We start from the raw sequence: 128,641 nt of genomic DNA, 5'->3' as shown, positions 1-128,641 counted from the left end.
GCGCAAAAAAAAAAAAAGCATACTGTAGCTGACGCTAGTATGCTGGTTTGGATGGTACATAGTTGTTTTTTAGGGTGAACCTCTGCTTTAAAGTGTCCTTATTAAAAGTCAGTGTTTGTAGCTGCTGACTTGAATTTTTTTTTTTTTTTTAAACGCCGGACCTCCGCTTTAATACCTTTTTTTTGGTAAATATTTCGCTTGCACCATTTTTTCCTGTCTTTTTTTATTGAATATTTTAAAATCATATAGTAGATCACCCAGAGGGCAATTTTTTTATTTATTTTTTAATCAACAAAGTGGAGTTACTTTTTAAAAGTTCTGTGTTAGTGTTATAACGCAGAACTTTTAAAAAGTAACTCCACTTTGTTGATAAAAAAAATAAATAAATAAATGACTATATGTACATTGCAGGGATTTAAACACACTTTGTTGCACATTCCTGCGTTTTGTTATTCTGAAGAAATAGCGGTTTGCCTGTCTGTGTTCATATGAGTGTAAAGAATCTATATGGGAGCGATTTTAGAATTATGAATTAACTGCTGAACTTGCAGGACTCTACTGAGGAAAGTGGCAGGGATTGCATCCCTTTAGAAGTGATTTCCTTTTGGGGGTATGTAAAAAAATAAAAAAAAATAAAAAAAAAATTGTTGCAGGGGGGTACCCAAATTCTGACTTGTGTGACAGATTTTTCCAGAAGTCTGCAATCCAAGCAGGAAATTTCATTTCTGGGGGGGGGGGGGGGGGGGGGGTTCTGTACAACATCTGTGTACAAAATGCCTCCAGGTATCCATATTACATTTTACAGAAGGTAACAATGCTGCAGATTGAAAAGAAAAGGCATTTTTTTTCATAACATTATATTACAATAGGACTTGTGTCACAGTTGTATACACATAATCATTTTATTTTTTTATTTGCATTTTTTCCCCCACGATAATGGAGTTTAGACCTCAAACACACTATTAGATTTTCTGCAGATTTTCCAAAACCATGTGATAGGAGGTCAAACCTTAATAATTGGAATTTGGATGCAATCAGGCAGGTCCTTACAGTACATGGTTTTGGTAAATCTGCAGAAAATCTAATAGTGTATATGGGGGTCCAACTCTTTAAAGAAACACTGTGTCTTTGAAAAAAGCTACTATATAGTAAATATCTGGATATACCGGTCTGTGGGGACAGTGAATGAATGAGTGACGTATATAGCGCTACACATGCAAACTGAATCGCCTCTAGGCGCTTTTTTGCAGCAAGTGTCTTCCTGGCTGGTGCGTTTACTTACCCCCGTAGGATCTTGACACGCTTGGGACACACAGTCGTACACACATATATACTGGGCCAATTTGGACAGTATCTAATTAACCTACCAGCATGTGTTGGGTATAAGTGCTAACCACTACACCACTGTAACAGTGGGGGTTATAAAACAGAATATAGGTAGAACCTGATCTGGTGGCAAAGCTAAACCAAGTGACTGTTTTGGTCGCACAATCTGGAAAATAATGTGCAGGGTGAGGCAGAAAGTGCCATTGTCATGTATGAGTGAGAGCGTCATGCAAGGTTGACCAGCCATTTGGCACACGTTGGTGAAGGTGGCAGTGGTCTGATGCCTTGTTGTCACACACACCTGGAGTGCTGCAAGTCTCCGCATCCTATCCACCCCCCAGGAGCTATGCCAGTCTCACCGTCCTGGGAAAAGGGAGTAACCAATCCAATTGGATGTGCTTTGGTGATCAACCTCCTCTCAGAGACCAAGGGTGCTGGCAATGCGTATAGCAAAGAAATATTTGGACAGCCGCACTTCAGGAAAAATTCCTTTAGGATAAAAATAAAAACACACTACAAGCCACAGCAAGAAAATGGGACACACGGCTGACGCGTTTTGCACTGGTGCTTAGTCATAGCTGGTCTCACTGTCCTACCCACCTTCCAGGAGCACTGCCTCACCATTATTCACACCTTTCGAGAGCGCTGCCAATCTCTCCATCCTACCCATCTATCAGAAGTACTGCCAGTCTCACCATCCCACCCACTTCTCAGGAGAACTGCCAGTGTCACCATTATACACACCCTCCAAGAGCGCTGCCAATCTATCAGGAGCACTGCCAGTGTCACCGTCCTACCCACCTCCCAGGAGCACTGCCAGTGTCACCATTAAACACACCTTCCAAGAGCACTGCCAGTGTCACTATTATACACACCCTCCAAGAGCGCTGCCAATCTCTCCATCTATCAGGAGCACTGCCAGTCTCACCGTCCTACCCACCTCCCAGGTGCACTGCCAGTGTCACCATTATACACACCCTCCAAGAGCGCTGCCAATCTCTCCATCTATCAGGAGAACTGCCAGTCTCACCGTCCTACCCACCTCCCAGGAGCACTGCCAGTGTCACCATTATACACACCCTCCAAGAGCGCTGCCAATCTCTCCATCTATCAGGAGCACTGCCAGTCTCACCGTCCTACCCACCTCCCAGGTGCACTGCCAGTGTCACCATTATACACACCCTCCAAGAGCGCTGCCAATCTCTCCATCTATCAGGAGCACTGCCAGTGTCACCGTCCTACCCACCTCCCAGGTGCACTGCCAGTCTCAACATTATACACACCCTCCAAGAGCGCTGCCAATCTCTCCATCTATCAGGAGCACTGCCAGTGTCACCGTCCTACCCACCTCCCAGGAGCACTGCCAGTCTCAACATTATACACACCCTCCAAGAGCGCTGCCAATCTCTCCATCTATCAGGAGCACTGCCAGTGTCACCGTCCTACCCACCTCCCAGGAGCACTGCCAGTCTCAACATTATACACACCCTCCAAGAGCGCTGCCAATCTCTCCATCTATCAGGAGCACTGCCAGTGTCACCGTCCTACCCACCTCCCAGGAGCACTGCCAGTGTCACCGTCCTACCCACCTCTCAGGAGCACTGCCAGTGTCACCATTATACACACCTTCCAAGAGCACTGCCAATCTTTCCATCTATCAGGAGCACTGCCAGTGTTACCATCCTAACCAACCCCTCAGGAGCATTGCACCATCTTACCCACCACCAAAGTGCACTGCCAGTCTCACCATCCTACCCACCCCAGAGGAGTGCTGCCAGTGTCACCATCCCACCTCAGCCCAGGATCCCCATCCCTCTCCTGTAGCACCCTTACCCCGGACACAGACTGCTACAGGAGTCTCCTGTCACCTGTGCCCACTGCCAGCCTCTCCACCATCAGCCATAAGCAGTACCAGGCTGAGGAGTCCGGGGCACCGTTATGTCACAGGCGGGTTACTCACTTGTTCCAGGAGGGTGCGCTCCGGGGATCGGAGGGATGCTGATCGGGGACAGAGATGGAATAGATGGGCTCTCCGGCACCCAGGTGGGCGGGACAGACGAGCTCAGCCCGTACTTATCGGCCTGGAAAAGTCTGGCGACATCTTGTGGAGAGCGCCCGTCTCTGCAGCGCTCCGGAGGCGGCTGGATTCTGTGTGTGTCTCTGTAGGAAGAGGGGGAGGGGCCAGCCAGGCACTGATCCTTATTATATCAGAGCCCTGCCAGCCAGGTGTATGAGAGCTCATCAGTGTTTACATGTCATCACTGAGTTTACACAGAGCCCTGCCAGGTGTATGAGGGCTCATCAGTGTTTACATGTCATCACTGAGTCTACACAGATCACTGCCAGGTGTATGAGGGCTCATCAGTGTCTACATGTCATCACTGAGTGTACACAGATCACTGCCAGGTGTATGAGAGCTCATCAGTGTCTACATGTCATCACTGAGTGTACACAGATCACTGCCAGGTGTATGAGAGCTCATCAGTGTCTACATCATGTCATCACTGAGTGTACACAGATCACTGCCAGGTGTATGAGGGCTCATCAGTGTCTACATGTCATCACTGAGTGTACACAGATCACTGCCAGGTGTATGAGGGCTCATCGGTGTTTACATGTCATCACTGAGTGTACACAGATCACTGCCAGGTGTATGAGGGCTCATCAGTGTCTACATCATGTCATCACTGAGTGTACACAGATCACTGCCAGGTGTATGAGGGCTCATCAGTGTCTACATCATGTCATCACTGAGTGTACACAGATCACTGCCAGGTGTATGAGAGCTCATCAGTGTCTACATGTCATCACTGAGTGTACACAGATCACTGCCAGGTGTATGAGGGCTCATCGGTGTCTACATGTCATCACTGAGTGTACACAGATCACTGCCAGGTGTATGAGGGCTCATCAGTGTCTACATGTCATCACTGAGTGTACACAGATCACTGCCAGGTGTATGAGGGCTCATCAGTGTCTACATGTCATCACTGAGTGTACACAGATCACTGCCAGGTGTATGAGGGCTCATCAGTGTCTACATCATGTCATCACTGAGTGTACACAGATCACTGCCAGGTGTATGAGGGCTCATCAGTGTCTACATGTCATCACTGAGTGTACACAGATCACTGCCAGGTGTATGAGAGCTCATCAGTGTCTACATGTCATCACTGAGTGTACACAGATCACTGCCAGGTGTATGAGGGCTCATCGGTGTCTACATGTCATCACTGAGTGTACACAGATCACTGCCAGGTGTATGAGGGCTCATCAGTGTCTACATGTCATCACTGAGTGTACACAGATCACTGCCAGGTGTATGAGGGCTCATCAGTGTCTACATGTCATCACTGAGTGTACACAGATCACTGCCAGGTGTATGAGAGCTCATCAGTGTCTACATCATGTCATCACCGAGTGTACACAGATCACTGCCAGGTGTATGAGAGCTCATCAGTGTCTACATCATGTCATCACTGAGTGTACACAGATCACTGCCAGGTGTATGAGGGCTCATCAGTGTCTACATGTCATCACTGAGTGTACACAGATCACTGCCAGGTGTATGAGGGCTCATCGGTGTTTACATGTCATCACTGAGTGTACACAGATCACTGCCAGGTGTATGAGGGCTCATCAGTGTCTACATGTCATCACTGAGTGTACACAGATCACTGCCAGGTGTATGAGAGCTCATCAGTGTCTACATCATGTCATCACTGAGTGTACACAGATCACTGCCAGGTGTATGAGGGCTCATCAGTGTCTACATCATGTCATCACCGAGTGTACACAGATCACTGCCAGGTGTATGAGAGCTCATCAGTGTCTATATGTCATCACTGAGTGTACACAGATCACTGCCAGGTGTATGAGAGCTCATCGGTGTCTATATGTCATCACTGAGTGTACACAGATCACTGCCAGGTGTATGAGAGCTCATCAGTGTCTACATCATGTCATCACTGAGTGTACACAGATCACTGCCAGGTGTATGAGGGCTCATCAGTGTCTACATGTCATCACTGAGTGTACACAGATCACTGCCAGGTGTATGAGGGCTCATCAGTGTCTACATGTCATCACTGAGTGTACACAGATCACTGCCAGGTGTATGAGGGCTCATCAGTGTCTACATGTCATCACTGAGTGTACACAGATCACTGCCAGGTGTATGAGGGCTCATCAGTGTCTACATGTCATCACTGAGTGTACGTCGGCAGGTGTACGAGGGCATAGATGTGCGCAGCCTATTGCATTAGGGTGTGCACCGCAAAGCTCAAACACATATGCGTTTGACATATTTACCGACCTCTTCTACGCTATCCAGCCTGAAACAATGGGAGGAAGGGGGAGCCAGGGAGCACATGGGGTACCCGGGCAACAGAAGGACGAGGAACAGGGAAAGGAGGGGTGGCATATATTAGTACCAATCCCCCCCCCCCTATATATTCCTCCTGTGGCAGCTGAATGTTGACAAAAGGAAGAGGGGGAGAAGCCTAGCCTCAGATGCTGCAGGAGGAAAATGCAAATCGGTTTCACTAAATTCCACCCCGCCACATTTCCAGTCCAGGTTCTGAGAGTTGGCAAAGAAGGATTGCGGTTTACCTGTCACCTGCTCATTGACAGGTTGCCAACCCAAGGATTAGGGTGTGCCCAGGCACACCCCTTGCGCCCGCCTATGTATGAGGGTCATTCCCACCTCAGCGCTTTGAATCGTGGGTAGATTTTCCACGATTTTGCCCGCAGTTTCAAAGCACCCAGGTGTTGTGAATGACAAATCAGAGAAGGCACATTTGAGATGCCTTTCATTTGAATGGCACCTAAAACTTGTAGATGCTATAACTTGTGCGCAAACCAATCAATATACTCTTATTGTGATTTTTTTTTTACCAAAAATATGTAGAAGAATACATATCGACCTAAACTAAGGAAAACATTTTATTATTATTTTTTTTTTTATTGGGATATTTATTATAGCAAGAAGTAAAAAATATTGTGTTTATTTTAAACTTGTCACTCTTCTTTTGTTTATAGCGCAAAAAAGAAAAACCGCAGAGGTGATCAAATACCACCAAAGGCAAGCTCTATTGTGGGGAAAAAAAATCATAAAAATTTCATTTGGGTACAGTGTTGCACGACTGCGCAAATTCAAAGCGCGGCAGCACTGAAAAATAAAAATTGGCCTGGGCAAGAAGGGGATGAAGCGATGTAAATCCAACATCAATCACGCTGCCCGACAGACACGAAAAATAGCAAAAATTGAAAATGCTCCACCTACATAGGAGACCTCCCACCGACTGCTCTCTCTTCGCTTTGACAGCTCTTATATAGGCAAGGGCGGGGCCGCCGTTGATGTAACCAGATGACCTTGCCCCTTCTGACATCATGCAATGTCACATGATGTCAGAAGGGGGCGGAGTCACCCCTTTTCTTGCCAGGGTATGGTATGATTTTTTTGGGGGGGCACACCATATTTTTTTTCGATTTTGTTGTTGAGTTCCCCTTAAAATCTATACCAGACCCAAAGGGCCTGGTATGGATACTTGGGGGGACCCCACACTGTTTATTTTTTACATTGTAGCGTGGAGTTCCTCTTATAATCTATACCAGACACAAAGGGCCTGGTATGGATTTTGGGGGGGACCCCATGACGTTTTTTTCTTAATTCTGTCATAGGGTTCCCCTTGACCACTTCAATACACTTTATTGTATACCCGGCACTGCACTGTATTATATACTCTGCACTGTGTTATATACAAAGAGAGGGGGGACAGGGAGAGAAAGAGAGGAGAGGAGGCAGAGAGAGGGGGGACGGGGGTGGCAGAGAGAGGGGACCGTCGCACCGGAAGTGACGTGGCGTGATCTGATCTGAAGAAACAGCGGAGCTGTGAAACGTGTTATCCTATTGGTCCCCTTCTGTAAGCCACGTTACCTCACTTCCGGTGCGACGGTCCCTTGTCTGCGGTTCACCCTGAGACGCACGCCGCTTTGTACGGCGTTCAGCATGGATTGCTGTCTCTGCGCCTGATTGCTCTGTCTGCTGCTACATTTCATCTACAGCTGCTTCCATCTCATGCTGACAACTGGAATACATCGGACTTCAGTGACCCCGGATTTTAGTCCATTTACATGCCTATTATTCCTCAACACTTGTGAGTAGCCATTTGGCTGTGTGTCTTTATTTTACCCATTAAAACGTTACATACTGCACTTAGATCTGGCGCATCCTTGTTTTTCTTGTTTATCACTTTCAGAGCCAGCTCCTGATTTCTGGGACTGCTGCCGTTAAGGCCCCGTACACACGAGAGGATCTATCCGCTGGTATTTATCCGCGGATCAGTTCCAGCGGATAGATCTTGTGGTGGGTACGGCCCAGCGGATATTTTTTGGGCCGATGGATTTCCAGCGGATAAAAATTTCTTAACATGCTAAGAAATCTATCCGCTGGAATCCTGTCCAGCGGATTGATCTGGTGGTCTGTACAGACTCACCGGATCAATCCGTCCGATCCCCTCCCTCGCATGCGTCGTAATGATTCGACGCATGCGTGGGAAGTCTTTACCTTTCGCGCGGATTTCGATCTGATGGTTAGTACAACCATCAGATCAAAATCCGCCAGAGGATTTATCCGCGGGAACGGTCCGGAGGACTGTTTCCAGCGGATAATCCTCTCGTGTGTACAAGGCCTAAGCGTTTTTTGGACTCATTTATGAACTTTAATTTAATACCTTGTGACCAATTAGCCACTAACTCTTCTACCATGTTCGTATTTATGATATTTTATTTAGACCCATGAGCCACTGCTGTCTGCTACTTACCTTCCCTCGCGCCATCTGACAATTTTTTTTACATTTATCTTTTTTGCAGCTTTCTTGGGATTGAAAATGGCCAAAATGTTGGAAGAAAATTTAAACTAGTGAATATGAGGGAGAGGATCTTCATTTCAAGCCATCATGACAGGAATCCACTACATCATCAATCACTTAAAAGATTCTCATAAGCAGCTTCTGAATCACCAACTATCAATTTAGTTGGACAAACAAGACAATTGGCTGTTCCCAGAAGAAGACTCAACAAAAAGTTTGAGGGACCCTCCCAGGGGCCAGGTACGGCTGTATCAAAACAGGTCCCTACACTGGTGGCGGCTGCCACTCCAGTAACCACAGGATCTTCCCATCAGCCCTCTATTTCCCTTTCTGCAGCTTCTGAATCACCAACTATCAATGTAATTGGACAAACAAGACAATTGGATGTTCCTAGAAGAAGACTCAACAAAAAGTCTGAGGAACCCTACCAGGGACCAGGTATGGCTGTACCAACACAGGTCCCTACACTGGTGGCGGCTGCCACTCCAATAACCAGGGGGTCTTTCCATCAGCCCATTATTTACCTTTATGGTTCGACAATACATTGCCCAAACATAATCACCTGTAAAAAAAAGTGTCTGAGATGTTGGTGGTAAACAGCCTGCTAGGCCCGAGGGGAACCGAACCAAGCCCTCCAAAAGTTGCCAAGAGTGTAAATGTAGACATTAAGCTTTAAGGTTAATCAAAAATATAACACTCTAAAGAGAAAGGTAGAACAAAGGGGGAGTATGGAAGAGGGAGAGAGGGAGGAAAGGGGGGAGAAGGGAAGGTTGGAGGAAGAAGGGGGTGAGGGTTTGGGGGAACCCCCACACCCCTTCCTTACCCGCATCCTTCCATCCCCCCTACTTTCCTCCCTCTCTGCCTCTTCCATACTCCCCCTCCCCTTGTTCTACCTTTCCCTTTAAAATGTGATATTTTGGATTAACCTTTAAGCATAATGTCTACATTTACACTCTTGGCAACTTTTGGATATGAGGCAGGTTTTGGAGGACTTGGTTTGGTTCCCCCCGGGCCTAGCAGGCTGTTTACCACCAACATCTCAAGCACGTTTTTACAGGTTATATGTTTGATCTATGTATTGTCGATCGACATAAAGTAATTGACTATGTTGTGAAGTTTGAAGGCCGGTATGTTTTTAAGGCGTGTGTTGGACCGGCTATGAGGGGAGGTTGAAGGCCGGTATGTTTTTAAGGCGTGTGTTGGACCGGCTATGAGGGGAGGTTGAAGGCCGGTATGTTTTTAAGGCGTGTGTTGGACTGGCTATAAGGGGAGGTTGAAGGCCGGTATGTTTTTAAGGCGTGTGTTGGACTGGCTATAAGTGAAGGTTGAAGGCCGCTATGTTTTTGCCCACCGTCATTTGACGGTGGGCAGGCGGCAAGTGGTTCAAGGGCAATTCATTAGACTTAAAGTGCTAGTAAACTCTTGGAATTTAAAATATGATGACAGTCTGGCTTTTTATAACAGAAGAGACCCTAGAGGTCTCTTCTGTCATAACTGCCCCCCTCCTGCCAGCTGGTAATGTGATCTTAGCCACAAATGCGCAGCTCAGACCACATTTACAGTCCGTTCTGTGGGCCTCGGCGATGTGACTCCTGTCCGCATCAAGATGCGCATGAAGATCAGGAACTTGGAATAAAGACTGGGCAAAGATGAAAGTGGCTGGGGACCAAGGAGAGCCATGTCAGCGCAGTGTTGGAGGGCTCCGTCTGCAGGTAAGTCTTTCATACAGTACATACAGTGCAAACTAGTACATTATAAACTAAGCCTGCACAGGGGAGCACAGGATTCTGGTACAGCAGGGTTGGGTGGGATGGGGAGGGGGTCAGGTGTAAGGTCACCCTACAGATTTTCTGTAAAGGTGAACTTAAACTTTAAGAAAAAAAACATTAAGAGAGGAGTCAATGGAAAATGTTCCAGTTATCCTTGATTATGGAGTACAGCCAGTGGCGTACTAACAGGGGGGCAGTCCGCCCTGGATACCACACATTGGGGGGGTGTCAGCCATACCTCCTTGATTAGCCACCCCTTGCTTGCCAGTGAATGCAGGCTAAATCCTGCTGGAGCAGTGATTTTCCCGAGAGGGGCACGCTAATGTAAAACAGGTAAGAGAGCTGCCGCTCCAGGTGAGCTCACTAGGGTAATTGATGTCCACTCAGAAGCAGATGGGTGCTGGCAATGCACAGGATGTGCAAAAACAATAAGGATATGGACAGCCGCACTCCAGTAACTTGAAAAAAGACGTGCCCTTTATTGGGTACAGGAAAAAATGCACTACAGATATCAGCACACAGTGGGATAAACAGCTGACGCGTTTCGCATTGAGTGTCAATGCTTAATCATAGCTATAGATGAAATAAAAAATAACAGGTATACATATACACACAGAAATCTATGCTTAATTGGACCCACCCAGCATGTGATTGACTACAGCAATTAGCCAGTATCCAACACACATGCGGGGGGGTGGGGAGAAAAGGCATAGGTGAAAAAAAGCACACATGAAACAAACTGGCTTGCAAAGTGAAACAAATCTGTAAATACAAGTGTGGACAATAATAAATGTGACCAAAAAGGCAACACATAATTATGTAAAAATATAAATAGTAATCAAAGACATATTAAAAGCTGAGGTATGACAGGGATGTGGTGTAAATATAAATGTGAATAAAGAAAGTGAGTTGATGATTAATGAAAATGTATTATAAGCATGTGCTAAATGAAGACCGACAAGCCCATATAAAGGGCACGTCTTTTTTCAAGTTACTGGAGTGCGGCTGTCCATATCCTTATTGTTTTTGCACATCCTGTGCATTGCCAGCACCCATCTGCTTCTGAGTGGACATCAATTACCCTAGTGAGCTCACCTGGAGCGGCAGCTCTCTTACCTGTTTGTCGTTTTTTGGACTTTGCATCCACCTGCTGCCAGCTCGGTCTGCACTCACCAATTTGTCCATCTGTCTTCCGACCACCTTTCGGATCTATTTCTCAGAATCAAAGCCCATTCATGGATAACAATATGCCTACAGCCACAGCTACAGAACCGGGTTACAGTAGAACCCTCAAATCCCCCTTGGATAACCCATTGAGACTACAACCGTCTACACAGACATCCATGGCTGGTGAGGATCACAGCATTCCATTGATTTCCATGTTCAGAAAGTTGGAACAACTTATGGCCAAAGAGATAAAATCCTATTGGGACACTCACTTCTTGTCTGAGTACATATCCCTGTCTCAAATCCCTCGGGGTTTGCGGATAAAGAAATTCCCTTCATCTGAACTCTTTGATGACACCCTGAAACAAGAATGGACTGACACTTTGAGCACCTGCTCTCTGAAGTTAATGGACATCCTCACCAGATCAAATCAGAAACAAGTTGAAAAACTCCAGATAGACATGGCCTCTCTACAGAAAGAGCTTACACCTCTTCAAGCTCATGCTGATTTTTCCACACTTGATGGACATCTTAATAAAAGACTTGATAAATTGGAAAGATCCGTGATCGACACGAAAAGAGGTAAAATGAATCGCGATCATATTGATTACGAGAGCGGCAAAGTCTATGTGTGGAAGAGATCACAATTTAAACCTAATCGTTCTCGCAGGAACCGGACCAAAACTGTTGGCTTTTCTGACCCTGAATCAGAATTTGCCTATGACACTATGGGCACCACAGGGTCAGACTCATCACCTGAGAGACCTCCCTTACCTGCCATACGATCCTCTCACACAAAGAATGGCAATCATCCCCACCCTCATGGATCCGACAAACCAGCAAAAAAGAAAACATCACTTTTAAGAAGACACGAAGAGGGGGGAAACGACACAAAGACACAAAAACCACACTACACCCTCCGAGGTCGGCTGAAACAATAACCTCCAATGTTCTGAACATATCCAGTAGAACTTTCACCTCCGCTGAGACTGCTTTACTTTCAAGGGGACTGAACTTTTGTCCGACCACCCATTTCAGCCTTTTTGGAACAATACTGGACGTAAATAAGTTTTCTCGAAACCTTACTTTGAAGAAACATTTTTTTAAACCTACATCAGAGGTTATTGTCGCTTCTCCTGACAGCCCGACCAATGGTGAGTCTGTATCACTTCCCATAATGTTTCCGGAGGTCTGTGCTTTACAAGACCTAACCGATCTGGCCATTGAGTCTGATCCTTGCCCCATTGATCCCACCGATGGCGACAGCCATATTCCCTTTAAACTACGCTCTGAATTTTACCCTGTGGGTTCAAGGGGTAAGAATCTTGACCTCTTCCAAACTTTGGTTGAAAGGGATCTCACCCACCTCTCCCGGGCTTGTCACAAGAAGCATATTGGGTGTAATTTGTCTAAAGATGAAATAGATGCATTAAAAGTTTTAAGTGAAGACAACAGCATTACCATCCGCAATTCAGATAAAGGGGGTACTGTTGTTGTCTTGGATTCCTCCACATACAGTAGTGAAGCCTTGAGACAGCTCTCTGACATTCACACATATTCTTTATTGAAGTCTGATCCTACTGTTCCCTTTAGCAAAGAGCTCATTTTACTTTTAGACCGTGCAGTACAAGCGGGCATCTTTACAGCTAAGGAACGGGATCTAATTATCCCTGTCAACCCAATCATGCCCATCTTTCACCATCTGCACAAAGTTCACAAGGGTCTCTGCCCACTAGTCGGCAGACCCATAGTGGCAGGCATAGGCTCTTTAAATGAACGCCTGGGCGATTGGGTTGACAGCCAACTACAACCCCTAGTCTTGAGCCTCCCAGGATATCTTCGTGACACCAAAGATTTACTTAACAAACTCCATGAATTTGCATGGTCCAATGATCACAGGTGGATCAGTTGTGATGTCACAAGCCTTTATTCCTGCATTCCCCACCATCTAGGGATTGAGGCAGTCAAGTTTTTCTTAAAAGAGTCAGGGAAATTTTCCCTGGTCCTACAGGAGTTTATATGTCAGGCTTTAGAATACCTCTTGAAACATAATTTCTTCATGTTCGATGGGGGCTACTACCTCCAAAGATGCGGGGCCTCCATGGGAGCCAAGTTTTCTCCCTCTCTTGCCAACCTCTACATGGGCTGGTGGGAGAGGTCCCGCATTTTTGGATGTGGTAGTCCCCGTCGTCTGGACACTGCATTCTATTGTCGCTACATAGACGACTTGCTATTCATTATCAATGACAACAATATAGATCTAGAAACCTGGTTGGCATACCTAAATGACAATTGTTTAAACCTAAGATTCACAGGAGATCTGCAAGCCACCTCTATAGAATACCTGGATGTCAGACTTTCAGGCACTGGTGGGGGCATCGCCACCAGTCTTTTTCGGAAGCAGACTGCGGGCAATGCCCTTTTACGGGCGGACTCCGCACATCCCGGACATACTATTAATGCCATCCCTTACGGCCAATTTCTTAGGCTCAAACGCCTGTGCAGTTCTCCTGAGAATTTTTCTGTAGAGGCCACTGAAATGTCACACAGGTTCAGAGATAGGGGATACCCTGTTAAAATCATTAATAGAGCTCTATCAAGAGCCAGTGCCATACCCAGGGATTCCCTCCTGAGCAATATCCACATTCCAGCCAGAAATACACATAGCATTCCCTTTAGCGATGTTCCTGTCTTTTCCACTCCTTATAGCTCTGAATTTAACAAAATCAAGTACATTGTCAACAAATATCTCCCCATACTATATGGTGATACAATTTACCAACATATTCTGGAGAAGGGCATTAGATCTGTCTCCCGCAGAGCACCCACCCTCGGTAGCAAACTGTCTCCCAGCCTTTTTCAAAGTCACAATACTAACATGAATTGGCTTCAGTTTCAGGGCACTTTCAAATGCGGTATTAGTGGATGTAGGTACTGCAAACTAATCAAAAGTGGACAGCATGTCCACTCCTATTCCAGCGAGAAAAGCTTTCCCATCAAACATTTCATAAACTGTAACACCAAGTATGTCATATATGTAATTGGTTGCAGCGCATGCAAACTTCAGTATGTGGGTCGCACTACCCGCAGAATGAAAGACAGGTTGCGTGACCATCTATATGACATCGATAAAAATCATGACACCAATGTGGCTAGACACTGGAACCTCATACATAAGGACATATCTAGTCTCACTGTGCAGGGAATTGAAAAAATCACAACACCCATTAGAGGGGGGGACAAATTCAGAATTTTGTGCAAAAGAGAGGTATTCTGGATATTCTCCCTTTACACGAGAATTCCCAGGGGCCTCAATTTTGAATGGGATGTTTCCCACTTCTATGACTGACCAGTCTACCGGCCCTTTCACACAGGGTCCTTTCACACTTGTTTTAGTATTAGCGGGTTCAAGCGCCTCAATATCAGATATACTATATCATTGACAGTAAGGACTAGTATATGCCCTAGCTGAGTACATATATACATGCATTCACATGCACGCACATCATACACATGTGCAGTTGGAGCCTTTTATCTTCAATTTGTCTTCCTTTATGTGCATATTTATATCTATTACCAGCCTGATTAACTGTAGATTGTATTTCATGTACCTATTGGGCTCTGGTATCGGCTTATGACTAGTACCAAAATCTGTCCGCATGCGATATTCACTAATCTGCATGTGGGTACTCATATGTGTGACTATTCAGCCCACCATACATATTATATACAGCTCGTGTACCCCGTTCCAACCCTTTATGCTTTGTGATTTTGCTTAGACGTGATTCCCACATGTAACCTCTTTTTACATGGCCCTTTCACACAGGGTCCTTTCACACCTGTTTCAATACCAATGGGTTCAAGCGCCTCAACATCAGATATATTACATCATTGGCAGTAAGGACTAGTATAGGCCCTAGCTGAGCACATATACACACGCATTCACATGCATGCACATCATATACATGTGCAGTTGGAGCTTTTCATTTTTATTTCCGATTGATTTTATTTTTAATTGGTTTTCCCTTATGTGTATATATACATCCATTACCAGCCTGACTAACTGCAGATCTCATTTCATGTACCTATTGGGTTTTGGTAACGGTTTATGACTAGTACTAAAATGGCTGTCCGCATGCAGTATTTACTAATCTGCATGTGGGTACTCATGTGTGTGGCTATTCAGCCCACTATACATACTATATATAGCTTTTGTACCCCGCTCCAACCCTTCATGCTTTGAGATTTTGCTTAGACGCGATTCCCATATGTAACCTCTTTTTACATGGCCCTTTCACACAGGGTCCTTTCACACTTGTTCTAGTACCAGTGGGGTTACATGGCCCTTTCATACAGGGTCCTTTCACACTCGTTTTAGTATTAGCGGGTTCAAGCGCCTCAATATCAGATATACTACATCATTGAAAGTAAGGACTAGTATATGCCCTAGCTGAGTACATATATACATGCATTCACATGCATGCACATCATACACATGTGCAGTTGGAGCCTTTTATCTTCAATTTGTCTTCCTTTATGTGCATATTTATATCTATTACCAGCCTGATTAACTGTAGATTGTATTTCATGTACCTATTGGGCTCTGGTATCGGCTTATGACTAGTACCAAAATCTGTCCGCATGCGATATTCACTAATCTGCATGTGGGTACTCATATGTGTGACTATTCAGCCCACCATACATATCATATACAGCTCGTGTACCCCGTTCCAACCCTTTATGCTTTGTGATTTTGCTTAGACGTGATTCCCACATGTAACCTTTTTTTTTTTTTTTTTTTTTTTTTTTACATGGCCCTTTCACACAGGGTCCTTTCACACCTGTTTCAATACCAATGGGTTCAAGCGCCTTAACATCAGATATATCACATCATTGGCAGTAAGGACTAGTACAGGCCCTAGCTGAGCACATATACACATGCATTCACATGCATGCACGTCATATACATGTGCAGTTGGAGCTTTTCATTTTTATTTTCGATTGGTTTTCCCTTATGTGTATATGTACATCCATTACCAGCCTGACTAACTGCAGATCTCATTTCATGTACCTATTGGGTTTTGGTAACGGTTTATGACTAGTACTAAAATGGCTGTCCGCATGCAGTATTTACTAATCTGCATGTGGGTACTTATGTGTGTGGCTATTCAGCCCACCATACATACTATATATAGCTCTTGTATCCCGCTCCAACCCTTCATGCTTTGTGATTTTGCTTAGACGCGATTCCCATATGTAACCTTTTTTTACATGGCCCTTTCACACAGGGTCCTTTCACACTTGTTCTTGTACTAGTGGGGTCAAGCGCCTCAATATCAGATATACTATATCATTGGCAGTAAGGACTAGTATATGCCCTAGCTGAGTACATATACACATGCATTCACATGCATGCATATTATATACATGTGCAGTTGGAGGTTTTTTTTTTTTTTTTTTTTTTCTTTTCCATTGGTTTTCCCTCATGTGCATGTATATATATATATCCATTACTAGCCTGATTAACTGCAGATCTCATTTCATGTACCTATTGGGTTCTGGCATCGGTTCATGATTTACAGGTTATCCACCATAATTGTCTATTTGGTATGGTTTTATATACGTGTTGTAATTTTTACATCATTTATACAATATTTCAATATACCTACCACTTACATGATTTTGGTTTTAGAGGGTTCTACTCACTCATTTTTACTTTCATTTAATATTTTACTTATAATTTCAAAAATGAAGAAAACATGGTTTTATTTATCTGGAAAATTTCACTACTTCCAAAAGACACATTTCATTTGGTACCCATTTCCCCCCCTCTCCTTATGTGTACGGCCTTCATACGTTCTGTGCATATATATATATGTATTTATTTACATATATATTTTTTATTGCCCTTGTTGGGCTTTTCCACAGCACACGGTAATGGACCTCTATACATATACACATACACTGAGGGAGGTGATACATCCCTTTAGTGATGTACCTTTCGAAATTCTGTCTATTCTTTCACTTATTACTTTTTTCCAACACCACACACTACTGGGCACCTTTGCATTTATATAATCTTTTACTGGTTCATTATTAGTTAGCAGGGCGCCCCCAGTGCCACACATTGCAGGGGGAGTCAGGCTGCACCCACGAGAGGGGCGACACCCAGGGCTGGCCGCCGGATTGCCTCCACCACTCACTAACACAGGGGAGTGAAGCAGGGGGCAGAATGGGAGAGAGACACAGCAGCGCTTAATAGACAGCGGTAGCTGGTGGAGTTAATTTTTCATATTAACAAGTTGGTGATTGGTTGCTAGGACCACCAAGAAAAAACAATCCCCTGATGGTTAACTCCGGCAGCTCCCACTGTATATTAAGCACTGATGTGTTTCTCTCCCATTCTGCCCCCTGCTTCGCTCGTACTGGGGTACTGTGTAATGCAAAGGGATACAGAGGTGTGTGTGGGGGGAGCTGTGTAATGTAAAGGGTTCCAGAGGTATTGGGGCTCTGTAATGTAAAGGGTTCCAGAGGTATGAGGGCTGTGTAATGTAAAGGTTTTCCAGAGGTATTGGGGCTGTGTAATTTAAAGGGATCCGGCGGAGGTATGGGTGCTGTGTAACGTAAAAGGTTGAAGTGAGAGATGAAACCGCTCTAAAAACTGCTGATCCCTTGGCTTTGCTTCCGTCCTCAGCTACGAGTGAGCATCACATTATGTAAAAAATGTCAGCCACCTTTTTCCTGTTGTTCACTTAATTTTGACTGCATCGCTTTGGTTGTTTTTTGGATTTCATATGTACAATAAAGACATTGTTTTAAGGAGCGAGGCAGCCCACTATCTTCTTCTATCTAATGTAAAGGGTTCCAGGAGTATGGGGGCTGTGTAATGTAAAGGGTTCCAAAAGTATGAGGGCTGTGTAATGTAAAGGGATTCAGAGATATGGGGGCTGTGTAATGTAAAGGGTTCCAGAAGTATGAGGGCTTTGTAATGTAAAGGGGGTCTTCCTACAATTTACCCGCAGTTATAGCTGCAGGCCTATAGATTTCTATTAGGCTGCACATTTTTTCTATGCATTTTCTGAAAGCGCACCAAAAGTCTGGGAGGTTGGTTGGAGGTGGAACCAAGGAACGGTGCTCAGGGGTGGGTAGGGAGCAGAAACAAAGGGTAAAGGTCTGAGTTCCTGCACCTATTCTCTGAGAAAAAAAGCCCTGGTTATATATGACAAAATTATAATTTTTAGATATTTTATACATTTTTACTGTTACCTTTTGGCACCTTAAAAATCCCATACTTTTCCTTTTTGCTATGTATTTATCATAGTAGATGGTTATGTCACTTTGGGGCCAGAGTCGAAAACTGGAAGTCGCCATAATTCGATGCTGGTGAGGTATTTTTAGAATGCAAGTGCTTTTTACTGCAGTTTGAACACATGTTTTATTAAAAAATGTGTTCAATCGGAGGCTTTCTCTTCTCCTTTCGTTGAGTATTCTTGATATTGAACTTTATTTATAACTGCCTATACATCTTGTCCCTGTACTCCGTCAGGGTTTTCCAGCCTTCTGCCCGCCATCCTCCTCCCACACCCCGAGTGGCTTGGGGCCTGGCCTGCGGCTTCTGTCTTCTCGGTACAACGTCCTGTAAGTGTGGGCTCCTGGGCTTGCTCGGTTCTGCTGCACATACACCACCAGTGCCCGCTCCTGTCCTAATATGTCACTTGGGCAGCTTGAGGGGAAACAGGCAGCACCATCTGATCCCCAAACGCATCTGACACAACAATGTCACCTGGTATCCACAGCAAGGAACATCATAATCGCAACCCATTAGCTCTTGTTTACAGTGGTGATGTAATTCATCCTAACCCTCTGCCTGCTAGAGTGGACTTTGGTGATCTGCTTAATGATGATATACGATAAAAAAAAAAAACAGGCATTGTCCGAGTCATATATTCCCTAAGGGATGAGGAAGAAGCAGCCTCCTTGTATCTGAAGTGCAATATTAAGGCCGTTACACCCGATACGAAAATCGGAAGTAATATTTTGTCCGACTAACAATCTGCCAATTTTCGGATTGTTAGTATGGTGCTTTCGAGAGCTGATTCCCCTTTCTCGTTCGACAAAAGGCGATGTGCAGACTATACATTTTTTGTCATTTTTTGTCATACATGAACTTGCAAAAATTGCAAGACTACACCTGCTCAGAAATAAAAGAATACATACAAAACTATTCAAAACGTTACGTCACTTCTGAAGTTGTATTCTGTCGTCACTTTCGACACGAGACTAGCATGCAACAAAAAAAACAATGAGCGGTCATCTGAAAATCTGACCGTGTGTACGAGGCTTTAATCCTTGACCCCAGATAATGTGTAAGGATACAGTATTTACACAAAAGTAGAGGGACGCCTGCCTTTACACCCACATGAGCTTTAATGGCATTCCTGTCGTGGTCCGAAGGGTTCAATATTGAGTTGGCCCACCCTTTGCAGCTATAACAGCTTCAACTCTTCTGGGAAGACTGTCCACAAGGTTTAGAACCGTGTCTATGGGACCATTCTTCCAGAAGCACATTTGTAAGATCGGGCAGTGTTGGACGAGAAGGCCTGGCTTACAGTTTCTGCTCTAATGCATGCCAAAGGTGTTCTATCGGGTTGAGGTCAGGACTTTGTGAAGGCCAGTCAAGTTCCTCCACCCCAGACTCACTCATCCATATCATTATGGCTTTGTGCACTGGTGGGCAGTCATGCTGGAACAAGGAACCATCCCCAAACTGTTGGGAGCATGAAATTGTCCAAAATGCCTTGGTATGCTAACACCTTAAGATTTCCCTTTACTGGAACTAAGGGGCCAAGCCCAACCCCTGAAAAACAACCCCACACCATAATCCCCTCTCCACTAAATGATTTGGACCAGGGCACAAAGTAAATTCCATAAAGACATGGATGAGGAGTTTGGGGTGGAGGAACTTGACTGGCCTGCACAGAGTCTTGACCTCAACCCAATAGAACACCTTCGACATGAAATAGAGCAGAGACTGCAAGGCTACGGACTAAGACTGTGATCCCTAAAAAATTCATGTGCGTGTAAAGGCAGGTGTCCTAATACTTTTGACAATATAGTGTATATGTATCTCAATCAATAAATACAGTATATAAAATATCATTCCTCATTTAATGCATGATCTATAATAATCATACCCACCTATACCCTAATCTACAATGGCCCACAATAGGATTTCATGTTACATTTATTTTAAACTGTCATTACAAATACAGTACAATATGTGTTCTAGGACAATGAAATATGTTTTTTGTGTACATGGGTGACTAAATAACAATGACCTCATGTTTGCTGAAATGCAGTTTTACACAACTGAAATCTGCATTTTAAATGACAAATGAGCTTCTATTTTTTTATTTTAACTTTTGACCCCCTAGTTCAGGGATCTCCAAACTTTCTAAACAAAGTGCCAGTTTACTTTCGTTGAGACTTTAGGAGGGCCAGACAGTGGCCATTGGATGTAGAAAAGGTCCCGACGTCTGTGGGGAAAAAAAACAAGGCCCCATCATTGGTGTTGGTGGAAGGGATTGCACTCATTCTTAAATGCCATTGGAAGGAATTGTGTCCCATCATTGGTGTCATTGGAAGGAATTGTGTCCCATCATTGGTAACACTGGGTCCTATTGTTGGTGGTGTTGTGAGAAATTTTGCCCCATCATTGGTAGAAATGATCCCCCATCACTGGTGTCATTGTGTCCCATTGTTGATATCGTTGGGAAAATTGTTGCCCCATCATTGGTGTCTTTGGGAGGAATTGTGACCATTCATTGGTGTCAGTGGAGAGATTTATGGCCCTTCATTGTTGTCAGTGGGGGGAATTTTGACCCATTATTTGTATCAGTGGATGAAATAGTACCTCAAGGGCCAGATAAAAGCAAGCAAAGGGCCACATCTGGCCCCCGGGCCGCAGTTTAGAGACCACTGCCTTAGTTACTAGGCTATCAGTCTTGTCTTTGAAGTGTAAGCAAAGGCTAACAAAATAAAATAAATATTTTTTGCAATTCATCTCTGCAATACATGAACATTTCCCCACACATTACGCTCCGTCGGCTTGCAGTCTCTGCTCTAATTCATGCCAAAGGTGTTTAATCTGTTGTGGTCTAAGTAACACATGCATGCGGCAGCAAAGAAGATGGGATTTAACGGCCATACAATGCACATATGCATCCACGGGCGGCAAAGGTTTATGTGCAGAGAGCGCACTCACTGCGAGCTCCCAGTACAACTATTGAGCCATTAAAGACAGCCACCAGTCTTTAGTAATGATTCCGCCAGATCCCAATCAGTTGACCACTCTGTCAGCCAATCACAGTGTTCATGTGATTCGGCAGACCTTCCCATCCAGCAGGCGTTAAAGCCCAGTTAAAGGGAAGCAAAGGCTGGGCATGAAAGGGTTAAAGACTAAGCACAGCTCTTAAGGCTTTTGCACATGGGCAATGAGTCCTGTATAGCGTGAACAGCCATTTTTTCCCCAGTGTCTCCAAAACCACCCCCCCCAGGTGCTGCATGCAAGCAGCTTGTTGGTGTCTGTTAGGACACAGAGGCTGCACAACACTATGTCTGCATTCGGGGCCACTCACCCCCACCCACCTGTGTCTATGGAACTGATGCATCCTAACAGACGTCAACCGGCTGCCTGTATGCAGCACCTGGGATTAGAGATAGCAAAAAAAGACAAGGCCTTAAAAGGTAACTAGTGAAACCTACTTGAAAGAAGAACTTCATTAAAATAGTCGGGGACTACTTACTGACTAGAAACTTGTGACACAATGAACACTTTGGTTAGGCGCATACAATTGCAGTACAGCATATTAGAGTGCGGGGGTCAGGGGTATGTAATGTATAGCTCAGTACACAGCATACAGTGCTTGGGGATATGTAGCATATAGCCCTGGTTGATTTACTAAGACTGGAGAGTGCTAAATTTGGTGCAGCTGTGCATGGTAGCCAATCACCTTCTAACTTCAGCTTGTTCAATTAAGCTTTGGCAATAAAACCTGGAAGCGGATTGGTTTCTATCCAGAGCTGCACCAGATTTTTCTCTTTTCAGTTTTAGTAAATCAAAGCCATGGTGTAGGAGTCAGGGCTATGTAACGTACAGCCCTGTTTACAGAGTTCAATGGGCAGGAATCTATATCAAAGTCCAGTGTGCAGAGTTCAGAGGAAATGTACAACCCAGGGTATAGAACGCAGAGGTCAGGCTCATGCAATTTATAATGGGGCCTCCCCAGAGGCTATTGCCCCCTCCAGTCCAAAGAGAATGTGCAAGGCTGATGGGCCCTCTTGTGACTTTTTGTGTAATTTAAAGCCCAGTGTTAGAAGTGCAATGATCAGGATTGTGTAACATACAATGCAGCATACAGAGTTTGGTGAGGTCAAGAATATGAATACTGAACACTGCATTCTGTAGAGTGAGCTTTATGTTGCATACTCCTGAGCAACAAACAATGTACCCTGGTCTGTATGTTACATTCTGCTAGATTACTGTATGTTTCCCATATTTACAGCAGGCAGAAATATGGGAAACATACAGTAATCTAGCAGAATGTAACATACAGACCAGGGTACATTGTTTGTTGCTCAGGAGTATGCAACATAAAGCTCACTCTACAGAATGCAGTGTTCAGTATTATCTAATGTACAGATCACTGCACAATGTTCAGCTGTAGCAGTACGTAACTGTGAGCATCTCTACTTCCGGCTGCTGGCCTCGAAGTTACCTCCGGAAAAGATGGAAGCTGCACTCGAGATGTACATAGTTAGGTAAGCTGGAGGGATGGTGTGGGATGTCAGGAGGGCAAAGTTGTTCAGAAGAGGGGTGAGTGTGCAGGAGTGTGGTCAATACTGGTGCTGTGTGTCTGCAGCCAACATCGGTTATTGTCACTATACATCTCACTGCAGTAATGGCGTACAGAAATGGGGCCCATTCATAGCATCTGCCTTCGTACACTCTACACTCCTCAACATAATCCCTATCATACACTCCTCTCCTGAACATAATCCCTATCATTCACTCCGCACTCCTCTCCTGAACATAATCCCTGTCATCATACACTCCGCACTCCTCTTCTGAACATAATCCCTGTCATCATACACTCTGCACTCCTCTCCTGAACATAATCCCTATCATCATACACTCCGCACTCCTCTTCTGAACATAATCCCTGTCATCATACACTCTGCACTCCTCTCCTGAACATAATCCCTATCATCATACACTCTGCACTCCTCTCCTGAACATAATCCCTTTCACCATACACTCTGCACTCCTCTCCTGAACATAATCCCTATCACCATACACTCTGCACTCCTCAACATAATCCCTATCATATACTCACTCCGCCCTCCTCTCCTGAACATAATCCCTATCATACACTCCTCTTCTGAACATAATCCCTGTCATTATACACTCTGCACTCCTCTCCTGAACATAATCCCTGCCACCATACACTCCACACTCCTCTCCTGAACATAATCCCTGCCACCATACACTTTGCACTCCTCTCCTGAACATACCATCAACACTGTTGTCAGCTCTCCATGACACAAAGCTGCAGATGTACATGACCAGAGCAGACTAAGAAGAGGCAAGTACATTTACATACAGGTTAGTTAGAAGTAGGGAACATTTTTAAAATGGTTCTAAAATCAGAATACATTAACCACTTTAAGCTTTGGAAGATTTACACAACACCACCTCCTGCCACCCCTCGTGACCAGACCATTTTTTGCTTTTTGGCACCGCTTTACCGTAACTGACAATTCACACAAATAGAGCTTTCTTTTAGTGGCATTTGATGACCACTGTTTTTTTTTTTATCTTACGTGCTATAAATGAAAAAAGACAGATCATTTTGAAAAATAAACAATATATTTTTTATTTTTTGCTAAAAAATATCCAATGAAAGAGTTTTAAAAAATGTAGGCCAATATGTATTCTTTACATACAGGCACACAGACAGCAAAAAAAACATGAGACTTTCTAGTGGTTTTGCATGCTATGTAAAATGAAATAAAAATGGTATTGAGTGGATCTGGGCTTAAAAATGTATCTATAGCCTGGCTAAGGACATTTATTTGTAGATTTTTAACAAGTAGCAAATTAAAGGGGTAGTAGAGTCCGGTTTTTGAGCTATAACTACAGGTAAGCCTATAATGAGGCTAAGCCCCCTTTCACACTTATACGACTTGTCCCACGATTTTGGACTGCAAAATGGCATGACAAGTCACTCTCCATGATTTTCAATGACTTCCATTCATATTGGCACGACTTTAAGTCCCTGCACTACTTTGGTCCAACTTCCATGCGAGTTGATGTCCATAGACCTCAATGTTAAACCCTCAAGTAGCATGTAAATCGTACCTGAATAGTATAGACACGATTTCAGTACGACTTTGTAAGCACAAGCTGGTTTTTGACCCTTGTCCCACCCAATCCTTTCAGCATAGTAGCCCCTCCCAAGCACATTTTTCTAGCACACATTCACTTCCTGGTTATTCCCTCAGGAACAATGTGCTCCAAACAGCCCAAAAAAATTGATGTCCTTGTCTTCTCCTCCTCTTCTTCCTCGTGCACTGCTACTGCTGCAGCAGCAATGACAACTGCTGTGGCAATATATTGAGTAGCAAACATTTTCTGTCACAACACAACACACCAACCAGGAAGCAAACGGGAACTGGAAACAACTATGGCAGGAAAAGGAATTACCTCACACCATGTATGTTTTCATTAGTTAATGCCAAAGTTGTGGCAAAGTAGTACTGATTCAAGATCACGTGAAATAGCGGCAAAATTGCGACCAAATCGCACGACTTTGAAGTCGTACAAGTGTGAAAGGGGCCTTACTTGTAGGTACAGTAAATATCTCCTAAACATGCACTATTTAGGAGAAAAATTATATTTTAAAAAGGTACATCTGTTATAATGACATTATTCAGAAGGGGCCTTTGTTTGGTTTACTACTGCTTTAATCTTACAGGGGCAAGTTAGCCCTTACTGACCTCTGTGGCTGCAAGCACTGTGGAACTATTCATCTTCAAAGTTCACATGGAAGTGGTGAAGTTATCCAGTTGGCAGCTATGGCAGGAAAAGGAATTACCTCACACCATGTATGTTTTCATTAGTTAATGCCAAAGTTGTGGCAAAGTAGTACTGATTCAAGATCACGTGAAATAGCGGCAAAATTGCGACCAAATCGCACGACTTTGAAGTCGTACAAGTGTGAAAGGGGCCTTACTTGTAGGTACAGTAAATATCTCCTAAACATGCACTATTTAGGAGAAAAATTATATTTTAAAAAGGTACATCTGTTATAATGACATTATTCAGCAGGGGCCTTTGTTTGGTTTACTACTGCTTTAATCTTACAGGGGCAAGTTAGCCCTTACTGACCTCTGTGGCTGCAAGCACTGTGGAACTATTCATCTTCAAAGTTCACATGGAAGTGGTGAAGTTATCAAGTTGGCAGCTTAGCTCATCATGCTCTCTCCTTACACATAACTGGTGTACGTGAGCTCATGATGATGATGAGCTTAGTTGGCTTTAAAAAGGACTTCTGCCGTTAACAGAATTAATAGCTTCAGTTTCTGCAGCTACAGAGATCAGCGACAACTTCATTTAAAGCTCATTTGAAACTTGCCAATATATGGAAATATGTGAATGTCCATAGGTTGACTAAAATTACACTGACCAGAAACTAGCTGTACCCTTTTTTTTTAATTAACGTTCTCAAGACAAATGGGGCTGATTTACTAAAACTGGAGAGTGCAAAATCTGGTTCAGCTGTACATGGTAACCAATCAGCTTCTAAGGCTGGCTATACATTATACAATTTTCTTCAATAGATTTAATTTGGATTTACCAAAACCATATAATATGAAGGTCAAATCTAAGCACTTTCAATGTGTGTGTAATCAGGCAGGCCCTTGTACTACACAGTTGAAGGTAAATCTAAGGGAAATTGAATAAGAAAATTGTATGGTGTATGGCCAGCTTAAGACCCCTTTCACACCGAGGAGTTTTTCAGGCGGTACAGCGCTAAAAATAGCGCCTAAATACCACCTGAAAAACTCCTGCCCAGCCTTTCTTAATGTGAAAGCCCGAGGGCTTTCACACTGAGGCGATGCGCTGGCAGAGAGAAAAAAATCTCTTTGGAGCGGTGAGAGGAGCGGTATGTATACCGCACCTTCACCGCTCCTTCCCATTTAAAACAATGCAGAGGCGCATTGCGGGCGGTATTAACCCTTTATCGGCCGCTAGCGGGGGTTAATAACGCACCGCTAGTGGCCGAATCCCGCGGCAATTCCAACAGTATAGCGCCGCTATTTTTAGCGCCACTATACCGCCATCGCGGCTCCCACCCCAGTGTGAAAGGCACCTTAGTTTGTTCAATTAAGCTTTGACAAAACAATCTGTAAGCCAATTGGTTTCTATGCACAACTTCACCAGATTTTGTACTCTTCAGCTTTAGTAAATCAACCCCAATGTCATTAATCACTAGTGCCAATTGAATATATTAAATAGAAGCATCACTAACGATCTGGAGCTAATACAAATCCTAGCTCCAGATCTCCCAAAAAATATGGGGCATGATAGCACTATGTATTGGTATCTTTAATTTTTGTTTGCTTTAAATATGACTAGGCAAATCTTTTACCTTAGGAGAGCCTCACAAAGCAAAAAAACTCACAGTTCACTACAGGAAAGTAAAAATGCTGGGTGCAGGATTGACAAGAACTGGGTACTAAAGCTGATCTCAGAGAGCCGATTCCCAGAGCTACAGAGTCCTGTTTATGAGAACTTGTAATATGTGGAGAACAAATAAAAATGTTTTTAACCATGGACCAAAAGCAGCGTCTGGATTTTTTGAAACCACTTCTCTTTGAACTCGGTATCGGTTGGCATTGTGAAAGTATTCAGTGCCAGAGTATTTTTTGTATCAATCTGTCCCTCTTCTTGTATTCTTTCCGCTAAAAGATCTTCACCCATAACCTAAAAATAATAAAACAATACAAATCAGAAAGCAACAAAAGTTGAAATTTGCCCAGCTTTTATTTTGCCTTCCCTGCGCCCCCTCCCCTATCAACATGCTAAAAGACATTTCACAGCACAAAAAACTTCACAGCACTCTATCCCAGTACTCCTCATGTGCTCAAGACTCCTCAGCAAGCGCAAGCAGTGGTCTGGCTTTTGGCAAACAGTTGTACGGATATCAAAATTCCTCAATAGGTGAATGCCAGTCTGTAGAAACGGAAATCCTATGAATAAAAGGGGCAGGCCAGGACCATCAGGCTATAGGGCAGGGGTCTCCAAACTTTACAAACAAAGGGCCACTTTATTGCCCTTCAGACTTAAGGAGGGCCGGATTGGGGCCAGCAAGGGAAGAAAATGTCACGGGCCCGGCATCAGTGAGAACATATATGGCCTCAGGGTTGGTGGTCAATAGGAAGAGGAGTATTCCCCCTATTAGTAGGAGGAATAGTATCCCATCATTGGTATCAGTGGATAATACAGTGCCCCATTGTTGGTGTCAATGGGAGGAATAGTGCCTCATGTTAGTGGGAGGAATTGTGCCCCAAGGGCCAGATATAGGCTAGCAAAGGGCCACATCTGGCCCTTGGGCCGCAGTTTAGAGACCTCTGCTATAGGGGAAAGGGTTAGCTGATGCTGGATGTCCTCCAGCCAGGAAATAAGGTGGGCTTGCTGCTGCTTCTAATGAACACTATGAGAAGCTCACAGAACGCAGTGAAAGCAGACTAAGCATTGTCAGTACAGGAGATTAGCCTGCATCACTGCACAAAACTAAAAGGCTGTAAAGAAAAAAAATTGTGTACAAAAATAAAATTATGATTTGTTTATGACTTAAAAATACAAAGTATTTGTCAATTATAGGGCTTGCAGCTTTTTAAAACATCAGTGCAGTAATACTCTTGTTTTTTTTATGCGTTAGCTGAGCAGAGTCCCAGACTGCCCTTTCATTGCTAACAGGAACCCAATAGGAAAACAGGGAACTGAGCTGTGGATTGGATACACTATGGGGGTTATTTACGAAAGGCAAATCCACTTTGCACTACAAGTGCAAACTACAAGTGAAATTGCACTGAAAGCGCACTTGGAAGTGCAGTCCCTGTAGATCTGAGGGGGACATGCAAGGAAAATAAAAAACATTTTAGCTTGCACATGATTGGATAATAAAATCAGCAGAGCTTCCCCTCATTTCAGATCTACCTCTCAGATTTACAGCGACTGCACTTCCCAGTGCAATTTCAAGTGCACTTTGCACTTGTAGTGCAAAGTGGATTTGCCTTTCGTAAATAACCTCCAATGTTTGTAAACTAGGTTCTCTGTGTCACCTATTCCATTTGTATTCCAAATGAACCAGTATGCTAAATATGTACAGTATCTAACAAAAGTAAGTACACCCCTCACATTTTTGAAAATATTTTATTAAAAATTTAATGCGACAACACTGAAGAAGTTTCACATTGTAGCAAAGTGTATGTAAAGTGAGTGAGTGAGAAACTTGTATAGCGCTACACATGCGAACTGAATCGCCTCAATGCACTTGGTATCCATTTCCTACCTAATAGATGGGTTTTGAGTTTTTTTCTGAAGGCCAGATGATTCCCTTCCGATCGGATGCTGGTTGGTAAAGCGTTCCATAGTCGTGGTCCTTGGACTGCGAATCTTCGTTTTCCTTTGGACTTGTAACGGGCCTTGGGTATTTGGAGTAGATTTTAGTTGGTAGATCAGAGGACGTGATTGGGGTTGTGACATTTTAATTTTTCGCATAGATATTGGGGTGCACCATTTTGTACACATTTGTGCGTCAGGCAGAGTGCCTTGAACGTGATTCGATCTTTTACGGGGCAGCCAGTGAAGGGACCTAAGGGAAGGAGAGATTGATTCCCATGTTTTTTTTCTGTTACAAGTCGTGCCGCCGTGTTCTGGATGACTTGTAGACGAGCGATTTGGTATTTTGGGAGTCCGAGATAAAAAGCGTTTGCATAGTCAAATCTGGAGTTGATTATCGTTCCCACCACGACTGCTATGTCTTCTTTTGGGATAAAGGGAATGAGGGAAAGTAGTGAGTGTACAGCTTGTATAACAGTGTAAAAACAGCCATTAATGTCTAAACTGCTGGCAACAAAAGTGAGTTCACCACCAAGTGAAAATGTCCAAATTGAGCGCAATTAGCCATTTTCCCTCCCCAGTGTCATCTGACTCGTTAGTGTTACAAGATCTCAGGTGTGAATGGAGAGCAGGTGTGTTAAATTTGGTGTTATCGCTCTCACTCTCATACTGGTCACTGGAGGAGTACAAAGACAAGTGTGTCTTGTCTAAAGTCAAGCATGGTGGTGGGAATGTCATGGTCTGGGGCTGCAGGGGGGCTGCCGGCCCTGGGGAAAGCATGAATGCCAACATGTACTGCGACATACTGAAGCAGAGCATGATCCCCTCCCTTTGGAGACTGGGCTGCAGGGCAGTATTCCAACATGATAATGACCCTAAACACACCTCCAAGACAACCACTGCCTTGCTAAAGAAGCTGTGGGTAAAGGTGATGGACCAGTCAAGAAGGTCTCCAGACCTAAACCCTATTGAGCATCTGTTGGGCATCCTCAAACGTAAGGTGGAGGAGCGCAAGGTCTCCAACATCCACCAGCTCTGTAATGTCGTCATGGAGGAGAGGAAGAGGACTCCAGTGGCAACCTGTGAAGCTCTGGTGAACTCCGTGCCCAAGAGGGTTAAGGCAGTGCTGGAAAATAATGGTGACCACACAAAATATTGAAACTTTGAGCCCAATTTGGACATTTCCACTTTAGGGGTGTACTCACTTTTGTTGCCAGCTGTTTAGATATTAATGGCTGTGTGTTGAGTTATTTGGAGGGGGGACAGCAAATTTACACTGTTGTACAAGCTGTACACTCACTACTGTACATTGTAGCAAAGTGTGATTTCTTCAGTAAAAGAACACCGCTCTAGGCAGACATCCCATAATGCATCACACCTGCTAATGGACACCGGCGCTGGCTCTGCATGTAGGACTGAATCGAAAAAAAGACTGAAATGCCGCACTCTGTTGACACCTTTTTATTGAAGAGGGTTTAAAAATTATTTTGGTACAAAGACATCAAAAAGGCACAGGACCAATGAAAAGCTGACATGTTTCACACCACTATGGGGTGCTTAATCATAGCTATGTCTAAGCACCCCATAGTGGTGCTCACTTCAATAAAAAGGTGTACATGTAGTGCAGCCATCCAGTCTTTTCTTCGATTCATGTTATTTCTTCAGTGTTGTCACATGAAAATATATAATAAAATATTTACAAAAATGTGAGGGGTGTACTCACTTTTGTGAGATACTGTACATTGTATAAAGAGAATCAATATAAAATACCTTTCCACTGGTATTACACTCTGAATAGGTTACGCACCATATATCCCTCTGCTGACTATAGCTTCTGGAGTTGCAAGGAAAACCTTAGAACAACTCAACTTATCTATTCGTATTGCCATTTATCAAACCTTACTGGTAGCTGTCCATACGCTTATCCACCAGCTTTTTGACTGCTGCATCCCATTCTCACACCTAGAACATACCTATTAGGTTCATCTCCTCCTGATTTTTCTAAAACATCTAAACTACTGCTGATGTATATCCTTATTGAGGCCCTCAAATGGAAGCAAGTTAAACCTTTTCCTCTCAGACGGAGCTTCATACTAGGTTTTAGGATGTCAAAAGTATGAAACACCTTAAAGCAACTAGCAAATAAGGTTTGTGAACTGTGGCAGACTATGAAAACCCTCCTTAAACACTCTTAGGCAAGCCAATGAGGAATCGATTTTCTTTGCTTCCACCACCAGTGAAAGGAAAGAAAATCACATGATTCCCCCATCAACACAATCAGTGTTTATAGGGGAAATCTCCCACAGCACTATTGTATTCTTTCGGCTTGGGGGGGGGGGGGTAAGCGACTTGGGTACAACCAACCTGTCATATTTTTCTACATGCGATTATTGCCAGCTGCTAGCCATCATCATTGTACTCTGCCAGGTTCGTTGGCAGTAATCGCATGCAGAAAAACCCTGACAGGCTGGTTGCACCCAAGTCCATCAACTTGGATACAATCACCCTGCCAATAAAGGGATCGAAATTTGATCCAGGTATGACCAGCTTTAGCGGTCACCATCAGCCTATTTTTATGTCTGGATGGTGGACGGGGGAGGCTCAGGTCTGAGATAGCGCTTAGGGAACCTGGTTAAATCGCATCTCTTCCCTTTGCTTCTCCTACTCCCTTTCTTTTTCTACCCAAACTTTACTCTTCCCCCTCTCCCTTCTATATCTGATGTTTTACTTCTTCAGGTTCTATTGCAAAATAAATGTTGAATTATGTCAACCGCTTATATAATCTATATGCTTACTGCATGCATCTCCTCTAATATTATTACTACTGTAGACCACTTTACTGTACTGATAAACCTACATTTTTTATGCCCCCCCCCCCCCCTTCAAGATGCACTGTAGGATACTTGCCTTTTATTTTTGGCAATTACTGAAAATCTCCTTTTAGGTAATGTTAGCACCCAGTTGATACTTTGGGAGGAAAATACATTTTCACAAATAGGGGAGGCGGCTATCCATTTGCAAAAGAAAGGCATTTTAAAAGGTTTTACATTTTTTTTGTGATCAATTTATTATAAAGCATGCTGTAATAAAGGTTTAGATGGTTTTTTTTTCCCCACAAACCAGTGTCTGTTGCAGAATCTATTGCTGTTTTTTCCTTTTCTATATACTATGTAGCAATTGCTGTCCCACCCAGCACATTTGTATACAGTACTTTGTATATTTTTTGATTAGTCTGGAGGAGACTATGCAGACCTGGTTTCCTGCTGGCTGGTGGAGCTGGATGTTGGGGCCTGTTCAAAGTAGTCCTTTGTGGTAACTGCATTTTTCTTTTGAATGTTACCCCAACACAAGATATATAAAATAAAATAAAAAATAATAAAAAAGGTAGCCTACACGTGTGCATCACAACACACTAAAATGTGTGCATTGTGGTAAAGTGCCATGAGGTGTGAACAGCCCCCATAGGGAAATTTGTACAGTATTATGTAATCACCCACACAGGCCATCTAAGAGGGGGTAGGTAAACAGTACAAATTGACTCACATGTGTTATTAAACTTTGAGACTCTTCTGCTAAACCCATCTGATTTAACTGCTCCTCTATATAACTTTGAGTCTTTAGATTATGGTCCAACGCAAAGGAAGACTGCTGGGGCTGAATAAAATGCAGGAGAATTCTGAAAGAAACAAAAAAAGAAAACAAAAATAAGGACTAATCTAACATATAAAAGTCAGAACTGTGAGTGAATGAATTATAGTGTCAATGCAGCTGCAACCTTAAAAGGAAATATTTGGCCACAGCATACACTTTCACTTTATAACAGTTGTAATAATAACAACAACAACAACAACAACAACAGTTATTCTTGACTTTCCAGTATAAGCTTTCTTTCACGTTGTGACTTCTGCCTGTCTGCTGAGCATCACTTTCCACAACTTTCTGCATTTCCTACATATTTTGCAGCATCTTCTCTGCGGTTTACTTTGTTTCTATGGACTACATATCCCATGGTACATTGTGCCTGCAGGTGGTGATTTCTGTACCGACTCCACCTCCTGAAACTCCCCCTCTCAGCATCTCAGAGGGCAGGCTCTGTGAGGTCTGTGACCCAGCAGTGACTATTAACACGACATAGTGAATACATGTCACAGAGTTCAAGAAAGTAAATATGTTTGAATCTTCACAAAGTACGTTTACAAATCTCAAGATTGTTCAGCGTGATAGGTGCAGGCTAGAAATTGAAGAACAGCGTAGAAATTACTTTCTGATTTTACATTTTGGTCGCGGATATGCTGTTAGCTTATAAATACAACAAGCTGTCAGAATTTATAACCTGTAGCATTTAGAATGACCGCTCCCTTTAATAGTGTACGACAAATTAACCACTTCCTTACTGGGCACTTAAACCCCCTTTCTGCCCAGACCAATTTTCAGCTTTCAGCACTGACACATTTTGAATGACAATTGCGTGATCATACAACACTGTACACAAATGATATTTTTATCATTTTTTTCCCCCCACAAATAGAGCTTTCTTTTGGTGGTATTTGATCACCTCTGCGGTTTTTATTTTTTGCGCTATAAACAAACAAAAGACGGAACATTTTGAAAAAAAAAAAAACGTTGCTATAATGATATCCTAATTTTTTATTTTATTTTTTTAACTATTTTTTTTTTTTCAGTTTAAGCCGATATGCATTTATCTACATATTTTTGGTTAAAAATAAAAAAAAAAAAAAAAAAAAAAAAAAAATCGCAATAAGTGTATTGTGATTGGTTTGAGCAACAGTTATAGCGCCTACAAAATAGGGGATAGATTTATGAAATTTTTATTATTTTTTTTTACTACTTTTACTTTACTACTTTTTTGTAATGGCGGCGATCTGTGATTTTTGTCAGGCCTGCAATATTGCGGTGGACACATCGGACACTTTTGACACTATACGATTACTGTATAAATGTGACTGGCAGGGAAGGGGTTAACACTAGGGGCGATCAAGGGGTTAAATGTGTTCCCTGGGAGTGATTCTTACTGTGGGGGGAGGTGACCAATCTGTGTCCCTATGTACAAGGGACACAGATCGGTCTCCTCTCTCCCTGACAGGACGTGGAGCTCTGTGTTTACTCCACGTCTTGCCTCTGTAACTGCCGATCGCGAGTACCTGGCGGATATCGCGGCCAGGCATGTGCATCGGCACCATGTGACATGGCGGGCCCTCGGCGGCATTCGGGGGGAAATGTTAACAGAAAGAAGTCCAGGGACGTCCACCCGGCAGTTGAGAGCCGCGCTGTAGACGTCTTTCGTCTATAGCGTGGCTCTCAAGTGGTTAAAGGATCATTGTATCCAAAATAAACTTTGTTTTATGTAAAAGAGGAGCTCCAGTCATTTTTGTGTTTATTAAAAGTCAGCAGCTCCTGACTTTTAATAAATACACACCTGCCTGTCTTATGATCCAGCGCTCACCTGAGCCATCCCTTTTCCCTGGCACCGTCATCTCAACTGTGAGCACCCGGCAACTTTCACATCTGGGTGCCCAATGCACATGACCGAGTTGCACTGCGGCTTCCTGAATGGTCCGGCAGTCTTCTGGGACCTGTGACGTGTCCAAGACTGCAGGGTGGAAGGGGGGTGAGAACTTCCGTTCAGAGCGCCTAGGCGTTCCGCGCAGAAGTGGTACCTGTCAAATGTGGCAGGGGAGGAGTACTTAACGTGGAACTCCCCCTTTTGGGTGGAGCGCTGCTTTATCTTTTACATGAAATAAAAAGACATTTAAACAGTGTTAAAAAGCTTCACTAAGAAATACTTTGTAACATAGTTGTTACATTGTTTTTACTCTGTTCCATTCATGTGCAGATTAAGGAGAGTCTAAGGGCTCTTTCAAATGGGGCGGATCAGTGATGATCCGCCCCATGAACCTCCACTTGCTCAGTGGGGATCGCTCTGTTGATCCCCGCTGAGCCGGAGGATGACAGGGTGGTCCCCACACACTGTGCAGGGACTGCCCTGTCTTTTCTCTGCTCTCCTCTATGGGGGGGATCGGATGAACACGGATCGTCTGTCCGTGTTCACCCGATCCGATGACAAATGGAAAAAATAGGGTTTTCCTCCGTCTGCAGAATCGGAGGAATGCGGAACCAGGCGAATGCATGAAGGTATGTTGGTGTGAGGAATGGGTGTGCCCCCCAAGTATGTTTTTGTAGACTCTGACCAGGTCTCTTGGGCTGGAGCACCCCTCCCCCTCTTCATTACCTCACATTAGTGGCCACCAGTGTATAGGAAGAATCCCTTCAGTTCTCCCATATAGAGGAGTTTATCTCCCAAGGTTGAGACATTAGGTTCTTTCATTCTATTAACAGGTTAGGACCCACTAATTCGGGGTACTTTGTCGCAGTAAGTGGGCTTCGCACTATATGACCATACGTTTAGGGTGCCATTAGAAAATAATGGCACTGCAAGTGCGTCACACGTTTTGTTGCGATTATGGAAGCTCGCAATTCTGCCCACAATTCAAATATGCTCAGGAGCCTCAAACTGCAACATCAATATTTTCTACATACCTTGCTCTGATGAAGGATGCACATGACCAGATCCACAGCTGCGTGCTATTCCTGCAGCATTCTAATACTGAGGGACTTGTGTTAGTGTTACTACAATGTCTCTGTATCATGTTAGCAGTGTCCACTGTTCTAATGGAATTATCACAAAAATGTTCTCTCAATGAAGGCTCACTGAATTGAACTGATCCATTTCTACAGTGGGAGGAAGCAAATGACAGACTTCTGTATGATTCAGCCAGCGATATCCAGAAATAAGGATTGAATGAGTGCAAGGTGACCAACTGTTGCAAACAAGAAACCACTTCCTTCAAATTCCCCAGATGGTTGTGAATGGAGACCTGGAGATTCAATGCAACTGTCAAGTGATCCGTGTTGTTAACGCCTTTCATCTAAAAAATAAAAAATAAGACTATTTCAGAAATATAATACATTTACTTATTTTCTTTTAGATTGTAAGCTCTAACAAGCAGGACCCTCTAATTGCTTTTGTACTGAATTGTATTGCAACTATGCTGTCTACCTTTGTAAAGTGCTGCGCAAACTGCTGGTGCTATACATGTCCTTTATTTAATAACGATTTTCATATAGCATAACCCTATTGGAATTACAGGGGAAACAAGCTGTCTGATCAAAGACTACAGTTCTTCCCGTGATATTCCAAAGTATTCCTTCTGAGATATATAACTCTGAAAGTGCTGTATCTGCCCTTGGTCCTTGTCAGGGCTGGGCTCTTAGCGGCTCCCTTCTCTGTGCTCAGCTGCGGGATAATTGTCAGCAATCATTGATCCCTCAGTGGCTCACCTGGTTACCATTATCTGCTTGTCAGTCCTGCCTACAGCCAGGCCCCTTCTGGCTATTTAAACTGCCTTGTTAATTCCTTTGCAGCCTCTGTTGTGTTCCTGTGATAGAGTTTGCCCAGCCAACGTCCATTCTGGTTCCGATACTGTTCTTCTGCCTCCGACTACACCTATCTCTGGTTTTCCCGATTACTGGCCTGTCTGACTTCCTGCTTTGGTCACCGATCGCTGGCTTATGTTTTGACCAAGTTTACTGATCTGTACCATTATATTAACCACTTGCTTACTGGGCACATAAACCCCCTTCGTTCCCAGGCGAAATTTCAGCTTCCGGCACTGCGTCGCTTTAACTGACATTTGCACGGTCGTGCGACGTGGCTCCCAAACAAAATTGACGTCCTTTTTTCCCCACAAATAGAGCTTTATTTTGGTGGTATTTGATCACCTCTGCGGTTTTTATTTTTTGCGCTATAAACAAAAAAAAGAGCGACAATTTAAAAAAAAAATATATATTTTTTACTTGTTGCTATAATAAATATCCCAATTTTTTTTAAAAAAAAACAATCTTTTTTCTCAGTTAAGGCCGATACGTATTTTGACGTATTTTTGTAAAAAAAAAAAAAAAAAAAAAAAAGAAATCGCAATAAGCGACTGGTTTGCGCAAAAGTTATAGCACCTACAAAATGGGGAACAGAATTATGATTTTTTTTTTTACTAGTAATGGCGGCGATCTGCGATTTTTATTGGGACTGCGATATTGCGGTGGATTTATCGGACACTTTCGACACAAATTTGGGACCATTCACATTTATACAGCGATCAGTGCTATAAAAATGCACTAATTACTGTAAAAAATGTCACTGGCAGGGAAGGGGTTAACACTAGGGGGTGAGGAAGGGGTTAAATGTGTAGCCTGGGTGTGTTCTAACTGTGTGGGGGAGGGGGGTGACTGATGCTGTGTCCCTATGTACAAAGGACACAGATCGGTCTCCTCTCCTCTGACAGCACGTGGAGCTCTGTGTTTACACACAGAGCTCCACGTCCCTGCTGTCACCTGCTATATCACTGCCGATCGCGTGTACCCAGCAGACATCGCGGCCGCCAGGTACACGCATCGGCTCCCCAGCGATGCGCCGGGACAGTGTTTACCCGCTGCGCGCCCCCCAGAGGCGCGCGCGGGTAATGCTTTTAAAAAGACGTCCAAAGACGTCCAGTTGGCACCTGAGAGCCGCGCTGTTGACATCTTTTGTCAATAGCGCGGGTCTCAAGTGGTTAAAAAGGTGTGATTTTTACTACATTTCTGTCTCAGTCTGATTCATGGTTCCTGACAGTAGGCGAAGGCCATGAATTCAGAGGATGCCGGCAACCCACCTAGTGGTAATATTGTTTTCAGATTGAATGAGCAGGATCACCGCCTTGATCAGTTTGCCATAGCGTTACAGACACTCCCGATTAGCACTGCTCACCTGAATCTTCCCACTGTGGCTGTTCCGGTACTACCTGTGTTGCAGGCCATCTCTGTTGCTACTCCTGTCTGTGCAGGCACCCGCCTCAAATATTACCTCTGTAAGGAGGTATGTCTGGTTCCACTCCGCTTCCCCAGCGATTTGGGGGCGATCCAGTTCAATGCAGAGGGTTTCTCAACCAGGTTGGGATATACTTTGAGATGCTGCACCAGGCATTCCCCACGGACAGAAGCAAAGCTTTCTGATAGAGCCTTGGCCTGGGCACACACTCTATTGGAGATGCAAAAAAAAAAAAACCTTGTCCTGAGTTTGTGGCATCCTATATAAAGGGTATTTGACGTTCCTGCTTGCTCCACTTTTGCTGCCAAGAGCCTCAAGTCCATCAGGAGTATGGAGAACTGTTGCTGATTACGCCACTGAATTTCATACTCTGGCAAGAGGTTGCTTGGAACAATGAGGCCCTTTTTTCCGGAGTTCATCAACAATGTCCTCCGAGATATGTTGTAGCAATGTGTGGTGGTTTATCGTGACAATAAACTCATGTATTCAAAATCCATAGTGAGCCACCACACAGATGTCTACTGTGTGCTACAGAGGTTGAGAGACAATAACCTGTATTGTAAGTTGGAAAAGTGCGAGTTCCATCATGAACAGGTCACATTTCTGGGCTGTCATTCCTACTGATGGTTTTTCAATTGATCCAGAGAAACCATCTGCAGTTCTATAGTGGCCTTGACCCGTAGGTCTACGTACGCTACAACATTTTCTTATCTCCTGCAGAATGCAATTAGAGATTGGGGACAGAGACTTGTTAGCCATTACTTAACTCCTAAGGAATGGAGGCATCTCTTTTGAGGGTACCACTGTGCCAGTCCTCATTTTGACTGGTACTAATGGTGGCATGAGTGCCAATTAGGCTCTATGCTGGAATGTTTGAGCTATATCTATGTACATGCCGTTTTAAAATTTTTCAATGAAAGATATTATATTTTAAACAAATTGTTATGGGTGTGCCTATAAAGTCTATTTTCTTTCTATACTAATCTATTTCCACTCTCAGACAAAAGTTTCATCCAGTTTACTGTTGCCATCTACCACAAACTAAAAAAAGCATAGTGTATACAAAACAACCATTTCTCTCTTTGTATGTTCAACCAGCGGGGTTGTGAACATACAAAGACAAAAACTTCAGCAAGTAAATGACTGTCAATTAATAGCCAAGCATACTATTCATGTTTTTGTATCTAATATTATCCTGTCTCATGCTGGGAGCTGAAGGAAAAATGCAGTACTTTCTGGGATAGAGGCCAGAATGACCCAAAGACTAAATATAATTCTTTTGAGGCTACACTAGGTGAAAAGGTATCCATTCACAAGTAGTCATAACAAAATCTTAGTATTATTGTAAATATATAGACCAGCAAACTAGTTTCCTCTTACTATAAGACTCTACTACACTCCACGACCGCTAGGCTTACCACCATTGAACAGAGATGGCGCACAGACATACCTGAGCTGACGGAGGAGATCTGGGGTGAAATTCTTCAGCTCCAGGTGCCCTCCGTCATCTCCTCAAGGGATAAGGTGATCCAGACCAAACTGCCGTATAGATCGTATTTTACACCATATTTGTTATATAGACTGAAGAGATTATCCACTCCTGTGTGCACTCAATGTGGAATGGCCGATGGCACGTTCTTTCATCTGATGTGGGAATGTGCTCCGATCAGGAAGTTTTGGTCAGATGTTACAGCCTTCATCAGCTCTGTAGCTGAGATATCAAACATTTGTAATCCTCTTAGATGTCTGCCCGGATATGTTGATGATGAAGCATTGTCCAAAAATGTGCAATCCTTTATACACATTAGTGATGTTTTACGCAAAAAAAACGATAACCATGCACTGGAAATCCCAATCCACACCGACTATAAATTTCTGGCTTACCATTGTCAACCAAGCAATACCACTATATAAGTTAACATACGAAGCTAGAGGATGTCCAAAGACGTTCTCCAAAATATGGAACTCCTGGGTTACCTCAGATAGTACCATACCACCTGCCCCCTAGGGCACAACTCGTAATAGGGATATTATGGTCCGATTACTGACAGTGCCTACGCCCTGACTAGTGTAAACTATGCTGTGCGCTGATGTTTTCTGTGTACCATTTCCCACTATTCACCTGTATACCCGATTAACGTATTGCACCATGTTTGCAGCGATGTTCGCTATGACTATACGCCTGTGTAACTATTACGTGTTATGTTTATAAAAAAAGTTAACTATATATATATATATATATATATATATATATATATATATATATATATATATATATATATATATATATATATATATATATATATATATATATATATATGTATATATATATATATATATAAATAAAAGCCCCTAAAACAGGCAGATTGTCATGTTTAAAAATGCCCATACACGTCACAGAGATATAGGTCATTGGTATGCAACAAACCGGGCAGCCCTTTTCACACTCCCATTCAGGCAGTATTCCGGAAGGGACACAGAGGTTGCAAGTCATCCCACTTTAATGCGGACATGCTGTTGCACCACCAAAGAGTATGGGATATAGTCCTTTTCAGTACTCAAGGAAGAATTTTTCATTTCCACCAGACTTACTGTTTCGGTATCTGCAGCTTAGGCATGCGTCAAAACACAGTTGGCCTCTATTACTGTTGATCTAAATACTCCACCGATGCTTAATACTATCTTCAGAGCGGAATCAACCAAGCTTATATCCAATATATACTACACTATCTGACTGCGTAGGATAAATAAGGTATCCCAGACAGCTAAGGTAATGTGGGACCTATTGAAGATACAGATTGGGGTGAAATCCTGGAGGGGGCCAAGACTGTATCCCCCAAAACTATCGGATAGATTGACATAATTATATATTCTTCCCCCCCTGAGACTGGCGAAGTTTCAATCTACAAGAAGCCCCTTGTGCCCCATGTGTGCTTTGACTGCAGGCACATTTTACCATCCAATATGGCACTGCCCTGACAGGTTTACTGGCTGCAAGTGACAATTTCTTCATAACATGGGGTCTCCGGTGGGCATGGACCTGAAGTTATGTCTTCCGGGTCTATTGCCAGACATCGAGGTAGATAAATAAATACCAGGCTATCTTTATATATGAGGCGCTGTTTCTGGCTAGGAAAGTAGTGGCCAAGGCCTGGATGCAGGCGGTAGCCCCATCATTGAGGGACTGGAAGAAATAAAATACTACCCTTCCGTATAGGAAAATGATTTTCATCCATAGGGGGCGACTACAGAAGTTTTCCAGTGTTTGGGATAGGTGGCTGGAGGACGGTGAAACCTGTACTGTATGATCCAAATTTTGTTAAGGTGTGAATGTAGAGAGAAGAAGTCCCATTCAAGAAAGTATGACAGAACTGTTTATTTTTGATTCCCATTTAGTTGTGTTTTTTTTCTCCTTTTCTTTTTTTATCACCAATGTTCCTGGTGTGCCTAATAGAACATGGACTTGTACGGGATATACTGTTGGACTAACTTAAGACGTAAAGCTGTACTTTTTTTTTAAATACTTGGACACTGTTTGTTCATTGAACTGTATGTACGTATGCCTTGATTGCAACTCAATAAACTTGTTTTTTCTGGTCAAAAAAAAAAATGCCCATACACAGAAATTCGTTCAACAAAAGTTGATTTTTCAATTGACTTTGAGCGACTGGGAAAACTGTTGAGCACCTGTATCCAGTCAGATGTAGTCACTATTCAGGTATTTTGACAGCCGCGGGTGACTGCTTTCACAGTACAATTTTCAGCACTGCAGATTTGTCCATCCATGCCGTTTAGCAAGAATTGGGGAATCAAGGTACTCCAAACGAGTATGGCCAACTTTAGCAGATTTCTAATAAAATTATGCAATGGATACTTATTTTTCCTCTCTTTTAGTGTTTATACAATTCTCATCATAACTCTCAAATGTTCATGCTCACTACAACCAAATGAAAATGCTATTAAGTTTTACATTCTGAAAAGATTACAAGATCTGCATGATCTATAATGACTTCATACTAAATAATGCCTACTGAGCATTTGATTAAAAAAACTAAAAATTATTTAAACACATATATTTAGATAAATAAATGTATTGGTAGATATTTTACCAGAGCTTGTGCAGTCTCTAGGGCTTCTGGAAATCTCCCCATGTGGATTAAGCAGCGTGCCTGGCTTTCCTGCACATCCCTTCTCATTCCATTATTGGTAGCCGGTAGAAGCTCATAGCAGCTGCTGTACTCATCAAATGCTTTCTGAAACAGAAGTTTATATTACAGAACAATACAAGCAAATTAGATGGTTTAAAAAAAAGTAAACAGGATACCCCTATGCTTCGAAAATTGTCAACTTACAGCATTTATAAAAATAGAGCTCGCTCTCTCTCTCTCTCTCTCTCTCTCTCTCTCTCTCTCTCTCTATCCATCTATATCATATTTTACTTAAAAATCTTTATATATCCTCTATATAAAGTAAAAAAAAAAAACACAAGAACAAAAAAATAAAAATAAAATAAAATATTGGGACTATTTTGGGACTAGAAAAAAAAAAAAAAAAAGAACACATTCTCTGCTCCATAAATAAATGCCATCGTTTACTTGGCAAAATCTTCTTTGTCAATTACATTATTTTTACAGACTTCATAGTGGTTGGGATGTACAACTGCACTGCCAAATTAGAAAATCTAGCGGGAAATCAGAAAAAATAATGTTAACGCTACTGAAAGACAGCATCAAATACCAAATTTTTATTTTGCCTATAGCTATGCTTTACGCGGTTTGCCATGCCAAGTCAAAATTCATATATAAAAATTTTAAGCATCTGCTGTTAAAATAATACATGATTAAAGTACTGAAATATTTAATTCAAATATTTATATTGATTGAGTTTTGGAAACCAACCAGAAAGTTTTTCTGCCTGTATGACCAGTCTGCCCGGAATTTCAGCACTGTTTGCTCATCAGTGGGGTCATCACATTTCACGTCTTCAGTGAACCACTGTAAAAAATTAATAAACCATGTTATCATTTGTACCCACCTTGCTGCAGTGTCACCACAAGCATTTATAACTGTCTAGGATTGGAGACATGCACACTTTAAAGCAAACCATTCTGGGAATAATCAACAGATTTGCTTTTATAATTTTTTTTTACTAAAAGCCTGCAACGCATTGCTCTCATAAACAGCAGATTGTGGGTGCAATGCAGCACACATGCAGACTGTCCGTGTAAGCGGTCGGCTCGTACCTCATACGGGCAGGCAGTTACACACTGACAGGAAGAAACAATAAACTACCTAGAGCGCTCAACAGTGCCCTGGTTGTTCATTGAGAACTACATGCAGACAGACGTAAAGGTACTTGTAGTTCATTCATTCACAGAACTCTGTGAAAAAAAAAAAATGATGCAGCAGAGTGGGCAGAGCCCCACACGTCCACTTTTTTAATTTTTATTTTTTTATTGTGACAGCGAGTTTGGGCAGAAGATCCCAGCTCACTGCCACTACAGGTGGCAGGTCAGGGAAAGGCTGCAGCAGTGGGAACATGTTACAACAAAAACAGGGGGTACATGTAATATGTTACCAAAGGTGAACTTATTCTTTACCCTTGTTTCACACCGATGCGATGCAGGAAAAGATTTGCTGCATTTCCCCATGTTGCACTGCATAGCAATCGCACGTCGTCCATGTGATCTGCTGCGGGTGTCAATGTTAGATTAACGACACCCTAAACAGATCTCAAAATGCAGTGCGACTGCTAGAATCACATTGCATGGGTGTGAAAAGGGTCCTACATCATTTTGGTGCTGTTGCGATTTGAGCCAAAGTGGCTCAAATCGCACCGCATAGACACTGCATGAGGTGTGCACAGGAATGCGGTGTGAATCTAGTGCGAATCACATGCAGTGTTCTGCAAGCACAAGCACAGTAAGAGCTGTGAAAATGTGGAACAGACTCCCTCCAGAGGTGGTTCTGGCCAGCTCAGTAAATTGCTTTAAGAGAGGCCTGGATACTTTCCTAAATGTACATAAAATAACTGAGTACTAAGATTTGTAGGTAAAGTTGATCCAGGGTAAATCCGATTGCCTCTCTGGGGATCAGGAAGGAATTTTTTCCCCTGCTGTAGCAAATTGGATCATGCTCTGCTGGGGTTTTTTGCCTTCCTCTGGATCAACTGTGGGTATGGAATTGGGTGTATAGGATTGTACTGTGTTTTTTCTTTTGTTTTTTTTATTTTTTGTGGTTGAACTGGATGGACTTGTGTCTTTTTTCAACCTGACTAACTATGTAACTATGTGAACGCAGACAAAATGATAATGGTAAACGGGACAAATAGAAACGCTAAATCTACCGAACAGGGACACAGACAGCAATAAAAACCTGACAGGTGTTTGAATACCTCTGCATTCAAAAACAAAATAAAAAATTGATTGCCTTTAGGTATACTTTAACTCCTGCAGAGTGGGTACAGCCCCACTATAGGGGAGGACTTTACATCTTTTCAGGGGACATACTAAAAGGAATGACAGACAGGAATGCCCATAGAGGATAATGGAAACAAAATATTTCAATCAGTGACAGAGGGGATTATTTACTAAAGGCAAATCCACTTTGCACAGTCGCTGTATATCCGAGGGGGACATGCAAGGAAAAAAAACACAACAACAGCATTTTAGCTTGCACGATTGGATAATAAAATCAACAGAGCTTCCCCTCAGATTTACAGAGACTGCACTTTCAGTGCAATTTCAAGTGCACTTGTAGTTTGAACTTGTAGTGCAAAGTGGATTTGCCTTTAGTAAATAATCCCCTCTGTCACTAACTGAAATATTTTGTTTCCATTATTCTCTATGGAAATAAACCCCAGAATCTTTAGACATATCAAATAAATCTTTTGCAAACCTACTTTTAAATATCTGTGACAATGTTTAATATTGAGATTATTATTGTTTTCTATGGCATGACAAAAGGTGAACGACAGAAGGGAATGCCCATAGAGTATAATGGTAAGCAAAATATAAACTCATTTGCAGGCAAATCTGAGAGACAATGGCCCAGATTTACAAAGGAGATACGCCGTCGTATCTCTGTTTCTATCTATGCGACTGATTCATAGAATCAGTTACGCATAGATATCCATAAGATCCGACAGGTGTAATTGTTTTACACTGTCGGATCTTAGGATGCAGTACCGCGGCCGCCTCTGGGGGGAGTTTGCGTCGTAAACCAGCGTCGGGTATGCAAATTAGGAGTTACGGCGATCCACGACGGATTTTCGCGTTCGCTACGTCGCCACTAGTCTAGTTTCCCGTCGCAAAGTTAGTCGTCGTTTTGGGTGCCCTAACTTTAGTCAGCAAACGTATTGCTGTCTAAAGTATGGCCGTCGTTCCCGCGTCGAAATTTAAAAATGAACGTCGTTCGCGAATACGGAATTATGCTACACGTGTTGCCGTTCGAAAAAATTACGTCACTGCGCGCAAAGCATGACAGGAATTGCGAAACGGAGCATGCGCAGTAGGTCCGGCGAGGGAGCGCGCCTAATTTAAATGGCACACGCCCATTTGAATTGGCCCGCCTTGCGCTGGACGTATTTACGATACACCGCCGCAAGTTTCCAGGTAAGTGCTTTGTGGATCGGGCACTAAAACTGGAAACTGGCGGCGGTGTATCGTAAACGGGTTACGTTACACGGCCACAAATGTATGTGAATCTGGCCCATAGTGTTTTAGCCTTTCCCGCAGGTGTTACTCAAGTAGAGTAGCAAATAGTAAGATTGGGATTATAGCCGTTTTCTATCAACCTTCACCCCCAAAATCTTAAAATACTTATTTTCTTTTACCCTGCCGCCATTCTCATCCACAGTGAAACGTTGTGTACCCCATTCCAGCACCATCCTATCCAGAGACATCAGTTTACAGACAGCAGCAAGAGGAGGAAAACACAACTGGTGGCATGACATTAGGGGCCAGAGCCCAATGGCATCAGAAATGTGTCCCTGCTGAACTGGCCAAACATTGATCCTTCTATGGCCAGTTTTAGCGACTTCTTCCCTCCGGGGTCCCTTTTGCTCTTAGTTTGTTGTGGGGTGATGGTGACATAAAGTACATGCCCAGCGAGTTCAGCATTGTCCAGCTGTGATCTGCTGCCCCATGCTGGACTCACTGGGCATGTACTTTATGTCACCATCACCCCACAACAAACTTAGAGCAAAAGGGACCCAGAGGGAAGAAGTCGCTAAAACTGGCCATAGAAGGATCAATGTTTGGCCAGTTCAGCAGGGACACATTTCTGATGTCATATTCCTTGTGTGTAGAGACAGCAATCATACATACAAATTATATATATATAATGCATGTTAATAAGTATAATACACAAATATAAATGTTGGTGATGGGTGGAGGAGGGGGTGAGAACTGTGAGTGTATTGTAGATGAATCGAACCATGCGCAGTGAGGTCCTCATAGAGAGGTGTAGAAGAATGGAAGGTAGGACACGTATGGGGAGAGGAGGAGGAATGTGTGGTGAGATGTCTGACCTGAGGTGTAGAAGAATGGGAGGTAGGACACATATGGGGAGAGGAGAAGATGTCTGACCTGAGGCTCACACTGCTTGGCTGTATAGGACACCTCTCTCCCCGCACTCCGGTCCCTACTCTCTGAGAACACCGAGTCCTCGAAACAGAAGGCAAACTCCATGTTTCCTACGAACTACAATACAGTGAGCACCGCTCTGTCCAACATTCCACAGATTCCGACCGGAAACCAATTCACGCACAGCCGTTCCCACACACAAATCATACACACGCTTTCGTTTCCGAGCTCATTCTGCGCATGCATCAGTGCTGGAACGCTGTTGACAGGTCTGTGCTCTTCCAGCGCATGCGCTGTTAGTGGAAAAATATTGCTGAGCGGAACGCATGCGCTGCTGCCGTGTCTGTGCTGAGCTTGATGGTCAGATGTAGAAAGTTGCGGAGCTTATGGAGGTAATGAAAGTCTCATAGGAAGCCGGTGCCTGGTATGTCATTGCATGTATATGGGATGAATGGTGTGTAGGGGGGCTTGTGTGTTAGACTTGTATTTCCATGTTCATAGAGGACTGGATCTACTACTGACAACCCCAATGGAGCTGGAGGCAGATCTACCCTGGCTGATCCCTCCCCCTCTCTCCTGTCTGTACACAGGGTCAGGCTTTGTCAGCAGTATTGAAATATTTACAGATGGATTACAAACCATTTCCCTGTACTTATCAATACTTCACTCCTCCAAAATGAGGGGAAAACAAAGTAGATTTAGTGGAAAAAACTTTTTATTTTTCATTTAAAGTGTTACTAAACCCACACCAGTAAAATCAGTCTGTATATTCAGTAAAGCATGCTTGTTATACTTGTGTGCAACCTAAGGGGTTAATCCTTTGATCTGGTCTTCTCTGATCCTCTCCTTCTTCCACAATCCCCTCCCCTATTCATCTTGTAATAGTACAGAGCATTGGAGTCACTCTGCACATGCTCAGTTTGGTGGGTAGCGCTAGAGAGTTTTTTTTTGGGGGGGGGGGGGTGTGAGCAGCACAGGGCTAATCAACATTGTCCACACAGAGGGTCAGGGGTCATGCTGCCTGACAGGATAAGCGAGGGAGAATAAAAACGCCTTCTAAAAGCTTTAACCAGACACTGATAGAAGTCACAGGACTGCTATATCCTGCTGATGAGAAAAGGTAGTTTTCAGTTTATATTTACTAAAATAATTGCATTTCTGTGTACTGTGGGAGGCCAGATATAGTGAGCGCAGGGTCCTGTGTTTAGTAACGCTTACGTTTTTATTGCTGTCTGTGCCCCTGATCGGGAGATTTCCCCTCTCTATTTGTCATGTAGCGTTATCATTGAAGGACAAATAAAATCCCAAATGTTCAGTTGTCCCCAGAACAGGAATAGAGGGGAAATCTTCTAATGGGGACACTAGTTCTGGTGACACCCAGGGATTCCATCACTTTCTAGGGATTTCCTCTCCCCTTTAAATTTACCAAAACCATGTAGTGCAAGGGCCTGTCTGATTGCATACAAATTGAAACGCTTAAGGTTTGTCCTCATATTATATGGTTTTGGTAAATCTGAAGGAAAAAATATACAGAAAATCTTTTTTTTTTATAAAGCATAGGCACTAAGGTACTTGTACTTGTAGTTCATTCATTCACAGAACTCTGTAAAAATGATGCAGCAGAGTGGGCGGAGCCCCACACGTCCACCTTTTTTATTTTTATTTTTTTATTGTGACAGCGAGTTTGGACAGAAGATCCCGGCTCACTGCCACTACAGGTGGCAGGTCAGGGAAAGGATGCAGCAGTGGGAACATGTTACAAGTCAGATAGTTAGGACAAGGATCCTACTTTCATCCGACATCAATGATATTTAATGGGCTGAAGAAGCACCAAAGTAGTGCAGGAACCTTCATTAACCACTTCCCGCCCGGTCAATAGCAAATTGACGTCCGGGAAGTGGTTCTGTTATCCTGACTGGACGTCTATTGACATCCAGCAGGATAACATGCCGGCGCGCACCTGTGGGGGCACACAGCGTGGCGATCGGTGATGCAGGGTGTCAGTCTGACACCCTGCATCTCTGATCCCGGTAAAGGGCCTCCGGCGGAGGCTTTTTACCATGTGATTAGCCGTGTCCAATCAATGGAAGAGCCGTTGATCGTCTGACAGACCCGAGTAGAGAACCGATCGGCGGCTCTCCTGACGGGGGGGGGGGGGGGGTATACGCTGATTTATACCTAACACAGGCACAGGGACATTTATTGGTATATTAGAGCGTAGATGGGATGTTTTTTTTTTTTTTTTTTTATAAAATATGGGAGCAGCAGGAGCATAGGGGAGGGGGGAGGAGGACAGAGGAGACACAGACACAGAAGAGCAGGCTGCGGATGCTGGAGGCAGGCAAACAGACCACAATGTCAGGGCTCAGCAGCCATGATTATCGTTGTCTGTTTGCAGAGGGGAGGGCATAGCCAGGCAGCATCAGCCAGGTGTTGCAGGGTGCCAAATGACACAGCACAAGCACTGTGCTGTATAACATGCTTTAAAGAAAGAGAATTTTTTTTTTGGGGTTAACAAACGCTTTAAAGCGGAGGTTCACCCTAAAAACAAGTATATACCATTCAATCCAGCATACTGGCAACATGTACAGTATGCTGTTTTTTTTTTTTTTTTTCCGGTTTACTTACCGTAGTATAGGTATTTTTCCCCCCGGCTTCCGGGTAGTGAATCCCGCGGGAGTGGGCGTTCCTATTCAGAGACTAAGTGATTGACGTATGACAAAAGCTTCCCTCCCGGCGCATTATGCGCGTCACCAGTTTCCGAAAGGACCCGAACTACGAGTCGGCTCTATACGGCGCTATATGGTGCCTGCGCACCGAAGTTCGGCTTTTTTCGGAAACTGGTGATGCGCCTTTTGCGCCGGGGGGGAAGCTTTTGTCTTACGTCAATCACTTAGTCTCTGAATAGGAACGCCCACTCCCGCGGGATTCACTACCCAGAAGCCGGGGGGGAAAATACCTATACTACGGTATGTAAACCGAGAAAAAAAAAACAGCATAATGTACATGTCGGCAGTATGCTGGATTTAATGGTATATACTTGTTTTTAGGGTGAACCTCCGCTTTAAGAAAAGGTGTGACCTAGTACAACCCTGTATAGTAATGGCAGGCCTCCATCCCTGTCATGCATGTAGAAAAAAAGAGGAAAGATACATTGGGGGTTATTTACAAAAGGCAAATCTACTTTGCACTACAAGTGCAAAGTGCAAAGTGCACTTGGAAGTGCAGTCTCTGTAGATCAGAGGGGGACATGAAAGGAAAATAAAAAAACAGCATTTTAGCTTGCACATGATTGGATGATAAAATCAGCAGAGCTTCCCCTCATTTCAGATTTACCCCTCGGGTTTACAGCGACTGCACCTCCAAGTGCAATTTCAGTGCACTATGTATTTTTAGTTTGCACTTGTAGTGAAAAGTGGATTTGCCTTTCGTAAATAACCTCCAATGTAAGAGAAAGGGATACAAGGAAGTCTTCTCAAAGGCTGTGTACCCATCTATGCTTTTTTTCATGAAATTGTTTTTACTGTGTTTTTCTACCTCCTAGTAATATCTTCTGTGAGCTCCTGAAACTATTCTTTTCCTCTAACTTCCGTTTGTTTGGAACAAGCAGTGCATGTTAGTTGAGGTCAAATGCAATGGTCTATGCACACAAATCCATTTGTCGATGGGCCATAGTCCATATAAGGAGTAAATAAGAGAGGGTGGCTATGCTCCAACATACAGTAGGACTATAGAGAATGAACATAGCCACCCTCTAACAGGACGTTGTATTACAGCAGCGAAAAAAGGAATTGGTAGAATCGGAGAGCTGTAGAAGGTATTTTTTTTGTTAAAATTTACTTTTTTTTTTTAAATCAAGAAAAAGGTTTATTGAAGCAAAATAGTCAAACAATACTTTAGGATACATACAAAAACAGTATTATTACATTCAGGAGAGTTATGTGCCAATTTAAGGGAAAGATAGTTATTATTTGTGCATTTATGATTACTTGAGCTATATCAAACATGGGAGGAGCTTACGCCCCCATAACAACAGTCAAGATAAGCCGAGTTCTACCTCCACTTCGGATATAATATTGTCCAATTTGCTTCCAATCCGGCTATCCTGTAATACCCTGGGCTCCGTTCACAGTAACTATTCAACCTACCCAACCATAGCACAATGAATTACATTTACATTTGCAACTGGCACATAGACCCATAAACCACATCCTGATTCAGTCTCTCCCACCCCACACTCTGCTCCAAGAATCATAAACTGTTAGAGCGGTATTCATCCCACATCTTACCAGCCCATCTCCACTCATCTCCTGCCTCTTTATCCCTGTAAAAGCCTTTCCATGATCAATTGCGTTGGTCCCAGACCCGGTATATCCAACCAGGGTTGCCATAGTGAGTAAAATTTCTTAAGAGCGTTCCTATGTTGGTACGTGACTTTTTCCCTTATCAGTAGGTTATTTACCATCTTTACCCATTGGCTCTCTGAAGGCACTCGGGGAGTGATCCAATATCTGGCGATGGCCTTACGCGCAACATACAGTAGTCTAAGTACAGCTGTATGACCACTGGGAGACAGCGAGGGTATCTCAAGGCCACCCAGTAGACACACCACCGGGTCATGGGGCAGCGGAAAGCCATACGCCTGGGATATAGTATCAGTAACATACTTCCAGTATCCGAAAAGTTTTGGACACTTCCACATCATGTGCAGTAGGTCTCCCTCCTGCACATTACATTTTGGGCATATTGGGGAGTCCCGTATGCCCCATTTGTGTAGACGAGTGGGTGTTCTATATACTCTATGGAGGAGAAATAGATGAGAAAGTCTGTGTTGCGCCGATACCGAGACCAGTGGGGCAGAGGTCAAACACAGCTCCCATGTATCCCCGTCAATGGGACCTAGGTCGGATACCCACCCCTTCCTACATGGTAATGCTGATGCATCATGAGTAACATTAAGCAGTCTGGAGTATACTAGAGAAATCATACCCTTTTTGTCTTTATTGAAAAGCACATCATTATGAAGGGGGTGTCTCACTAACGAAATAGGGGAGAGCCTGATTTCTCTCTGAGCTGCATGTCTTAGTTGTAAATATTTATAGAACTGGGTTCTGTCCAAGCCATACTCTTCCTGCAGGTTAACAAAAGATTTGAGGGTTGGGCCAATAAACAGTTGTGTAATATAGTGTATACCTGCGTTTACCCAGGGCCTGAAGCCTTCTAGTTTAAAAAGTTCCCTGTAATAGGAGTTTTTCCAAATGGGAGTAAAGGGGCATACCCCCCGGACATTGAGACTAGAACGGACATATTTCCACAGCGTATTCAGTAGCACCACCGTAGGTATAGTCTGGTCCAAGTGTGTGAGCCCTGCTTCCAAATGAGACGCCGCCGGAAGCATTGATCCCGACGGGAGTAGTATGGCTCGTATTGGGTCTCCGAGGTCCACCTCCCCCCAGTCTCCCAGATGCTGGATTTGTGATGCTATGAAGTAGTAACGGGCATGAGGGACAGCTAAACCACCTTGGTCCTTGGCTAGTTGTAGTGTGGTAAGTTTTATACGTGCCACCTTACCACCCCAAATTAAATCTCTGAACTGGGCATCTATCTGCGCAAACCACCTGTGAGGGATCCAAATCGGGGTATTATGAAAAACATACAGGAGCTGAGGGGCCCACACCATTTTAATAAGGTTCGCCCTGCCTGTAACTGATAGGGGAAGTTTTTTCCAGGACGCACATTTCTGTCTGAATTTATGCAACAATGGTGCCAGATTCAAAGAGAGATATTGGGAAGGGTCAGGCGTAACCAGAATTCCCAGGTACTTAAACTCGTTTACTACCACTATATCCCTGGCACAATCAGGCAGTCTGTCTGTCAGGGGGTCTAGGGGCATAAGCACTGATTTGTTCCAGTTAATGCTGAAGCCTGATAGTTCGCCGAAGTCTGCGATCAAAGTCATCGCATTCCTCAGCGACTCCTGGGTGTCTCCCAAGTACAGCAGTGTATCATCTGCAAATAGAGAGATGACATCCCGCCCTGCACCCCTGATGAAGCCTGTAATGTCGGGTGAAGCTCTCATATGTATTGCCAAGGGCTCTAGGGCTAGGGCAAACAGCAGGGGTGACAAGGGGCACCCCTGCCGCGTGCCCCGGAAGAGCCTGAAAGAGTCAGAGACCTCCCCATTAATTCTCATTCTTGCAGTCGGGGAGCTATACAGTAGTTGTACCCATTTTAGGAAGGATGGTCCAACCCCAAATCTGCGCAGAGTCTCCCAAAGATACGGCCATTCAACACTATCAAATGCCTTGGCCGCATCTAGAGAGAATATAGCTCTGTTGCCTGGATTGTCCACCGGCACCTGTATGTTTAGGAATAGCCTACGCAGATTTTGTGCTGTGGACCTCGTAGGGATGAAACCCGACTGATCCCTATGTATTACTTGATGAATACATTTGGAGAGTCTGGTGGCCAGAACTCTGGCCAGCAATTTAATGTCAAATGTCAAGAGAGAGATCGGTCTATAGGAGTCCGGGGAGAGAGGATCCTTCCCAGGCTTCAACAGAACCACAACCAGGGCCTCATTCATAGATGGGGGTAGTACTCCAGTTTCGAAGGCTGTATTATAAACTTTTAATAGAATGGGGATGAGCTGTTCAGAGTACCTGCAATAAACCTCAGAGGGAAGACCGTCAGCTCCTGGCGCTCGCCCATTATGTGCCTGCGCCAGTGCCTCCAGGAGTTCCTCGCTAGTAAGGGGAGCATTAAGCATGGCTACGTCTGACCCGGGAAGTTTTGGCAGCTGATATTTATCCAAAAAAGAGTGCAACTGTTCGCTGGTGGGACTGACCTTTGATGAATAAACGTTTTGGAAAAATTCTTGAAAGCAGTTTATAATGGAACATGTGGAGTGGCATAGTGCCCCCCCTGCATCCGCTACCACCGCGATATGAGAAGGGGGCTGCTGTGATCTAGCCAGGATCGCCAGCATATGACCTGTATTTTCTCCCTCTTCAAAGTGTCTCTGTTGTAAAAAGAACCTTTTATTTTCAGCTAGTTGAAACGAGAGGTCTTTAAGCATGGTTTGGGAGGCCATCCACCTTCTTTTTATATTATCATTAGATGGGTCTGCCACATAGTCTGCCTCAGAACTGCGAGCTTCCTCTAACACACGTGTCTCCCATTCCTTAGTGCCCGTTTTGACTTGGTTAATAATTATGATAAATTGGCCTCTCAAAAACGCTTTAGCCGCATCCCACACCACCTGGATTTCCGCCGTACCTAAGTTATCCCCAAAGAATTCCCCAAGAAGCCTCGGGATTGGGTCTGGTTCTGGAATGAGAGACAACCAAAACGGGTTAAGTTTCCATAGTGTTTTACCTCTCCTTTCACCTAGGCCCAGATCTACCTTAAACGGAGAGTGATCGGAGGTGTGTCTCGGGTGATATACAGAGTTCCGTACCAATGGTAATAATAGACCATTACCGAAACCCATATCTATTCTTGACAGACCCCCCCCCGGAAGCTGACCTGCAGGAATAAACTCTAGCGTCAGGGTTATGCATTCTCCAGACATCAAACAGGCCCAGTTCCTCAATTAACCGAGCAAAAGGTGTGGGACCCTTTTTGTCTTGCCCCCCATGTCCCGCACCAGTCTTAAGTTTGTCCTTCTCGTGTTCCATTAGGTTATTAAAGTCCCCTAGGGCTAGGACTGGAATACCAGGAAGACAGGACACAAATTCAGCCAGTATTTTCAATACATTAGAAGAGAACGGTGGGGGAATATACACTCCCGCCAACACACATTTAACCCCATAAAGGGAGCAATATAAAAAGATGTACCTGCCCTCGGGATCTATCTTCGCATTTATAAGTGTGTACTGGGTGCTTCGACGGACCAGGACACTCACTCCCCTCGAGTATACCGTATGGGTATAATGGTATTGGTGGCAAAATTGCCTAGCCGCCAGTTTCGGGGTAGAACCCGGGGGGAGATGAGTCTCCTGTAAACAGACCACCTCAGCGCCCAGTCTCTTAATAGTGCGCAGTACCTCAAGGCGCTTAACCGGGCTATTCAGGCCTCGGACATTCCAAGACAGACACCTAGTTATATTAGACATGTTACTGGGATCTTAGTATTAGCAGGAGGATACAATCTTATCAGGTATGAGTAAAAATTATCTAGAACATCATTATTAACCATTTTGGAAGTCAGAGGCATATCACAGACAATAAGCATAACACCGTTCTGGGACCCGTATCTACTACAGTAAGGGATCCCTGTTTCATAATCATGTGGGCTATAGGCTAGGGAGAACATGGAAAAAAATAAAAACGAAAAAAGCAACAAAAAAGTGTATAGAACGATTTCCAGTGAGCAGGGCGTGGTGGGATCATCACTCTTTAGTACCATATGTAATGTAGCCAACATGGCTAGCGTAACTCTGTCACGGAGTAGGTTAGGGCCGGAAACAACCCTCTTGGGGGCAACAGTGGAAGCGCACCACAGTGTCTTAAAGCTTCTCAACAGCAAAACTCTGGGCCTTAGTAACCAAAGTGAACAAAAACCGCCTTACAAAGGCAACTTGGAGAGTGAGCATATAATATGCTGGGTCATCGGATTAAACTTTTTCAGTCCGCCGGTCGTCTACCCCTTGCCTCTTTGATTGCTCTTCACGATCTAGCCAATGTGCTGCAGTGGCAGGGGAATCAAAAAATTGGACTGCTCCAAAAACCTCTACCCGAAGGCGGGCCGGATACAACATGGCGTACTTCAGATCAAGGTCCCTTAGACGACGTTTCACATCCAGGAACTTGCTCCTTTTCTTCTGTAGCTCAGCAGAAAAGTCCGGGAATAGAGAGACTTTAGTATTGTCAATCTTCAGTACTGTCGGATTAATTCTGGCATTGTATAGCGTGGCATCCCTGTCCCGGTAATGCAGGAATTTAAACAGGAATGGTCTCGGCGGTGCTCCCGGCTGTGGGGGTCTAGATGGCACCCTGTGTGCCCGTTCAACAGAAAACATAGGGGAGAATGCTTCCCTTCCAAAAGTTGCGATCAGCCACTTCTCAATGAACTCCACATGATTCTTTCCTTCCATTTTCTCAGGCAGGCCTATAGCCCTTACGTTATTTCTTCTCATCCTGTTTTCTAATTCCTCCAAACGAGAAGAGTGTTGGTCTATTAAATGGTTATTGTAAACAAGGTCCCTCTGCATAGGCCCCATGTCATCCTCAATGGTGCTCACCCTTTCCTCTAAGGCAGAGGTTCTTTCTCTCATTTTTTGGGCATCCTGTCTGAGAAATGAGATTTCTGACTTCATCCCTTTTACTTCCGTGGTCAGTGCTGCCAGGGATACATTACATGAAGTGACTGCAGTAAATATGTCCCTCAGCGTGGGTTCTCCCTCTATGGTAGGACTCTCTGGGCCCTGCGTCTTAGCTGGGGCCTGCTCTGGAGTACTCACTGTGTCCCATAGTAGGCCGGCCTGCACCGAGTCTTCCACGGGTACTGTGTCATCCGCTTCGGATCCTCCACTCGGTGAGTCCTCCGGTGTACTGGAGGAAGCTGTAGGCTCTTTCAGCAGTGGCTTAGAGAACAGCTTTTCGGCTGCCTCATTTTTTCTCTATGCAGTTAAAGGCTATGTTCACCTTTGTAAGATGTTCCACTCATATTTAATGCTTTACACCCCCCAGTGTAAAAAATAAATGTTACATTTTTATTTATTTTTACCTGCAGAAAGATGTACATGATTTTATACAACAGGTGAACTTCTCCTTTAAAGATGAACTCCAGAATTTAGACAAAATCTTCCATTGCAGGGCTTTGATCCGTTCCAAAAAACAGATGTTGATGGAAACGGATGTAAATAGAATTTTCTTCCATCAACGGATGGAGGAAACAACGGACGAACGGCACGCCCGTGTGAATGGGGCCTAAGGGTGCAGAGATAACGTACCTTATTCCTAGCTCTGGCAGGCTCCCCCATCCGTGCTACCAGTCCAGCAATACATCCTTTCTGGGACAATTTGTGGCCCAGTCACAACCTCCCTATCCCACATACAATATAGGGTTAATAGGCCTGCACGGTATGCAATGAACTTTAAGCAGAAGAAAAAAGCACTGAGTGAGTGTTGGGGTAAGTAATACACCTTATCCCAGCATCCCTAGACTAAAGGAGCATTTAATGTGATACAAAACAGAGAAGTGATAATTGGCATAATTAATTCACATATATTTTATATATACAGTAGGGTTGTCCCGATACCGATACTAGTATCAAATGCGCAAATGCTCCCGATGCTTCACCCGATACTTTTTTTTTTTTTGTGTAGAGTGGCCGGAGAGGGCGGAAGGAGTCAGTGGCTGGGGAGAACATGAGAGGGTGGGGGAGTGCGAGCGGAGTCTGGCTCGAGAGGGCGGACAGAGTCTGTGGATGGAGAGTGCAGGCAGAGTTTGGCTGAGGAGGGCAGAGTCTGTGGAAAGAAAGTGTGGGCGGAGTCTTCCTGGAGAGGGCAGGCACAGTCGGTGGACGGAGTCGGCGGGCGGAGAGCGAGTTCTCACCTACAGTGGAACTTGGTAAGCTGGCAGGGGTGTAGGGCGCAGCTGCATCAGGATCGGTGACCAGTGCTGTCACATTCTGTTGCCGTCAGCAGCTGAACGTCCTTACGCCCATCTTGGTACATCCTGCACTTGGCTTCAGTAAGCAGCATCAGACATCTTGTTACACCCAGCCCGAGCTATATGGGCTGGGTATAACAAGATGTCTGCTGCTGCTTACTGCAGCCAAGTGCAGGGTGTACCAAGATGAGCGTTGCAGCATAGTTTTTTTTTTTATATATAAATCCTGTGTCATTTTTCGCAGCATTTCAGTGCCAGCCACCTGTCAGTGCCCATAAGTGCCACCTATCAGTGCTATCAGTGCGCACAAGTGCCTGCTATCAGTGCCATCTATCACCTGTCAGTGCCACTTATTAGTGCCCATCATCGCCAGTCACCAGTCAGTGCCCATAAGTGCTGCCTGTCAGTGCCACCTATCACTGACACTTGAAAAAAAAGTATCGGTAATCGGTATCGGCGAGCACTTGGGGAAAAAAGTATTGGTACTTGTACTCGGTCTTAAAAAAAGTGGTATCGGGACAACCCTAATATACAGTATCTCACAAAAGTGAGTACACCCCTCACATTTGTGTAAATATTTTATTATATATTTTCACGTGACAACACTGAAGAAATTACACTTTGCTACAATATAGTGAGTGTACAGCTTGTATAACAGTGTAAATTTTCTGTCCAATCAAAATAACTCAACTTTTTTGAGGGGTTCTAAGTAATTTTCTAGCAAAAAAAAACAAAACGATTTTAACTTGTAAGCATCAAGTTTAAAAATATGCCTGGTCCTTAAAGTGGATGTAAACACACTATCATCCTTTCTAAACTACTGTCATAGTGGTTATCTATAAGGATATGCATGCCTCCTGCATGTATCCATACCTGTCAAATGTCCCCCCTCTGTCTGTTATGAGACCCAAAAAACTGCAGATTCTGTGTGGGTTTGTTGTCCAGAGCTTGGTGGGTAAAGTTGTGATGTCCGTAGACTCCCCGCCCATCTCTACCCTCCCCTTGTCAACATGAATTTTCTCCTGTGTATTTCTTACACTGAACTTCTGCTATGATCACTAACATCCAGTCAAAACCCCAAAAGTCACCACATGACCAGCATACCCAATCATGCTGAAGTGTGGAACAGCCTATCCTGGGAGAGCTGGAGAAGAAATGAGGAGGGCATCTGAGGTACACAGAATATGTAAATCACCTGTCACTCACAGCAAGGGGGATAAACAGACTCCTAATTCTCTGACTGACCATTTTTATCTCACTGAAAAAAGATAAGAGGACTGTTCAGAGCTGGATTACCCCGATCGGGTACCGATGACATGAAATCCCATACTGTACAAGGTGCAAGCCTTAATTAAAAACATTTTTGAGGGTTTAAATCCACTTTTAATTGTTTAATAGTCTGGGTTTAATGACACTTTAACTCTTGCAGTGCAAGGGGCCCTGCTGCAGGGGTGAGGTTTGCCTAATTCCAGAGTTCATCTTTGAGTAAACAATGGGGCAGAACACTGAGGTCATTTCTACTCTCTTCCAAATTGCTTGTGTTGCTCCATAACAACTCATCAATGATCAATGTATAAATGAGCTTCTGCGCTACTAAATAAATAAATAAACCAAAAATTACAGTGTAAATAAATTGCAGCAATGACTGCGCAGTGTATACACAACAATACTAAGTAAATAAATAGTGAATCAGGTCATTGCGCAAAAAATATATAAAGACACATAATAATAATAATAATAGTAATACAGTGAAAAAGCTGTGAAGGAGTGAACAAACGTGATATACGGTGACCAAAGGTCTAAGTAACACAAAAAATAAAGTCCATAAGTGATAAACTGTGAAATGGCAGTCCACTGCAAAGAGAGGAAAGATATCCAATACCCCCGAAGAGGAATGAGATACTCCACACAAGACACTGTTCTGGTCTCCCAGAACTCTCACCTCAGCCAAGGGTTAAAACCGCAGTACAGCGCAAAATGTATCCCTCACACTCTGGTATCCTTGGTCTCTCACGGTCCAAGCGGCACCCGGTCCTTAATCACAATGCCTATATGTTCTCCGTACCAGGGAACAAGAAGGGGACAAACGGAGGCCTCCAATAGTGTAGTATAAAAGTTTCTGGCACATTTATTGGGGTTAAAATTGCGCTTACATGTAAAAATAACAATCAATGCAAAAAGGTAAACAGTGGCGTCCTCTGCGCCGTCTCACGTCACTCATGGTGTACGTCTGCCACGGCCAATCTCTACGCGTTACGACACAGTCACGTGTCTTCGTCTGGGGGATTCTATCCTATTTCAGCCAGAGGTTAGACTGCTAAAAAAAAATCTGGTTGTATCTTGTGTTAACAATTGGTCTGCTGGAATGTGTATTTACATGTGTTTATTTTACTTGTTCTTATTTGTAGGACTTACCATAAATGAAGGAAGGCCAACAGCTTATTTCACTATATACATGCTACAGACTCCCTTCTATACTGTCTGTGGACCTGCAACGCTAACCATGAGTTTACTGCTCTGTGAATACAGAAGATATGCCCCCAAAGCTGCCCAGATCCTTCTCATCTCTGTCACATGGTTCTGTAGTGTTGGTGGGCTCTCCAACTCCGATTCTTCCAGACTAGCTTCTTATTTTGGAACAAAAACCCGATATGAAGAAGTCAATCCCTTTCTTCTGGTGAATCCATTATTGGTTTCCAGAAAGCATGATCTACTGCCCAATACTTGTACACCTCTTCAGGTTGTGTCAGTGATCAGACATGGTCGGAGATATCCAACTCAAAAACAAATAAAGAAGATGAAGAAGATATATAACCTAATTCAACAAAGTGAAAGCAATTCAGAGCTGGTGAAGGAGCTACAGAGCTGGAACATGTGGTACGATGACTGGATGGATGGTCAGCTGGTAAAGAATGGAGAGGAAGACATGAAGAATTTGGCTTATAGATTGGCTTCTCTCTTCCCATCTCTGTTTACCGCAGACAAACTCGAGAAATGTAAGATGTCCTTCACCACCAGCTCTAAGCATCGATGTGTAGACAGCACAAAGTCTTTTATCAAAGGTGTGACCCACAACTACCTCCAACTCCCAGAACTGCCAGATACTGAGCAGGAAGGTAAGCAAGAGTGTTGTTCATTGAATCTGTCTTCACTACCACCAAAATTGTGTGTTCTTAAGCCCTGTACACACGATCGGATATCTGATGGAATCTAATCAAATGGATTTTTTCGTCAGATATCCGATGAAGCTGACTTTTATCAGTCTTGCCTACACACCATCGGTCAAAAATCCGACCGTGTCCAAACGCAGTGACGTAAAACACTACGACGTGCAGAGAAAAATTAAGTTCAATGCTTCCGAGCATGCGTCGGATTTTTGACCGATGGATTTCCACACAGACGATCATTTTTTTTCTATCGTTTTTTTATCCATAGGAAAAATTTTAAAACATGTTCTATTTTTTTTCACTGATGGAAAAACAAACCGATGGGGCCCACACACGATCGGTTTGACCGATGGAAACAGTCCATCGGTCTGTTTTCATAGGACAAACCGATCGTGTGTACAGGGCTTAAGGCCCCTTTCAGACGGACGGCAGTTTTGCCACAATTAAAAGCATGTACATTTTCAGTGAAATTAGCTGCATTTGTACATTGCGATTACGTGCGGTTACATGCGGCCGCGTTTAGCTGCGGTAGTCATTTCCATAGCAACCCTTTTTATTTTTTTTGATTATGATGTGCTTCCTGTTCTTTTTTTATTCTCACGCTGCTATCCGCAGTTGACACAAAAGACTGCGATTACCTGCGGTTAAGTGCATATAGCTGCGCTAAATCTCACCTCGACGCATTCAATTCTATTTTTTCTATTCGCACCAAACCGCATGCAACGAAATCGCAGCTAAACGCTGTGTGTGAATGGGGCCATAGGAAAGCATTGTGTGCTTTTAGCTGCGGTAGAAAACTAGAAAATCCGCAGCTAAAAGCACCATTCTATCCGTCCGTGTGAAAGGCCCCTAATTGTTTTATGTCCATTTATGTTTTGTAAAACATCATATTTTATTTAGGAGTAGATGCATGCAACTTTTTGCTTTTTAAAAGATAAAATTGTAACAGGATTAGCAGAGTTTGACTTTCTCTGGCTAGACTATGTTTGCACATTTAAAAACGACTGTAGCTCAAGCACTAATTGCAGTAGTCGGTAGATCAGATCAGAATATTAAAGTATGCACTTGTTACAAATAATTATTTTGTTTTGCATTTAGTTACAAGAGATTTTTTATTAATAGCCTGATCTACAAGTGCTGTTGATCTGTGAAAGTCCATGATTTTTGGGGGGGACCTGTAAAGCATTGCACCCACAATTGACAGATCACAGGTGTAATGCCACAGTCTTGCAGACTGTCAGTGTAGCTGTCTGGCTGTACCTCCGATACAGGCAGGCAGTTGCTGAATGGCTGGATGCTCAATGAACTACCTAGACAGCTGATCATTGAGAACTACAAGCCGTCGGCCACAAAGCCTTGTCAGTACTTGTAGTTCATTGATTCACAGAGATCTGTGAATGAATGAGGCAGGCCATGTGGGTGCAGCCCCGCATGGCTGCGCTATTTCTGAATTGTGACAGTGGGTGCGGGGAGAAGATCCCCTGCCCTCTGTCACAAGGAAGGGGGATAGAGGAGGTAGACGCTAAACATGTTACACGCTATATATAGTAATGGGTTATAGGTGCACCTCCCCTGAGCTCTCAGTTTTTTACTTTATGTCTGAAGATAATGGACCCCCTTTTGTGAAGAAATCAGCTTAAAGCGGGGGTTCACCCAAATTTTTTTTTTTTTAAATTAGATCTAGCATACTAATGATACTAAGGACATTTATTTTCGGGAGGTAATTTTTTTTTCTCTGTACATACCTTTAAAACCTGATTTTGTCCAGGGCTTCTGGGTTCCGATGACTGCGGGACTGGGCGTTCCTATCCTTTGGTTCGATGATTGACGGCTTGTGAAACAGGTCTCCTGTCGCACAATGCGCGTCAACAGATTTCCGGAAATAGCCGAGCTGCGAGTCGGCACTATACAGCGCCTGCGCAGTCAGCTCTACACGGCGGGCACAGGCACCGTATAGTGCCGACTCACAGCTCAGCTATCTCCGGGAACCTGGTGACGCGCGTTGTGCGACAGGGGACCTGTTTCACAAGCCGTCAATCATCGAACCGAAGGATAGGAACGCCCAGTACCGCAGTCATCAGAAACCCTGAGGCTGGGATAGGAACGCCCAGTCCCAGAGTCATCAGAACGCGGAAGCCCTGGACAAAATCAGGATATCAAGGTATGTACAGAGAAAAAAAAAATGACCTGCCAAAAGCGATATACGCCGATACCCGCTTTCCCGCGCCAAGTTTGAATACTGCGCCGGCATATACCGAGCGCAGTACACTCGTGTATAGTCGGGCAGGCTCGGCTCCTCTCGCGCTCACGTCCTGGACATACAGGACGTGAGCGCGAGAGTAGCCGAGCCTGCCCGACTATACACGAGTGTACTGCGCTCTGTATATGCCGGCGCAGTATTCAAACTCAGCGCTGGGATCAAGCGGGGAGGACGCCGCAGAAGGACGCCGGACCCGACGAAGAGGACACCCGAAGCCGCAGATGGACGCCGGACCCGACGAGGCCGCCGATGGACACCGCGCAAGACACCAAAACTGTAATCCTGTAATTCCACAGGAATGCGGGTCCACTTTAGGGGTGCGCGCTATACGCCGGAGCACGCAATACCCCGATAAATACGGTACTTATCAAGCTAAAAATTCACACACCTCTCCGTAGATTCTAGTGCTATGTGTTTGTAAATACATTGGGTGTTGTTTGCGAAAGGCAAGTCCACTTTGCACTTGAAATTGCACTTGGAAGTGCAGTCGCTGTAAATCTGAGGGGTAGATCTAAAAATGAGGGGAAGCTCTGCTGATTTTATCATCCAATCATGTGCAAGCTAAAATTCTTTTTTTTTTTTTTTTTCCTTGCATTTCCCCCTCAGAACTACTAGTGCAAAGTGGCGTTGCCTTTAGTAAATAACCCCCAATATATTAAAATACAATATCTTTATTTTTTTAGATATAGATTTCATTGCTTGCGTTTTATATGCATGTGACTCTGCAGCTTTCACTTAAAGTGTCTGTGCGATTTTGATAAAGTTTATTTTCAAAGAAATCATAAGTTATAAATGAAAGAATACTGATGTCAAACAATAACATCTATTTTTATTTTAGCAGATGGAACATGTAGAGAACCTGTGGTGAATGACACTCTCATGCGTTTCTTTGACCATTGTGAAAAGTTTGTGGTCCAGGTAGAAGACAATGACACAGCATTGCATGAAGTGGACAAGTTTAAAATAGGACCAGAGATGCAGAAAGTAATAAATAACGTTGCTACTCTGTTAAGTGTTCCTAAGGATCAACTAAACGCTGGTAAGCAGATTTTTTATATTACGAAAGTACTCATTTAACCACTTAAGGACCGGACCAATATGCTGCTACATGACCCAAGGGGTTTTTACAATTCGGCACTGCGTCGCTTTAACAGACAATTGCGCGGTCGTGCGACGTGGCTCCCAAACAAAATTGGCGTCCTTTTTTCCCACAAATAGAGCTTTCTTTTGGTGGTATTTGATCACCTCTGCGGTTTTTTATTTTTTGCGCTATAAACAAAAATAGAGCGACAATTTTGAAAAAAATTCAATATTTTTTGCTTTTTGCTATAATAAATATCCCCCAAAAACATATATACAATTATTTTTTTCCTCAGTTTAGGCTGATACGTATTCTTCTACCTATTTTTGGTAAAAAAAAATCGCAATAAGCGTTTATCGATTGGTTTGCGCAAAATTTATAGCGTTTACAAAATAGGGGATAGTTTATTGCATTTTTATTATTTTTTTTTTTTTTACTACTAATGGCGACGATCAGCGATTTTTTTCGTGACTGCGACATTATGGCAGACCCTTCGGACAATTCTGACACATTTTTGGGACCATTGTCATTTTCACAGCAAAAAATGCATTTAAATTGCATTGTTTATTGTGAAAATGACAGTTGCAGTTTGGGAGTTAACCACAGGGGGCGCTGTAGGAGTTGGGGTACACCTAGTGTGTGTTTACAACTGTAGGGGGGTGTGGCTGTAGGACTGACGTCATCAATCGAGTCTCCATATAAAAGGGATCACTTGATCGATGCAGCGCCACAGTGAAGCACGGGGAAGCCGTGTTTACATACGGCTCTCCCCGTTCTTGAGCTCCGGGGACCGATCGCGACGGAGCGGCTATAAACTATAGCCGCGCCGTCGTCCCGGATCGCTACCCGAGGGAATCCGACCGCCGCGTGTAGCGGGGGGTCCCGATCGGACCCCCGACCCACGTCTAGGCAGGGACGTACAGGTACGCCAATGTGCCTGTACGTGCCATTCTGCCGACGTATATGTACATGCGGCGGTCGGGAAGTGGTTAAGATGTACAGGGTGGGCCATTTATATAGATACACCTTAATAAAATGGGAATGGTTGGTGATATTAACTTCCTGTTTGTGGCACATTAGTATATGTAAGGGGGGGAAACTTTTCAAGATGGGTGGTGACCATGGCGGCAACCATTCTCATTTTATTAAGGTGTATCCATATAAATGGCCCACCCTGTATATAGGACAAGTGTGAACTGCCATTTGTACCTCCTCCTGTTTACACCACCTGCAATTTCTTGATGATGAGAGAGTGTGACTAAAGCAGGCCATACACGGTCGAATTTCGAACAAATTTTCTTTTCAAAATCAGAAAGTTCGTTTTTTTTTGTGATCCAATGATGCCACCATTGATTTTCGAAATTCGGTCGACCAAACCTTCATGTTGCTGGGAATATTCGTTTCTCTCCGGGAATATTCGTTTCTCTCCGGGAATATTCCTCTCTCTCCGGGAATATTCTTTTCTCTCCAGGAATATTCGTTTCTCTCCGGGAATATTCTTTTCTTGCACATGCGCATTTTTTTTTCTATTACATTTCACGCACCATTTTTCCCATCATTGATCAGAAAATCGTTTGTTTTTAAAAAAAAATCCAACATGTCCGATTTCTCAAATTTGTTTGCCGCACGGAAATTGGCTGTTGCTGCAGCCCACTAACGGTGCGAAATTCGTACGAAAATTCTTTGATACGATTTTTGAATGAAAATTATTTCGAAATTCGAACTGTGTATGGCCGCCTTTAGTAGCACAGCAAGTCTGACACGTAGGTGAAATATTGCTGGATGATTCATGTGTTCTTATTGCTTTTATCATTTTTCCCCCCAAAAAAATCTTTCTTTTTTTTGCAACAAAAAAAGCTGTACCGTGGTACCGAAGGCAGTGTTGTACGTGTCAGTCATGCCTCTGTAATGAGATTTGTAATTAAAATGTGGTCCAAAAGACCAATAAGTAGTGCAATAAGGTAAAGATTATGCTATAAAGCAGGGATATGCAATTAGCGGACCTCCAGCTGTTGCAGAACTACAAGTCTCATGAGGCATAGCAAGACTCTGACAGCCACAAGCATGACACCCAGAGGAAAAGGCATGATGGGACGTGTAGTTTTGCAACAGCTGGAGGTCCGCTAATTGCATATCCCTGCTATAGAGTATTCTTTCCATAATTCATCACTGAAGCTACACAACATGGTTAGTTGCAGTAGTTTTCTGCTATAAAGTTTAGATTATTCATAGTTCGGTCCTTCCAAAAATTCGAATTATCTAGCTGTCTGCTGATACTTTGGCTTCAAAATATCCTAGGGGCCCTTGATGAGGGGGCGACAATGCAAAAACTTTTTTTTTAATTGGGGTCAGGGAAAGCTGGAACCTCTGTCTGGCTTTTCTAAATACAGTAAAACCTTGGGTTGAGAGCATAATTCGTTCCAGAAATATGTTTGTAATCCAAAGCACTTGTATATCAAAGCATTTTTTTTACAGGGTATAAAAGAGAGGCACCTCCTAAGTGTAGCAATAAGTTGCTAAGGGCCAGATTCTCAAAAGAGATACGCTGGCGTATCGCCTGATACGCCGTTGTATCTCTGAGTCAGCCCGTCGTATCTATGCACCTGATTCATAGAATCAGTTACGCATAGATAACCATTAGATCCGACAGGCGTAAGGCTCTTACGCTGTCGGATCTTTCATGCATTTTTTTTTTCGCCGCTAGGTGTCGCCGACATCGTTTTCCCGATCGAGTATGCAAATTAGCAAAATATGCGAATTCCCGAACGTACGCCCGACCGACGCAGTGAAGTTACGACGTTTACATAAGATTTGCGACACGTAAAGTTGCCCCTGGGTATGTGAGGCGCAGTCAATGTTAAGTATGGCTGTCGTTCCCGCGTCGAAATTTGAACGCGCCTAATTTAAATGATCCAAGCCCCCTACCCGGATCATTTGAATTAGGCGGGCTTGCACCGGAGGATTTACGCTACGCCGCCGCAATTTTACAGGCAAGTGCTTTGTGAATCAAGCACTTGCCCGTAAAACTTGCGGAGGCGTAACATAAATGAGAAACGTTATGCCGCCGCAAAGATGCGGCGATCTACAAGAATCTGGCCCTAAATGTTGTACCTTCATTACATGTAACCATATTGCTACGCTTGGGGGCTCCTCTCCTCTTTTTTTTATACTCCGTTGTGAAATGACGCTACTCTTATATCAAGACATCGCTTGTATATCAAGGCAAAATATATTAAAACATTTTGCTTGTCTTGCAAAACGCTCTCAAACCAAGTTACTCTCAAACCAAGGCTTTACTGTATGTATTTCTTGGTTGGGAGGCTTCTTGTCACCTCCCAGGAAGGAAGAGTAAATCATTGCAATGCAGCTATTCTCAACCAGAGTTCTGTGGAACCAAAGGTTTCTCCACAATTTTCTAGGTCCCTTGAGCTACGGCTGGTTTATACCCCCCCCCCCTCCTATCTGATGGTGCCTCCATAATTCCAGGTCCAATGCCACTTAGCAGATCTATTTAGCTGTCTGTAAGGGGTTCATTCTGACCACCGGGGTAACGGGCATTCTTCCTACTGACCATGAAATTGAAGAGCCATTCATTCAACTGATCAATTAATTATAGCAAGGGTTCCCTAAGACCTGAAATGTATTGCTCTGGTCTAAAATGGTTGAGAGAGACTGTTGCAAGGGGCGCAGACGTCCGTAAGATCTTATTGGCATCACACCACGTCACATTTTGTCATGCTATTAGTTCCTACATTTTCATTTCAGCTTTCTATTAACCATACACCCTGACTAATCTGTCCATGTCTTTGCTGTAGATTTAATCCAAGTAGCCTTTTTTACCTGCTCATTTGAATTGGCCATTAACAACACTATGAATTCTCCGTGGTGCCGCCTGTTTGATGAAGAAGATGCAAAGGTGCGTTTTAGTGCAGAGACGTGACTCCAAGGTTGCTGATTATGGGATTTTTTTTTACATAATTTTTCGTTTATATGGATAAACAGATAATTTACAGCTTGTTCAGAAAAATGTTAATAACTTTAAAGTGGTACTAAAAGGAAAATTAAAAATTACATATAGAGTGAGGCACTTTATAGATAATGTGGATAAATTCACCTAAAGTGATATGAGGATAAGTTTAAATGATAGTAGAGAAAGTGTGTACGTGAGGTACAAATAAGATAAGGGGGGGTTGGGTATGGGTGCAATAAGCACTTTAAAGGGTATATGATGCGTTTTATATATAAAGATTATGGGGTAGATCCACAAAAGAATTACGCCGGCGTATCTCTTGATACGCCGGCATAATTTCAAATTTTGCGCGTCATATCTTTGTTTTGTATCTACAAAACAAGATACGACGGCATCTCGGATGGATCTGATCTAAGATGCAATTTTTCGGCGGCCGCCAGGTGGCGTTTCCGTCGAATTCCGCGTCAAGTATGCAAATTAGCTAGTTATGGCGATCCACGAACGTACGTCCGTCCGGCGCATTTTTTTACGTCGTTTGCATTTGGCTTTTTCCTGCGTATAGTTAAAGCTACTGTTATGAGGCGTGCTCAATGTTAAGTATGGCCGTCGTTCCCGCGTAGAGATTTGAAATTTTTAGGTTGTTTGCCTAAGTCGTTCGCGAATAGGGATTTGCGTAGAATGACGTCACCGTCGTGAGCATTGGCTTGTTCCCGGGTTAATTTCGAGCATGCGCACTGGGATTCCCCCACGGACGGCGCATGCGCAGTTAAAAAAAAAATGTTGTTTACGTCGGGTTACGACGTATTTACATATAACACGCCCCCCTCACAGAGATTTGAATGGCGCGCCCTTACGCCGCCAAAGATACACTACGCCACCGTAACTTACGGCGCAAATTCTTTGAGGATTCAAAAAAAAAATAAGTTACGACGGCGTAGTGTATCTTGGATACGCTGCGCCCGGCGGATTCTTGCGCGAAAGGTACGTGGATCTGCCCCTATGTAACTTAAAGAGATCTTTTTTGTATTGATGAAAACAAATAAAGAATATATGAATTAAAAAATTACACATATGATTCAGTCTGTTACTAGCATTAAGGGCCCATTCACACCTGAGCGTTTTGTAGCCTGAAGCCTGAAGCTACAAAACGCTAGAGTGGAAAAAATCCATTATTCTCAATGGAGATGGTTCACATCTCCACTCCAAAACGCCTGAAGCCGAACGCCTGAAGCTCAAACAAGTTCTGGACCCTTTTTTGTCGCTCGAATTGGGCTGATTTGGGCGTTTTTGAACTTCGTATTCCCATAGAAACGGATGGAAACGCTCGATTCAAGCGTCTAGAGCGACAACGAGCGTTTTCTACGGGCGTTTTGTCGCATTAATCTGTTCTGTGAAATAGAACATTCACCCAGGAAGAAGATAAAAAAAATCTACAAACATAGCAACAAATGATGAAAGAGATGATAATTTTTCCTATTGGCTAAAATAAAAAACGTCGGACAACGCTGTATGCAAACGTGCGAATACGCGCGACAAAACGCCGGAAAATAACGCTACGCTCAGGTGTGAATGGGGCCTAAATTAGTAGTAAACCCAAAAGCAAATATTTATTATATTGCAGATTACTTATTGTTATATGTGGTGGCTTTTTCTTCTATTTTCATCTGGTGATCCAGCAAGTAGGTCTGTTTTGTTTTTCAAAAGCACAAGCTCTCTTGCAGTTACAGGGACATGACAGACCATTAAAGGCCCTGTTCACACTGGCAGTAAAAGTAGGGGTTTGAGGCGTGTTTTTAATGCTTCTCGCATGCCTAGTAAATCAGTCTGCAATTGATAACATGGGCAAAGCACAGAGATGTTCACATTATTGGCACATGAAGTGCTTACATTGCGACGTTCCACTAAAAATGGAGTTTGGAAGGAGTTGAAGCATCTCCACTCCTTCCATTCAAGTCTGTGGTAACGTGCCATAAGCGCGCTGGCATGTGTTTGTGGCTGATTTAGGCCTTGTTCACAATAATAAATACAAATTAGTCTAGGGCAGTGATGGCGAACCTTGGCACCCCAGATGTTTTGGAACTACATTTCCCATGATGCTCAGCTACACTGCAGAGTGCATGAGCACCATGGGAAATGTAGTTCCAAAACATCTGGGGTGCCAAGGTTCGCCATCACTGGTCTAGGGTGTTTTTTACTTTTGCTTTTTTTTTTTAGCATGCGTCAATGCACATAGGGCGTTTTGGGTAGTTTAACGCGGGTCAAATTCGCTGAATAATACTACAGGTGCGTTTTTGTTCAGATTCAGTATTTTAAACAAGTCTGAATTAGGCTGCATTCACACCTGAGCGTTTTGTCGCCTGAAGCGCGACGCCCCAAAACGCTAGAGGGGAAAAAATACATTATTCTCTATGGAGATGGTTCACATCTCCACTACAAAACGACTGACGCCGAACGCCTGAAGCCCAAACAAGTTCTGGACCCTTTTTTGTCGCTCGAATTTGGGCGTTTTACATTGGTGACCCTAGACCTGTAAAAAATTGCGGTAAAAAACGCCATGCTTTGTCGCGGCAAATCGCGGTAAAAAATGATGCGTTTTGTCGCGGCAAATCGCGGTAAAAAACGCTACTCTCAGGTGTGAATGCAGCCTAAGGCCTAATGCTGGCAGGAGTGCTTAAAATTATCATTTTTTATTATTTTTATATAAAACCCTTTGTCCCAAATGGAAAAAAATAAATTAAGTTTGCTGTAACTATTTATAAAGTATTAGCTGGAGTTCAGCATCAATTTTGTTACTGTATTTAAATCTGCTAGTTCAACTAATTTCTCCCCTCCCCATACTTACAATGCTGCTGTCCAAAGGAGCCCCCTGTGCTCATTCATCCAGAGTGGTGTCTGTATATTACAGTTGGTGGCCAAATCACCAAGGAAAAACAGAGGGAAAAAATCTGAATACAGCCACCACATCTAATCATTGGTTAAAAATGCAATACATTACTTTTTGGTTTTGGGTTTAGATCCCTTTCACATTTGTGTGACCTAAAAGCTGTGCGTTTTTTTTTTTTTTTTTGCCACGACTATGATGCGATTTCAAGCAATGCCTGTGAAATCCTGAGGTCTATGGACCTCAAGTCACATCAAAGTCAGACCAAAGTAGTGAAGAAACTACTTTGAAGAGGCACAGATATGAATGGTACTCATTGGAAATCATGGGGTAGGACTTGTCATGCGAATTTGCAGTCCCAAGTCGCATGACAAGTTGCACAGGTGTGAAAGGCATACTGCTTTACCAAGGCAGTCTTTGTTTTTCTGAGTCCCCCGACATCTTTGTTTTTAACCTTTTGATATTGCTGTTATTTTAAACTCTCTTTAACAAATCAAGCTCTGCAGGAAGATTGGAAGTTGGAGGGTTGAAACAAACCATTTAACACAGACGGGGGTGGGGGCTTACAGTGATCAATGTTTATTAATTTAGTGATAACCCTTATCCCAACAGAAAAAAAAAAAAATTTTCTGTAACTGCTTAAAAATTACTGGCCAAATCACAAGGTCAAAAAAATAAAAAAATATTAAACTAATGCAGCCACGACACCTGAGGATTGGTAAGCTGTAACATTATTACATTTTTTTTGTTTATGGGCTTAGATAAACTTTAAAGTGGTGGTAATAAAATAAATTACTTACCTGATCTGTGCAAGGGTCCATGCCAGCGCTCTTCGCGCCTCCCTCTTTTCCGTGCATTACCATAGAAAGACGCTTCCTATGAGCGCACACGTGCAGGCGCACTCCCAAGCCGGGCTGTATGTGTCCGTGAACGCAAACAGCGTACGCTTGGCCCCACCCCCTGCCCCCTCCTTAAAGGATTTGACTGGAGCCGCTGCAATACAGTAACTGGTATTTTTTGTTTTTGTTTTTTTTTTACCCTACTGCATAGAGTGCAGTAAAGTAACAAAAAAAGATTGACTTTAGACATTGGTGGCAATGTCTTGTGCATTACAGTGCCATTTATTATAAAGGGCACCCCAACACACAAATCCAAAACACTTACAATGCAGTGTGTTGTGGTGCATTGCATCAGAGGAAAAAAGAATGCATGTCCCGATTTTTGCTGTGTTGTAATTCATTGGCAGTCTATTAAAATATTAAGGTGGTGTGGGGGAGAGGAGCTTTGCTGCTGAGGGAGCTCATTGGAACAACTTTAGTGTATTACTAAATTTTGAGGATGAATGGCCACACAGTGCTTGTAGCTACAGAGGTCAATAAGGGCTGGTTTTATATCTTATTAAGGGGCTATTTGCACCAGTGTGCTGTAATAACACGTGTGTTAAAGAAACATGCTGTAACACATGTTGCATGCATTGGTTCCAAATGTGCAACACTGATGTACCGCAGTGCACTGCTGAAAAATATTGCATGCATGATTTTTTTTTTTTTGTCTGTTATGGTGCCTTGGGAAGCCTTAACACCACCCACATCAATTTGCATTTGTTCAAGACCTCTTGTCAGGATGTAATTGCTCCTCCATTTCCCTCTATCCAGAACCAATATTTATATTATCTAAAAGACCACAGCAGTGTCTAAATGAATCTTATGTGTCTGTTGTGTAGGTCCTAGAATACCTAAATGACTTGAAACAGTACTGGAAACGTGGCTACGGGTTTGATATTAACAGCCGGTCCAGCTGTAACCTCTTCCAGCATATCTTCCAACATCTGGAAACTGCCGTCTCTGAAAGCAAAAGGTAAACTGTCCCAAAATAGTTATATATACACACATACACAGTATTTCACAAAAGTGAGTACACCCCTCACGTTTTTGTAAATATTTTATTATATCTTTTCATGTGACAACACTGAAGAAATTCCACTTTGTTACAATGTAAAGTAGTGAGCGTACAGCTTGTATAACAGTTTAAATTTGCTGTCCCCTCAAAATAACTCAACACACAGCCATTAACGGCTAAATCGCTGGCAACAAAAGTAAGTACACCCCTAAGTGAAAATGTCCAAATTGGGCCCATTTAGCCATTTTCCTTTTCCAGTGTCATGTGACCCATTAGTGTTACAAGGGCTCAGGTCTGAATGGTCTGTGTTTAATTCGATGTTATCCCTCTTACTCTCTCATACTGATCGTTGGAAGTTCAACATGGCACCTAATAGCAAAGAACCCATCATGCCTCTGCTTGTGGGAGTAATGCTTGTAACTGTCAGCCTTGCAATGCCTCATGGGACTTGTAGTTCTGCAACAGCTGGAGGGCCACCAGTTTAAGACCCCTGATCTAAAACAAAGAATTGTTGCTCTACTTAAAGATGGCCTAGGCTATAAGAAGATTGCCAGGACCCTGAAGCAGACTAAGGACATGGTTTACTGGAGCCATGTCCTGTGGTCTGATTAGACCAAGATAAACTTATTTGGTTCAGATGGTATTAAAGCTGTAGTAAACTTTTTTTTTTTAACCTGTAAGGCAAAAGGCATAATGAGCTAGTATGCACCGCATGCTAGCTCATTATGAAATACTTACCTTAGAACAAGGCGTCGGCACGGGATCTCTGTCCACGCTGAGAAAGCAGACATTTAACCTCAGCGTGTCTTCCGGGTATCGCAGCTATGGTGCTGTGAGTGGCTGGAGCCGTGATGTTGTCACTCCCGTGCATGCGCGCGGGAGACTTGTTTTCCAGCAAGGTCTGGCAGACCTTTCAGCCAGGGAACTCAGCTCATGCGCCGCTGAAGTCAGCGGCTGCATGCAAGGGGAATATCTCCTAAAACGTAAAGGCTTAGGAGATATTCTGTTTACCTACAGGTAAGCCTTATTATAGGCTTACCTGTAGGTCAAAGTAAAAAAAAAAAGGGTATAAAACCGCTTTAAGCGTGTGTGGCGCCAACCAGGTGAGGAGTACAAAGAAAAGTGTGTCTTGCCTACAGTCAAGCATGGTGGTGGGAGTGTCATGGTCTGGGGCTGCATGAGTGCTGCCAGCACTAGGGAGCTACAGTTCATTGAGGGAACATTGAATGCCAACATGTACTGTGCCATACTGAAGCAGAGTATGATCCCTTTTCTTTCGGAGACTGGACCGCAGGGCAGTATTCCAACATAACCCCAAACACACCTCCAAGATGACCACTGCCTTGCTAAAGAAGCTGAGGATAAAAGTGATGGACTGGCCAAGCATGTCTCTAGACCTAAACCCTATTGAGCATTCTCTGGACCTTAAATTGTCACAGAAATTATGACATTCATAATTTTTATGAATAAACATTGATTTCAATCTTTTTAAACATTCCTTACCTGAAAATTACAATTCAGGTGACTGTAGTCACAATAATCAGCTGGTTGAAATGTAAATATTTTGCCAGGACTGATTACAGAAAATACATTCAAGTATAACTAAAGGCAAAACTTTTTTTTTTGTTTTGGATAGAGTGAAGAAGGATTAGAACACTTGTCAAGTTTTTATTGCTGTCGGTGCCACCGTTAGGGCAAATAGAGAGGGGGAATCTTCCTGTTTACCATTATCGTTGAAAATGAAAGTAAAAGAAAATCACAAATTTTAAGTTGTCCCCAGAAAAGTAATAGAGGGGAAATCTTTCAATGGGGACACTAGTTCTGGTGATCTGGGTGTCCCAAAGAGATTTCCTGAATTTGCAGGGATTTCCTCTCACTTCCTGTTTGGCTATCAGACAGGAAGTAAGGGGAAACCTCTGCAATGGGACACAGATGGCGGAAAAATAATTGGTAAGGGTTATAACTGGGTTGCACGATACCACTTTTTTAAGACCGAGTACAAGTACCGATACTTTAGTATCGATACCGATTACCGTGGACTGTGTCAGTAGTTACAATCACTGATCTCCCTGCACGACTTTCAATAAAGCCGCAGGAGGGAGAGGAGGAGAAGTGGCTGTCAGCAGCTTTCTTAAACCGGGCAGGGAGATCGTTCCTGACTGTCCAAGTATTGAGTCAAGCATCGGAGCATTTGCATGAGTACAATTACTTGTGCAAATGCTTGGTATCAGAACCAATACTAGTATCTATATCGGTGCAACCCTAGTTATAACCATCTCTTTCTCTATCCAAAATGTTAAATAAAAATTTTGCATATAGTTCTTCATTTAGGTAAAAAACCTTGAGCCTTTACAACCACTTTAAGAAAAGCTAACCTCCCAGTGATCTTTCTTTACCATCCAGTAGGGGATGCAGGAATTCAGATTAAGAATTTCTGGATAGGTAATACAGAGAGGCCAGCTTTTCTGTTTTGATAGTATCCAAATTTCTTAAAGACAGCAGTAGATCCCAGCTGTATCTAAATTTCTGTTCCCCTTGATGGACAAGAAGAAAAAGATTTTGTGGCACACAAATCTTATTTTACTGTATCTCCAACAGATGTGATCCTACTCCTATCCTGTTAAAAAGTGTACAGGGGGCGCTATAGAGTAATATGTAATTACACAACTAATCCTATAATATGCAACAACAAGTAAATTAATAAAAATGTGTCCTGTTGTACGTGATAAATCAATCAATAATAAATAATAAAGTCCCATTTGTGCAAACAAAGATACAACATCAATGCTCGAATATCCTCTAGATATATTTCTTGCTGTGATACAAAAACCGTCTCCGGTCGTGCAAACTTATTGATCTTCCACCACCTGGATAATTAGTACGACACCCAATGTGCACAAGTAGTAAATTGTACTTACCAGACCTGGTTGACCTCTTTAGTGAAAAAGACGGTCAAATGCGCTTGAGCAGGATAATGCCTGCAGACATATAAATAGACTGGAGCATGTACGATACCTCACCCTCGGAATGTTGAGATTTTAGAACATGGAATACAAACAGAGAGCTTCCATAGTGCAACGCTATTTTATTAAATTGGAATAAAAACAACAGCCAATTAGCTACTCACATAAAAAGTGCCCTTCTCCCGGCACTGGGGCTGCAAGCTTTGATAAAAAAACACTGGCTCTCCCACCTGGGCGACTGAGTGGCAGATGAGGTTTAATGTTGATAAATGTAAAGTTATGCACTTGGGGAATAAGAATATGCATGCATCATACATGCTAGGGGGAGTACAACTGGGGGGATCTGTAGTGGAGAAGGATCTGGGGGTCTTGGTAGATCATAAGCTCAATAATAACATGCAATGCCAAGCTGCGGTTTCCAAAGCAAGCAAAGTCCTTTCTTGTATTAAGAGATGTATGGACTCCAGAGACAGAGATATAATTTTGCCCCTGTACAAATCATTAGTAAGACCTCATCTGGAATATGCAGTTCAGTTTTGGGCACCAGTTCTCAAAAAGGATATTGGAGAACTGGAGAAAGTGCAGAGAAGGGCAACCAAACTGATAAGAGGCATGGAGGAGCTCAGCTATGAGGAAAGATTAGAGGAACTGAATGTATTCACTCTTGAGAAGAGGAGAATTAGGGGGGATATGATCAACATGTACAAATATATAAGAGGTCCATACAGTGGACTTGGTGTTGAGTTATTCACTTTACGGTCAACACTGAGGACAAGGGGGCACTCTTTACGTCTAGAGGAAAAGAGATTTCACCTCCAAATACGGAAAGGTTTTTTCACAGTAAGAGCTGTGAAAATGTGGAACAGACTCCCCCCAGAGGTGGTTCTGGCCAGCTCAGTAGATTGCTTTAAGAAAGGCCTGGATACTTTCCTAAATGTACATAAAATAACTGAGTACTAAGATTTGTAGGTAAAGTTGATCCAGGGTAAATCCGATTGCCTCTCGGGGGATCAGGAAGGAATTTTTTCCCCTGCTGTAGCAAATTGGATCATGCTCTGCTGGGGTTTTTTGCCTTCCTCTGGATCAACTGTGGGTATGGAGTTGGGTGTATGGGATTGTACTGTGTTTTTTTTATTTTGTTTGTTTATTTTTTGTGGTTGAACTGGATGGACTTGTGTCTTTTTTCAACCTGACTAACTATGTAACTTCCCATGGCGGCGTGCATTCCACCAGCTGCTGACACTATCCAGATGATCCAGAAGTGACGTAGGACATAGTGACCAGGTACCGCCGCCGACGTACGTTTCGTGTAGTTACGTTTTCAAGGTGACCAGGTACGCCCCTTGAAAACGTAACTACACGAAATGTACGTCGGCGGCGGTACCTGGTCACGTGTACTATGTCCTACGTCTTTGGAATCTGGAGGCTTCCGCCACCCAGGAGTGTGTTTCGCTGATTTCTTCAGGTTAATCTGGGTAAGGGTATATATAAATTTGTAGACCCTGATCCAAAATCTCCTGACCTTGGGGCATGTCCACCATATGTGATAGGTGGATCCCACTTGGCCGCATCCTCTAAAGCACCCAGAGGTGGCTCCGGGTACAAAGGTGGCCAGTCTGGCCGGTACCATATACCATCTCAATAAAACCTTATAGTTGGCCTCTATAATCATTGGCCCTCTTATAACTCATCCCCCTCCCTGCCTGGCAAAGAGAGAGAGAGAGAGCAGTGCATGATGTCATAAGCCTAGGCTTTTTTCCAGACAGTAAACAGGAAGTGGGCTGTATAAGGTATTTACTGGCAGAATAAAAATATTTTACTATCCAAAGTTAAAACAAGGACAGAGGGTTTAATAGATGGAAAGACGAAAACATTACTGAAGTTTCGCTTTAATGCCTCCTGTTGTGTTCAAGATTATTTGTGAAGGGTAAAGACTCCTTTTGGTGTAATGATCTCACTAAACAACCAAAATGAGGGCAGTAAACATATAAAGCTATTTCATTTAATGCTAAAATGTCTAATTAAGTTGTTAAATATTAATAAAGTTCTCGGTAAGGGATCGTTTGTTGTATGAACCGAGTCACAGCTTGCTTTTGAATATTAAAATGAACACATTCTTCATCTGGTTAGAGAACAAATTTGGATGGATTTTATGCCATTTTCAATCCTAATTTATTAAAGGTTCCTTATGTGAAAAGCTGAATGTTTATTCTACATTAATTGCCCCCCTCATTCATTTTTACTGTGTTATGTATTTCTTTCATAGACCATCTTCCAGAATGAAGACATATTTAAGACTTGTCTAGGGCTCTGGCAGTTAAATTAAGCAGACTGTTTATTTGTGAAATTCTAGTACAGTGTATGCAGTCAGGATGGGATTGTTGTACATTTTTACCAAAGTTAATGCTAAACTTCAAGCTTATATATAGGAGGTAAACTAATGCAGCTCTGATTTAATGATACAAAAGAATGTAAGGCGCTATACTGCAGTATCGCAATGTGGATCCATATCGGCAGCCAGGGAAAGGTGCAGAGCCTGGTATGTGGACTTGTCTGGGCGGCCTCAGAGTGACCACCGGGATAGTTGTTAAGACAATATATAAAATCACACACAGTCAAGACGCTACAAGGAGGTCCTATGAAAACAGTCTGTGGAATGGGCTGTGTGGGGTAGATGCACTAACCAGAGCCCAAGATCTACAAGAGACAAGGAAATCTAGTTAAAATCATGCTTTAATGAAAATGGAAATTGAACGTCTTACATGGTGCTGTGCAATACAGCTGCTAGTTGAAAGACCCAAACCAGTGATAGAAGGATGTGTCGGAGCACGGAGGGGCTGTGAGGGTTGTAGGAGTCCGTGGCAAAAGGCTGTGATAGAGCTGCAGGTCCGTGACAAGAGACCACTGGCTGCAGCACAGGGATCAGAGGATCTCGTGTCACCGGTAGTCAACGGTACTCGTGAGAAAGCCACACACACCATAGGCAAGCAGGGCATATGGGAGCATAATGGTGACATTAATCCCTGGGTTACAAGATCCTCCGATCCCTGTGCTGTGGCCAGTGATCTCCTGTAACGGACCTGCAGCTCCATCGCAGCCTTCTGCCATGGACTACTACAGCCCCTCCGACACATCCCCTCCATCACTGGTTTGGGTGTTTCAGCTAGCAGCTGTGTGCACAGTACCATGCAAGACTTTTAATTGCCTTTTTCATTAATGCATGATTTTAACTGGATCTCTTTGTCTCTTGTGGATCTTGGGCTCTGGTTATGTTATTTACCCCACACAGTCCATTGAGTGAGTGAGTGAGAAACTTATATAGCGCAAACAAATGCGAACTTAATCGCCTCAAGGCGCTGGCATCCAGAGTTGTACAGGTCTTTCAGAAGAGGTGGGTCTTCAGTTTTTTCCTAAAAACCCGATGGTTTTCTTTCAAGCGGATGGTCGTGGGTAGAGCATTCCATAGCCGTGGTCCTTGGACCGAAAATCTACGTTCTCCCTTAGATTTGTAGCGAGATTTGGGTATTTGGAGAAGGTTTTGGTTGGTTGATCGGAGCACGCGCTGGGTGACGTAGGGTTTTATTTTCTCACTTAAATATTGAGGAGCTTTACCCTGTGTACATTTGTGGGTGAGGCAGAGAGTCTTGAATGTCACCCAGTCCTGTACGGGCAGCCAGTGGAGGGACCTCAAGGCCGGGGAGATTGGTTCCCATGGCTTTTTACCCGTTACCAGTCTGGCTGCTGTGTTCTGGACGACTTGTAGACGTGTAATCTGGTATTTCGGTAGTCCTAAGTAGAGGGAATTTGCGTAGTCGAGTCGTGAGTTGATGATTGTTCCAACCACTACTGCTGTGTCCTCTTCCGGGATGAAGGGGATGAGTCTACGTAGCATGCGGAGCAGATGATGAGAACCGCTGACGACTGATCCTATATGTGCATCCATCGTCATGTCTGCGTCGAAGATGACTCCGAGACTTTTGACTTTATTGCTTGGCGCGATGGTTTGTCCGAGGATGGTGGGTGGTGTCCATGTGGTCCTGGAAATGGATTTCCTATTTGCGTGAAGGGTGGGTAGCTCTGTTTTGGATCCGTTGAGTTTGAGGCAGCTTTCAGTCATCCAATTGTCGATCAGTGTAAGGAACTTGCCTAGTTCATGAAATTGGTCTTTTTTGTCGGTGATTCGAAGGTACAGCTGTGTGTCATCCGCATAGGAGTGGTAGCGCAGGTCCTGTTTGCTGATGATTTTGAGGAGCGGGCGGATGTAGATGTTGAAGAGTGCAGGTGAGAGGGGTGATCCTTGCGGGACTCCGCATGTAATGGTCCGTGTTTCTGATGTAAAACTTCCAAGTTTCACGGTCTGAGTGCGATTTTCTAGGAAACATGCGAACCACGGTAGGGCCGCGTTAGAGACTTCTGCTACTTCTTTGAGTCGCCTGAGCAATATGTTGTGGTCCACAGACTGGTTTCATAGGACCTCCCTGGAGCGTCTTGGCTGTGTAGCTCTGATTTTATAAATGCATTAACTGTTTTTTTTTTTATAAATGTCAGCAGTTTAAGTTCCTAAATTTCACTTAATATCTTTGTCTTGCACTACCTATGCAGCAAAGCTCAGATTTGAAGGGATAGAAGCAATATAACCTTTCACCACACAATGTCCTCCCATCTTCTATGTTTGCAGTTTATTTATCGCATTCCTGATGTGAGGACCCGGCACGGCCTCAAAATGTGGTCATTTGGGGCCATGCTCTTAATGCAGTAAAAAGAGCTTTGAATTTTGAAACAAGCTTGCTGGTGTGCTAATGACACATCTTATTCATGTTCTACACAGTGACCAGTTGGGAGTCATTGCTGCACCCTCCTAACTATATGGTTGATTATAATATGGTGTGTGAATGGAAAATACTACATGACCTGCCGTTTAACCTGCTTACTGTTACTCTTTGCCATTTGCTTTAGACGTCTGTCCAAGGACTTGCACTGCTGTAGCATCTATATTGCCTCTTGGCTGTTGCCCTTGTCTACCAAACTCAGTTTTAATACATGCAGTTGTTTTCCCTGGTGTGTGGTTGCAGTTAGAGCCGGTTCACACAGGGGCAACACGATTTTTAGCGCAACTTTGCGAAGGCGACTTAGACACGACTTAAGCGTGAATCACAGCGCGACTTACAACATGACTTGAAGTCGCTTCCAGGAGGGGGAACTTCATGCCAAATTTTAAATAAACAACCGGCATAGGTTCCCCCTCCAAGAGCATACCAGGCCCTTAGGTCTGGTATGGATTTCAAGGGAAACCCCCTACGCCGAAAAAACTGCGTGGGGGTCCCCCCAAAATCCATACCAGACCCTTATCCGAGCACACAGCCCAGCCGGTCAGGAAAAGAGGTGGGGACGAGCGAGCGCCCCCCCCCGAACCGTACCAGGCCGTATGTCCTCAACATGGGGGGGTAGGGCCTCTTCCCGACAACCCTGGCCGTTGGTTGTCGGGGTCTGTGAGCGGGAGGCTTATCGGAATCCCGGCCCCTCACCCTATGTGAATGAGTATGGGGTACATCGTACCCCTACCCATTCACCTGGGGGGAAAAGTGTCAAGAAAAAAACACTAGGCAGGTTTTTAAAGTAATTTATTAGGCAGCTCCGGGGGTCTTTTTCCTACTTCTGGGGTCTTCTTCCGACTTCTCCGCTCTCTGGTTCTTTCTGCCTTCTGCCGGGCTCCTCCACTATCTTCTTTCTGCTCTTTTACTAGTGGTGGCCCGGTCTTCTCCCTTCTTCCAACTTCGGGGGTCTTCTTCTGACTTCTCCCGCTCTCTGGTTCTTTCTGCCTTCTGCTGGGCACCTCCGCTTTCTTCTTTCAGCTCTTTTACTAGCGGCGGCCCGGTCTTCTGCGTTGTCTTCTTCCCTCTAATTCTGTGGTCAGTTCCTGGGCATTCCAGAAAAAAAAGTAGAACGTGCTGCATTTTTTCAGCATAAGACTGTACTGGAATGTGGTAAAACTTTCCAATCCTGTTCTTGCATATTTTATGCAAAGTATGACTCTGAGAAAATAAGTATCATTTGCATGTTGACTTTCCCTACTTAGAACAACTTGATTGGCTAGTTGGAGCCAGTTTGTGCATTTGCTTTCATAGTTGTAAACCTGCCTTACCAGTGAAGTCAAGTAATTAGCAACTGCTGATTAAATTAGTGAAATGTCACATCTCTGACTGTTCTTTGCATTCTGTTCCCTGCTGAGTTGCATAATCCCAAATGAGTTTAATAACAATTACCCTAGTAGTCTGCTGCCGCCTGAGAATTCTATGATTACTTTTACATTTCTCTCTCACAATCTCGCCTGTGGTTGAAGGACAGAAAATTGCTTGATTTTTTCCTCATCAACAAACAATGTAGGTGGGGGAATCTCTCCAGCAGCGCCATTGTATTCTGACAGTGGGAGGTTTCTCCGCTGTCAGAACACCATGATCACTACTGGTAGCTATAGCCGCCTGCAGTGATCGTCCAAAAAAAAAAAGACTTGCTGGTTGTACTGAAGTCAATCGATAGACAAGACTTGCTTCAGTACAACCAGCCTGCCCATAGATGGATCGAAATTTGGCCAGTTGAATTCTGATCTGTACGTGGCCTGCTTAAAGTAAATTCGGCAATGGCTCTTTAGGGTGGAAAACTTTTTTGAAGAGTCAAGCTATACAAAAATTAAATTTAAAATTTTGGTACTTGCTGATTATTAGGCCCTAAAACAACAATTTTAAGTAATGCAGTTTAACAATCCTTAAATGTGGAACACTTTGAAAACATATCAGATCTCAACGGGCAAAAATCTTATGCTGAATATCTATACTGATATGGACTGGGTAATGTGTTAGGAATGAAAGGATGGCACATCGTTTGATGGAAATGAAAATTATCCACCTACAGAGGGCTGAATTCAAAGACACCCCGAAAATCTAAGTGAAAAAATTATGCAGCAAGCTAGTCCATTTTGCTGAAATTTCATTGCAACATCTCAAAATGGGCAACTTCTGCTAATGTTGTCTTATGGTTAGCATTGGTTTGGAGCATGGGTGTTTTCTACTTTGGATTTTTTTCCGACAGACTTGTGTACACGCGATCGGAAAATCCGACAAGACACATTTGTTGTCGGAAAATTTTAAAGCATGCTATCCAACATTTGTTGTGGGAAAATCCGACAACAATTGTCTGATGGAGTCGGATTTTCTGACAAAACCCTGCAATCGCACATTTGTTGTCGTCGAATCGGATCGTGTGTACGGGCCTTTAGATGGACTTGACTAACATTTGAAGCTGAACTCCAGTGAACACTTTATAAGCAGTTACAGCAACAGTTTTTTTTTTTTTTGGGGGGGGGGGGGGGGGTAAAGGTTTTACACAAATGACTAAAAGCTTATCAGTGTAAGTAAATGGTTTGTCCAAAGACTAACTGACACTTTTGCTGGACAGCTTGGTTTCTTAAAAGAAGCTGAACATTTTTACTTGCTAGCTAGATCACCAGGGGAAAACGGGAAAAGCCAAAAAATGTATGTATTCACCACGTCTAAGAATTGACAAGCTGCAATAAATATATAACGTTTTTGGTTAAAGGGGTTATAAAGGTTTGTTTTTTATTTTCTAAATAGGTTCCTTTAAGCTAGTCAAATAACACAGATAATTGAGCGCACTCCTGGGATGTACTGACAAACCTATTAAAAAGAGAGGGGGTGGGTAGGGAAAGGAACAATTGTGGGATAATTGTTGGATAAGGAAACCCTGGTCACAGCCAGTAATCTAAAAATAATCAATTAATGGAGTTGCATCAGTCCATAATTAATGTCCATTAATATATAACACATGACACTTTCACTTAGTGGCAGCCTGCTGTCAGATGAAGTATCTGGAGAAACACAAAAAAGAAACAGAGCGGCGCCTTCTAAGCGTAGTAAGTTGATATTTTTAATAATAAGATAAAATCAATTCACAAAGATGTGTACTCACAAAAGGAGCGTTAAAAAAGGCATCTAGCATGAAGGTTTATCCGCTAGGGGTCCCGGGGAAGACGTTGATCACTCGGTGTCCTGTGGACTGGAACTAGCTAATTCCCTTGCCTCAAGTGGCTGCGTCGGTGGGGGTGGAACGCCCTCGGAACCTTTGAGAAGAGGAGCTTGTTTCCCGAGTGTGCAGCTGTATAATCGTCACTTCCGGGTCAGAGTTCAGCGGGGGGATGCACGCGTTCGAGACATGCGTGTCTCTTCTTCAAGCATAGGGAGGGCCAAGTTACAGTGATCACATGCGGTTTCAAATTGCATGCAATTCTTTGCAGTGCGATTTGAGCCCATTTATTTTGTATGGGCTTAAATCACGCGCAAAGGTATTGGTACTCGATATTGGTGCAGGGCCGGTGCAAGGATTTTTGCAAAAACTCAGGCGAAGGTCAATTTTTCTGACCCCCCCCCCCCCCCCCCCCCCCCCGGCACGCACATGCAGCAGTCGTCAATAAATGATTTCCCTCCACAGGTTTTCAGTGAATCTAATCCCCTGTATATCCCCTGTATATCCACTTTGTTCTGCAGTTGGGGGGGATGTTTGGGACAATTGGGGAGAGAGGTGCTACTTGGGATAAGTGGTAGATATTTGGGATACATGAGAGGAGAGGAGAAACATTTAGTATACGTGGGAGGACAGGGGGGGGGGGACATTTGGGATAAGTGGCAGGACAGGAGGGACATTAGGAATAAGTGAAAGGAGAGGAGGGGCATTGTGGATAAGTGGGGGGGAGAGGAGGGACATTTTGAATAAGTGGGAGGGGAGAAGAAACATTTAGGATAAGTGGGATAATGGGGATAAGTGGGGGGACAGGAGGGACATTGGGGGGACAGGAGGGACATTGTGGATAAGTGGAGAGACATTGGGGGGACAGGAGGACATTGAGGGGACAGGAGGGACATTGAGGGGACATGAGGGACATTAAGGATGAGTGAGGGGACATGTAGGGGACAGGAGGGACATTGGGTGGAGTAGGGGAGGGACATTGAGGATAAATGGGAGGAGGGGAGGGACATTTGGAATAAGTGGGAGGACTGGAGAGGCATTAGGGATAAGTGGAAGGAGAGGAGGGGCATTAGGGATTAGTGGGAGGAGAGGAGGGGCATTGGGGATTAGTGAGAGGAGAGGCATTAGGGATAAGTGAGAGGAGAGGCATTGGGGATAAGTGGGAGGAGAGGAGAGGCATTTGGGATAAGTGGGAGGAGAGGAGGGGCATTTGGAATAAGTGGGAGAAGAGGCATTAGGGATAAGTGGAAGGAGAGGAGAGGGATTAGTGGGAGGAGAGGAGGGGCATTAGGGATAAGTGGAAGGAGAGGAGGGGCATTAGGGATTAGTGGGAGTAGAGGAGAGGCATTTGGGATAAGTGGGAGGAGAGGAGGGGCATTTGGAATAAGTGGGAGGAGAGGCATTAGGGATAAGTGGAAGGAGAAGAGAGGCATTAGGGATAAGTGGAGGGACATTGGGGTGACAGGAGGAACATTGAGGACGTTGATGCTCTGTGTATGTGTATGTATATCCGTTTCACATACCACAGTTCACATGGTCAGGCAAGCGCAGATCCGATTCCCTGTAGATGTAATTTAATTGCATGCGGGGACTGGCGTAGAGCTGGCGCCGCAGCGCCAGTGCCAGAGTGGCTGCCACAATGTAGAAAGGGAAAATCATACAGTCCAGAGAGGAGGAAGAGAAGACGGCGGCAGTTCACACAGCTAGGCGGAGGCGGGACTCCCAGAGCAATCCAGCCCTGCCACCGCATGTGACCTCCGTTCGTCCAATCACCGGGCGCACTGAATGGAACCCGGTGGCCGGAGCCCGTAGCACAGCAAGTGACACTCTGTACACAGCAGTTAGCATTTGGACGGATTGTCACGCAGCGGCAGCCCTGAGCCCAGCCCACCACAGACACACACACTGCGATCGGGCGGGCGACTGTCCCGGCGGTGACCCGCTCAGTTTTCTGCCCTGTTCCCCTGTCGGTGCTGGCGCCGTAAGGCAAGTGCCCAACTTGCCTTGCGCTAGCGCCGGCCCTGTTTGGTGAGTATTTGACCCAAAGTATCGGTACTTGTATTCACTGGTAAAAAAAAAAAAACGTATTGGTGCTTTGTCTCTCATCATAGGTGTGTTGAGTGGCACCCCATCTCACCAGTGCACTTTAACATATGTCGTTCAACATTTTATTTAGCTGTTTGCCTGGAGTCCTGCTTTTAGAAATGTAAGAAGCTCTCGTAATAGGACCTCAGGTGTAGATGCTTATGGAATTTTTACATAGACATGGCACACCATGTTTTCCATTCTAGCCTCTAATAACATTTAAGCATTTCCCACTAAGCATAGTTAACCCTTTTGAAACCTGTGTAGGCATACTGGGACACCCTACAGAATACCGTAAATACAATTGAGAAAGTTGATTACTACAATGCCTTGCAATGTCGCATATGTTAGCAAAGCTATGAATTGCCGCTGTAATATGTAGTAGTCACCACAAGAGGGCGATCACTGCAAGTGCTCTGTCTGCCACATTGCCTTCAAGTGCTGAACACAAAGCCAGATTTCGATTTATCCTAGAGAGGGAGGATTAGCTTTGCACAGAATTTGGCAAACAGTTGAATTCCAATGTTTATTCATTCGGGTGACGTTTGTAAATAAGGATAGCGTGAGGAGCATACTCATGTTCTTTCCTTTAATTTTTAGCCTTAGTTTACCTTTGCCGAATTCAGAAGCCAGATGTTTATTGGAACCATTTTATTAAAACAAAAATGCAACATTGGCAGTCCTGATTTTTATTGGAACTTGTCTAAAGTCCCTGGGCCGGATTCAGAAATGAGATACGACAGCGTATCTCCTGATACGCCGTCGTATCTCTGAGTCCGGCCGGTCGTATCTATGCGCCTGATTCAGAGAATCAGTTACGCATAGATATCCCTAAGATCCGACTGGTGTAAGTGTCTTACACCGTCGTATCTTAGGCTGCATATTCTCGCTGGCCGCTAGGTGGCGCTTCCGTATAGTTACGCGAGGAATATGCAAATTTAGTATTTACGCCGATTCAGAGACGAACGACCGCCTGGTGCTTTTTTTTACGTCGTTTGCGTTCGGCTTTTTCTGGCGTAAAGTTACCCCTGCTATATGAGGGGTATGTGCGGCGTATCCTATGTTAAGTATGGCCGTCGTTCCCGCATCGATTTTAGAAAATTTTACGTCGTTTGCGTAAGTCGTTCGCGAATAGGGCTTTGCGTAAGTTACGTTCACGTCGATACCAATGAGGCTTTGCGGCGGATTTTCGAGCATGCGCACTGGGATCGTTTCACGAACGGCGCATGCGCCGTTAAAAAAAACGTAAAAAACGCGGGGCCAAATTTAAATAAAACATCCCCATTTGAATTAGGCGGGCTTACGCCGCCACACATACGTTACGCCGCCGTAACTTAGGGCGCAAGTTCTTTCTGAATACGGAACTTGCGCCCAAAGTTACAGCGGCGTAACGTATCTAAGATACGTTACGCCGGGCGGATAGATACTGTACACCATTGTATCTGAATCCGGCCCCCTGTGCTGGTCTTACAAAGGGCAGAGGACAGCTGTACAGATTGTGAACAGGGCAATAATAATATACAACAATATTCTAGATTGTTTCCATCAAAAATAGAGCATCTGTTCTGCGTAAAAATACAACAGAATTTGACCAAGTTAATCTTTTCCTGGCTGTGTATTATTGTTTCCAAGACAAAAAAAAGCTTTGAAATCAACTCTACGATGAATCGGTTATTTACTTCTAAGGTCTTTTCCACACGAGGCGGACTCTGTCGCTAAGGAGTCCGCCGGCTCAGCGGGAGATCTCTCTGCTGAGCCAGCGCATGACAGGTCCCTCTCTGCTCACTGAGCGGGGGAGGGGCTTGTGCAGCGCCGCTGTCTACTATGGAGAGATCTGATCTCATCCGATCGGCCATGGACGGATGGGGACATATCGCCATTCGTCTGATTTTGGCGGATCGGGTCGGATGTCAGCGGACATGTCTCCACTGACATCCGACGCTCCATTGGACTGCATGGAGCGGCTGTTCAGGTCCGCCGTCAAAACTGACTGACGGACCTGAACGATCCGACCGTGTGACAGGGGCCTAAGACTTATTCACACAGACACTCTTACATTAAGCTTTTCTAAATGCAGGAGACGTCATCTGGGAAGTATAAGCAACCAGTGGTCCGTGGACCATAAGAAAAGTTTGGTGGTCCCCAGGGGTTCTGCCCCAAATGAGCATTGTGGCAGATGTGTTCTACCCAATGTTGTTTTCATTGTTCTCAATGTGCGCTGACAGTCGGTACTGTCAGCTTGCTTTGATACCTGATGCCTCCTCTGTAGTTTTGGCTCCTGTGAACTAACTCAGAGGGAGGCACCGGGAGTAGTGCAGAAAATAGGAGGTGAAGGAGGGGACTACCAATGGCATTGCTGATCACAGATTGTGGGAGGGAGCACAGAGCTCAAGCACATGGCTGGATAAGGAGATGAGATCCAATGATGAGTCTGTAAGGCAGCAGTGTAGCGTTTTCTAATTGTTTTTATTTACGGATTTGCACACCGCTTTCACCATTTCACAAAAAAAACTCTTTAAAATTTACAAATATTTTTGTTATTTATTAACCACTTAAGGACCAGACCAATATGCTGCCTAAAGACCCAAGGTGTCTTTACAATTCGGCACTGCGTCGCTTTAACAGACAATTGCGCGGTCGTGCGACGTGGCTCCCAAACAAAATTGGCGTCCTTTTTTCCCCACAAATAGAGCTTTCTTTTGGTGGTATTTGATCACCTCTGCGGTTGTTATTTTTTGCGCTATAAACAAAAATAGAGCGACAATTTTGAAAAAAAATGCAATATTTTTTACTTTTTGCTATAATAAATATCCCCCAAAAACATATATACAATTTTTTTTTTCCTCAGTTTAGGCCGATACGTATTCGTCTACCTATTTTTGGTAAAAAAAATCGCAATAATCGTTTATCGGTTGGTTTGCGCAAAATTTATAGCGTTTACAAAATAGGGGATAGTTTTATTGCATTTTTATTATTTTATTTTTTTTACTACTAATGGCGGCGATCAGCGATTTTTTTCGTGACTGCGACATTATGGCGGACACTTCGGACAATTTTGACACATTTTTGGGACCATTGTCATTTTCACAGCAAAAAATGCATTTAAATTGCATTGTTTAATGTGAAAATGACAGTTGCAGTTTGGGAGTTAACCACAGGGGGCGCTGTAGGATTTAATGTTCACCTAGTGTGTGTTTACAACTGTAGGGGGGTGTGGCTGTAGGACTGACATCATTGATCGAGTCTCCCTTATATAAGGGATCACTCGATCAATACGCCGCCACAGTGTAGCACGGGGAAGCCGTGTTTACATACGGCTCTCCCCGTTCTTCAGCTCCGGGGAGCGATCGCGACGGAGCGGCTATAAACGAATAGCCGCGCCGTCGTCCCGGATCGCTCCCCGCGGGAACCCGACCGCCGCATGTCGCGGGGGGGGGGTCCCGATCGGACCCGCGGAAAGGCAGGGACGTACAGGTACGCCAATGTGCCTGTACGTGTCATTCTGCCGACGTAAATGTACATGCGGCGGTCGGGAAGTGGTTAACTCAATACAGGTTAGCTTTTATATTTAGTAGGAATTTTGTCAAATTTGCTATTCTTTTTTTTTTTTTCTTATCTGCTAATAATGGCCTGGATTCACAAAGCACTTGCGCTGACGTATCTCGAGATACGCCGCGTAAGTGCACATATGCGCCGTCGTATCTATGCGCCGGACTCGGAAACTAAGTTACGCCTGAAAATAGGCTTCATCCGACCGACGTAACTTGCCTACGCCGGCGTAGAGTGGGCGCATATTTACGCTGGACGTATTTGACGCTCCCATTGATTTTCTATTCACATATGCAAATGAGGGAGATACGCCGATTCATGAACGTACATCCGTCCGGCGCAGTGCGCATAAAGTCATACGTCCGGCGTAAAGTTATGCCCCATAAAGGAGGTGTAACTCAGCAGCATCCATGCAAAGGGCTGCACCAGGGAACACAAGCCGATGTAGTTTACGTAGGACGTGAATATGACTAGGCGTAGGTTACGTTCACGCCGTAGGCAGTGATCCGACGTATCTTAGGCAGTTGTTCCGACGTGATTGTGAGCATGCGCACTGAGATGCGCCCACGGGACGGCGCATGCGCAGTTGGTGATACGTATCTGTCTGGCGCTCGGCCCATCATTTGCATGGGGTCACGCCTCATTAGCATGGCTCACGCCCACTTCCACTTACGCCTGAGAAACCCAGCGCAGATTTGCTTTGTGAATTCAGTGCTTGCCTCTCTGCGCTGCGTCGGCGTAGCGTAAAGGAGATACGCTACGGCAGCATAAATATGCACCAGTGTCTGTGAATCCAGGCCAATGACTTTAGTGTATTTTTAGAAAAAAATTATGTTTTGATAATCATTTGCGCAAATATTATTGGGCCCTAAAAATCAGTAGCACCTTATTTTTATTCTCTTGGTCATGTGCTTTCAGAAAATATGTGGTTTGGGAGGTCTTTTACAAACTTTGAAAGCTGTAAGGGAAAAATAAAAAAGCAATGGAAAAATTTCAAAAATGGTCTGGCCAGCTGAGTTTAAAAGTGGAACGCAAGGCCTGGTAGCAAAAAGGTTAATCTTTGTCTTGCTTTATCTGTAACTGAAATGATGTTAAGGACAGTTTGTAGGGTGCTGATAACAAATATCCTGGCAAGAGAAGATATGACAGGAAAAAATGCAAAAACTGAATAGAAGCTAATTTGTGTACTAGTTTTAAAATAGAGCACTAACTAAACATAAGTACACCGTAAGCATTATTATTATTAATTGCATGCAGAGTTCTTTGGAGTGGACCATTCTTCCCTACAATTATGGGTTGAACAAGGTTAATTATATAGAGGCCTTATCTGCTCCTCGTAGAAAATACACATTATGTTTTTTCAGGTAAAAATAAATAAAAAATGCACATCTAAAGTAGGGTTTTTAAAGTGCATTTAATGCTGGCCATACATTATACAATTTTCGTATTCAATTTCCTTTAGATTTGGCTTCAACGTGGTGCAAAGAGCCTACCTGATTGCATACAAATTGAAAGTGTTTAGGTTTGACCTCATATTATGGTTTTGGTAAATTGTAAAAGAAAATTGTATAATATATTTTTAAAATTTTTAAAGAAAATTGTATAATGTATGGCTAGCCTAACCCCAAAAATATTTTTCAGTATGTTTGGCATCATGTTCCACTGTATACAGTTTTCTTAAAGTGATTTTTAAAGCGAAATAACCAAATAAAAAAGTGCTGCACTACTACACCCTGTTCCAAATTAGAATGCCAATTGTATTTTTCTCATTTACCTAAAAAATGATTGATGTAAACAGTCAGCATAATTTTCATGTTATCAACTATTAAGAGTACAATTCAAATTTTATTGAACAAACCTCCTAATAACAGTTTTTTTTTTTCAAAATAAAACACTTACAAATTATTATGCACAGTAGTCAGGAGTCAGGACGCCCACTAACACACAGCTCCTTTCTCTATCTGCAACGTAGAGTGTCCTGACTCTCCTGTAGTCCAAGGGAGGGGGGGAGGACGACACTCCACACCAGGGAGAAAGCCTTGCATTACTGTGTGGAGTTACAGACAGAAGAACAGGAAGTGAGGATTTCTCAGAAGAAATAAGGACATTTAAAAGCAAAATCAAAGGATGAGGTAAGTGAAGGAGGACTGCAGTGAGGCAAAGGAAGCTTTTTAGGAAAAGAAAAAAAAATTACAACCCCTTTAAGTGGTTAAACCTAAAGAGTTGTAGATTACAAGTTAAAGGAGCATCTGACCGACTGACTGTGCAGTTTCTCTGATTTGTAGATTACCAACTAGACAAGTATCTGACTGACTCAATGCAGCTTCTCTATACAACTACTGAAATAAGAAATCTGTAGCTTGTGAAATAAATAGTTTTAGATGGGCAATAACGTCCTGCAAGTGCACCGCTCCAGTGTGAAAGCACTCTGGCTTTCACACTGGGGCTGCAGGGGAGGCGTTTCCCCTCCTTGTACTTTAAAGCGGTGGTTCACCCTCACTGGCTTGATTTTACCATCGAGACAGGCATTGTAGCGCGAGCTACAGTTTGCCTGTCCCGATTTTTTTAACCCCGGACTCACCTTGTAATCGGACATCGTAGATTTCGGCTCCCGCGGGGAATGGGCGTGCCTATGGAGAGGGAGGATGATTGACGGCCGGCCCTGGCACGTCACTCTCCCCGAAGACAGCCGGAGTAGGTCTCGGCTCTTCACGGCGCCTGCGCACAGGCTATGCGCAGGCGTCGTGAAGAGCCAAGTCTATTTCGGCTATTTCCGGAGAAGCGTGACGCGCCAGAGCCGGCCGTCAATCATCCTCCGTCTCCATAGGCACGCCCATTCCCCGGTATCTTCGATCTACGCGTACAAGGTGAGTACGGGGGTAAAAAATTCGGGACAGGCATACTGTAGCTCGCGCTACAATGCCTGATTTTATGGTAAAAGAAAAAAAAAAATTTTTTTCGTTGATAGGGTGAACCCCCGCTTTAAAGCTGAATCCCAGGAAGTGCAGCTAGCTATTTGTGAAGATATATAATAGAATAATGCAAATAACTTATTTTTTTTGTTTGTTTTCCTTTACCTCTGAGCAGCAATCTTGTGTACATAAGCTGACCATGCCAGCACAAATCTGCTTCTGCACATGACGTGGTCAGATTGCGAAAGGGCAGAATGGGAACTGGCAGGGTTGTATTTGACATAAAACAAAGAAGAAAAAAAAGGCTACATTTACAAACCTCGATATGAATATGCAGACACATGTATGAACTATTAATCTATAGGGTGAAATACACTTTACAGTAAATGTGCTTTTTTGGTTGTGTGACCTTTTTTCAGCAGGAATTCACATATTAAGATAGGCTTCCGCTATGTGACATATCCGTAAACCGTTCTTGATTCTTGCACTGATAGGTTGGTAATTGTAAAATCTTAATAGTGCCGTTCTGGACACAGGCTGGGTATTCAGATAGGTAGATTCAGGTAGAGTTAGGCCGACTTATCAGTAGATAAGTCGACCTAACTCAGAATCTACGCCGACTTATGTTTAAGCATATGCTCAAACAGAGATATGCTTAAACATATCTAAGATACGACGGCTTGCGCCGTCCTATCTTAAATTGCAATATTTTGGATGACCGCTAGGCTTCCATTGCGGTCGGCATAGAATATGTAAATGAGTTGATACGCCGATTCACGTACGTACGCCCACCCGCCGCAGTCGATTTACGCCGTTTCCGTAAGGCATTAGCAGGCCTAAAGTTATTCCACCTATTAGTATGGCCGCTGTTCCCGCCGCGAGATTCCAATTTTTTACGTTGTTTGCGTAAGTCGTCCGCGAATCGGGATTTACGTCGTTTACGTCCACGTCAAAATCGATGGCCCGTACGGCGTACTTAGCCGCAACGCACACTGGGAAATGTAGGCGCCCGGCGCATGCGCAGTAACAAAAAAACGTCAAAAACGTAAGGTCAAGCCTTATTAGCATTAAACACGCCCCCCTTCCACACATTTGAATTAAGCGCCCTTATGCCCGCCCGCTTTAGGCTACGCTGCCGTATATTAGCAGGCAAGTATATTGAGAATCATTACTAGCCTAGCTAATTTACGGCGGCGTAGCCTAAACAGGCTAAGCTACGCCGCTGTAACTTTAATCCAATGTACCTGAATCTACCTAATAGACTCTGGGTTATAGGATATATTGGACACATCCCCCTCCGCAGTACCCCTTTAACCCTACTCTACTCCATGGAACCTCAGTTTGTTGCTATTGTCTTGTATGAGATGGACCACTTTTTCCATATGGAGAAGTTTCTGTGCTTAAAATGGTTTGTAAACCCAAAATACAATCTGTTGCATCGAACCTAGCATTAAATGTGACGGCTGCATTGTTTTTTGTTTTTTTTAGGCCTTTCCCTCTGTTTTAACCTAGCGATATAGCCAGTAACATCTCCTGTAATAGAGTGCCTCCACTCTGGACAAAAGAGCATAGGGGAGACGGCAGCATTGTCAGCTTGGGGGGAGGGTAGTGTTAAACGGACAAGCCGATTTAACTACACTAATTCCAATCTCCAGCTTACACTTTATAATCAGATTTAAAGCACCTGTTAGCAGCTCTGCCAATGTTAAATGGTTTGTCTCATCCCTGTAAACTTCTATATATGGAAGTTCTTTTGAAAAAACAGACTTACTGTCTGGATGCTAGGAGTAATGCCGCGTACAAACCATCATATTATGTGATGAAAAAAACTGACGTTTTTAAAAACGTCAATTAAAATGACCGTGTGTGGGGAAAACGTTGTTTTATGTCTTGTGAAAAACGACAAAAAAAAAAATTTGAAGCATGCTCAGAAGCAAGTTATGAAGCGAGCTTTAATGGAAAAGAGTGCTGAACGTAACCGCGCCTTGCTAGAGCATTTTGAATAAACGATGGTGTGTAGGCAACGTCGTTTTTGAAAATGAAGTTTCAAAAACATCATTTTTTTTCTTCACAACAAATTTCGTTTTTTTTCATAAAAAAAAAAACGACCGTCTGTACGCGGCATTAGGCTTTGTCTAAAACACGATGGTATCTTTTGTATTCTGCTATTGCTGTTGTGCAAGAATAAAGATTATTGATAAAGAAGCTATTGATTTGCCGGCTCATGCCTATTATGGATCTACAGTGAACGTTACAGCCAGGCACCGACACCTCTGATTACATATTCTTTAGATACAGCGGTAGAGCTTGGGTGCGTTCTTTTTGTGTTTTTGCCTTTTATTGGCCGGATCACCAGATTAAAATAGAAGACAGCGAAAAAAAGGAAACTAATGCAGCCATCACATCTAAAGCAAGATACACACTTTTTACAATGTTTCTTTTACATTTTTTCCTTTAGATTTACCATTACCATGTAATATGAGGTCAAACCTTAAAGGAGTTGTAAAGGCAGTAGGTTTTTTATCATAATGCATTACGTCAAAAAAACCTTCTGTGTGTAGCAGCACCCCCCCCCCCCCCCTAATTACCTGCCTCAGCCCCTTCTCTCTCCAGCGATGTCCACGATCCCCTCCACCATCCAGGACACTCCTCCTGATTGTCTGAGACAGAGCAGCGGGGCTATTGGCTGCCGCGGCTGTCAATCAAAGTCAGTCAGCCAATCAGGGCAGAGAGGGGATGGGGCCAGGCTCTATGTCTGAATGGATACACGGAGCTCCAACTAAGCTTGGGTGCACACTGTAGCAAGCTGCTGAGGGGCACTCAGAAGGGGAGGGGCTAAGGAGCAGCGAAGAGGGACCCGAGAAGAGGAGCAAACAGGCTGCTCTTTACAAAACCAACTGCTCAGAGGAGGTAAGTAGAACATGTTGTTAGACCCCTTTCACACTTTCACTTTTGAAGTGTGTTTTGAGCGCTAAATATAGCGCCTAAAAAACGCCTCCCCTGCAGCCCCAGTGTGAAAGCCCAAGTGCTTTTACACTGGAGCGGTGCACTTGCAGGACGTAAGAAAAAGTCCTGCAAGCAGCATCTCTGGAGCGGGGTGTATACATCGCTTCTACATCGCTCCTGCCCATTGAAATTAAAAGGCACTGCTGCCGAAGCGCCTGCAAAGCGCTTCGGCAGCAGTGCATTTAACCCTTTCTTCGACTGCTAGCGGGGGTTAAAAGCTACCCAATAGCAGACGAAAAGCGCTGCTAAAACAATGCTTTACCTCTAACGCGGAGCGTTGCCAGTGTGAAAGGGGTCTTAGAATCACTTTTAAGAGTTTCAATTTGTATGCAATCAGGCAGGCCCTTACACTACATGGTTTTGATAAAAGAAAATCGGACAACAGTTGTATAGTGTGTATGGGGTCTAAGAATCGGTAAGCTGCAATATAATAAATGTGTACTTTTGGGTTTAATACTGCTTTAACTAGTTCCTATTTTTGTCAAATTCTTAAAAGAACCTCTTTATTGCCTTCTACTATACCAAGAAAAGCAGTGCAGCTGGATCAGTGCAACTTCAGTATAACCTTGGGAACTGTACCCAAACCCCACGCTGGGCATAGCTTGCAATGTTTCTTCCGACACTGGATCCTGCTTGGGCACTCGCGTCAGCATTTAGTGCAGCACTTGCAGTTAGCCGCAGGGTGCTATATCCATCCAGGGCATATGGTCCTAAAGACAATGGACCCTAAAGACAATGAATACATTGTGGGGAATGTCCACCATAATGGGTGAAGCCTGGACCCATACAGGGACCAGCACTGTGTTTCGCTACTAAAATATAAGCGATCAGTTCACCGGTAATTAACTGCTTGCCGACCAGCCGCCGTACGGCGGCAGGTCGGCTCTGCTGGGCGAGATCACGTAGCTATACGTCACCTCGCCGAGCAGCCAATAGGGGCGCGCGCCCCTGATGCCGACGTGCGTGCCCGGCGGTCGCGATCACCGCCGGGCACCTGCGATCGCTCGTTACAGAGCGAGAACCCGGGAGCTGTGTGTGTGGGGAAATTACCTATCGTCTGTTTATACAATGTATGAACAGCGATTTGTCATTTCCCCATGTCAGTCCACCCCCCCCCCTTCAGTTAGAACACACCCAGGGAACATGATTAACCCCTTCCTCGCCCCCTAGTGTTAACCCCTTCACCGCCAGTGGCATTTTTATAGTAATCAATGCATTTTTATAGCACTGATCGCTATAAAAATGCCAATGGTCCCAAAAATGTGTCAAAAGTGTCCGCCATAATGTTGCAGTACCGATAAAAATCGCTGATCACCACCATTACTGGTAAAAAAAAATATTAAGAAAAATGCCATAAAACTATCTCCTGTTTTGTAAACGCTATAACTTTTGAGCAAACCAATCAATAAACGCTTATTGCTATTTTTTTTTAACGAAAAATATGTAGATGAATACGTATCGGCCTAAACTGAGGAAAAATAAATGTTTTTTTTATATATTTTTGGGGGATATTTATTATAGCAAAAAGTAAAAAATATTATTTTTTTTCAAAATTGTCGCTCTATTTTTGTTTATAGCGCAAAAACTAAAAACCGCAGAGGTGATCAAATATCACCAAAAGAAAGCTCTATTTGTGGGGAAAAAAGGACGCCAATTATGTTTGAGAGCCACGTCGCACGACCGCACAATTGTCAGTTAAAGCGACGCAGTGCCGAATCGCAAAAAGTGGCCTGGTCTTTGACCAGCAATATGGTCCGGGGGTTAAGTGGTTAAAGGGGTTGTAAAGGAAAACATTTTTTTTATAATAAGCATCCTTTACCTGCAGACATTCCTCTTTTGACTTCCTCATTGTTAGTTTTTGCTCAGAAGTTGCTCTATTTCTTCTCTGTTGTGTTCACTTCCTAGAAGTTCCGAGAAGCAAATGCAAACACATGTAAACTCAAGTTTTCAAAGGCAAAAAACGGCGTTTAAAACGCCCGTTTTTGCCGCGAATTTCGCTGTGTTTAGCAGCGTTTTACCGCGTTTGCGGCTATCAGCGTTCATAACAAAGACATTGTAGACCCTCCCAAAGCTTTGAAACGCAAAAACGTTTGCGTCTGAACCCAAAATTTTGCGTCTGAAAAAACGAGCCTAAACCCAACTGCTTTAAAACGCAAAAAAAACGTGAATGTGTGCATGGACACATAGGATAACATTAAATGTGTTCAGGGGCAGTTGAAAAAAATGCCCAAATGCCTCAGAACTCGAGTTTACCAGCGTCTCGTGTGCATGGGGCCTTACTCACCACCGTGATGGGAGACTTTACTGCGGTGGTCAGTGACGTGCTCGCCCCCTCCTGGGAAGTACATCTGTGCGGCAGGACGCTCTCTACATGTTAGAGACTTCAAGGAGGTGTAAATTACTGGGCGTGCCGCAATGCATACTGGGAAATGTAGTTCTTACATGAACGAGCGCTGCAAACCGGGAAGTAAATGAGAGAACAGAAACTAGAACGCCGGAGGTGATATAGATGAAGGAATTTAATAGGTATTTGCTTGTTTTTTAACAGAATCATTACACTATTCTGTCTGTCTACCTTGCAGTCATTAATTTTAGGCAAAAAATGTTTTTCCTTTACAACTCCTTTAAAGTAAGGCTACTGTCTGTTAAGTCTCCAAAACAGGACGTGAATGAAAATCTTCCCACAGGGTAAAAAAAAAAAAAAGTTTTGCCTTTTAGATATACTTTAACCGTTTTTGCTGCCAGAGCAGTTTTTGCGCTTTTTGCACATGTTTACATTTTATCAAAGCGGATCCCTTAAAGAATAAAATGGCTGTTACAAAATATTGGTGCGGTTTAGGAAGCACAGAATTTTAGTAAAAATAAGTTATGTTTAGGGATACCCCGACAAATGCCAGCGGGAACCTCCTCACTGCAGTGCCCCGACAAAGGACCGCCCAGTGGTGCACAGGCATTGAACCAGAGCCTTGGGAAAAACAGCACAGCACCAGGGGAATACCACTTCCTGGATACGCCAGGAGACAACGGATGATGTAATGTCCGGCATAGAAACGATGTCCCTATACGCATAATAAACAGCTACACACTGAGCAAAGGTTGATGGGAAAATATCATATATAAAAATGTTCCTAAAAATTGTATAAAACATTTGTTTCAATGAATAAAGAAATGAATAAAAATAAATAAAATTATTAAATAAAAATGATTGGTGTTTTCCACAAAAGGTATTTCCCCAATAATTACCAATTATGAATATTTCTGAGCCCAGGGGTGCATAAATGCCAACCCTCAAATAGAATCTATAAAAATTATATCTATAAATTATACTGTATCTATAATATATATATTATATAAAAAAAAAATTGACAAACGGACCTGTCCGCCCATGTGAAAAGGGCCTAAGAATGATACTACTTTTTAACACAAAAAATAATGGCCTAAATTTAGATATTTCTTTCCTTACCCATTATACTAGTTTTATGACCCCCTCAGCTGATGGAAGTTAGGTGAACACTGTACTTGTTTTGTTTTTTCTTGTTCTGTTTTTAAAGGCGTACACTATACAATGTGCATGTGTAGCAGATATGTACTGCATATGTTTATCATTTTGCCCTGACGGCTGGTTCACACTACAAAAATGCACTCCAGATCCGTTCCGGATGCATTTCAGATGCTTTTTTTCCTTCCTTTTTCCTGTTTTTTTTTTCACTGTACATGTGCATTCCGGTGCGTTTTGTATGCATGTTACTGCGTTTCAGTACAGAAAATGTGGCACGTTCTACTTTTTATTTTCTGGAACTGGAAAGCTCTTGAACTGACTATTGTGGGATATGCCATTGGGAACCATATAACCTACTCTCCATGCATTTTTGATGCAGAAAAAAAAGCACTGGACTGCATGTGTTGTGAACTGGCTCTTACATTGTTTTCAGTAACCATTCCACATTGTATCAGATCTGAGATGCATATATGTGTAATCAGTATTATAGCGGCTTCAATGGACAGGCTGGAAAATTGTAACGTTTAGTGCAAACCTGTACTATCATACATATGGTATATCACATGATGTCAAGAGCATCAGTAGTTAAAAGATTGGCAATTGTTTATATATAGTTGGTGTTACATGATGACAGGTATAGTAGGCAGGGTTACTGAGTTTCTTAAAGAAAATCAATACTGTTAAATAATCCATGTTTTATTTCCATTGAACTCAAATCTTATCATAACTTTAGAAGACCAGATCTTTATGCTGTCCTTGCTTCTATCAACGGACTGTTACATAGAAATGCATCACAAACTTGTACAGCCTAATCTTTGGTTGCATGTATACCTTTAAACTGAATCACATGTCATGGGGGATGACATGGCTTTCTATGGAGGTCGTTTGTGCATTCCAAACGGGTCCGGTGCATGTTTGATGCAATGCAGTGCGTTTTTGAGCCCCATAAGATGGGTACATGATTGAAACTTATCCTGTGTATTTACTTGACCTTGCAGACTGCCTGAAGAATCAATGCAAGAGCCACCTGCTTTGACAACCAAAATGTTCAGGTACACTGTTTGCCAATCTCTGTTGGTGTTTTACATCCAGCTCCATACCTGCAATGGCCACTGGAAGGTTGAGGGGAGCGGATCATAGAAGTTCATTGTTTTACTTACACTTCAAGTCGGGTTGCACCGATACATTTGCACAAGTACTTGTACCCGTGAAAATTCTCCGATGCTTGATCCATTACCTGGGCAGTCAGGGATGACCATTGAGGCGGTGGAGGGAGCTACAAGCACAGATCTCCCTGTATAGATTTTAATAAAGCAGCTGACAGCCACTTCTGCCGCCCCCCACCCCCTCGGCTGTCAGCTGCTTTATTTAAATCTATACATAGAGATGAGTGCTTGTCACTCCCCCCAACGCCACACCGATCATCCCTGACTGTCCCCTGTGTCCTCCTCCGTGCTGCTCCAGTCTTCCTCTGTGTACCCCTCTGGTCCTGCTTTGTGCTCCTCCTCCATGCTGCTCTGGTCCCCCTCTGTGCTCCTCCTGCCGTTCCTCCTCTGTGCTCCTCCTTCGGTCCTCCTCTGTGCTCTTCCTCCGGTCCTCCTCTGGGCTCTGTGCTCCTACTCTGGTCCCCCCCTGTCACAGATCTGTCCGGATGGAGAGTGGAGGAAGAATCCAGTAAATCTGACACTTACAGGCTCCTTCCTTTTATGAATGGACAGAGTTTATGTTCACTGACTCTGTGCATTCATAACTGAGCATCGTAAACGATGCTTCAGTTTATGAATGGAGAGGAGCCTCTGTCTCCTGTCCATTCATCTTCAGTGCAGCTGAGACTGCAGAGAAAAGGATGGGGAATCTCTATCCCCAGTCTCTTACCCTGTCTCATAGGGGAGATGTCAGGGGTCTGTTTAGACCCCTGATATCTCACAAAAGCCACCCCCCCCCCCCCAACAGGGTTGATTAAAAAAAAAAAAAGGAAAGATTTTAATAAATATTTAAAAGTAGAATTGTAAAAATAATATAAAAGAAAAGAAACACTGACACCGTCCACTTTTTCAAGTGTCAACGGGGGGAAAAAAGCACCTAGATAGTATCAAAAATGCATCAAAAGCTCATCTAAACATGCATGCAAAAACACATCCCGAACATTGAAATTGTAGTGTGAACCAGCCCTAAGATCAGAGGGCGAAGCAGGCTGGATGTGTATGCTGTCTGAAAGTGTACCAACGTAAATCTTGAGGTACAACTACTAATCATGTAATTATTTAAATGGAGCTCTGGAATCTCTGTCTCAGTACTGAGTCCTGCAATGTTAACTGTGGTACTTGGTGCAGAAGCTAGAAAGGCATGACTGATTACGATAATCTGAAAGATGCAGTGCATCTATCCAGCAACCTGTACTTCTTCTGTCCTTAACAGTCAGCGGGACCAGAATGCTGCATGAATGGTGCCACATAATAGTCCATTATTCCCTGCAAAATTCTGCTGTAGGGGGAATTTACGAAGACTGCAGCAACTGTGCAATTTTTAAAGCTTAACCACTTAAGGACCAGACCAATATGCTGCTAAATGACCCAAGGGGTTTTTACAATTCCGCACTGCGTCGCTTTAACAGACAATTGCGCGGTCGTGCGACGTGGCTCCCAAACAAAATTGGCGTCCTTTTTTCCCCACAAATAGAGCTTTCTTTTGGTGGTATTTGATCACCTCTGCGGTTTTTATTTTTTGCGCTATAAACAAAAAGAAAGCGACAATTTTGAAAAAAAATCAATATTTTTTACTTTTTGCTATAATAAATATCCCCCAAAAACATATCTAAAAACATTTTTTTTCCTCAGTTTAGGCCGATACGTATTATACCTATTTTTGGTAAAAAAAAAACGCAATAAGCGTTTATCGATTGGTTTGCGCAAAATTTATAGCGTTTACAAAATAGGGGATAGTTTTTATTTTTTTTACTACTAATGGCGGCGATCAGCGATTTTTCATGACTGCGACATTATGGCGGACACTTCGGACAATTTTGACACATTTTTGGGACCATTGTCATTTTCACAGCAAAAAATGCATTTAAATTGCATTGTTTATTGTAAAAATAACAGTTGCAGTTTGGGAGTTAACCACAGGGGGCGCTGTAGGAGTTAGGGTTCACCTAGTGTGTGTTTACAACTGTAGGGGGGTGTGGCTGTAGGACTGACGTCATCGATCGAGTCTCCCTATAAAAGGCATCACTCGATCGATGCAGCCGCCACAGTGAAGCACGGGGAAGCCGTGTTTACATACGGCTCTCCCCGTTCTTCAGCTCCGGGGAGCGATCGCGACGGAGCGGCTATAAGCGAATAGCCGCGCCGCCATCCCGGATCGCTCCTGAAGCCACGGGGACCGCCGCAAGTACGGGGGGGGGACCCCATCGGACCCACGTCTAGGCAGGCACGTACAGGTACGTGGATGTGCCTGTCTGTGCCATTCTGCCGACGTAAATGTACATGCGGCGGTCCGGAAGTGGTTAAGGGCCCTTTCACACTGTTATGTAGCAAAATCGATTTTGCTGTGTTCCATATGCATGTTCTGCGTGTTTCTGGTGCGTTTTTGGGTTGCCTGCACCTGTGGAAAATCGACATGTGACTTGAAAAATTACTTTGCGGCGCCGCTCCAATTTCCTAAAGTAGTTTCTGTACTACTTTTGCCAACTTCGGGGGCGATTTCAATAGACATCTGTGCAGGAACCCACACAGATGTCTCTGAAATCGCTTCCGAAGGCGGACTGATATGCGCGTATGAAATTGTGCAAATTCAGCTGAACACTCACGATTTCTAACCAGGTGTGAACCAGGGCTCAGTCTACAGCAGGGGTCTTGAATTAAAATTCAAGGAGGTCCGGTCACTAAAAATTTTTTTGGGTCGAGGTCCGAATCTCAAGTCCCCATTTGTCCCCATCACGGTGCCCCATTACATCAGGCGTCCCCATCACGGTGCCCCATTACATCAGGCGTCCCCATCACAGTGCCCCTTTACATCAGGCGTCCCCATCACAGTGCCCCTTTACATCAGGCGTCCCCATCACGGTGCCCCATTACATCAGGCGTCCCCATCACGGTGCCCCATTACATCAGGCGTCCCCATCACAGTGCCCCTTTACATCAGGCATCCCCATCACAGTGCCCCTTTACATCAGGCGTCCCCATCACAGTGCCCCATTACATCAGGGGTCCCCATCACAGTGCCCCTTTACATCAGGCGTCCCCATCACAGTGCCCCATTACATCAGGGGTCCCCATCACAGTGCCCCTTTACATCAGGGGTCCCCATCACAGTGCCCCTTTACATCAGGTGTCCCCATCACAGTGCCCCTTTACATCAGGGATCCCCATCACGGTGCTAATTTACATCAGGCATTCCCGTCAGAATGCCTCCTTACATCAGATGCCCCATCAGAGTCCCCCTTAACATAAAATAAGGGTCACCCTGATAGGCACATTTTATGTTAAGGGAAACGCTAATGGGCACATTTTATGTTAAGGGGCACCCTGATGGACACATTTTATATTAGGAGCACTCTGATGGGCACAACAAAACGTGCCCCTTAATTCAAAATGTGCCCATCAGTGTTGCTCATAAAATATGCCCATCAGCGTGACCCTTAACATAAAATAAGGGTCACGCTGATGGGCACCTGTTATTTTAAGGGGCACTCTGATGGGCACATTTTATTTTAAGGGGCATGCTAATGGGTATATTTTTAATGTGCACACTGGTGGGCACATTTTATGTTAAGGGACACTCTAATGGGCACAACAAAATGTGTCCATCGGTGTGCCCCTTAACAAAATATGCCTATCAGTGTGCACATTAAAAATATACCCTTCAGTGTGCCCCTTAAAATAAAATTTGTCCATCAGAGTGCCCCTTTAAAAAAAAAAAATTGTCCATCAGAGCGCCCCTTAACATAAAAAAAATATGCCCAGCAGTAAATACCAGCTAACATGTGGCCCACATACCTTGGATGAGGGCACAACAGAAGGGGCAGAAGCTGCAAGATAAGGAGACAGGACCCGGGAACCGCGAGTAGCAGGGGGCGGGTCGCACCCGTGACGTCACGCCCCTACTAGCAAGAAGAGTCAGGACCAATTGTCTCGTCAGAACACCGGGAATCGCAAGCAGCAGGGGGGCGGGTCGCACACGTGATGTCACGCCCCTACTTGCGGCTATGCAAGCTTTTCATCTCAGACCTGAGGTGAGGAGCGGGGAGCCGGCGCACGCACGCACACACGTAGCGTCACTGGGGGAAACTCTCAGTCCCAGCAAACAAACAGCTGCGGACATTAATGATTATACTGGCGGTCCGGGCAGAAGCGGCACTCGGTCCGGACTCGGACCGCGGGCCGCCATTTAGTGACGGCTGGTCTACAGGAAGGACTGATATTTTATAAATGCGTGATCAAAAGAAACCTTAGGCCTCGTACAGACGACCGGATCTATCCGCTGGGATTGATTCGCGGATTAGTTCCAGCAGATAGATCCGGTCGTGTGTACGGCCTAGCGGACTTTTCCCCGCGGATTAAAATCCGGCCGACGGATTTCAAGCGGATAAAAATTTCTTAGCATGCTAAGAAATCTATCCGCTTGAATCCTGTCCAGCGGACTGATCCGGTCGTCTGTACAGACTCACCGGATCAGTCCGTCCGCTCCCCTCCCTCGCATGCGTAGTAATGATTCGACGCATGCGTGGAAGTATTTACCTTCCTGCGTCGTGCACATCGCCGCGTCATCGTCGCGGCGCGTCACGTCACCGCGGATGTATTTTGCGCGGATTTCGATCTGATGGTGTGTACAGCTATCAGATCCAAATCCACCAGAGGATTTATCCGCTGGAAACGGTCCGGCGGACCGTTTCCAGCGGATATCCTCTGGTGTGTACGGGGCCTCAGGGTGTTCATTTTATGATGAATTTTAGCAATGCAATAAGCTGTGAAATTATAAAGTGCCTCTCATTTCAGCGTTTTCACTAAAAATCTTATGTGTACTGCACACACCAGCCTGTGTATGAAATTTTGTACCAAACCGTTTATATTCTACTGAAAAGACCAGAAATGCTAAAACAAAGTCTGCATAACAATAAGATGTATGAAATGAATGCAGTTGTGCAGTGCACAGTATGTTTAATATAAGGCTCCATTCACAACATGACGTTCCGTTTTGCGGGCAGAATCGCCACGGTTCTGCACACGATTCGGAAACGCTGCAAATGGCAGGATGCCCTTGCGATCCCTGTTACTTTGGCACCAAATCGCTGCAATTGTCGCCCGACGAATCGCGGTAAAATCGCACAAAGAGAATCTGTATTTTGCACAATCCTGTGCAGAATTTCCATCTCTTAGTTTCTATAAATCTACAGTAAAGCCAAGTCATGGTGTCATTGTATTTGCCTACAACGGGTGACCTTTGAAACAAAACGAACAAAACTGTTAAAAGGTAGGCAAATAAAAACTCTTTTAAAGATCACAATCCTTAAGTTTAATGACAAAATGTTTATTGACAGCATGGTTTACTGCCTGTGGAACGCCAGTCCAGGCATGTGAGTTCGATTTGCTTGCAGAATCTTCCTATACAGCTTAAAAATATTTTACTGATACAAAGCACTGGATGCTGCAATACCAGTGCAACACCTGTGAAATCCTGACAGCTCCACAAAATTTCTACAACCTGAGAAATATAAAGCCATTTATATTATTTATGCACCAGTGAAAGATTTGCTTTTAAGAGGGTGTTATATAATACTATTATGCTTGGTTTACCAATCTTTAAAGAGGTTTTCCCAGAATTGATTACTCTGTAGGCCGCCCTGTTTTTGGCTTGGACTTACCGCTGAAACAGGTCAGTGTAGTGAATTTTCAGTAAATACTTGGTAATTAAACCCTGCAAATATACATTTGACGTCCAAGGGTCAGGCCTGCAAATTCTGGGAATGCTGGCAAATATAATGAAAGGCATCATTCTGTGGTCTGCAAAGGAGACAAATGGGAAAAATATAAATATGCAGTATCTCACAAAAGTGAGTACACCCCTCACATTTCTGTAAATATTTGAATATGTCTTTTCATGTGACAACACTGAAGAAATTACACTTTGCTACAATGTAAAGTAGTGAATGTTCAGCTTGTAGAACAGTGTAAATTTGCTGTCCCCTCAAAATAACTCAACACACGGCCATTAGGCCCCTTTCACATGTGCGGACCGTATGTCCGCATTTTCATCCATCTGCTTGCGGATGAAAACAGGACATACATTGGTTCCTATGTGATTGCGCTGAGACCCGTAATCACCCGCCTCCGGCAAAGCTCTGATTTTGCAGACGGAAGAAAATCCTATTTTTTCTTCCGTCTGCGGATCGGATCGGATGAACACGGACACACGGTCCGTGTTCATCCGATCCCCCCATAGGGGAGAGCGGAGGAAAGACAGGGCGGTCCCTGCACAGTGTGCGGGGACCGCCCTGTCAGCCGACGGCTCAGCTGGGATTTTACGGAGGATCCCCGCTGAGCTGACGGACATACGGCTCAGTGCTCAGCCCATATGCCACACACTGCATCAAACTGGTTTGCATGGCTGACGTCTTAGAAGGCAGCATCTTCTAAGGATGATGCACAAGAAAGCCCGCAAACAGTTTGCTGAAGACAAGCAGACTAAGGACATGGATTACTGGGACCATGTTCTGTGGTCTGATGAGACCAAGATAAACTTATTTGGTTTAGATGATGTCAAGCTTATGTGACGGCAACCAGGTGAGGAGTACAAACACAAGTGTGTCTTGCCTACCGTCAAACATGGTGGTGGGATTGTCATGGTCTGGGGCTGCATGAGTGCTGCCGGCACTGGGGAGCTACAGTTCATTGAGGGAACCATGAATGCCAAAATGTACTGTGCCATACTGAAGCAGAGCATGATCCTCTCCCTCCGGAGACTGGACTGCAGGGCAGTATTCCAACATAACTACCCCAAACACACCCCCAAGAAGCCACTGCCTTGCTAAAGAAGCTGAGGGTAAAGGTGATAGACTAGCCAAGTATGTCTCCAGACCTAAACCCCATTGAGCATCTGTGAGGCACGCTTGGAGTTAGATTTACATTTGTGTTAGATCGTTTGCAGTCTACTGGGATTTCGTTAAAAGACACAGGGAGAACTGGTTTGTTTTCATGATTTATACATGGCTAATCAAGACTGTGTCCATATTGATGATGATGAGTGACAGCAAAGAGTTTATTAACAAAAAGGCTGTCGAATCTAGTACAAACTTAATAAAACATTTTGTGAAGGAACTTGATATGCACAGCAGGTATACATTCTAAGAACTGCATGCTATATGTTCCAGCACATGCTTTATCTAGTCATTCTAATGGGCTTTTTCCCAGTTATCAGTTTTTAGGTTGATTTGTGTACACATGCTGATTTCCACAGAAAAATCAATTTAGTACATTTTCTTGCATGTGTTACAGCACCATTTAATGGACTTACATCATGCTTTTTTTTTTTTTTTCTATTACTCTAAATAAATTTTTTATTAATTATGCCTTTACGGTTGTAATTACATCATTGTTTTATAACTTTCTAAAGTAAAATTTTGGTCTCACCACTCCAAATGATTTTGATCTAGGTGTTTTGAGACTTTTCTAGGTGCTGTGTGGTAAATTGAAAGTACAGCACTGTCCTCACCAGGGCTAGTTCTTCACTAGCCTTTGATTTCCCAGCGACAGCATCCCAATTATCGGCAGCTGGCTGTGCTGCTTTCAGATTCACAGCCGGCTGCCCACTGCGCGTGCACGAGCCGCTCTGCGTGTTGTGAATGTCCAACAGTCTTCTGCCACTTGTCACGTGTCCCAGGAGACTGGTGGAACGGGACGTGGGAGAGAGTACCTGTCAAAACTAGGTACCTTCTGATATCGGAGAGCCGGTCCAAGCTCTGAAAAGATCCTGACCGTATGGCCGGAATGCACTCAGATGCCTAGACGGGCAGCGAGCCCCTCAAATATTTCAGATTTCATTGGAACTTGTAAAAGGATATCACATCACTTGTGCACCTTGACCATTTTACAGAAGTTGATGGGATGATTAGACCAGCTGTCCTGCTTCTCCCCATTCTAAAATTCCTTCATTGAGCATTTCTGTGTCCAGTTCTTAAACCTTTTATTTTGTTTGGATATTTCTTATAGATGCCTTTTCCTGAAGGTGGAGATGAAATATTTGTTGTGAAAAACTCCCATGTTTTCAATTTTAAGGTTCTTCCTGCTGGTGAGCATTTAAACTGGTGGTTGACCATTTGAGTAGGTAAACAAGATCTTTACAAAGGTAACTAGAATATTAAGTCTCAGTCGAGGCAGGTGAGAGGAGTTCAGAGGAAAAAGTTTCAGCCGAAAAGTCTGTAACTGAAGCAACAAATCAACAGTAAAGAGAGGCAGAGGTTCAACAACTGTGTTATAACGGAATAACGGGGTATTGAAGTACAGGAGCAATCGTATATAGAGGGTAATTTATAAGTGAATGTTTTTTCTGTAAAGTCTGTGATCCTGATATCAAACAGCAAAGGTGCAGCGCTACTACCTCCCCTTTTATCCTCCATGGCTGGAATTACCGGTGCTCAGGTGTGGAGTGCTAAGCGCCACCAACAGAAAAAGTACAGAAGAAGAGTCGGCACCACAGTGGCGTAAACAGCACAGAGTCATCGTTCAGCTTAAAAGTGCCATTTAAACCGCTTTACAATAAAACTTCAAGAAAGTCTGTAATTGACTGTGGTGCCGGTTTTTCTTCTATACTAGATGCTAATATACTTTAAAGACTAGCAACAGTGCTATTTCCTGGCGAGCTCTGCACATGTGGGTTGCGAACGCTCCTGAGCTTAGCCTTAAAGGGGCCGTAAAGTTTCGTTGGGAGACTTGTTTACGTTGTTCCCACAAAACAGAATGTTTGGTTTACTATGCAGCAAGCCGCATGTAGCTAGCTTTTTCAAAAAGAATAAAGCGGTATTTAACCCAAGAGTAAAAAAAAATTATATTGCAGCTTACCAAATCTTATATGTGATGGCTGCATTAGTTTAATTATTTAAGCTTTTTTCCCCCTTATTTAAATCTGGTGATGCAGCCAGTAAGTCTGTTATTTTTCAGCAGAACAAGCTCTCCTTCTCCACTTTGCAGCAGACCATTTTAAATTAGCTTTGGCCCAGAGAAGACAATGGTGTTTTTGGATAACACGAACAAGCGATTTTTTTTCCCCTGATTTTAAGTGGAAAAAAGTGTGTGTTATATGCCAATAAACACAGTACTTAGTTGAAAAATGTTCTTTCAGCCCTTCTTTGTTGATACCACTTAATTTTCTAACTTTGTTGTTGCCCTGTCCCAATTTTTGTGAGCCTTGTTGCTGCCATCAATTTCAAATTTACCTTTAGTCTATCTTAAAATGCCACATTTTCTCAGTTTAAACATTTGATATGTTTTCTACTTTCTATTGTGAATAAAATATAGGGTTATGAGAATCATTGTATTCTGTTTTTATGTAGATTTTACACAATGTCCAAACTTTTCAGGAATTTCCATTGTACATGAACATATCATCATATAAGCAACAGTAATGAGATGTCAGCAAGTTCATGTGGGTGATAGAAAACTAGGGCTGTACATTTTGTTACATGTAATTATAGGTTTCACCTGTTCAATAATCAATATCCGTTAGCCAAGATACTACATCAGCATCACTAGATCAGCAATTATTGTCCAAAGGTAACGGGATGTTTTTTTTCTGATCACCATTAGTGAAAGTTTAGTTTACATAGAGACACTCAGCACACACTGTAATCTTTCTGAATACAGATAATGTAATTGTAAATACCTGAAGGGAATAATGAGATGCTGTCATTAAGTAGGAAGCAATTAATGTATTGTGCTTGCAGATTTGCTGTTCTAAACCAGAGCAACGTGATAATTCACATTATCAGTATACAGTATAGTGTTGCCAGTCTTGTCCTGCTGATTCTATAAAGGCTTTTCAAATATTCTGTGTGTCCCATAATGATTTAGGCCTGTTTCACATGGGCTTCAGCTTGTACAGTATAAGGCCTCGTACACACGATAGGTTAACCCAGTGTTTCTCAATTCCAGTCCTCAGGCCCCCCCAACAGGTCAGGTTTTCAGGATTTCCATTATTTTGCACAGGTGATTTGATCAGTTTCACTGCCTTAGTAATCACCACAGCCTTTTCATCTGAGGGAAATCCTGAAAACATGACCTGTTGGGGGGGCCTGAGGACTGGAATTGAGAAACACTGGGTTAACCAGAGGACAACGGTCTGATGGACCGTTTTCATAGGTCCAAACCGATCGTGTGTGGGCCCCATGGCTTTTTTTTAACCTATGGTTAAATAACCTGACTTGCTTTAAATTTAACCTATGGATTCCTAACCGATGGGAAAAAAACGATCGTTAGTAGGCACAACCATCGATTCAAAATCCACACATGCTCAGAATCAAGTCGACGCATGCTTGGAAGCATTGAACTTCGTTTTTTTCAGCACGTCGTTGTGTTTTACGTCACCGCGTTCTGACACGATGAGTTTTTTAACCGATGGTGTGTACGCTCCCAATAGGATCTGTGTTCAGCATTTACGAACCGGAGCTGAAGGGCGCTTTAACCACTTCCCGCCCAAGGTACGTTATATGATGTCATGGACTTTGAGTGGATATATCTGGATAATACCTGCAGCTACAGGCATCATCCAGATATCCTTTTTTGCCATCGTAATGGCAGGTCAGCCGCTTGTTCGTTCTTACAGGAAGCGGACGTCCCTCCCTCTGGCGCTTCTCCTGGCTCACCTGTGAGATTGGTGAGCCGGAGAACGAATGGGTTCCCGCCGGAAGTTTACCACAGATATTTCTAGTGACCAGATGATCATCTCTATGAGCCTCGGAGGCCCAGGCGTGACGTTATGATGTCACGTCCGGGCCATTGGAAGTAAACAAAGAAGATGACATGGCTGGAAAGGCCGAGAGAGGTTTTTCAGCCTTTCCAGCCTGGAGGAGAGATGTGGGGTCACGCACTATTCCTATTACAAGGGATGTTTACTTTCCTTGTAATAGGAATAAAAGTGATCACTTTTTTTTTTTTTTTTAAAGAAAGTGTAAAATGTAAAGAATATTTTTTTTTATTTAAAGCGCCCCGTCCCCGCGTGCTCATGCACAGAAGTGAACACATACGTAAGTCGCGCCCACATATGTAAACAGCGTTTAAATCACACATGTGAGGTATTGCTGTGTGTGTTGGAGAAAAAGCAACCATTCTAGCTTAAGACCTCCTCTATAACTCTAAACATGTAACCTGTAAAAAATCTTAAAGCATCGCCTATGGAGATTTTTAAGTACCGAAGTTTGGCTCCATTCCACAATTTTAAAGCGTGACATGTTGAGTATCTATTTACTCATCATCTTTCACATTATACAAAAAATGAGCTAACTTTACTGTTTTTTTTTTTTTTTAATTCATTAAAAATAAATGCTTTGAAAAATTGCTGTGCAAATACTGTGTGAAATAAAAAGTTGCAACCACCGCCATTTTATTCCCTATGGTCTTTGCTAAAAAACATATATAATATTGGGGGTTCTGACTAAATTTCTAGAAAAATAATGACGATTTTTATATGTAGAAGCAGAGTGGTTAAAAGCTTCAACAAAGCTTGATGAAAACTCTGGAAATGCTTTGTAAAAGGTTGGTGCTCACACCGCTTATATACAAGCTGACGCCTCTGTGAAACAGGTCTAAGATTTTTCTTTCTGGTTATGTGAAAACTCATGGAATATTTTATCTGTGCTAATAGCACATTGGCATCGACAAAGTTTGAAGCAACAACGTGGCTTACAAGCAGTATGTAAACTTTTCCCATTGAGCGCAGTGTATTCTTTTATAGTCTCCAACAGGCATTCAGAACATACATTAAAGGATATGTTCACCTTTAAAAAAAAACAATAAATATATATATATTTTTTTAAGGAACCTGTAGAGCATTGCACTCTGTGTAGGACAGTTAAGTTTCTCCACCCCAAACTCGCTCATCCATGTCTTTTATGGACCTTGCTTTGTGCACTGGTCCAAATAATTTGGTGGGGGAAGGATTATAGAGTAGTTGTTGTTTTTTAGGGGTTGGGCTTGGCCCCATAGTGCCAATGAAAGGAACTCTAAAGGTGTCAGCATACCAAGACATTTTGGACAATTTCATGCTCCCAGCTTTGTGTGAACAGTTTGGGGATGGCCCCTTCCTGTTCAAACATGACTGCACACCAGTGCACAAACAAGGTCCATAAAGACATGGATGAGCAAATTTGGGGTGGAGGACCTTGATTGGCCTGCACAGGGTCCTGACCTCTACCCGAACACCTTTGGGATGAATTAGTGCAGAGACTGCGAGCCAGGCCTTCTCGTCCACATCAGTGTCTGACCTCACAAATGTGCTTCTGGAAGAATGGTCAAACATTCCCATAGACATACTCCTAAACCTTGTAGACCACCTTCCCAGGAGAGTTGAAGTTGGTATAGCTGCAAAGGGTGGGCCAACTCAATATTGAACCCTACGGACTAAGACAGTTATGCCATTAAAGTTTATGTGCGTGTAAAGGCAGGCGTCCCAATACTTTTGACAATATCTATGAAGCTCTGCTGAGTTTTTAAATATTGGTGTAACTGAACCACAAATGGGACAGGGGTTAAAGCCGTTTGAGATATTCCATTCCCGAACCCAAGACAGCTACCGACACTCCACAGTCAGGCAAATGAACCCCAATAACGAGGCACACAGCTCTGTTTGAGGTTCCACACGAATAGACCCTTTAATGAGAAAATCAGGCTCTTATATACAGTTATGATCCTGCAGTAACCAAAATGAACAATGACTCAACTCCACCCACAACATCACACAATGAGCTCCAAAGCACATCTTTTTGGTAGACATCATGACTCCAACTCTGACCTAATTTACATGAGCTAATTAACTACAGCTGATGTCTCAGACACATGACCTTTAGACTGTTAACTTGCAATACACATTTATCACAGGACTCCTTCACACAATACAGGGTCCATTAGCACAAGCCACAATGACAGCCCCTCAGGAGCCATCCTAGATTCATTTACATCACATCAGACAACATTAACACCTAACAGTATGTGTCCCCACATTGAATGAGTCACTCTTTCAATTATCCTGTTGAGTTCAGAATCAACAACCAGTAATAGTTCAAGATATCCTGGAATATATTGTGAATTACAGACCCATGTTAAAGCAATCCAAGATATATTCTGAATGTCTATTATTTCCTGGCTCATACTTTGTAAGAGCTTCTGGGTCCCACAGGCCCTCCCGTTACAATTGGTATGGGAATTGTTTCAGTCAGATGAGGTTGCTATCATATTTTCAATGACCATAAATTATATTGTGTTGAGGCCTAGTCCATATGTGCTTTATTCTTGTAGAAGTGTCCCCCCAAAATAAATGACTTATTTTTCATTAGGATTTATATCCTAATGATGTTCTATCAGCAATAGTTGAACAAAATAGCATTGTACATGAATGAGTAATGGCGATATCAATAAATTACTTTATTGGGATATTGTTTATTTTTTCTAGTGCTGGTAATTGAGAAATGAATTTAGCTATTAAGCTTGTCTTATTAAATCCTTCCTCATCCTTTTCCTTTTTCGATGTCACATTAAATGGCCTTTAGCCCTGTGATTAAACAAACTTCCTAAAGGTGACTCAACAAAGATCTAATTTCTAGGTAACTATTCAAACCAATGTTTGCACACTAGCATGAAGCACTATGAGCTGCCGAGTACAGTCAGGAGTGTAGACAAGATGTCACCACAGATTTTCAGTATAGCTTGCTTAGTGCTGAAAGGTGGTATTGTCTACCTTCAGGAGCTAAACACTGCTAAAGAATGTCATATAATTAAACCGGATCTTCACTGCATCTGAGCACCACAAAGACACTCTTCAATTCATTTTAACCACTTAAGCCCCGGACCAATACGCTGTCTAAAGACCCAAGGTGTTTTTACAATTTGGCAATGCGCTGCTTTAACTGGTAATTGCGCGGTCATGCAATGTTGTACCGAAACGAAACTTGCGTCCTTTTCTTCCCACAAATAGAGCTTTATTTTGATGGTATTTGATCGCCTCTGCGATTTTTATTTTTTGCGATATAAACGCAAAAAGACCGTAAATTTTGAAAAAAAATGATTTTTCTTATAACAAAAAGTAAAAAAAATCGAATAAACTAAATTTTAGTCAAACATTTAGGCCAAAATGTATTCAGCCTTTAGTAAAAAAAATCGCAATAAGCGTATATTTATTGGTTTTCGCAAAAGTTATAGCGTCTACAAACTAGGGTACATTTTCTGGAATTTACACAGCTTTTATTTTATGACTGCCTATCTCATTTCTAGAGGTGCTAAAATGGCAGGGCAGTACAAACCCCCCCCAAATGACCCCATTTTGGAAAGTAGACACCCCAAGGAAACTGCTGAGAGGCATGTTGAGTCCATTGAATATTTAATTTTTTTGTCCCAAGTGATTGAATAATGACGAAAAAAAAAAAATGTTTACAAAAAGTTGTCACTAAATGATATATTTCTCACACATGCCATGGTTATATGTGGAATTGCACCCCAAAATACATTCTGCTGCTTCTCCTGAGTACGGGGATACCACATGTGTGGGACTTTTTGGGAGCCTAGCCGCATACGGGGCCCCAAAACCCAAGCACCGCCTTCAGCATTTCTAAGGGCACAAATTTTTGATTTCACTCCTCACTACCTATCAAGGTTTCGAAGGCCATAAAATGCCAAAATAGCAAAAAAAAAAAACCAAATGACCCCATTTTGGAAAGTAGACACCCTAAGCTATTTGCTGAGAGGCATGTCGAGTCCATGGAATATTTTATATTTTGACACAAGTTGCGGGAATATGACAAACTGATTTTTTTTTGCACAAAGTTGTCACTAAATGATATATTGCTCACACATGCCATAGTTATATGTGGAATTGCACCCCAAAATACATTCTGCTGCTTCTCCCGAGTACGGGGATACCACATATGTGGGACTTTTTGTGAGCCTAGCCGCATACGGGGCCCCGAAAACAAAGCACCGCCTTCAAGATTTCTAAGGGCATACATTTTTGATTTCACTCCTCACTACCTATCACTACCTATCACAGTTTTGAAGGCCATAAAATGCCAAGATGTCACACAACCCCCCCAAATGACCCCATTTTGGAAAGAAGACACCCCAAGCTATTTGCTGAGAGGCATGTTGAGTCCATGGAATATTTAATTTTATGGCCCCAAGTGATTGAATAATGACCAAAAAAAAAAAAAACGTTGTCACTAAATGATATATTTCTCACACATGCCACGGTTATATGTGGAATTGCACCCCAAAATACATTCTGCTGCTTCTCCTGAGTACGGGGATACCACATGTGTGGGACTTTTTGGGAGCCTAGCCGCGTACGGGACCCCGAAAACCAATCACCGCCTTCAGGATTTCTAAGGGCATAAATTTTTGATTTCACTCCTCACTACCTATCACAGTTTCGAAGGCAATAAAATGCCAAAACAGCACAAAACCCCCCCAAATGACCCCATTTTGGAAAGTAGACACCCCAAGCTATTTGCTGAGAGGCATGTTGAGTCCATGGAATATTTAATTTTTTTGCCCCAAGTCACTGAATAATGACCAAAAAAAAAAAAATACAAAACGTTGTCACTAAATGATATATTTCTCACACATGCCACGGTTATATGTGGAATTGCACCCCAAAATACATTCTGCTGCTTCTCCTGAGTACGGGGATACCACATGTGTGGGACTTTTTGGGAGCCTAGCCGCGTACGGGGCCCCGAAAACCAAGCACTGCCTTCAAGATTTGTGTGAGTGAAATCAAAAATTTATGTCCTTAGAAATCTTGAAGGCGGTGCTTGGTTTTCGGGGTCTCATACGCGGCTAGGCTCCCAAAAAGTCCCACACATGTGGTATCCCCGTACTCAGGAGAAGTAGCAGAATGTATTTTGGGGTGCAATTCCACATATAACCATGGCATGTGTGAGAAATATATCATTTAGTGACAATGTTTTGTACATTTTTTTATTTTAATTTTTTTTGGTCATGATTCAATCACTTGGGGCAAAAAAATTAAATATTCCATGGACTCAACATGCCTCTCAGCAAATAGCTTGGGGTGTCTACTTTCCAAAATGGGGTCATTTGGGGGTTTTTTGTGCTATTTTGGCATTTTATGGCCTTCGAAACTGTGATAGGTAGTGAGGAGTGAAATCAAAAATTTGCGCCCTTAGAAATGCTGAAGGCGGTGCTTGGTTTTCGGGGTCCCGTACGCGGCTAGGCTCCCAAAAAGTCCCAAACATGTGGTATCCCCGTACTCAGGAGAAGCAGCAGAATGTATTTTAGGGTGCAACTCCACATATAACCATGGCATGTGTGAGCAATATATCATTTAGTGACACATTTTTCTTTTTTTTTTTTTTTTTCTCATTATTCAATCACTTTGGACAAAAAAAAAAAAAATCAATGGACTCAACATGCCTCTCAGCAGTTTCCTTGGGGTGTCTTCTTTCCAAAATGGGGTCATTTGGGTTTTTTTTGTGCTATTTTGGCATTTTATGGCCTTCGAAACTGTGATAGGTAGTGAGGAGTGAAATCAAAAATTTACACCCTTAGAAAGCCTGAAGGCGGTGATTGGTTTTTGGGGTCCCGTACGCGGCTAGGCTCCCAAAAAGTCTCACACATGTGGTATCCCCGTACTCAGGAGAAGCAGCAGAATGCATTTTGGGGTGTAATTCCACATATGCCCATGGCATGTTTGAGCAATATATCATTTAGTGACAACTTTGCGCAAAAAAAAAAATATATATATATATATATTTATATTTCCCGCAACTTGGGTCAAAATCTAAAATATTCCATGGACTTAAGATGCCTCTCAGCAAATAGCTTGGGGTGTCTACTTTCCAAAATGGGGTCATTTGGGGGGGGTTTTCAATTGTCCTGGCATTTTATGCACAACAATTAGAAGCTTATGTCACACATCACCCACTCTTCTAACCACTTGAAGAAAAAGCCCTTTCTGACACTGTTTGTTTACATAAAAACATATTATTTTTTTGCAAGAAAGTAAAGTTGAACCCCCAAACATTATATATTTTTTTAAAGCAAAGGCCCTACAGATTAAAATGGTGGGTGTTGCAAAAAAAATTTCCACACAGTATTTGCGCAGCGTTTTTTCAAACGCATTTTTTGGGGAAAAAATACACTTTTTTTTATTTTAAAGCACTAAAACACACTATATTGCCCAAATTATTGATGAAATAAAAATTATGATCTTAGGCCGAGTACATGGATACCAAACACGACATACTTTAAAATTGCGCACAAACGCGCAGTGGCGACAAACTACATACATTTTTAAAAGCCTTTACAGGTTACCACATTAGATTTACAGAGTAGGTCTACTGCTAAAATGACTGCCCTCGATCTGCCCTTCGCGGTGATACCTCACATGCATGGTGCAATTGCTGTTTACATATGACTCCAGACCGACGCTTGCGTTCGTCTTTGCGCAAGAGCAGGGGGGGACAGGGATGCTTTTTTTTATTTTTTTATATATTTATTTCGCTTTTTTTATTTTATTTGTTAACTGTTCCTTCCATTTATTTATTTTTTTACCATTTTTATTGTTATCTCAGGGAATGTAAATATCCCTTATGATAGCAATAGTTAGTGACAGGTACTCTTTTTTTTTTTTAAATGGGGTCTATTAGACCCTAGATCTTTCCTCTGCCCTCAAAGCATCTGACCACACCAAGATCGGTGTGATAAAATGCTTTCCCATATTCTCAATGGCGCCGTTTATATCTGGGGGGGGGGACATTCCCTCCCACTGAATGTAAAAGCAGTCTAGAGGCTAATTAGCCGCTAGGACTGCTTTTACATGAAAGCCGACCGCTGGCTGAAAAGAATGATACCAAGATGATGCCTAAACCCGCAGGCATCATTCTGGTATAACCATTCAAAGTCCTGCAACATACCAGTACGTTGATGGTTCTTGTTGGACATGTATTGTAATCTTTTTTTTTTTCATGCAGTCTGTTGGCTGAACAAAAAAAAGATTGATCGGTGGGTATGCCCACCATTAGAATACCTCCCTTCATCCACCCACTTCTAATGATGGGCATACATGCACCATTTATATATGCCGAAGCATGGGGGCATCCTCCCGCAAAAAAGTTATGCCGCGTACGGTCTGACTTTTCTATGCCGCGTACACACGGTCGGACTTTTCTATGCCGTGTACACATGGTCAGACTTTTCCACAGGAAAGCCTCCGTAGGAATGTCAACCGTATGTACGCGGCATTATGAGCAAAATCGCTCCTCCGCCCCTAATGCCCCCATGCTCCGGCATATATGCTCTTTTTTGAACTGTAGTGGTGAAATCACCTCCTACAGCATTGGAGTCGCGGCTTTATATATCGTGGGAGCAAACGCTGTTGCTGTCACGCTAAATAAATCCGCACTGCAACTGAATGGCGTACCTGCTAAGCAAATGATGGTTAACATTAAAACAAAGTAACATTCCAGTATAACAGTAAGATCATACCATACCTGCAAAGCAAATACCTATAAAAAAACATAGTAAAAAATAAAACATTTTTTAACGCAACCTGTGCCTAAAATATATATATGCCAAAGCATGGGGGCATCCTCCCGCAAAAAAGTTATGCCGCGTACGGTCGGACTTTTCTATGCCGCGTACACACGGTCGGACTTTTCTATGCCGTGTACACATGGTCAGACTTTTCCACGGGAAAGCCTCCGTAGGAATGTCAACCGTATGTACGCGGCATTAGGAGCAAAATCGCTCCTCCGCCCCTGCTGCCCGCATGCTTCGGCATATATGCTCTTTTTTTTAACTGTGGTGGTGAAATCACCTCCTACAGCACTGGAGTCGCGGCTTTATATATCGTGGGAGCAAACGCTGTTGCTGTCAAGATAAATAAGTCCGCGCAACAGCTGAATGGCGTACCTGAAAACAGTAAAATAAATTACATACCTGAAAAGCAAGCATGAAAAAACATAACAACAATAAAACTTTGCAGAATAGAATACAGTAAAAAAGAGCAGAACAATAGAGAGAGAATAGAGAGGGAGAGAACAATAAAACGACAACTATTTTTGGTTTTTTTATTTTATATTTTTTTGTGTGTTTTTATTTTTTACTTTTTTTTTTTTTTTTTTTTTTTAACACTTTTTTTTGTAACTGTGAACTGTAACTTCAACTTTTCGGTTCCAGGTTTGGGTCTCTCAAAATGCGATGGCATCTTGGGAGACCCTGTGTGAGTGTGCCTAGCCTGTGAAATGTTTCACCCTACACTAATAATTAACGTGTGTGTGGAAGCGTTCAAAACATTCACCAATACAAAGACCAGGATTGCCAGGACATTTGGGACAAAAATAACGGGTGTCACGCCTAAATCCGCGCTTGGTACAGACACGACATTTTCTTTGGGGGGTTCGTTGGGTAGGGGTACTCGGGAGGACATAAGAAAAATGCCTCTCATGCAGTCGGCTTACTGCATTTGGTAGGAGATGGTGAGGTACAATACCGCCTGGATACAGGAGTTCTGTGATGATATCCCTCTGGAATTGAAGGAAGGATTCATTCCGTCCTGAAGCTCTGTATACGACATGAGCATTCAGTAGAGCCAATTGAAATAAATGTAGAGACACTTTTTTGTACCAGCGTCTCGTCTTACGGGCAATATGATACGGCGCCATTAACTGGTCGTTGAGGTCCACCCCTCCCATGTTTTGGTTATATTCGTGGACACAGAGGGGTTTCTCCACAACACCAGTCGCCGTACGAATTTGGACTGTCGTGTCTGCGTGAAGGGTGGTAAGAACGAAAACATTCCTATTGTCCCGCCACTTCACAGCGAGCAAATTTTTACATCTGCAGCAGGCTCTCGCCCCCGGCCTAACACGGGCATCTACAAGCCGCTGGGGGAAGCCCCGGCGATTAGGTCGCACGGTGCCACATGCTCCAATCTGTTGATCAAATAAGTGGCTAAAAAGTGGCACGCTGCTGTAAAAATTGTCCACATACAAATGGTACCCCTTTCCGAATAAGGGTGACACCAAGTCCCAAACAATCTTGCCAGCGCTCCCCATGTAATCTGGGCATCCTTCCGGCTCTACCTGACTATCTTTTCCCTCGTAAACCCTAAAGCTCCATGTGTAGCCTGTGGCCCTGTCACAGAGCTTATAGAGCTTGACCCCGTATCTGGAACGCTTGCTGGGAAGGTACTGTTTGAAAGACAAGCGGCCAGCAAATTTAATCAGGGACTCATCAACGCATACAACCTGCTGGGGATTAAACAAGGCTGCAAAACGTTCGTTGAAATGGTTTACGAGGGGCCGAATTTTGTAGAGCCGGTCAAATTCAGGGTCTCCACGTGGACGACAAAGTGCATTGTCACTGAAATGCAGGAACCGCAGGATCGCCTCGTATCGTTTCCTGGCCATGTGAGCAGAGAAAATGTACATATGGTCAATGGGATGTGTGGACCAATACATCCGCAATGACGGAAATTTGTGTATGCCCATGTTGAGGGTAAGGCCCAGAAAGGTCTTAAATTCGGAAACCTCGAGAGGTTTCCATTGTTTGGCAAGGCGAGACTGGGGGTTAGCGGCGATGTAAGTACCAGCATATAAATTAGTCTGGTCCACAATAGATCTATAGAGATCTTCCGTGAAATACAGCGAATAAAAATCAAGTGACGTAAAGTTCGCTGTATCCACCTGAATACCGGGTTGGCCAGTGAATGGGGGAAGTACAGGTGCTGTAGAAGTGGTGGGGACCCAATCAGGATAGGCAAATTCTACAGGAAGGGCACTATGGGCACGACGGGCCTGTCTCTGTCTTCTTCTTGGTGGCAGCGGGACACTACTTGTGCTTGCCACATCGCCAGCTTCAACTGCACTTATGGGACTCGCCACGTCACCAAGTGTTACTGCAGTGCTGGATAAACGACCAGGGTGTACTAGGCCGCTGGTGCTTGCCAATTCACCAGAAGGAATAGCGGCGCTAGTACTGGATCTCTGCTCCATACGAGGGTCCTGCGGTTCTTGCTGCTCAACAACATCAGAATGGGATCGGGTACGCCTGGCCTTAGCAGGGACCTCAACTTCGTCGTGCGAGCTATCTGACATGGAGCCGCTGTCGTAAATGGGTTCATATTCTGAGCCAGAATCTGTCAGATGCGTGACCTCCTCCTCTTCACTATCTGACATGCACATGAACTCCAAGGCCTGCTTATCATTGTACCTTCGGTTTGCCATTTTGGACTCTAAATTTAGTGGTACAATGGTAAGGATTCACAGGTAAAAAAAGCACCTGACTATAGAAAAGCAAATGTAGAAAACGCTTCAAAAAAAACTGTAAGCGATCGCAGGGATCAGGCCTGTCTCTGCGAACGCTGCAGTTATGTGTCTTGTGTTTTGTAAGTGACAGTGATCGATCGATACTGCACTTGGGTGGGTTGGGCTGGGCAGAGGGGGGAAAACGCAGGTGCTAGCGGGTATCTGGGCTGATTCCGCTAACAATGCGTTTTTGGGTACCCTAAACTGCTGGGTACGCTAGTATAGATCTGATCAGATCAGGTATCGATCCGTTCAGATCCTATACCACTAAGGGGGGTGTATGCTTAGCGAGTGGGTGTAAGCGGTACTGGCTCTAACCTAACGCTGCCTGGGGCGACGCAGACCCTGACTGGCGCTAAAATTAAATTTATATCACCCGCCGGGTGATCAGGGGGTTAAACCTATTGGGTTATATACGGCGGGTGCTCTGATGCTATAAACAGCAAACTAACCAACCAGCGTCAACCGTAACACTTATACGGTGATCACTGGTGAAAGGGTTAACTAGGGGGCAATCAGGGGGTTAAAACCTTTATTCGGTAATATATGGGGGTACCTAACGCTTTCTAAAAACCTGGTGGCGAACCTAAAATAACTAAATAACTAACTGGCTAACCACGTCACCAGTGACACTTATACAGTGATCAGTGGTGAAAGGGTTAACTCTAGGGGCAATCAGGGGTTAAAACCTTTATTTATGGGGGTACCTAACGCTATATAAACCTGGCGGCGAACCTCAAAAAAAACTAACTGCCTAGCGGCAACAGTGACACTAATACAGCGATCAGAAACCGATCGCTTAGTGACACTGGCAATAGGGGTGAAAGGGTTAACTCTAGGGGCAATCAGGGGTTAAAACCTTTATTTATGGGGGTACCTAACGCTATATAAACCTGGCGGCGAACCTCAAAAAAAACTAACTGCCTAGCGGCAACAGTGACACTAATACAGCGATCAGAAACCGATCGCTTAGTGACACTGGCAATAGGGGTGAAAGGGTTAACTCTAGGGGCAATCAGGGGTTAAAACCTTTATTTATGGGGGTACCTAACGCTATATAAACCTGGCGGCGAACCTCAAAAAAAACTAACTGCCTAGCGGCAACAGTGACACTAATACAGCGATCAGAAACCGATCGCTTAGTGACACTGGCAATAGGGGTGAAAGGGTTAACTTTAGGGGCAATCAGGGGTTAAACCTTTATTGGGGGGGGGGTAGGGGGCTACCCTGGACCTAAAGGGGCCTAAACCTAACTGCCCTGACACTTTTTTCTGTCACACTGACACTAAAAGCAGTGATCAGAAAATAAATGATCACTGCAATCAGTGACACTGTGACAGGGGGTGATCTGGGGGTGCTGGGGGGGTGATCGGGGGGGGTTATGTGCCTATGTGTGCTGTGTCAGTGTGCTGTTGGTGCAACTCACAGTACTGACGTCTTCTCTCCTCTGGAACCGGACGAAAAGACCGCCAGAGGGGAGAAAACGTCACTTCCTCCCTGCCTGTGTTTACAGTTACACAGGCAGGGAGGGCTCAGGTGGAATCTGATTCGCCGAGGGAGATCGAGAGGGGACGGCTGGAAACCAATAGCCGCCCCCTCCTCCCGGACCTCCCGTACACCGTTCCCGGCCCTCGCATGTACCGGAAGGGGTCCCGATCGGACCCCCGAACCGAGGTAAGGCGGGGACGTACCTATACGCCCATGTGCCTGTACGTGCCATATTGTGGACGTATATGTACATGCGGGGGTCGGGAAGTGGTTAAATATTGTGCAAAAAGAAAAGAACTTAACAAGATGGGAATTTACTGGTACCAGTAAAGTCCCATCTGGTTGGGTTCTTTTCTTTTTGCACAAATTGCAAGGGATGTAGTATCGCCTAAAACTGACACAAAACCCCCCCCCCCTTGTTTTTTTCATTTTTAAATATTCAAGGCGAACGTCCCCATCCATTCATATCTCCATGCTTTTATTTTGTTGAGAAATAATTTTAACCACTGCATCGATTTAACTGACAATTGCGCGGTCGTGCGTCGCTGTACCCAAACAAAATTGACGTCCTTTTTTCCCCCACAAATAGAGCTTTCTTTTGGTGATATTTGATTATCTCTGCATTTTTTTTTTTAGGCTTTCTTTTGCGCTATAAACAAAAAAAGAGCAACAATTTGGAAAAAAAACACAATATTTTGTACTTTTTGCTATAATAAATATCCCAATTTTTTTTTTTTTTTTTTAAAAAGCTATTTTTTTCCACAGTTTAGGTCGGTATGTATTCTTCTACATATTTTTAGTAATAAAAATCGCAATACGCGTATATTGATTGGTTTGCAAAAAAGTTATAGCGTCTATAAAATAGGGGATAGATTTGCGGCATTTTTATTATTCTTCTTTTTTTTTTTACCAGTAATGGCGGTGATCAGTGATTTTTATCGGAGCTGCGACATTATGGCAAACAGATCGAACACTTTTGACACATTTTTGGGACCATTGACAAATATACAGCGATCAGTGCTATAAAAATGCACTGATTACTGGGTAAATGTCACTGGCAGGGAAGGGGTTACCAATAGGGGGCGATCAAAGGCTTAAAGGGGTTGTAAAGGAAAAAAAAAAATTCATAATAAGCGTCCTTTACCTGCAGACATTCCCTTTTTTTACTTCCTCATTGTTCGTTTTTTGCTCAGAAGTTGCTCTATTTCTTCTCTGTTCTGTTCACTTCCTGCTTGTCTGATTTTACTGACCACCGTGAAGGGAGGGTTTACTGCGGTGGTGAGTAACGTGCTCACCCCCTGCTGGGAACTACATCTGTGCGGCAGGACGCTCTCTACGTGTTAGAGACTTCAAGGAGGTGTGAATTACTGGGCGTGCCGCAATTCATACTGGGAAATGTAGTTCTTACATGAACAAACGATGCAAACCAGGAAGTGAATGAGAGAACAGAAACTAGAATGCCGGAGGTGATATGGATGAAAGAAATTTAATAGGTATTTACTTGTTTTTTAACAGAATCATTACACTATTCTGTCTGTCTACCTTGCAGTCATTAATTTTAGGCAAACATTTTTTTTCCTTTACAACTCCTTTAACTGTGTTCCCTGGGTGTGTTCTAACTGTAGGGGGGTGGGCTGCCAGGGACATGACGGAGATCCCTGTTCCCGATGACTGGGAACAGTAGATCTCTGTCATGTCCACTGTCAGAATGGGGAATCGCCTTGTTTACAAAGACAGATCCCCGTTCTGCCTCTGTACTAGGCAAGCATGGGTCGGCAGCAGACATCGTGTCCGCCTCACCCGCGGGAACGCTCCCGCAGTGGGCGGCGTGGGCCTGCCAAAAACTGCATGGGGGATAAAAATGACTGGAGGAATTGACAGATCGTGGTTCCTAGCTAGTAGGAACTCACAATCTGCCTCTCCTCACAGAACAGGTTCCTGTTCTGCCTCTCGTGCCCGTGTTTCTGTTCACACACTTCGCTGTTCTGCCTCTCGTGCCCGTGATCGCACGTGGCAGGCGGTCATCGTGACTCCCGCTACGACCATCGGCACCTCCCGCACTGCAGCGGGCATGCGCCTGCTATCCCGCTTAACAGAGCCGACATACAGCTATGACAGCTCGTGGGATCACGCCGACCTGTCGCAGTATAATGTTGGCGGCTGGTTAGCGGTTAAAAAACAACCCCCTAGCATTTCTGGCCATGGCCATCTTGAGTAAGGGCAAATGATTATTGTAGCATTTACTTCCTGGAATCCACTCCTGTGCATGCAGGAGAGTGTACTTAGCTGAGAAAACCTGTGACATTTGTCTAGGTAAGAAACCAGGAAGTAACTGTAGAAATGTAAAAAAAAGGTCATAAGTAAAATTTATATACTTTCCTATCTATTTACTAATGCCAGCAGCATAAGAAATACCGTATTTATCTTCCTATAGCGCGCACCGGCGTATAGCGCGCACCCATACTCTAGAAGGGAAATTCCTGGGAAAAAAATGAATTACTTAGGCCGGGTACTCACGACCAAACATGTATGGTGAAAGCGGTCCGTCGGACCGTTTTCACCATACATGTCTGCCAGAGGGCTTCTGTACGATGGTTGTACACACCATCGTACAGAAGTCCGCGCGTAAACAATACGCGGGGCGTGTCCGCGGTGTCGCCGCGTCGATGACGCGGTGTCGCCGCGACAATGACGCGGCGACGTGGGCGGCCCGCCTTTAAAATGCTTCCACGCATGCGTCGAAGTCATTCGACGCATGCGAGGGACGGCGGGCGCCTGGACATGTACGGTAGGTCTGTACTGACGACCGTACATGTCCGAGCGGGCAGGATTCCAGCGGACTGTTTTAAAACAAGTCCAGGAATATTTGTCCGCTGGGAAAAGGCCCGGCGGGCAAATGTTTGCTGGAATTCGGCCCGCTCGCGCCCACACACGACCAAACATGTCTGCTGAAACTGGCCTGCGGGCCAGTTTCAGCAGACATGTTTGCTCGTGAGTATGGGGCCTTACAGTTTGTCGGTGTCTTGCCCGGCGTCCATTGGCGGCCTTGTCCTGTTCGGCGTCCGTCTGCGGCTTCGGTGGTGTCCTCCCCGCTTCTCCCGCGCTGTCTCTGAGCTCTCCTGCGCTGTCTCTGATCGCCGCTGCCGACATATACCGAGCGCAGTACACTCGGCTATGCTCGGACACGCTCGTCTCTTCTCGCATAAAGGCTAGGAGGCGGCACAGGGCGTGACCGTGAGTCGAGCATAGCCGAGTGTACCCGAGTGTACTGCGCTCGGTATATGTCGGTGGCGGCGCTCAGAGACAGCGGATCGGCGTATAACGCGCACCCATGATTTTTCCCTGATTTTAAGGGGAAAAATACCGATTAAATACGGTATTAAAAATATTCAATGTTGATTGGGAGATTGAAGTTCCACTTTAATGATGTGATATGCTTTTTATCTTCTAGGTCCCAGCACATCTCTAATCCGGTGGTCATGCACTTTGGACATGCAGAGACTCTCTTGCCACTGTTGGCTCTGATGGGCCTGTTCAAGGATGAGAAGCCTCTTACTGCGGACAACTTCTCTAGTCAAAATGAATTGAAGTTTCGCAGTGGCAGGATTGTGCCGTACGCCTCAAACCTGGTGCTTGTCCTGTATCACTGCGAGTTGGTGGAGAACTCGGAGGAAGAGTATCAAGTACAGATGTTACTGAATGAAAACCTCCTTCCTTTCCCGCACTCACAGCAGTCTGTGTGTCTTTTTGATGATCTTAAAAAGCAATACAGTCACCTACTTAGTAACTGCCGTGTTAGGGAGGAATGTGAATTGATGAAGGCTGTTCATGAGGATGAACTATAAGGCAGTCTAGCTTTATCTGAGTTATACATTCACTCATGCACAGAGAATTTCTTTTTTTAAACAATCGGCACATCCAGGTAGAAACGCGTTAATGCTTCAGTTTAAAATCACAGAATCAACACAATCCTGTTCAGATAACACATTTCTACCTACTGTTTTTTTTTTTTCTCAAAACTTGGCTTTCAAAGAAAATTCTCTGTGTTTGAAGTTGCATAGGAACACAGACTGTGTATAAGGCTGCATTCACACCTGAGCGTTTTGTCGCCTGAAGCGCGACGCTCAAACGCTAGAGGGGAAAAAATACATTATTCCCTATGGAGATGGTTCACATCTCCACTCCAAAATGCCTGACGCTGAACGCCTGAAGCTCAAACAAGTTCCGGACCCTTTTTTGTCGCGCGAATCGGGAGGTTTGGGCGTTTTTGAGCGTTTCTATTTCCCATAGAAAGTAATGGAAACGCTTGATTCAAGCGACTAGCGCGACAACAAACGTTTGCATTTTGTCGCTTTAATCAATAGAACATTTCACCCAGGCAGAAGATAAAAAAAATCTACCAACATAGCAACAAGTGATGAAAAGATGAATATTTTTCCTATTGGCTAAAATAAAAAACGTTGAAGTACTAAAACGTCGGGCGACGCTGTATGCAAACGCGCAAATAAGCATGAATACGCCGGAAAAAACGACCAAACGACCTACGCTCAGGTGTGAATGCAGCCTTAGGGAGAATAATAGAGGGAAATGTTAATTCACTTACACATTCCTGCACAGACTGACATTGCAATTTTTGCAGCTTATTTTCTCTTTTGTTTACATTTTTGCAATTATTTAGCCAAAGTATGGAGTGGTGCAATATTTGGTGTGGTCATTGGTTTTACACACTACAATCACAGGGTATCTCTAAATAAGGTGCTGACACTGATCACAGTGACTGTAAGCAAATTACAGAAATACAATGAGTATTTAAAATCATGGTTTATAGAAAATTGATCTTTTATACACTATTACTGCATCCGGATCATTAAACTGACTACAATTAATCACTGCTTTTGAAGGAGGGCTTCACTTAGTAGCTTTGTGTCTGATGTGACAGTCACCCTGTTCCTTTCTTAAAGTGGAGGTTCACCCAAAAAAAATTTTTTAACATTACATTCAGCCGAGTTGTCCTAATGACAATCGGCTTTTTTTTTTTTCCCGTACATACCTTATTTTCACCGCCGCTTCCGGGTATGTCTTCTGCGGGACTGGGCGTTCCTATCTGACAGGCTTCCGACCGTCGCATACTACGCGTCACGAGTTGCCGAAAGAAGCCGAACGTCGGTGCGCAGGCGCCGTATAGAGCCGCACCGACATTCGGCTTCTTTCGGCAACTCGTGACGCGTAGTATGCGATGGTCGGAAGCCTGTCAATCAGATAGGAACGCCCAGTCCCGGAGAAGACATACCCGGAAGCGGCGGTGAAAATACGGTATGTACGAAAAAAAACAGCCGATTATCATTAGGACAACTCGGCTGAATGTAATGTTAAAAATGTATTTTTGGGTGAACCCCCGCTTTAACCACTTGCCTCCCAAGCCAATTCTGACACTTCTCTCCTACATGTAAAAATCATCATTTTTTTGCTAGAAAATTACTCAGAACCCCCAAACATTATATATGTTTTTTTTTTTTTTTAGCAGAGACCCTAGGGAATAAAATGGTGGTCATTGCAACGTTTTATCTTGCACGGTATTTGCGTAACAACAATTTTTCAAACACGTTTCATACATTTAAAAAAAAAAAAACACTAAAGCTAGCCCATTTTTTTAGCATAATGTGAAAGATGATGTTATGTCAAATAAATAGATACCTCAGATGTCACGCTTTAAAATGGCGCCAAACTTTGATAGCTATAGGCAATGGTTTAAAGTTTTTAAAAGGTTACCTGTTTAGAGTTACAGAGGAGGTCTAGTACTAGAATTATCGCTCTCGCTCTAATGGTCACGGCAATACATCACACGTGTGGTTTGAACGCTGTTTACATGTGTGGGAGTGACCTACGTATGCGTTCGCTTCTGCGAGTACACACGCGGAGATGGGGGGCGCTTTAAAAATTTAAGTATTGTTTATTTTACTTTTATTTTTCTATTTTGACACTTTCTTTTAACATATTTTTTGATCACTTTTATTCCTATTGCAAGGAATGGAAACATCTCTTGTAATAGGAATAGGGCATGAGAGATCTAAAGGTCCCCACCTCTAGGCTGGGGAGCTTAAAATCCCCCCCCCCCCAAAAAAAACTGCATTTTTTCATAAGCAGAGTTTAGGAGTGACGTCATAACATTGCGACAGGCCCCTGAAAGGTAATAGAGACTTCCGGGGGCCATCGGTCCCGCAGGATTATCTATTGTAAACTTCCGGCACATTCCTTCGACGGCTCGCTGATCGCATGGGTGAGCCAGTAGAACCACCAGAGGGTGGCAGGGGGATGCCCTCCCGCCGCCTGTAAGAACGATCAAGCAGGTGAACAGCTGCTATGATTGTTCTTATGGTGCAGGGAATCGCTGACTGAACAAAATTATATCTGAA

At 43.6% G+C, this 128,641-nt stretch overlaps 2 protein-coding genes and 1 long non-coding RNA gene across 5 annotated transcripts in view; 1 reads left to right on the top strand and 2 right to left on the bottom strand.

Annotated features, from left to right (window-relative positions):
• The window catches only part of LOC120947080, a 39,875-nt gene extending 36,402 nt beyond the window's left edge, over positions 1 to 3,473 (bottom strand). Inside the window, exon 1 of the long non-coding RNA XR_005750819.1 lies at positions 3,287 to 3,473. This is a non-coding gene — a long non-coding RNA (uncharacterized LOC120947080). The remainder of the gene's footprint in view (positions 1 to 3,286) is intronic.
• A 23,547-nt stretch (positions 3,474 to 27,020) lies between these two features.
• Positions 27,021 to 46,557, bottom strand: LOC120947078 (uncharacterized protein C8orf76-like). Its single transcript, XM_040362056.1, has 6 exons — positions 46,292 to 46,557; positions 42,603 to 42,698; positions 41,814 to 41,957; positions 35,382 to 35,770; positions 32,367 to 32,499; positions 27,021 to 27,182 (listed from the first exon to the last, which is right to left on the bottom strand). The coding sequence occupies exons 1-6, from the start codon at positions 46,391 to 46,393 to the stop codon at positions 27,024 to 27,026; spliced, it is 1,023 nt and encodes a 340-aa protein (XP_040217990.1). The 5' UTR covers positions 46,394 to 46,557; the 3' UTR covers positions 27,021 to 27,023.
• Positions 46,558 to 46,585: 28 nt separating this feature from the next.
• Positions 46,586 to 126,379, top strand: MINPP1 (multiple inositol-polyphosphate phosphatase 1). 3 transcript variants are annotated; one of them, XM_040362055.1, is made up of 6 exons: positions 46,586 to 46,680; positions 59,315 to 60,022; positions 63,175 to 63,372; positions 67,230 to 67,330; positions 71,989 to 72,122; positions 125,680 to 126,379. In XM_040362055.1, the coding sequence occupies exons 2-6, from the start codon at positions 59,362 to 59,364 to the stop codon at positions 126,071 to 126,073; spliced, it is 1,488 nt and encodes a 495-aa protein (XP_040217989.1). In that variant the 5' UTR covers positions 46,586 to 46,680; positions 59,315 to 59,361; the 3' UTR covers positions 126,074 to 126,379. The 3 variants fall into 3 exon arrangements, with proteins under 3 accessions (XP_040217989.1, XP_040217987.1, XP_040217988.1); XM_040362053.1 differs by having other exon boundaries at positions 46,587 to 46,680; positions 63,172 to 63,372; XM_040362054.1 differs by having other exon boundaries at positions 46,618 to 46,712; positions 63,172 to 63,372.
• The last annotated feature ends 2,262 nt before the right edge of the window (positions 126,380 to 128,641 follow it).

Source organism: Rana temporaria, chromosome 8, assembly GCF_905171775.1.
Source record: "Rana temporaria chromosome 8, aRanTem1.1, whole genome shotgun sequence".
Classification (NCBI taxonomy): Eukaryota; Metazoa; Chordata; class Amphibia; order Anura; family Ranidae; genus Rana; species Rana temporaria.
The sequence above is the reverse complement of the archived record's forward strand: the minus strand, read 5'-3'. Positions and strand labels throughout refer to the sequence as shown.

Bases quoted from the DNA above. Each gene is read 5' to 3' on its own strand.
- LOC120947078 (XM_040362056.1), bottom strand. From the start codon at position 46,393: ATGGAGTTTGCCTTCTGTTTCGAGGACTCGGTGTTCTCAGAGAGTAGG. The intron at 41,958-42,602 runs GTTGGTTTCCAA...CTTCTGTTTCAG, and splicing joins ACAGGCAGAAAAACTTTCTG to AAAGCATTTGATGAGTACAG. The intron at 32,500-35,381 runs GTATGTAGAAAA...TGTTTCTTTCAG, and splicing joins GCATCCTTCATCAGAGCAAG to AATTCTCCTGCATTTTATTC.
- MINPP1 (XM_040362053.1), top strand. From the start codon at position 59,362: ATGCTACAGACTCCCTTCTATACTGTCTGTGGACCTGCAACGCTAACC. The intron at 67,331-71,988 runs GTGCGTTTTAGT...TCTGTTGTGTAG, and splicing joins TTGATGAAGAAGATGCAAAG to GTCCTAGAATACCTAAATGA. The intron at 72,123-125,679 runs GTAAACTGTCCC...TTTATCTTCTAG, and splicing joins GCCGTCTCTGAAAGCAAAAG to GTCCCAGCACATCTCTAATC.